The sequence below is a fragment of the Polypterus senegalus genome, chromosome 12 (assembly GCF_016835505.1).
Source record: "Polypterus senegalus isolate Bchr_013 chromosome 12, ASM1683550v1, whole genome shotgun sequence".
NCBI classification, from domain to species: Eukaryota; Metazoa; Chordata; class Cladistia; order Polypteriformes; family Polypteridae; genus Polypterus; species Polypterus senegalus.
The window spans coordinates 28716465-28860643 of NC_053165.1; the positions used below are offsets into that span (position 1 = coordinate 28716465).

General features: G+C 38.6%; 2 protein-coding genes across 12 annotated transcripts in view; both read right to left on the reverse strand.

The window, feature by feature from the left end:
* Positions 1 to 16498: 16498 nt before the first annotated feature.
* Positions 16499 to 64813, reverse strand: gpr19 (G protein-coupled receptor 19). Of its 3 annotated transcripts, none has more exons than XM_039772483.1 (2): positions 64631 to 64768; positions 16499 to 18396 (listed from the first exon to the last, which is right to left on the reverse strand). In XM_039772483.1, the coding sequence occupies exons 1-2, from the start codon at positions 64669 to 64671 to the stop codon at positions 17151 to 17153; spliced, it is 1287 nt and encodes a 428-aa protein (XP_039628417.1). In that variant the 5' UTR covers positions 64672 to 64768; the 3' UTR covers positions 16499 to 17150. The 3 variants fall into 3 exon arrangements, 2 of the variants coding, with proteins under 2 accessions (XP_039628417.1, XP_039628418.1); XM_039772484.1 differs by having other exon boundaries at positions 64340 to 64738; XR_005635948.1 differs by lacking the exon at positions 16499 to 18396 and adding an exon at positions 45972 to 46019 and having other exon boundaries at positions 64340 to 64813.
* Positions 64814 to 91403: 26590 nt separating this feature from the next.
* The window catches only part of LOC120540046 (voltage-dependent L-type calcium channel subunit alpha-1C-like), a 1017626-nt gene continuing 964850 nt past the window's right edge, over positions 91404 to 144179 (reverse strand). For 8 of the 9 annotated variants that reach the window (XM_039770507.1, XM_039770503.1, XM_039770506.1 and 5 more), the window contains 16 exons: positions 142688 to 142825; positions 142141 to 142206; positions 139223 to 139314; positions 130739 to 130898; positions 127204 to 127331; positions 126244 to 126340; positions 123831 to 123933; positions 119111 to 119212; positions 115971 to 116098; positions 115578 to 115712; positions 114249 to 114562; positions 111165 to 111290; positions 105349 to 105461; positions 98340 to 98443; positions 97565 to 97885; positions 91404 to 93536 (listed from right to left, as the gene is read on the reverse strand). In XM_039770507.1, the coding sequence (XP_039626441.1) occupies positions 93234 to 93536; positions 97565 to 97885; positions 98340 to 98443; positions 105349 to 105461; positions 111165 to 111290; positions 114249 to 114562; positions 115578 to 115712; positions 115971 to 116098; positions 119111 to 119212; positions 123831 to 123933; positions 126244 to 126340; positions 127204 to 127331; positions 130739 to 130898; positions 139223 to 139314; positions 142141 to 142206; positions 142688 to 142825 (2430 nt within the window). In that variant the 3' untranslated portion in view covers positions 91404 to 93233. Of the gene's footprint in view, positions 93537 to 97564; positions 97886 to 98339; positions 98444 to 105348; positions 105462 to 107698; positions 108033 to 111164; positions 111291 to 114248; positions 114563 to 115577; positions 115713 to 115970; positions 116099 to 119110; positions 119213 to 123830; positions 123934 to 126243; positions 126341 to 127203; positions 127332 to 130738; positions 130899 to 139222; positions 139315 to 142140; positions 142207 to 142687; positions 142826 to 144179 lie in introns of those variants that run through there. The other variant, XM_039770508.1, reaches the window with a different exon arrangement.

The window sequence follows — 144179 nt, forward strand, 5'->3', positions numbered from 1 at the left end:
CAATTTTATATTTTGTTTGTAAGCTACAGTAACAATGCAAACAAACACTTGCTCGAAATGTCAATTTATATGACTTAACATTCTTAAATTTTTTAAGCAATTGCAACTGTTAATTATGTGTAGTAAAAATGACAGCACACACCACAGTACTTATCATTATTCAAGAAAGAAGTAAAGAAAAAATTTATGTGTACACTTTTTAAGAAATGGATACTGGAACTGCAGTGCCAAAAATGATTCATATTATTTATAAGGGCTTTGAGTTAAAATATTCACATTTGAAAAAAAAAAAATTACTTTTTGGTGTTTGGAAGTTCGTTTATTTATTTATTTATTTATTTTTGGTTTTTGGTTATTTCTCTGATGTAAAAGGAAAGTTTGGTGGGCGTCTAAGAGGCGCTTCTTATGTCTGCAGTCCACTACAATGCTAGTATTGCTATAGAAAGGAAAGAATAACATTTGATATTTTCTAAATATTCCGTTTTAAAATTTGATGGTGGTGTGTCGGATTTACTGGTACATTATATAATGATATAAAAGGCATTTAAGATCAGTGGTTTACCCTGTATACAGTATCAGTGCAGTTTAAGCGTGCAGAACCACCTTGATTGGACCAAACTATAGTATTTATACTTTATAAAACTTGTCATAGTCAATATTTTAGAAAATACTTTAAAATTATATTAATTTTGATATCATGCTGTTTGACTTTGATTGAAGTGTGTGGTTGGTCCTGCTACCTCAGAGTTTGATTTCCAGTATGATCACTTTCTTTGAGGTGTCTACATGTACTTTCCAGTTGTTTTGTGTATTTTCCCCCCATTTTCATCCTATATTCCGAAGCAGCTTTTTTTTAGGGAAGTATGCAACTGAATGCATGTTTGTGAATGCATGCTTCCTGCTTTGTACCTATAGTACTGTAATGCTGTAATACAGTAGGTTATGGCTCTCCGTGATCCTGCAGTAAAGATGACAGATTCAGAAAAGTTGTCAACAGGGTGAACTTGCTAACTTCCTAAATACCCAACACTAATTTATAAATTAGGAATAATCATAGTTGTTTGGAAATATTTGCTTTGCCCTTAGTTTAAGTTTAGCTGGCTTGTAAGAGAAATTCAGATTCTTCTATATTCCCAGCTGCTGGCTATTGTTAATCAATTATAAAACAATAAGACCGAATTGCACTCTTTACTTTTGGTTTGGACTGCTTATGAAAGTAAAACATATTTCAGTTTAATATATTTTTAGATGAGGTAACTCCTGTTTACATGTTCAGAGCACTGTACTGTATACATTGACATATATAGTATTTTTAAACATTTTGATAGAAATGCACATGCTGATTTGAAATTTACATAGTGATTTATTAATAAGCACCACTTTGGGCGCAGTTCTTACTACTACTGCTTTATAGCTGCACTTGGAGTATTTTTTTTTTTTCGTATCCAAGAAATTTTAAGAAGACCTACACCTACACCAGGCTGCTGTCACTATCCTGCTCCACTGACAGACTCAGGAGATCGCTCCTCACCCACACTATGCGACTCTTCAATTCCACCCGGGGGAGTAAACGTTAACATTATTCAAAGTTATTGTCTGTTTTTACATGCATTTTTATTACTCTTTAATTTAATATTGTTTTTTTGTATCAGTATACTGCTGCTGAATAAAGTATCTATCTATCTATCTATCTATCTTTTATAGTTTTAGCATACAAATTTAATTGATGTAACTAGGGCTGGGCATTATATGCAAAATTATATATTGTGATATTTATAAAATATTTGGACAGTAATGGTATATATCAGGATATAGACTTAAAAATGTAAAAATTTGTAAAATGAAGTCCTTCTGACTTCATTTATATCAAAATGATTACTGTAGTCTTTTTAAAATTTGAGATCAGACATCATTTGATTTTATTATATTTGAAAAGTTATGTAAACTTCAACTAAATAAATAAAACCGATAACAAATTTACTAAATCATATTCTTTTGAAATGAAACCTCTCACTCAGCACTGCAAAAATCTCCTAAATAAAAAGTCCACAATGTGCCACCTTGTATTCAAGTTATGTGAAACCATTTTACATAAATTACACAGCTAGCATCAAAGTGCATTTTGTGTTTACTTGTGTTATATTTGACTAATGGTTAAAATGTGTTTGATGATCAGAAACATTTTGCTGGTGTGTTTTGGGTCATTGTCCTGTTGCAGCACCCAAGATCGCTTCAGCTTGAGTTGACGAACAGATGGCCGGACATTCTCCTTCAGGATTTTTTGGTAGACAGTAGAATTCATGGTTCCATCTATCACAGCAAGCCTTCCAGGTCCTTAAGCAGCAAAACAACCCCAGACCATCACACTACCACCACCATATTTTACTGTTGGTATGATGTTCTTTTTCTGAAATGCTGTGTTCCTTTTATGCCAGATGTAACAGGACATTTGCCTTCCAAAAAGTTCAACTTTTGTCTCATCAGTCCACAAGGTATTTTCCCAAAAGTCTTGGCAATCATTGAGATGTTTCTTAGCAAAATTGAGACGAGCCCTAATGTTCTTTTTGCTTAACAGTGGTTTGCGTCTTGGAAATCTGCCATGCAGGCCGTTTTTGCCCAGTCTCTTTCTTATGGTGGAGTCGTGAACACTGACCTTAATTCAGGCAAGTGAGGCCTGCAGTTCTTTAGACGTTGTCCTGGGGTCTTTTGTGACTTCTCGGATGAGTCGTCTCTGCGCTCTTGAGGTAATTTTGGTCGGCCGGCCGGCCACTCCTGGGAAGGTTCACCACTGTTCCGTGTTTTTGCCATTTGTGGATAATGGCTCTCACTGTGGTTCGCTGGAGTCCCAAAGCTTTAGAAATGGCTTTATAACCTTTAGCAGTCTGATAGATCTCAATTACTTCTGTTCTCATTTATTCCTGAATTTCTTTGGATCTTGGCATGATATCTAGCTTTTGAGGTGCTTTTGGTCTACTTCTCTGTGTCAGGCAGCTCCTATTTAAGTGATTTCTTGATTGAAACAGGTGTGGCAGTAATTAGGCCTGTGGGTGGCTACGGAAATTGAACTCAGGTGTGATACACCACAGTTAGGTTATTTTTTAACAAGGGGCAATTACTTTTCACACAGCGCCATGTAGGTTTGGATTTTTGTTCTCCCTAAATAATAAAAACCATAATTTAAAAACTGCATTTTGTGTTTACTTGTGTTATATTTGACTAATGGTTAAATGTGTTTGATGATCAGAAACATTTTGTGTGACAAACATGCAAAAGAATAAGAAATCAGGAAGGGGGCAAATAGTTTTTCACACCACTGTATATATTCAAGTTTTGACTTTATATATTCAGAAACAAGTTTTGACTTTATATATACAGATGCTGACTTTATATAATCAAGTTTTGACTTTATATATTCGGGAATGACTTTATATATACAAGTTTTGACTTTATATAGTTACATTTAGTCATCATTGCATAACTTTTTCTTTACCATAGAAATTTAAAGACTAAATACAACTTCCATTCCTACCAAAGATATTTCTGGCGACTAAATAGAATCTACTTATATCCAAAGTCGAGCTATTGAGCTGTCGCCTGCCTGCCTGAATAAGTCACCCTCGCTTCGCTCTTATTTTTTTACCGCTCATTTAATCATGGCTAGTGGCGGAAAAATTATAAAATGGAATGAGGATTACACTGAGTATGGCTTTACCAAAACAATTATTGATGGCGAATCGATTATTCATAAAGCTTGAATTGGTGATCTGTTTTTCTGTGTTAACCTCATATTTTTTCAAACTTCTTCTCAAACCAAGGGGCTGCGAGGGTAAAATGAATCGGGAAGCGCTGATCAATGTAATTGGTGTACCAGGAAATCATGCATTGACAGAAGTTCCCCTTTGTTTGTAGTGCAAAGTGTGATTAAATGCGTGATTTTTGAACGCATTATGGAGCACATGCATCGAAGCTTCTCAGCTGTACTTGTGCTAAGAAAAGGAAACATTTTAAAAATAACTTAACACGATTGTCAATGTGACCTTTTGTAAGTAGTGCCTGGAGGATTCAGTGTGGAAAAACTCTAGAGACAGCGTGTGTATTAACTTGTGGAGTTTTCTGTGAGTATTTGGTGGCAGCGTCACAAAGTCGCTTCCGTAACACTGCGTTAGCTGCAGAGCTCAGCTCAGAGCGAAATGAGGTGAATGGGAGGGGAGATGATGACGTGACTCCCCCACCCGCCTTAACTGTCAATCCCCCACAAACACAGTCTCTCGGAATTTGCATAAGCACAGCCCTTCACCTGCAATTTTAACTTAGTTACAAAGTGATCAAAACTCTCGTTTATATCCTGTGTCCTCTCATTAAACTTGTATCCCGCATTACCCGTGGGCATGAGAAACGCCAGCGGCAGCCTGTCTATGAACTTAATTTAAACTTTAGGTTTACACCGTGCTTTGTTTCCGAAGTAGCGGCACTTATGAATATGGTTGTATATGTCATTCACTCGCTTCTTATTGTTTCGCTGCCTTCTCAATTATATAATGCATGTTTTCTTCAGCGCTTTTTGGAGGTCTTCCTGGTTTTCTACGTACTGCGTGATTACGTGGGAGGCGTGATGATGTCACACGAAACTCCGCCCCCACGGCATTCAAGCTCATCTCCATTACAGTAAATGGAGAAAAACAGCTTCCAGTTATGACCATTACGCGCAGAATTTCGAAATGAAACCTGCCCAGCTTTTGTAAGGAAGCTGTAAGGAATGAGCCTGCCAAATTTCTGCCTTCTACCTACATGGGAACTTGGAGAATTAGTGATGAGTCAGTGACTGAGTGAGTCAGTCAGTCAGTAAGTCAGTGAGGGCTTTGCCTTTTATTAGTATAGATCTGTCTGTGCGAGTGTGTGTATGTGATTCAGTATGTGTGCCAGCATGTCAGTATAGCTGAACTTAAATCATATTTATTTTATTTAAAAGGCACCTTGTCCAGTTCCCAACCTCTCTCCTCTCATTAATGGCCAAGTAACCACATTCCACCAGTCCTTCCGTTTTTCACAAAGAAAGCCCACTGTTCATTCTTCACTTTCTTTTTCCATTTTCATGGTTGTACTGCCACAGGCCACATTGTGTCAGAAGATAACAGAATGACCACTTCACACAATGCCACTACAACACGTGCATCACTTTTGTGACAAGTAATGAAAACGGCTTCTTGAGGTACAAAACTGCAAAAATGCTACGTGAAAATTTATCACAAGTGACACATTTCTAAAAGTGTCATTTTTTTTCCACCAACAATACACCTAACATTTATTGCAAGTGACAAGTGTCTGTTGTAATCCATTATGGCGTTGACCTCTTTCTTTGGCAAGGCATGTGAGACTTTTTCATAGCCAAAATGAGCTGAAATCACACTTCACAGCAAAACCTTATCTCAGCCAAAGTGAAATGCCTTGGGCAACTAAAGGATGAGTTTCTCTGTGGAGCTGCTAGAATGAAACATTTTCTCAGTAGGCAACATCTTGGGGTCTCCATGTAATAAAGCTATATTAATCAACGTCAATTGACACAAATGCTAACACATCCCAGACACTGAAGCACTTGGTTTTAGCCTGTTTCATCCTCTGGTCAGCAAGAAGATTGACCATAACTCCCCTTTGCCAGCCTCATTGGGCAAACGAATACACTATTCATTAATAATGTTGATTGGTGAAATTTGTATTTTTCATAGTGAAAATGCCGTATTTACCAGTGACCAGGTTAGCCAATATTTTTCTGTAAATTTTCCTTGTGGCAGGCTAAGACTAACCTTTCTTTTCCCACCTCCCAATGATTCTTTGTGAAATCAGCGGGACATCATAGCTAGATCCTTGCTGAGCTGCTTGGGGCGCGTATGATGTCAGGACCCAATCAGTACTTCTGCCCTGCATATGTTTTTACAAAAAAAACTTGCATTAGCTGACCATAATGAGAATATGATATGTAATAACCGATCCCTGTGTGCTGGCAATTCAGCACCACATATCCAAATTTCATACATAATTAGCCATATGCTGCAGCTAAGATGCAAAGCAAGCCTTAATGGAGCCCAGCCCCTCCCCAAGAATGAAAACGCAAGTGACTGTGAAATAATAATAACTAGCAGAATACCCGCGCTTCGCAGCGGAGAAGTAGTGTGTTAAAGAAGTTATGAAAAAGAAAAGGAAAAATTTAAAAAATAACGTAACTTGAGGGCGGCACGGTGGCGCAGTGGTAGCGCTGCTGCCTCGCAGTTAGGAGACCTGGGTTCGCTTCCCGGGTCCTCCCTGCGTGGAGTTTGCATGTTCTCCCCGTGTCTGCGTGGGTTTCCTCCGGGCACTCCGGTTTCCCCACAATCCAAATACATGCAGGTTAGGTGGATTGGCGATTCTAAATTGGCCCTAGTGTGTGCTTGGTGTGTTTGTGTGTGTCCTGCGGTGGGTTGGCACCCGGCCCAGGATTGGTTCCTGCCTTGTGCCCTGTGTTGGCTGGGATTGGCTCCAGCAGACCCCCGTGACCCTGTATTTGGATTCAGCGGGTTAGAAAATGGATGGATGGATGGACGTAACTTGATTGTTAATGTAATTGTTTTGTCATTGATATGAGTGTTGTTGTCATATCTATCTATCTATCTATCTATATATATATATATATATATATATATATATATATATATATATATATAGCAAAATACCTGCTTTCAGCAGAAGTAAAAGAAAAGGAAACATTTTAATAATAGCGTAACATGATTGACAATGTAATTGTTTTGGCATTGTCATGAGTGTTGCTGGCATATATATATATATATATATATATATATATATATACACACAGACACACACATATATAAACATATATATACACATCATATATATATATATATACATATACATACATATATGCATATACACATATACAAATATAGAAATATATATATATACATATATACACATATACACATACTAGCAAAATACCGGCGCTTCGCAGCGGCGAAGTACTGCATTAAAATTTTTATTAAGGAGAAAATTTTACTTTTTTAAACTGAGGAAAAATATGCCAATAATTATTTGTTAAGGATCTCTTTGTATACCATGTTGTCAGTTCGGCCCTCCGGTTGTAATATGACCAAGCTGTGTGCTGAGCTTACTCTTGAGCATGCAACTTACAGTTGGCCATGTGAACAGTAATCTTGTTTCAAATCTCACAGCTTGGATTGCTGCTGTCATAATCGGTTTGAGTTTCATGGCTTGTTTCAATTATGACAGTATTAGCAGGATTTGTTGTATTGAAGTGACATTCGGCATCTGTCAAGCGTTGTAAATAAGGCCATAAATAAGAAAGTTCAACATGGTGGATGTTGTTGACCGTTATGACCATTACGCGTAGAATTTCGAAATGAAACCTGCTTAACTTTTCTAAGTAAGCTGTAAGGAATGAGCCTGCCAAATTTCAGCCTTCTACCTACACGGGAAGTTGGATAACTAGTGATGTTGGAAAATTCAATATGGCGGCTGACAGTGGCATCATACCACCGAAATAAGTACGTACATTGGTTTCGGTTAGCTCAGGGAAGCCACCTACCAAATTTCGTGTAGATGGGACCGTAAATAAGAAAGTTCAATATGGCGGACGTTGTTGACCGTTATGACCGTTACGCATAGAATTTCAAAATGAAACCTGCTTAATTGTTGTAAGTAAGCTGTAAGGAATGGGCCTGCCAAATTTCAGCCTTCTACCTACACTGGAAGTTGGAGAATTAGTGACGTTGGAAAGTTCAATATGACGGCCAACAGTGGTGTCATACTAACGAAATAAGTACGGACATCGGTTTCCATTAAAAGTTCAATATGGCGGCCGACAGTGGCATCATACCACCGAAATAAGTACCAAATTTCAGCCTTCTACCTACACGGAAAGTTGGAGAATTAGTGACGTTGGAAAGTTCAATATGGCGGCTGACAGTGGCGTCATACCACCGAAATAAGTATGTACATTGGTTTCGGTTAGCGCAGGGAAGCCGCCTACCAAATTTCGTGAAGATGGGGCCATGAATAAGAAAGTTCAATATGGCGGACGTTGTTGATCGTTATGACCGTTACGCGTAGAATTTCGAAATGAAACCTGCTTAACTTTTGTAAGTAAGCTGTAAGGAATGGGCCTGCCAAATTTCAGCCTTCTACCTACACGGGAAGTTGGAGAATTAGTGACGTTTGGAAAATTCAATATGGCGGCCGACAGTGGCGTCATACCACCGAAATAAGTACGTACATCGGTTTTGGGTAGCGCAGGGAAGCCACCTACCAAATTTCGTGAAGATGGGGTCAGCCTTCTACCTAAACGGGAAGTTAGAAAATTGGTGACGTTGGAAAGTTCAATATGGCGGCTGACAGTGGCGTCATACCATCGAAATAAGTAAGTACATCGGTTTCGGTTAGCGCAGGGAAGCCGCCTACCAAATTTCGTGAAGATGGGGCCATAAATAAGAAAGTTCAACATGGTGGACGTTGTCAACCGTTATGACCGTTACATGTAGAATTTCGAAATGAAACCTGCTTAACTTTTGTAAGTAAGCTGTAAGGAATAAACCTGCCAAAGTTCAGCCTTCTACCTACATGGGAAGGTGGAGAATTAGTGATGAGTCAGTCAGTCAGTGAGGCCTTTGCCTTTTATTATTATAGATACTGTATATACACAGTTATATATATATATATATACACACACATACATATATATATATATATACACACATACATATATATATATATATATATATATATATATATATATATATATATATATACCCGCTTCACAGCGGAAAAGTAGTGTGTTAAAGAAGCAATGAAAAAGAAAAGGAAACATTTTGAAAATAACGTAACATGATTGTCATCTCAAATAAACTCAAACTTTTAAATAACTTATAATATTTTGCTTTCCATAAAAATATATCCTGTCTAAATTATACAAATTAGAAATAAAGTAAACGTTAAAAGAACAAACATTCAAATTTCTTTACTCTTATGTAATTTTACATAAAAAATAAACTTAAAAAATAAATTTTAAATATCCCAAAAGATTTTGCTCTCCATAAAAATATATCCTGTCAAAATTATACAAATTCAAGTATGAACATGGTGCATAACAAAACCTGGAAATATAAATAAAATGTGTTCTTTTCAGCAATAACAAATCAAATCATTCAGTTGTCTTTGCTCATATGTCATTTTAGAGCTGGACGCCTGGCATCTTTTTTTGGCCACAAGTTCGTTTCTGTTTGGTGTGAGGTTCTGTGTTGTGGAGATTCTCAGGATGGACTGCAGGTGCTCATCAGTGAGGCGACTCCTGTGTGCTGTTTTGTTAGTCTTTATCACTGAGAAGAGCTTCTCACACAGATATGTGCTACCAAACATGCACAAGGTTCGAGCCGCATGTAGACGGAGCTGGAGCATTTCTGCGGGAATGGAGTGAATAAACTGTGCGGGCACTGCAGTATCGTACTTTGCCTTCAGTGTGCCATTACACTGCAGCTCAATCACCTCCATCTGATCTGCACAGATGCAGTTTCCACATCGATTGCAAATGGGTTGCAAAACAACTCAAAATTCTTTTTTTGTTCTTCAAAGCCACCAAAGCGCCGTGCGAACTCAGTGCGCAGTGCGCTCAGTTTATCAGCAAAGTGCATATTTGGGAACACCGTTGTGCCGACTTGGTTCAACATTACTTGGCAACAGGGAAAGTGGGGCAAGTTGCACTGGTGCATTTGTGTCTCCCATAAAAGTAGCTTCACTTGAAATCACTTTGTGATTTTGCATGGGTAAAAACTCTTCTGCTGTCTGTATCTTGTGCATTGCATTCAGGTCTTTCAGGTTATCTTGATGTTTTGTCTCATAGTGCCGTCTTAGATTAAATGCTGTAATTACAGCCACATTAGCTCCACAAATGAGACACACGGGTTTACCGGCAATGTCAGTAAACATATACTCAGCCTCCCATCGGTTTTTAAAGGCTCTATGTTCAGAATCACCTTTTCTCTTCAGCATCGTGTGAGCTAGCTTCGCAATAACTTGCAGCATCATAAGCTAGACTTGATTAACGCGGTAAGTGTTCGGCAAGGCAGCTGAAGCGCTGCATTATGGGATCTGTAGTTTATTGTGTTACCAGCGCTTCATATCCCCGGGCCATTAATAACAATAATATATAAAATGATCTCGGGGCCAGATATAATTACACGCCGGGCCGGATGTGGCCTGGGCCTTGAGTTTGACACATATGGAGTAAATAGAACTTGAAAAGATATATTTTTTCAAATGTGATCGTGCAATTCAGATCGAGTTGACGTGCACTACAGTACATCGAGCCCGTGCGCTATTGTGGTTTTGCCTGCGTGCCTCAATAAGTCATCCTCCCCTCGCTCTTACTTTTTTACCGTTCATCTAATGAATACACTGAGTATGGCTTTACCAAAACAATCATTGATCGCGAATAAAGTATCCATTATTCATAAAGCTTCAATTGGTGATCTGTCTTTCTGCGTTAACTGCATATTTTTTCATACGTCTCAAACCAAGGGGATGCGAGGCTAAAATATATCGAGAAGAGCGCGTACATATTCAGTGCATCCCCTCTCGGGAATCGAACCTCGGAAGCCGGCGCTAGAGGCGAAGCCTCTACTATTGCACCACGGCGTGTGGTTTGTCTATTTGAGCGTAGCAGTGTAATTCATTTTTTTTCAGCACTCTTTGGAACTGTTGCTTTTTGTCTGCGCACTGCGTCAGTTCACGTGAGCCACTGAATATGGTTTTATATGTCACTCGCTCGCTTCTAATTGTTTTGCTGCCTTCTTAATTATATAATGTATGTTTTCTTCAGCGGTTTTTGGAGCTCTTCCTGGTTTTCTACGTACTGCGTGATTACGTGGGAGGCGTGATAATGTCACATGAAACTCTGCCCCCCACGACTTTCGAGCTCAACTCCATTACAGTAAATGGAGAAAAATAGCTTCTAGTTATGACCATTACACATAGAATTTCGAAATGAAACCTGCCCAACTTTTGTAAGTAAGCTGTTAGGAATGAGCCGGCCAAATTTCAGCCTTCTACCTACACGGGAAGTTGGAGAATTAGTGATGAGTCAGTGAGTGAGTGAGTGAGTGAGTGAGTCAGTGAGGGCTTTGCCTTTTATTAGTATAGATAATAATAATGGATGAGTTATTATTCAGAAAGCGCTTCTATCTTCTTCTTGAAATGAAAAGTGCAAAGCATCTGCATAGAGATTAGAAACAAAAAAATGTTCCTGGAGCCACAACTTTAACCAGTGGAATTAGTCGGTGATGGGCCACTGCCTCATGGCTAATGTGTACCCCAAAACTGGAACTCTGTGATCACATTGAGATATTTATGTACGTATATATACTGCTTATATATATGTGTGTGTGTGTGTGTGTGTGTATGTGTACATATTGTGGTCCTCCAGACCGCGCCTCCTCCAGACCGCAAGGGGGCGTCCGTCCTGGTTCTGTTGGGGACCACGGGTAGAGGGCTTGGAAGCCCAGCCCTGTAGGGACCCGTGGCCACCGCCAGGCGGCGCCGATGCCGGTTTATCCCGTGTGGTCGCCGGCCGGGACTGGAGCCTGGCCGGGACGCCTTGGAGGACCAGAGGAGGGCATGTGCCTCCTCCAGACCGAGAGAGGGCGTCCGTCCTGGTTATGCAGGAGGCCTCGGGTAAAGGGCTTGGAAGCCCAGCCCTGTAGGGACCCGTGGCCACCGGCAGGCGACGCCCCAGTGCCTCATTATTCCAGGGTGTGGCGGAAGTGCCGGGGGGAAGACGACAGGGGACACCCGGACGGCTTCCGGGCGCGCAGCCGGCACTTCCGCCACACGGGTGTGTCCGCGGAGATTGCCGGAAGCAGCTGGAGCCCATCCGGTTCCTATAAAAGGGGCCGCCTCCCTCCAGTCATTGACAAGAGTCGGGTGGAAGAGTGGCAACGTCTGGAGGAGGAAGGAGGCGGTGGGAAGAAAAGAGAAAGAGAAAGAGAGAGAAAGAGAGAGAAAAGGAGAAAAGAGAAGGCATTGGATTGGCCTGGACTAAGGAGTTGGGGCTGGTGAGCGGAATTGTAAAAGAATAATGGAAAATAAACCAGTGATTGTGGGTGACATGAACGTGTCTGCCTGTCTGTGTCCGGGGCGAGGTTCACAAAATATAAATATATATATATATATATATATATATATATATATATATATATATATAGATTGTGAAACAGAGCGGCCCGGACACAGGCGGACACCATTTCAGCCATCACCACACGTTTATTTATACATCTAATATATACAAAGTCTATGTGCACCGCCACCCAAACCCCTCCCTGTTCCCCAAAGTCCAGGCTCTCAATAGTTCTTTCTCCACACACAAATCACATGGGCCTCTCCTCGCCTCCTCTGCACCGACCTCGTCTTCTTCCTCATCCGACTCCAGCCTTAATTTGCAGGGCGGTCGCTCCTTAAATAGGCGGCTGATTGTCGACCACACCCAGCCACCTGTGACAATACTCCCCCGCTAGCTGAGACCTCCAGAGACCAGCAGACCATTCCGTGAGGACGTGAACGTCTCGGCAGCAAGCCGACACACTGTAGCCTACGGCCCGAACCTATAAATAAAACAGAAAAACCAGGGACGGGGATGTTGCCCCGACGCAGCTTCTCGGCTCATCTTCTCAGCTGGGCCAACGCTCTCCGCTCCGATCGGCACCCTGATGCTCCCTCCTTTGGCTTCCCCACTCGAGCAGTCCGCGGTCCTCGCCACGGAACCACCTCCCAAGCTGCGGGTTTCTCCTCTGCATCTGCAGAGGACGGCCCTTCGCGGGACGTGCGCACCCAGCGGCACGTCCTCCCCAAGCCGCTTCCTCCGCTTACTTTGGGACGCCACGGCGGTTTGGATCTGCCCATTGTAAGAGGGCAGACCCAGCCCCACTGGCGTCCGGAGCTTCACGGGGTCGGTCTCCCTTACCTTCCCCGCTGTGCCTCTCCGTCCAGGAGCTCCTGCAGAGCGCTGATCTTCTCTTGCCTGCGGCTCTCAATCCAACACCACTGCCATCCCTCCTGATTCCAGCGTCTCTGCCCGAAGGGCACATTGCTTGGCCGGCAGCAACAACACACGGCACAGTTCTTCTTGTAAGTCCTGCAAAATTGCCGCCAAGGAGAGAGAAGCAGCCGGCGGTAGGCTTACCTTAGGAGTAGTTCCACTTATCAACTGCTTTCTATGGGCCTTTCCCTGCGGCCCACTCGGGTTTCTTTGGTGCACGGGACGGACATTCCCTGCTCTCGCCTTCGACCAATCATAGGCGAGAGAACAGGACATGCTGTCCAATCCCGCGTTTGTCACGAAGAGAGACTTCCGGTCGGCCATCTTGCTCTCCTCTCTCACAGGAGAGCGTCTCTCAGGGCAGCCACCTTCCTGGGCTCCGCGTTGGTGAGCCGCCCCTGAACCACAAAGTCCACCAAAGGACCTCCAACGGTCCATGATACACTCCGTTGCTGCGGGGTTGGGTGCACGCCGCCCCTGCGGCACGTGGGTGAGTTCCCCTGTTGTGCCGGGCCTTTCACAGACTTTACCATGACTGCAGGTCCCCATCTTGACCCAGGTGGAGCATCCTGCCGACTACGCCACTGTGAAATAGAGCGGCCCGGACATACACAGGCGGACACCGTTTCAGCCATCACCACACGTTTATTTATACATCTAATATATACAAAGTCTATGTGCACCGCCACCAAACCCCCCCCAGTTCCCCAAAGTCCAGGCTCTCAATAGTCCTTTCTCCACACACAAATTACTTGGGCCTCTCCTCGCCTCCTCTGCACCGACCTCGTCTTCTTCCTCATCCGACTCCAGCCTTGATTGCAGGGCGGTGGCTCCTTAAATAGGCGGCTGATTGTCGACCACACCCAGCCACCTGTGACAATATATATATGTATATATATATATATATATATATATATATATATATATGTTAATTGTCATAGTAAAATCTTTTCTAACAGAAAACTGTATAAACATTTTAATATGAATGGCATATCAAGATCTCCTTTGGTGTCTAATGTTTTCCACGGAAGATGTTCTACATTAACTTTCTTGTTGCCCGTTAAAATTTTACATGTCAGAATTATTCGACCAATTTTGAATTCAACTAATCTTGTCCTATTGCATAACCCATCACTCATACATAAATTATGCAATAACATTACGATACATCCTTCTTTCAACAGTATTTCAGCCGGTGGAAGACCGGATGGTGTTAACGGTTGTAGATATTCTTCGGGATATTGTATGTTGATGTTTTCATCTTCCGCACCATCACCACCAACTGTTTCAGCATAGTCTGTTGATACGCATTTAACCAATTTGCCTTGTAGCCTATCGGCAATTTTCACGTAAATTTGTTTGACTTCGTTTCTTGGTGCTAGAATTACCCGTGTACTCATTTCTTCTGTTGATAATAACCCTTCAGGATGACATTCTTCAATAAGAAAAAAAAGTCTTTTTTTATTGGGAACTTAAAGTGAGGAAAACGTAAAAAATTATAAGAGTTAAGAGCGCAGGAACTGTGTCTGGCGAACGAGAGGTGAGAGGACCGTGGGCCGTTAACCGTAAATGGTTGAGAGGGGGGCGGGACTTGAGAAAATCTCTTGTCAACAGTCTCATCTCAAGATTTATTTTTTTATAATAGAGAGATATCCTTCAGGGATGTCATTCATTGTGCCACCTATGTTTTTCAGAGAATGCACTATTTTCAAAATAAAATGAAGTTTGTTTTGTATTTTAGTAGATAAAAAGTAAGAAATTCTCCAGATATTTACAGCGATATTAGAAACATAAGTTTTGCTTATTTTATCTTTATTTTTACCCATTAACTTTAAGGGTGTCAGTAATTCTGGTGTTGGCTATGTGAGTGTGTGTATATACAGTAATATATACAGTATATCAAAACATATCTTGGCGTTATGAATAAACTGCTGTTCAGTAAAGTGAGTGTGTTTGGGTTACATGCTCAAAACATTAAGTTATCTGCTTGGGAAAACAGGGAAAATAAAGTTGGTTTATATCATCCATTAAACTAAGATTACAGTCGAAATTCATCTTTTTGCTAACCTATTTATTAATGATAATACATGTATATAATCATGCAGTGAAAAACATTGCAGTTTTAATAAATATTCTGGCTAGTTTCAATTTTAACTTTGGCTCACGTGGAACATGGCCTGTCATCCTTTAAACCAGTAAAAATTTTGATTAATGATAGCTGTTATGCACATGTCACCCAGCAATGAATATGCACCATTGATAAATAAATAATACAGTAACAGTTTGAAAAATAGTTTAATTAGTGAGAATTTTTACAATACTGTCATGAAGATACAAAGGCAAAGGCAAATGTTGGAATGGTGAACAGCAGTTAAGGTGGTACATTTGGGAACGTGCTGCTTTTCAAATGTACATAACAAATATGCAACTATTTGCTGCTATTAAAATGCCATTGTGTTCTCAATATAACGTAAAAGATAGTTGCCTTATCATTATACAAGACTTTCATGATTTGTCACTCACAAAGGCAGTTGAGGCACTGTGGGGATGATGCAGAAAAACTTTACATAAGCAAAACAAATTTCAGCTTAATTATGAGCCCTACCCAAAACAAGTAGGCATCTCTTTGACTTCTGGAATGCTCATCATTTCAGATGCAGATTCAAAACAATCTCTGTAGGCCTTTGTTGATGAGATACCACATTGTCTATTGATATAAAGCTCTCAGCAGTAAGGACTTGTAGTGAGACACTGGTGATTAGCATTTCTTTCTCATGGCTTCAGAATTTTGCATTTGAACCCAGGCCCAATAACTTTCTCACCATGTTTAAAAGATGTTTGTGACTCTAAAGCAGGGGTCCCCAACTCTAGTGGCTGCAGGTTTCCATTCTGACTCTTTTCTTAATTAGTGCACTGTTTGTGCTGCAAATTAATTTTAATTCACTTGTTTTTTTTAAGATTTGTTCCCTCTGAATTACTTCATTTCTTTCCTTAAATGGCAACCCAAACAGAAATCAAATGTGAAGTGAGTGAGCCAACAGACGACCAGCTAAGTCCGGGCCTAATTAGGCTCTGATTCTTGTTGTTAATTAAACACGTTTTTTAAATCCATGGGTTGTTGCTGCTCTCATTGTGCAGTAGCATACATTTCAGAAGTTGTTGGTTTTCTCTTTTCTAAGATGACTGTTAAAATGTTTTGGGGACCTGAGCAGATCAGCTTTCCTGAGACCATCATCTTTCTTTATTTTCAGATATTGTATGATGGACACCAGTTGTCTTGGCTCATTTTGTATTTCATTATTGTTTGGCTGCTAATTAAAGAAAAAGAAACATGGGGTCCGAGTCTTCAAGAGCAAGTCAAATAAAATTAATTCCGAAGAAGTTAATTAGCAGCAAAAACAGGTCACTAGTTAAGAAGAGGGTTAGAATGAAAACTTGCAGCCACTGAGGCTCTCCAGGACCGGAGTTGGGGACCCCTGCTCTAAAGTAACTGGACACGTGTGTGTCCTGTGGAGGACTGGTGGTCATCACACTGTCGGTTTCTCCCTTGCGTCCAGTTCTTCTGGGGTAGGTTTCACCCCTTGAGTTCTGATGTTGGAATAAATGGGTGTGAAAAATGAATCATAATTTGGAGCAGTGAAATGTTACACATGAAATAAGGACATAACTCTGTTTACGCTGTGTTGTATTAAAATAAATGTTAATTGCTGCACTGTGTGCTACCCTGTTGAAACAATGGTTTAGACACCCAGTAAACGTCATTAAATAAAGTATTTATCTTGATATTTAATAATAAACAATATTTTATAGTTAAAATGTTTTCAGGGTTTAATGAAATTCATAGAAAATGCAGCATTCTTCCGCTTGGTGTACACAAAATTAACAACCATAACTGTACACTTCACTGCATCTTGTACTCTAAAATTCCACTGTTAAACAAATAAAATCCAATCAAGATCATACTTTGCAAAATGAATTTGTATCTGAACAACTCTAGCAGAATGAAATGCCCCAAAACCGTTTAGGATTTTAAAGTCCTTATTCAGTCTTTTTCACTTTTGCTTCATACAAATGTATTGGGTGGATTTGAATTGATAGGCCAAGCAAGTTTTTTTTCTTTTGCTTCTCTGTCGAATGTGTCATAAATGGCATCTTTAGTTATAGTTTTTGTAGGAGCTGAAATTTCCGAGATCCCAACATAATTTTTTTTGGCCATCCTTGAACTGGTTGTGATGGCATAGGCATTACTTCGGTAGCATTTCATAGATGACATGCAGAAGGTCTCTTTCATGCCACGTCGAAAGTTAGCATTATAAATGGAGTAGAGAATGGGTTTCGATGCTGCAGAACTAAAGGATATCCATGTGACAACTGTGAATAATAGAGAGCTCTGTCTCAAGTCAGTCTCTTTGGGATGCCACAGCTGAGCCACATAAAAAGGAAGCCAGAAAACCATAAACAATGAATTTAGCATCAGAAACATTTTGATGGTTTTCACTTTAGTCCTTGGGACGATATTCATCGTTCTCCTCACTGTCCTTCCATCCGTGCCTATCCTCCAAATGTATTTCACAACTTTCTGATAGAAAAAGATAATAACAACAGATGGGACAAGGAAACCCACAAAAAGGTGGATAACTCCATATAAAATCCCCTTCCAGTTTTCGGGCAGAAAGAAGTTGCAGTGGTTGTCCCCCTGTAAGCCAAAAAAGAAAAGGCTCGGGGAAACAAAGGCCATGTCAAACAACCATGATGCAAGGATCATTTTCTTGGCTTTTTCCCGTGAGACCTTGAAGCTCAGGGGATAGACAATTGTGTAGAAACGATCCATACAGATAGAAAGCAAAACATAAATCTGCACACCAGGTGCCAGATACTGGACATATCTCGCCAGTTTACACATCACACCACTGAGAACCCAGTGTCCTGATGCCACCTGGAGCAGTGTAAAAGGTGAGCTGGTCAAGCTGAGAAGCAAGTCTGCACAAGCCATTGACACAACAAAATAGTTGGTGGTGGATTGAGCCCTCCTGCTGCGGTGAATAATGAGGCACACAAGAGCATTCCCAAAGACTGAAATTAACCACAATATTGTAAATATCAAAGTGGCAATTGCCAACTGCCCAGTCATTAATTCATATGTAAGAACAGACACGTTCATTGTAGGATGATAGCTGTCACCAAAACAGTCTCCCAGGTTTATACTGGCCAGCGTTGTGGCATTTTCTACCAAATGGAGTAGTGAATCTGGTTTAAAATTATCCATCGCTTCAGGAAACACCATGATGAACTTTGTACTTAAACAACACCTGCAACAGAAAAAAATCACATTTCATTACTTTCAATGATATTCACATCTATTTCAGTTATCAAGTTCCACTATAAGGTAATATTTAGAGGGGAATAAATTGCAGTGTCAGCCACATAACTTAAGATTTTGGTAGAAGCCATCTTCATAATGTTTATAGGCTACAACACCAACTCAGACCTGAACAATCGGGAAGACTTATGGTTCCGCACTACAGGATGTGACTTTACTTTGTAAGTTAAACTGCTTTAAATAATATGTTGGATCAGTACCCTGTACTCCTATCCTACAGCACAAAGACTCCTTTTATTACCTTATTTTTTTGCTTAATTTTAAGAATTAATTTATTGTTAACATCGTTTCCTTAACTGCTTAAAAATTAAAAACAAGTAGGCATGTGTGCAAAAACCAACTTGTTTAGAAGTGGAGTCATCGCCCCCTTCATAGTACAGAAACGGCACTTGTTCAAATTACCAATGACCTCCTTATGGCTGCTGATTCTGGTCTAATCACTATTCTCATCCTTCTTGATCTGAGTGCGACCTTTGATACTATTTGTCATAACACTCTCCTTAATAGATTATCTTTGATTGGAATTACCCACACTCCACTTGATTGGTTCAGATCCTACCTCTCAGGCCGCACTCAGTTCATTCAGCTTAAAACCTTCACATCCCAACCCACCGCTGTTACTTCTGGTGTGCCCCAAGGCTCTGTCCTGGGGCCTCTTCTTTTTATTATTTACCTTCTTCCCCTTGGCAATATTTTTCACAAATATAACATTAATTTTCACTGTTATGCTGATGACACCCAGCTCTACCTTGCTGGTAAACCCACCTCCTCTTTTCCACCACCCTCGCTTATTGACTACATTTCTGAAATGAAATCCTGGTTCTCTTCAAATTTTCTTAAATTAAACAGTGATAAAACTGAGGTTCTCCTCATTGGTTCAAAATCATCATTATCCAAAACCCATAATTTTTCTTTTATTATTGATAACTCTGTTGTTTCCCCAATCATCTCAGGTCAAGAGTCTGGGTGTCATCCTCGACAGTACTCTATCTTTCCAATGTCACATTAATAACATCACCCGGTCTGCTTACTTCCACTTACGTAATATTAATCGCATTCGCCCCTCCCTCACTCCTCATACCACTGCCATTCTTGTTCATAGTCTTGTCACTTCTCAGCTGGACTACTGCAATTCTCTCCTCTTTGGTCTCCCTAATAAATCTCTTCACAAGCTTCAGTTAGTCCAGAATTCTGCAGCACGTATCATCATTGGAATCCCATCTTTTCACCATATTACTCCGGTCTTGCAGCAGCTTCATTGGCTCCCGATCAAGTTTCGTACTGATTTTAAGATTCTGCTACTAACATTTAAGGCCATCCATAACCTCGCCCCTCCATATCTGTCTGACCTTCTACATGTTGCCATTCCATCCCGTAACCTTAGATCCTCTTCCTCCACCCATCTGACCGTTCCTCCCTCCCGTCTAACCACCATGGGGAGCAGAGCTTTCAGCCGTTCTGCTCCCAAGCACTGTAACTCATTACCTGCAGATCTCCGAAATATCAAATCATATTCATCTTTCAAATGTAAACTTAAAACACATTTGTTTAAAATGGCTTTTTCTTCTTCCTCCTAATTATAGTGGTTTTGTTTGGTTTTAATTTTTAGATTTTCTGATGTTTTAAGTTGTTTATAATTGTGTCTTTTATTTATTTATTGTTTGTTCGGTGTCCTTGAGTTCTCTGAAAGGAGCCTTGTATAAATAAAATGTATTATTATTTATTATTATTATTATTAATTCATATTTAATTACAATTGTGTGTTCATCATCAAGTGGCTTCTTTAAAAAAACAGTGAATGAGAAAATAAAGAGTATAAACTTAAATATGATTAGGGAAATGAATACTTTAGTGAGTATAAAGCACATTTTTGTACATTTTGTAGAAAACCAAATAAACACAGCTAAGAAATTAAGGTCACAATAAATGTAAAAATAATGAAATAACATGTTTAATTACACTAGATACAGTATATTTCAGACTTGGCTCTTCTAGTCTCACTGCCATTATTTCCGAGGTTGATTTCCTGCAGCAGTGTATATGAGCCCCTCCTTGAGCCGTCACCTTATCGTGGTGGAGGGGTTTGCGTGTCCCAATGATCCTAGGAGCTATGTTGTCCGGGGCTTTATGCCCCTGGTAGGGCCACCCAAGGCAAACTGGTCCTAGGTGAGGGATGAGACAAAGAACGGTTCAACACCTCCAATGAAGAATAAAAACTGTGGACGACGTTTTCCCTTGCCCAGACGCGGGTCACTGGGGCCCCCCTCTGGAGCCAGGCCTGGGGGTGGGGCTCGATGGCGAGCGCCTGGTGGCCGGGCCTGCACCCATGGGGCTCGGCCGGGCACAGCCCAAGAGGTAACGTGGGTCCTCCTTCCCATGGGCTCACCACCTATGGGAGGGGCCAAGGAGGTTGGGTGCAGTGTGAGTTGGGTGGTGGCGGAGGCGGGACCTTGGCGGTCTGATCCTCGGCTACAGAAACTGGCTCTTGGGACGTGGAATGTCACCTCTCTGAAGGGAAGGAGCCTGAGCTAGTGCGCGAGGTCGAGAGGTTCCGGCTAGATATAGTCGGACTCACCTCGACGCACAGCTTGGACTCTGGAACCAATCTCCTTGAGAGTGGCTGGACTCTCTACCACTCTGGAGTTTCCCCCGGTGAGAGGCGCCGAGCAGGTGTGGGCATACTTATTGCCCCCCGACTCGGAGCCTGTGCATTGGGGTTTACCCCGGTGGACGAGAGGGTGGCCTCCCTCCGCCTTCGGGTGGGGGGAAGGGTCCTGACTGTTTTTTGTGCGTATGCACCAAACAGCAGTTTGGAGTATCCACCCTTTTTGGAGTCTCTGGAGGGGGTGCTAGAGGGCATACCTTCTGGGGATTCCCTCGTTTTGCTGGGAGACTTCAATGCTCACGTGGGCAATGACAGTGAGACCTGGAAGGGCGTGATTGGGAGGAATGGCCCCGATCTGAACCCGAGGTGTTTTGTTATTGGACTTCTGTGCTCGCCACGGATTGTCCATAACGAACACCATGTTCAAGCATAAGGGTGTTCATATGTGCACTTGGCACCAGGACACCCTAGGCCTCAGTTCGATGATCGACTTTGTGGTGTGTCGTCGGACTTGCGGCCATATGTCTTGGACACTCGGGTGAAGAGAGGGGCGGAGCTGTCAACTGATCACCACCTGGTGGTGAGTTGGCTTCGATGGTGGGGGAAGATGCCGGTCAGACCTGGTAGGCCCAAACGTGTTGTGAGGGTCTGCTGGGAACGGCTGGCAGAGTCCCCTGTCAGAAGTAGCTTCAACTCCCACCTCGGCAGAACTTCAACCACGTCCCGAGAGAGGTGGGGGACATTGAGTCCAAATGGGCCATGTTCCGTGCCTCTATTGTTGAGGCGGCTGACCGGAGCTGTGGCCGTAAGGTGGTCGGTGTCTGCCGTGGTGGCAATCCCCAAACCCGTTGGTGGACACCGGCGATGAGGGATGCCATCAAGCTGAAGAAGGAGTCCTATAGGACCTTTTTGTCCTGTGGGTCTCTGGAGGCAGCTGATAGGTACCGCAGGCCAAGCGGAATGTGGCTTCGGTTGTTGCTGAGGCAAAAACTCGGGCATGGGAGGAGTTTGGACAGGCCATGGAGAACGACTTTCAGACGGCTTCGAGGAGATTCTGGTCCACCGTCCGGCGTCTCAGGAAGGTTAAGCAGTGCAGTGTCAACACCGTGTATGGTGGGGATGGTGCGCTGCTGACCTCACTTCGGGCGTTGTGGGTCGGTAAGGGAGTACTTCGAAGACCTCCTCAATCCCACTAACATGCCTTCCAATGAGGAAGCAGAGCCTGGGGACTCGGAGGTGGATCACACTCCTCAGCCTCCCTGGAAAAGTCTATTCGGGGGTTCTGGAGAGGAGGGTCCGTCGGATAGTCGAACCTCAGATTCAGGAGGAACAGTGTGGTTTTCGTCCTGGTCGCGGAACAGTGGACCAGCTCTACACCCATAGCAGGATCCTGGAGGGTGCATGGGAGTTTGCCCAACCAGTCTACATGTTCTTTGTGGACTTGGAAAAGGCGTTCGACGGTGTCCCTCAGGGAATCCTGTGGGGGGTGCTCCGGGAGTATGGTGTACCGGACCCCCTGATAAGAGCTGTTCGGTCCCTGTACAACCGGTGTCAGAGCTTGGTCCGCATTGCCGGCAGTAAGTCGAGCCCGTTTTCAGTGAGAGTTGGACTCCGCCAGGGCTAACCTTTGTCACGGATTCTGTTCATAACTTTTATGGACAGAATTTCTAGGCGCAGCCAGGGTGTTGAAGGGGTCCAGTTTGGTGGACTCAGGATTGGGTCACTGCTTTTTGCAGATGATGTTGTCCTGTTTGCTTCATCAGGCCGTGATCTTCAGCTCTCTCTGGATCGGTTCGCAGCTGAGTCTGAAGCGGCTGGGATGAGAATCAACACCTCCAAATCCGAGACCATGGTCCTCAGCCGGAAAAGGGTGGAGTGCCCTCTCAGGGTTGGGGGCGAGATCCTGCCCCATGTGGAGGAGTTTAAGTATCTCGGGGTCTTGTTCATGAGTGAGGGAAGAATGGATTGTGAGATTGACAGGCGGATCGGTGCGGCATCCTCAGTGATGCGGGCTCTGCATCGGTTTGTCGTGGTGAAAAAAGAGCTGAGCCGTAAGGCAAAGCTCTCAATTTACCAGTCGATCTACGTTCCTACCCTCACCTATGGTCATGAGCTATGGGTAGTGACCGAAAGAACGAGATCGCGAATACAAGCGGTTGAAATGAGTTTCCTCCGCAGGGATGTCTGGGCTTTCCCTTAAAGATAGGGTGAGGAGCTCAGTCATCCGGGAGGGGCTCAGAGTAGAGCCGCTGCTCTTCCGCATCGAGAGGAGTCAGATGAGGTGGCTCGGGCATCTGATCAGGATGCCTCCTGGATACCTCCCTGGTGAGGTGTTCCGGGCACGTCCAACCGGGAGGAGGCCCCGGGGAAGACCCAGGACACGCTGGAGGGACTATGTCTCCCGGCTGGCCTGGGAACGCCTTGGGATTCTCCCAAAAGAGCTGGAGGAAGTGGCCAGGGAGAGGGAAGTCTGGGCTTCTCTGCTTAAGCTGCTACCCCCGTGACCCGACCTCGAATAAGCGGAAGAGGATGGATGGATGGATGGATGGATGAATGTATATGAGATTGAGTTTAGAAAATGGATGGAAGGATACTGGATGTTACTTAGGATATAAAAAATGTTAACTAGAGTTTTTTTTTGGTAACTGTATTTATAAACAGGCACAGGTATTTAAAGCAATTGGTGCAAACTGTGCTCCATCAAAAAATAAACTGAATGGAATAAACAGATGATTTAAGAAAATCATAGTTTTAACTAGTATTATTAATTCAAGCATTAAACTTTCCAATTCCTGCAAAAATTAAAAACCCTAATCAAACCTAGATCATTAATAAAAAAAAGTAACAGCAGTTTTTCAACTGCTTGTGTAGGAATGGTATGATGGATTTTCCATTTAATATATGTTTTCATAAGATTACTATTCCTGCATTGCTTTAGTTAAACTGCTTTCCACAACAACCAGTTTAAATCCTTGCTATGCTGGTTTGTGAGTGCACCATTTGTCAGGTGGTACAGTCTGAGCTGGTAACCTTTGGGGCAATGCATTTTAATTCAACAAATTAAAAGAAAAAATTGCATCATTTTTGATTTTGGAGAAATTTTGCATTAGGGTTGTGTGATATGTCTATGACAATATCTTAATTGTTGTTTTTAATGATATGTGAGCTGTCATTATTGAGTATGCCACTCATTTTTCAAAAAACAATCAAAAACATGTCTTGAGAGCCCGCACATTCACTGCGCCATGTACTGTACCTTTGTTTCACTGGGCCAGAAATGGATTACAAATGAGAATATATGCCTGGGGACAACTCGTTAAAAAGTTTCTAGTGAACTGCAGTGAAATCCTGTTCTGCAAAACCTAACATGCACAAGATTTCTTCCTAAATACCCGTCCCCAATTCTTTATTTGTGCATTGTGCATTAAGAGTGCATGGAGTACGCTAGAATAGGAATACATGGCCACTGCTCCACAAGTTAAGCTAGCATAACTAGTTAAAAAAGAGTGCACAGACAGTGCCAGGTGTCAAAATATAGTCACCACCTACCTCATAATCTACATTGTTAGATTTAATTGCATCCTCTCTTGCATGGGGGTGGTTTGGCTTTGAAAAGACATCTTGCACAAAAGATGTCAATCTGCAAACTTTGGAAATTGGTTGCTATTAAAGACAGTTCTCACATAACCCGCGCACATGTCTAGTATCCAATTGTATGGTCAAAATGTGTGCATTTTTTTGCAAAAATAGATTTCAAAGTTATGTCCTGAAAACTTATTGAATGTAAATATGGAAGACATCATTCCCACAATGCTCTGCGTTTGAATGAAAAGACAGGTTTCTTCAAAAGAGAAAGTGTGGGAGAGGCAGATCTTTATTCTTTTCCTAGTGATTGTCAAAGTCAGTCACTACGAAAAGCAGGAATGTTTCACTAATGGGTAATTGTATTTAGCATTTTCAAGAGTAAGCAGCTCTAGTGAACTACAGTATTAATATTAGCCACCAGGGACGTGCGGTCAGGGGAGGCAAGTGAGGCAGAACCTCACCTGTCATCATGGTAACATAAAATGAATTTGTCCACTTGTCTGTACTATAAATTTATTTTCTGTATGATTCCAATATTTTTGATCATTTTATAGTCAAAATTGCTGAATTGGCGCATTTCCTGTTCAAATACTGGGGAGAAATGCGAGGTGCAGAAGCGACGAGCCTCACCTCACCTCGGACTGCACTGTCCCTCACACATAGGGTTGATGCATGCAATTGGTGTGTGCCTGTTGCTGTCAATCTGTATGCTGCCAATATAATGTTTGCAGACATGTTTATTATACATCCTGACATTCCACAGCTTGGCTAATATCTTTAATGAATGTGTGGGACATGTTTAGTCTTGCTGAACAAACATAAAACCGCAGTGAAATGGCACAAGGTGAGGCAGACAGTACCGTGCAGCACTGAAGGGTGGCGCATGTGAGCCCAACAGGAGCTCATTACTGCTGTTCTTCTACACAGAGGCGGCAATAAGTTAGCGATATCAGAAAGTCAGGTGCACTGCAGCGGTCCATTTATTTTTATTTTTTATTGCGACTGACTGCCAAAATGAAAGATTAAGACTTTTAAAACTAAAGGAAAATAAGGAGGACTTTTACAAGAAAGTGGCAGAGATTTTTGTGGAGAAGGATAGGCACATGGACTTCATTTACAAATAAAGGTAAGACCATAAACGGTTTTCAATTTTATAAAAAAGGAATCCAATGTTTAAAAACTAAATTTTGACCTTAAATAAAATATTCTTTTGTTTTTTTCTTGTTATCCTTTTGTTGAACAGTCTGTATTACAATTGATTAAAGCATCAGAATTAAAAGCTTTTGAAAACAACTAAATATTTCAATCAAGGTCAAAATTAAATTCCATTTTTCTTGTATACCGCTCTATACTTGTGTTTGTATTGTATGAGTATGAACTGTGAAATTGCAACAGCAAATTTAGAACACATGGAGGGTGAGGAGCAAATGCACTCTCTCTGCTCTCTCTTGCTGCAATAAATGTAATGTTCTTCCTTAGCCAAATATGCACCTCACCTATTTGTGTGTAATAAATGCTGATGAGGTATGAAACATAACCAGTAGCCATTGTGCAAGCTACCAATTGAATTGTGAATAAGCTACTGTTTTGGGTTCATATATTTGTAAATGTCACTCTGAAGGAGTCAGTACCCCACCAGCCATGAAACTCACTGCACATCACTGTTAGCGACTGGGAACAAAAAAAAAAATATACACAGGGTGAGTCAAAATTATGTTAACATTTGAGCAGCAAAACATACTTCATATTTGCAATATGATTAACAGGAATGTTTCAACCTGTTCGCCATCATGTTTACCACATGTATCACTGTAGCATATAAATTGTCCACAGACATTGTATGTAAGTATATACATAGCAGTACCATTAGTGTTAACATAATTTGGACTCTGTATATACTTGTATGTATATACTGTATCTGTGTGTGTAAATATATATACATGTATGTGTATATGTGTATGTAAATATGTATATGTGTATATGTATGTGTGTGTATATATGTATGTTTATATATATATATACTGTATATATATATATATATATATATTAGTGCTGGGCAACGATTACAAATTTTAATCGTGATTAATCGCAGACAGTCACAACAATCACATTGTTATGTGCAGAATTCAATAATGAACTCAAAAGTAGTATATTGCATGTATTTGGTTTGCAAATAATTTAAACAAATAAGGTGCTTTTTAACAGTAGTATTCCCTTTACATAGTAGCAGTTAAAGTATTTCTTGTAAATCTCAACTTAAACATTAATGCAGCGTTTCTCAAACCTTTAAGTATTTGTGACCCGAGTTTTCATAACAGTTTTAATCGCGCCCCCCTAACATTTTTTTGAAATGTAGATGTATATTTTATTATACCTACTTAACTTTTATCGACATTTATCTAACTCTATATTTATTGTTCTAGTATGAGAATGTAGTTTAAGTTAATTTGTTTTAGTTTCAACAGATATTATTTTCATATTTTTGATTCGTTTTCTTTTTTTCACATCTTCGCGCCCCCCTTTTTGTTATTTCGCGGCTCCCTGGGGGGCCGCCCCACAGGTTGAGAACCACTGCATTAATGTAATCAAATCAAATATAAAACCAAAGCTATTTGCCACTGCCAGGGCATTAACGTTTTATTTAGTTTATTACAGAAAAACAAGTTACCCTCAGAGTCCAGAGCCATAATCACAACATTATAACAGGCACCTTCCGAGCAACAGCAAGTTAAAATTTCTAAATCTGTTTTCTTTTTGTATCAGGACAGATACCAGCAGAAACATTTTCTTTTATCAGGGAGCAGCATAAACAGTCTATGTTCAGTAGCAACTCTTTGAGGGTTAATATTTTTTCCAAAAAACTCAGTTTTCTGAAAAGCGCACAAAGCAATGGTTTGACACATTAATCAACATAAAACCTCTGTTGCTGCCTGTTTTGCCTGCTGTCGGTGTTTGTTTGCAGCAGCAGCAGCGGCTTGACAGCCAGCAGGAATGCACGGTGGGCTGGCTGCCTGGCTGTTTTTGTGAGACGGGTGTGCGTGGGTGGCAGTTGCAGTGAGATACAATATGGTTTGTATCTCTGTCATCGTAAGTGTCTGTCCTCTCACGTGAACATTGCCATAGGTGCATCAGCTACACGAATGTGTTCAGCACCACAATCAGCTGGGGACCGATCAGCTGATGCCAGTACCTCACTTTAGTTTTAGACCTACATCTCCAGATCACTTGCATCAAAATCGGAGTCTGACAAATCAGAGTCCAATTCAGCGATAATATGAAAAAAAGTTTTGCTTTTGAGCATTCACTTTATTATCTCCCCACATGCCATTTTGCTCTTCGGTACTCATGTACACGCAAGGAATCAAGGTCCAATCAATAAAGCTAACTTTCCTTCTAGCAAAGGCGCTGTAACAAGAAGATCACGGATCTCTATTGATCGCTAGCAAGACTGAGGCTTTTAAAATAATAACGCAGTTTTTGTTATTATTGTTAACGCTCGATAAAATAATGGTTGACATTAATTAATGTGTTAACGCAATAATAATGTGTTAACTTGCCTGGACCAGCCTTCCGGTTGCTATATATATATATATATATATATATATATATATATATATATGTATATATGTATGTATGTGTATATATATGTATATATGTATGTGTATATATATATATATATATATATATATATATATATATACTGTATATATATATATATACAGTATATATGTGTGTGTGTGTGTGTATATATACAGTGATACCTTGAGATACGAGTTTAATTCGTTCCGTGACCGAGCTCGTAAGTCAAAATGTTCACATCTCAAATCAATTTTCCCCATTGAAATTAATTGAAAAGAGATTAATTTGTGCCAGCCCCGAAAAACCACCCCAATTTTTTTTTAATGATTTCAATATAAGAAAAATGTATTTATAATGAAGAAATATTGTATACAAACAAAATAAAACCTAATACATAAAAAAGAATCTAAAGAAATAAACAGATGTTGGCGAAGCTGATTAGCGTATTGTTTTTTTCTTTCACTTCACTTTTGCCTAATTTAATTTTCTTCTTCACTAGTTTTTTTTTTTTTTTTTTGCCATGTTTTCGTCACTTTCATTCGCAGGGCGTTTCAATAGAAACTTATCCAAGGAGCTTTGTTTAGTCCTCCCCTTTAGAATGTTTCTGAAATGAAATCATTAAATAGCATGGCTGCGCGATCAGTTGCAACCTTTTCAGGGTGTTTCTTTTCTTTAAAGTTCGAAACGTTTTCCCACATTGCAAACATTTCCTTTATCTCACTTTAAGAGATAACCTCCTCCGCGATCCCGATCTCCTGCAGAACCTCCGTATGTTGCTGCGTCTGTAGTTCCATTAACTTCTCTGTCGTCATTCCTCGGAATGTGTGGCGAAAAGCTCTTTGATGGCTCGTATTTCGAATTCTGGCTCATAACTCAAGGCAAAAAATCGACTTAGTGATGGTTCGTATCTCAAAAAACTCTGTACGTATGTATGGGCACTCGTATCTCAAGGTACCCCTGTAAATATATATGTGTGTATGTGTATATATATATGTGTATATGTGTGTGTATATATATATATATATATATACCTTCACTGTGGCCCTAATATGATTCCGTAGGGCTATACTACAAATAGCATTATAAATGCAAGTTGCAGTTTTATTATTTATGTATATAACTTAGCTTGAAGCAAGGTCCATATTAATGCAATTTTCCTAAATGATGGTTCAGTTGGTAAAGATGTCATCACCAAGTTGCACTTGTTTTATTTTATTTTATTTTTATTTGGTGAATACTGTGTAATGCACCTGGGCTTGAAGTCTTGAAGTAATAGTATTATTACTGGAAGTTGCACTATTATTTGTTTTATTTATTTATTATTTATTGTTATTACTTATTAGTTTAAATATTATGCAGTTTATTGATGGTAAAGTTGTTTGAAAAGTCACTTTAACGTGTCGGTGGACAGAGATTGTTAACATTAACAAAGTGTAGTTGGTTTACAAAAAATATTTACTATTTATTCCTTTTCTAAGACATGTTCAGTGCAATACAACTTTTGACAAGCACCTCTAAATATTTTACTAAGTCTAAATGCCTCTTTGGATGGTTGAAAATATGTCAAAATTATAGTTTAAGTTGTTTGCAAAATTTGTTCAATAAAAAGGTTCTATATTTTGTCTGCAAGTTTCATGAAATGTGATTCCTTCTCTTCATTAGTGCCACCCCCTTGAAAACTATCAGTTTACGGGGCTATGCAAACCTGTATTAATACTTGTGTGCACATTAAAATGTTTTTTTGTACAATGTACAATACTCATGACAGTGGAGTAGGTTATTCTTAGCCAGTCTACTGCAGTAATTGCAGTGGAAAATGTGGTTAACATCCACCGTTGAATACTGTGAAACCGAGATAATTTAGAAAAATATAGAATTTTGGTCATACCGCCCAGCACTAATATATATGTATATGTATGTACGACCTGGCCGGGACACCTTGGAGGACCGGAAGAGGGTGTACGCTCACCTCAGACTACGTGGGGGCGACCACCCTGGTTGCTATGGGGACTGCGGGTACAGAGCTTTGAAGCTCAACCATGTAGGGGCCCATGGTCACCACCAGGGGACGTCCAAATTACCTTGGAGACCCTGGACCTCAGCACTAGGGGAAGAAGAGCAGGGACACCTGGAGTGCTTCCGGGGATGCAGCCAGCACTTCCGCCAAACTGGGGCGTGTTGGTGGAAGATTGCCAGGAAACACCTGGAGCACGTCTAGGTGATTATAAAAGGGGCCGCCTCCCTCCATTCGATGGCTGGAGTCGGGTGGAAGTGGACAAGAGTCTTAGAGGAGAGGAGTGGAGGTGGACCAGAGACCAGAAGAGGCATTGTGAGAAGGTCTGGATTGAGGGGTGATTGGTGCTGCGGCACTGGATTTGTGCTCACTTGTGTAAATAAATGTGTGTGTGGTGAAACATCATGTCTTCCTGTCTGTGTCCGGGCTGTAACCCACAATATGTATGTGTATATATATATATATGTATATGTGTGTATATGTATATGTGTGTATGTATATATGTATATATATGTATATGTGTATATATTTGTGTATATATATATATATATATATATATACATGTATGTATATACCTGTATGTGTATATACAGGGTGGTCGAAATCTAATTATGCAATTATGAAAAGGTGAACACATCGCACCTGCAAAAATAACTTTTTGTGAATTCTCTATGAAATAAACGATAGATCTGGACCATCCTATATATGTGTGTATATACTGTATGTATATGTGTATATATGTATGTGTGTATGTGTATGAACTCTAGAACATGCTACGTAGATTGTCCGTGTGAAAAGCATGGATTGTCGAAATTGATGCCTGCAACTTGTAGTGATTGCCCTTGAGCCTTATTAATTGACATAGCAAAAGCCAAACGAACAGGAATTTGGAGCAGTTTGAAATCAAAGGGTAAATTATTCGGAATCAGCGGTATTCTTGGTATGAAAACATCTGAACGTCTTGCACAACGTGTCATGATAGTTGCTTCAGTATTATTTGGATAGAGACTCTTGACACAAAGGCGAGTGGTATTACACAGTAAGGAACGTCTGTGTTGAACCATGCTGCTATCTAACGGACATTGGCGATGGTAACTACGGAGAGAAGTGACATACAACCGTTGCTGCTTGTGTGGAAAATGGCAGGGGAAAGTTGCCGTCTTTTTAAGTGGAGTCTCTGTTCAAACGTGTACCCGCCGTTGCCTAAGAATCTATAACCAGTGAATTTACCAAATGAAAGAAACAGAACATAGAAATAGAAGAAACAGTTTTCTGATTGACATTTTATCGTAAGTTCCTTCACTATGGATTCTCTGTGCTGTGGTGTTACAGATGCCCTTGAAACAGACTTTCTTGTGGCATCTGAAGCGGACCTTCCAATTCTACGTCTTTTTTTCAGTGCCATGGGTATAGTAGCGAAAAGCAGGACAATTATAATGTGTTACATGGCATTATGTACGGAATAAGCACCACAAGTGAGATGAATTTACGTTATTTACAATAGCGTCGGAAAGCAAACAAATAGCAGCAGTCAGTCAGGAAGAGCAACACTGAAATTGTACTGTACTGTCAGTCGGAAAGCGAGCAAATAGTACCACAAATACGGGAAGCCAGTGAGAAAGAGTAGCACTGAAACCGTACTGGGAAAAATGTCGGGGAAGGGTGCTCTGTTTGTAAGGAGCGTCTGTGTTGAACCGTGATGCCATGTAACGGACGTTAGCAATGGCAAGTACAGAGAGAAGTGACATACAATCGGAGCTGTATTTGGGGAAAATGGTGGGGGAAGGATGCTCTCTTTTTAAGAAGAGTCTCTGTTCAAACGTGGTTTTATATAAACCAATTGATACATACATACACACACACATATATAAACATATATATACATATACATACATATCTACATATATACACACACAGCTATTTCGTATCAGTGCAATACGCTGCTTGTTAAAACGGATGACTCCCGCTCTTACGTGCAAGTCTGCGTGGATATTATGAACTATCGTATTTGTTTAAGTTCTATTTAAATTTTAAATAGAAGTAATTTTTATTTAGTCGACAGAAATATCTTTGGTAGGAATGGTAAAAACAGACAGGAATATTATTCCTGAATAAATCAACTCAAACCTTAAACAACTTATATTTTGCTCTCCATAAAAATATATCCTGTCTAAATTATACAAGTTAGAAATAAAGTAAACGTTAAAAGAACAAACATTCAAATTTCTTTACTCTTATGTAATTTTATAAAAAAAATAAACTTAGATTTTAAATTTCCCAAAAGATTTTGCTCTCCATAAAAATATATCCTGTCAAAATTATACAAATTCAAATATGAACATGATGCATAACAAAACCTGGAAATATACATAAAACGTGTTCCTTTCAGCAATAACAAATCAAATCATTCAGTTGTCTTTGCTCATATGTCATTTTAGAGCTGGACGCCTGGCATCTTTTTTTGGCAACAAATTCGTTTCTGTTTGCTGTGAGGTTCTGTGTTGTGGAGATTCTCAGGATGGATTGCAGGTGCTCATCAGTGAGGCGACTCCTGTGTGCTGTTTTGTTAGTCTTTACATGAAAAAAGTAAAAAACTTGAGATTTTTGCAAATTTATTAAAAATAAAAAAATTGAGAATTTTTTTTATTTTTAATAAATTTGGAAAACCTCAAGTAAACTTTTTTCACGTTGTCATTATGGGGTGTTGTGTGTAGAATTCTGAGGAAAAAAATGAATTTAATCCATTTTGGAATAAGGCTGTAACATAAGAAAATGTGGAAAAAGTGATGCGCTGGGAATACTTTCCGGATGCACTGTATGTATGTGTTGTAATAAATGAATAAGCAAACAGCATAAAGGTTTGGGGTTTCTGGCCCCGTATACTGAATGATTCTCCACAATAAACAAAATTCAGGTCAATACAGAAATTCAAAAAATAATACATATTCACGACACCCAAAGATGGCGTCGGCGGCCATTTTATGAAGGAGGAGCCGGAAGTGGAGGAATGCTGGGAAAGGACCGTGGGGGAAGATGGGATCGATGACGTCAGGAACAATGGAGGAGGAAGGGCGGAAGTAACGTGTTGCGGGAAGAATGAGGCTTATGATGGCGGAGCGTCTTTTTTTCTGTAGGAAAGAAAAGGAGAAAGGTTAGTACCCCGCTACTCCCTGCCGGCGAATGTCTTCCCAAGCGTGTTAAGGTCCGTCTCTGGTCTCCTACTCAAGTGCATGACAATGTATATGTTAGTAAAATAAGAGGGGGCTAAACCATTTAGAGACTTAAAATAATCAATAAAACTTTAAACTCAATTCCATAGTGAGTAGGAAACCAGAGACAAGAAGCAAAAATTGGTGTGATGTGATTGTTTTTGTGTGAATGTTGGTAACCTAGCCACAGTGTTCTACACCAGAAGACGAGCAAGCGATGACTGATTAACTCCAATGTATAATGAGTTGCAATAGTTAAGCTGAGAAGAAATAAAAGTATTAATTAGTTTTTGAAAATCATCTACAAAAAGAAAAGGCCTAACTTGAGCTAGTGCACAGAGCTGATAGAAAAAGGCTTTTACAATGGAGTAACCGTTTACACTCGCTTATAAGTCAGGTCTTGAAACCCAAAAAATCGATCATAAAATCAGACCCCGACTTATATGCCCGTTCAAAAATACGACACTTAATTTTTGTTTTTACATCTTCTTGCCTCCTCCAATCTCGCACCAGTTTCTCAGACACATCAAATTTTGTTGCAGCAATGCACTTACCAATTTCGTTCGCCACTTAAACAACTTTTAATTTAAAACCACTTTCATATTTTCTTCTGATTGAACACTCCATCGTAGATAAGGAATGCTCGTACGATAAAGGTGTATGAGGGCGTGAGATGCAAAAAACACAAAACAGTGCATACATCGCTTCAGAATAATTCGGGTATTACTGTGTGGTCATGTAGGCACAATACATAAAAGCAAAGGCAGCATGTTCCGTGGTTACTCTCTCGGGTGGGCGTCAACATAGCATAATCTCTTCTACCAATAGTGTGAGTTTTCCGTGATTCGACTTATAATAACCGCCATTATAAAATACCAGAAAGTATACGGTAAAATCAAGCCCTGACTTATCTGCGGAGAACTTAAACGCGAGTATATACGGTAATTTGAATATCAAATTTGAGGGTATTATCAAAAATCATGCCAAGATTTTTTGCGAAGGGTTCAGACTAGGTTGTCAAAGGGCCAAGATTATTTGCAAGAGCACAAGTAAGGTCAGAAGGTCCAATACACACAATCTCTTTCTTTTTTGTCATTTAAACTAAGAAGATTTTGTGACATCCATATTTTAACATCTTTTAGACATTCCAATAAGGGTGGTGAATAACTTTAAAAACACAGTAAATCCCTGGCTGTACCCAGAAAGAAGAAGATATGTACAGATTTCTTTTTAATAGATATACCAGCCATCCAATTTCTGAACCTACCTTGTCAATTACACGATTGTGAGGGCATGAAGTTTATTTATCTTGGCAGCATGGCACAAGGCAGGTTCTACTTAAGGATGGGATAGCAGTACACTATAAGGCAGGCATGTGCAACCTACGGCCCGTGGGCCGAATCCGGCCCGCGTACTGATTTTATACGGCCCGCGACGACTTTTCCAAATATCATTGAATCTGGCCCGTTAACCCTCTTGGTGATGCCTGTTTGTTCTTGTGGTATTGTTGGATTATTTTTGATAGTATGATGCGCCAGTGCTTTCTGAAGTACTTTATATTGTGCTTCCCCCACTTTTACGGCACGTCCGGAACTGTCGCATGCTTAAAGTGTGCAAGAGCTCGTAGTCACGCAGTCGTTGACTCTGCTGCATCTCTCTGCTCTGTTGTCGTGCGTAGCATAGCGCAGTCTTTTCATGGTTTTTGCTAGTGCTGTACCTATCTGCATGTTGTTTCGAAGTTTCACGCTATATCGGCCTACATTTCAATACTTTCAATTACTGTACTTGTGAATTTTTGATCAAACCCTAATTAAGATGGCTTCAACAAAGAAGAGAAAAGTGGACGCGGAGAGTCGTACATTTCAAGAGAAATGGACTGATGATTATTTTTTTATAATGCAGAAAGAAAAACCTCTTTGTTTGATATGCTTGGAAACTATTTAAGTTTTAAAGGAATACAATTTACAAAGACACTACAATACAAAACACGCTAATTACAACAGTTACAAAGGTAAACTAAGAACAGACAAGATACAAAATTTGAAAAAATGTGTATCGGCACAGCAAATGTTATTACGCAAAAATACTGATGTAGCTGACAATATTGTTCGTGCAAGTTTTATTGTTAGCGAAAAATTTGTAAGCACTCAAAACCATATTTTGAAGGCGAGTTTGTCAAGGAATGCCTTACTGCAGTCACGAAAGTTCTGTGTCCAGAGAAAAGCCATGAAATGGAAAAGATAAGTCTTTCTCGTTGGACAATAACCCGACGAATCGACGAAATGGCCAGTGACATAAAATTAAGCATTAAAAATATTGCATCAAAATTTGAAGCATTTTCCATTGCTCTTGATGAGAGTACAGATAAGATAAGTCTTGTGAATGCCAGGCTTCACGCTTGGAGGAAACCAGGCACTGCTCATCAGCAGGCCAATACCATCCCTACAGTGAAGCATGGTGGTGGCAGCATCATGCTGTGGGGATGTTAAAGGGAAAGATGAATGCAGCAATGTACAGAGACATCCTGGCTGAAAATCTGCTCCAGAGCGCTCTTGACCTCAGACTGGGGCGACGTTTTATCTTTCAGCAGGACAACGACCCTAAGCACACAGCCAAGATATCAAAGGAGTGGCTTCAGAACAACTCTGTGAATGTCCTTGAGTGGCCCAGTCAGAGCAGAGCCAGACTTGAATCCGATTGAACATCTCTGGAGAGATCTTAAAATGGCTGTGCACCGACGCTTCCCATCCAACCTGATGGAGCTTGAGAGGTTCTACAAAGAGGAATGGGCGAAACTGGCCAAGGACAGGTGTGCCAACCTTGTGGCATCATATTCAAAAAGACTTGAGGCTGTAATTTCTGCCAAAGGCGCATCGACAAAGTATTGAGCGAAGGCTGTGAATACTTATGTACATGTGATTTCTCAGTTTATCTATTTTAATAAATTTGGAAAACCTCAAGTAAACTTTTTACGTTGTCATTATGGGGTGTTGTGTGTAGAATTCTGAGGAAAAAAATGAATTAATCCATTTTGGAATAAGGCTGTAACATAAGAAAATGTGGAAAAAGTGATGCGCTGGGAATACTTTCCGGATGCACTGTATGTATGTGTTGTAATAAATGAATAAGCAAACAGCATAAAGGTTTGGGGTTTCCGGCCCCGTATACTGAATGATTCTCCACAATAAACAAAATTCAGGTCAATACATAAATTCAAAAAATAATACATATTCACGACACCCAAAGATGGCGTCGGCGGCCATTTTATGAAGGAGAAGCCGGAAGTGGAGGAATGCTGGGAAAGGACCGTGGGGGAAGATGACGTCAGGAACAATGGAGGAGGAAGGGCGGAAGTAACGTGTTGCGGGAAGAATGAGGCTTATGATGGCGGAGCGTCTTTTTTTCTGTAGGAAAGAAAAGGAGAAAGGTTAGTACCCCGCTACTCCCTGCCGGCGAATGTCTTCCCAAGCGTGTTAAGGTCCGTCCGCGGTCTCCTACTCGCGCGTGCATGACAATGTATATGTTAGTAAAATAAGAGGGAGCTAAACCATTTAGAGACTTAAAATAATCAATAAAACTTTAAACTCAATTCCATAGTGAGTAGGAAACCAGAGACAAGAAGCTAAAATTGGTGTGATGTGATTGTTTTTGTGTGAATGTTGGTAACCTAGCCACAGTGTTCTACACCAGAAGACGAGCAAGCGATGACTGATTAACTCCAGTGTATAATGAGTTGCAATAGTTCAGCTGAGAAGAGATAAAAGCATTAATTAGTTTTTGAAAATCATCTGCAAAAAGAAAAGGCTCAACTTGAGCTAGTGCACAGAGCTGATAGAAAAATTCTTTTACAATGGAGTTACCGTTTACACTCGCTTATAAGTCAGGTCTTGAAACCCAAAAAATCGATCATAAAATCAGACCCCGACTTATATGCCCGTTCAAAAATACGATACTTAATATTTTTTTTTACATCTTCTTGCCTCCTCCAATCTCGCATCAGTTTCTCAGACACATCAAATTTTGTTGCAGCAATGCACTTACCAATTTCGTTCGCCACTTAAACAACTTTTAATTTAAAACCACTTTCATATTTTCTTCTGATTGAACACTCCATCGTAGATAAGGAATGCTCGTACGATAAAGGTGTATGAGGGTGTGAGATGCAAAAAACACAAAACAGTGCATACATCGCTTCAGAATAATTCGGGTATTACTGTGTGGTCATGTAGGCACAATACATAAAAGCAAAGGCAGTATGTTCCGTGGCTACTCTCTCGGGTGGGCGTCAACATAGCATAATCTCTTCTACCAATAGTGTGAGCTTTCCGCATTCGACTTATACGACCGCCATTATAAAATACCGGAAAGTATACGGTAAAATCAAGCCCTGACTTATCTGCGGGAGAACTTAAACGCGAGTATATACGGTAATTTGAATATCAAATTTGAGGGTATTATCAAAAATCATGCCAAGATTTTTTGCGAAGGGTTCATACTAGGTTGTCAAAGGGCCAAGATTATTTGCAAGAGCACAAGTAAGGTCAGAAGGTCCAATACACGCAATCTCTTTCTTTTTTGTCATTTAAACTTAGAAGATTTTGTGACATCCATATTTTAACATCTTTTAGACATTCCAATAAGGGTGGTGAATAACTTTAAAAACACAGTAAATCCCTGGCTGTACCCAGAAAGAAGAAGATATGTACAGATTTCTTTTTAATAGATATACCAGCCATCCAATTTCTGAACCTACCTTGTCAATTCCACGATTGTGAGGGCATGAAGTTTATTTATCTTGGCAGCATGGCACAAGGCAGGTTCTACTTAAGGATGGGATAGCAGTACACTATAAGGCAGGCATGTGCAACCTACGGCCCGTGGGCCGAATCCGGCCCGCGTACTGATTTTATACGGCCCGCAACGACTTTTCCAAATATCATTGAATCTGGCCCGTTAACCCTCTTGGTGATGCCTGTTTGTTCTTGTGGTATTGTTGGATTATTTTTGATAGTATGATGCGGCCAGTGCTTTCTGAAGTACTTTATATTGTGCTTCCCCCACTTTTACGGCACGTCCGGAACTGTCGCATGTTTAAAGTGTGCAAGAGCTCGTAGTCACGTAGTCGTTGACTCTGCTGCATCTCTCTGCTCTGCTGTCGTGCGTAGCATAGCGCAGTCTTTTCATGGTTTTTGCTAGTGCTGTACCTATCTGCATGTTGTTTCGAGTTTCACGCTATATCGGCCTACATTTCAATACTTTCAATTACTGTACTTGTGAATTTTTGATCAAACCCTAATTAAGATGGCTTCAACAAAGAAGAGAAAAGTGGACGCGGAGAGTCGTACATTTCAAGAGAAATGGACTGATGATTATTTTTTTATAATGCAGAAAGAAAAACCTCTTTGTTTGATATGCTTGGAAACTATTTCAGTTTTAAAGGAATACAAATTTACAAAGACACTACAATACAAAACACGCTAATTACAACAGTTACAAAGGTAAACTAAGAACAGACAAGATACAAAATTTGAAAAAATGTGTATCGGCACAGCAAATGTTATTACGCAAAAATACTGATGTAGCTGACAATATTGTTCGTGCAAGTTTTATTGTTAGCGAAAAAATTGCGAAGCACTCAAAACCATATTTTGAAGGCGAGTTTGTCAAGGAATGCCTTACTGCAGTCACGAAAGTTCTGTGCCCAGAGAAAGCCATGAAATGGAAAAGATAAGTCTTTCTCGTTGGACAATAACCCGACAAATCGACGAAATGGCCAGTGACATAAAATTAAGCATTAAAAATATTGCATCAAAATTTGAAGCATTTTCCATTGCTCTTGATGAGAGTACAGACTCCAACGATACCGCTCAATTGGCTATATTTATTCGCGGAGTTGACGCTAGCTTCAATTGTACGGAAGAATTGCTTGCTCTCCAACCAATGAAGAATACAACAAGGGGTGAAGACATTTTCCAGGAAGTAAAAACTGTTTTTACTGTATTTGATTTAAAGTGGGAAAAGTTATGCGGAATATCCACCGATGCAGCTCGATCGATGATTGAACCAAACATCGGAGCTGTTGCCCAAATAATAACCGAATTGTCAAGTAACAAAATCAATACCGAAGATTTGTTGGTATTGCATTGCATTATACACCAGCAAAACTTATGTGCAAAATCAGTTAAATTTGCACATGTGATGGGCACAATAACTGCATGTATAAACTTCATTAAATCCAGGGCGCTAAATCACCGCCAATTTCAAGAATTTCTGGCTGACGTTCTTTCTGACCATGAAGATCTTACATTTTATTGTGAAGTGCGTTGACTTAGCAAGGGAAAAATGTTGAAACGTTTTTATGATTTGAGAAATGAGGTATCTCTTTTCATGGACATGAAAGGAAAACCTATTCCTGAGCTAGAAAACAAACCCTGGCTGTGTGATCTTGCATTTCTTGTCGACCTAACAACACATCTAAATGAACTTAATGCTAAATTACAAACTCAGCGACAAATGATTCATGAGCTTTATGGACACATAAAATCATTTCAAAATAAGCTTCGACTCTGGGAAAGCCAATTAAAGGAAGGCAATACTTATCGTTTTCCCACACTTGCGAACCACAAAGATTTTGATTGTGAATCGTTTGTGAATGAATTAAATTCATTGAGTGGAGAATTCAACACTAGGTTCCGTGATTTTAAAAATCAAGAAGCAAACTTGCAAATTTTCTCTTGTCCATTTGATGTTGATGTCGAACTAGCTCCACTTTCATTGCAAATGGAATTAATTGAACTACAAGAGAACCTTGTCCTGAAATCAAAATTCAATGATATTGAATTACTTGACTTTTATAAAAACTATTTCCCACGTGACAAGTTTCCAAAGCTGACAGCTTTTGCTCAGAAAAGAATGACTCTATTTGGCAGCACCTATAAATGCGAGCAACTTTTTTCAAGGATGAACTTCATAAAATCCAAAACCAGGACGCGAATTACTGATGAACACCTAGAAAACACGTTGCGAGTTTCCACGTCCACAATATCTCCTAATATTGATAAGCTTGTGTCCACCATGCAATCTCAATCGTCGCATTAATAAACAGTTTTTATTAAATAATATATTAATAAATATTTGTTGTTTTTTTTTTGGCCTTCTTGCATTTTCGATTTTCAGAAATACATATACATCCTGAAGTACTCCGGCCCGCGTAATCTTTCTACTTTGTAATCCGGCCCATAGTCCTGTCAAGGTTGCACATGCCTGCTATAAGGCAATGTATAATTTGTTCTTAAAATATTAGATGTGTTTTTTAAAGAATCAAATATAAAAAATACTTGTAAACAAATGGCGGAGTCTCTCCAGGTTTTCTTTTTTCATTTTGCCAGTCTTTGCCTGTTGTCAGTAGGGAGTTGGAGAGGAAGATGCAAGGCTGCCTGTGTGTTAATTGGTTTAATTGTTTTATTAGATTTGTGTTTGGCATGTACAGTGGGCTCCTGGGTAATAAGAGGACAATTAGCCCAAACAGGGAATTAGCTGTGTGTTCCATCAATTAGAGCTATAGATTCCTCAAAGGAGATGAAGAGTACATGGCTACAGTCTGCTTAGGTTTAATAAGTGAAGGCAAAGGCACTGTGTCTTCAGACACCCAAGAACTTTGCAAAGCTTTCACAAGTTGTTTCTTCTTCATTTAAGGGAGGGTCATTTCCACATTTTTAATTCCTGTAGTTGTTTTCCTGAAAAGTGTTTTGGTAACATTAACTTGACTTGAATGTCACTGTGTTGGTCATATGACAATTTCCATTATATTTTAACATTTTATTACATTATTTGTGGCTAATTCATATTTTTAAATCAACCACTTAATGGTTAAGGCGATTATTGCTATTTTGCACAGTGCTAATTTGGGTAATTTTAAAAACATGGAAAATTAGACTTTAAGTTATTGTCTTAATAACAATAAAAAGAGTAAAATAAGTTAATAAGTAAGAAATAATATATAAGTAAATAAAACACAAGAATTCTCAATTTAAAAAAATTGTAAATTTGAGGTTATGTGTTATACAATTGTAGTTTCTGAACAGCCTGTATGAGACCACATACCATAAATACGTTTTGGTTGTGTCACTATCTGAACACTAAACTATGATGAAATAAAGTATATATAAAAAAAATGTTGTTGTGGGATAAGGTTGGTTTGGAAAATACAAGGTTTATTGGGTGCGAAGGTTGTGTGCAGAGACCCTCATTGTTCAAAACACATTCATGACATTTAGCAGAACAAATCACTGAATAATCGAGGTCTGCACAATAATGAATAAGTAGCGTGGCCAGTTTATCAATTCAAGAAAACTGACAGAAAATCTGTTGAACTTGTTGGCAGCTACTTAATCATACAGTGCACAAGACAATATATACAGTAGATGATATTATATACAATACTAGCTGCATGTGGTCGTAGGGACAAAAAGACAACCCGAAGACTCCCTAGCAGTTCTACTATATTGGTGAACTTGCAGAAGCATCAGCTACGTGGGCCAGAAAAAGTCCGATCTTGTCTGAGATGGATGTGTAGTCGAGTGCAGCTGTAGCACAAATCGAGCGTCACGCGCTGGAATCTGTCTGAGGCAAACGTATGGAAGCTTGTTGTGTGAACATCCAATGTGTACGTACCACAAAGCTGAGTTTGTTGGCTTGGGTTGAATGAGAAGTGAGGTGAAGGCAAACAAGCACCAAAAAAAATGTAAACGTACGTGCATGTGCCATCTCACCAAGTGCAAGTCACACTTGTATAAGCGTCTAGATATTCTGTAGAATTTACAGCACATGAAGTCCCATGGCTATGGTTGAGCGTGAGCAGAGTGGACTGCTCCTTATACACACACATAGGACTTTCATTTATGTATGTCTAATATATTTAAATAGTGTATGTTATTAAATTGATTTATAAAGACAGCTAAAACACCCAAAGTAGGCAGTGAGCAATACTCTAACAAATGAATTAAATAAAAATTAGCCTTCTTCATGTTTAGTTTTCATGGCATAAATATTGAAAAATATTAAGCTTTAAAAGCATTGAAATGGTTTGCGATTTTCATTATGTATTTAATTTTCAAGCAGCAGTGGTGCTCCACCTCTACATTTTCTATGTGTATGAAATGCTGTTTCTGTTCTCTTATTTTCCACCACTGCCAATTCGAATGTAGGATCACAGAGTGCCAGGCTGTATCTGGCAGCATTGTGTTTAAAGGCACAAACTGACTGAAGAAAAGACTACAGTTTGTTACTGGGCACTTCTGAACATTCACTGACTCCTCCAAACTGAGAACTTCAAATGGTCAATCACTTTAACCAGCATGTCTTTGGATGGACAAGAAAAACCGCATGTGAATATAGGAAGGCTTATCTAACTTTATTATTCACTTCAGTTTTTCGATGGCACACACTTTGCACTGACAAACCTAATGACCTGTGCACATCCACAAACACAGTTACAATAAAACACAAAACAGCATTCCTTAAATACACAAAATGGAGGTTGCAGAGCACACTTGTGAATACCTGCACGCCGAGTCAAACTGACATAACTGTCCACACACTCTTCTAAAGGGCCACAGTGAGGGGTGCTTAATTAATATGGAAGCAACAAGTACAGGACAGAAAGCAAACCTACAGTAGATGAGGTGCCAGTCTATCATATGCAATGCGTGCACATGCACCCATACTCTCATTGGGCCAACTATGGGCTGTAGGAGGAAACCCAGACAAGCCAGGGATTTAATGACCAGGGTTTACTTCATAGGTCAAAGCAGTGTGCGGAGTCGGTGATAGAGCTGCCTTTCAATGCTTTTAACTCTGTTTGTCTCAGTTCATTTTGTATATCAACTTCCATCCATCCATTATCCAACCGGGTTACGGGGGTCTGCTGGAGCCAATCCCTGCCAACACAGGGTGCAAGGCAGGAAACAGACCCCGGGCAGGGCGCCAGCCCACTGCAGTATATCAACTTTCACGGTAGATTTGTTTGGAATGATGGACAGATAATGAAAATCACAACAGGGATGTCCAGTTAACTTACAGTGTTTTTTTTTTTTCCTTATTATGTAGGAAACTTTGATTTATCACAATATTTTCAATAGTAATACTGATGAGCTGTAGGTGGTTATCCAGAAACATCTGCAAAGCAGTGGTTAGTGTTTCAAGCTGATCTGCGGAAATAGATAATTACAATTACTTTGACTTGTTTAAAAAATGGTCAAAGTATAATACAACATTAATTTGAACATATGGCACATTTTAGAACCCTGGGACAAAGACACTTCTCTGCCCTCTGCCCCCACATACTGCACCCCACAAACAATTCTGTAGTACGCTAGCACAATTAATGGTATGCCTTGCTGAACACAGGCTTATGAACATTTGACATGCAAGAGAGCCAAAGCTGAAGTGCTGCCATAAGGAATTTCAAAGCACATATTGAGTCAGGTTGTTGTTATATTGCTATAGAGGAAAAGACAAGGATACAGCAATGGAATACTACTTGAACTTTTTTTAAGAAGTTAGTGATTACTTAATAATAATAATAATAATAGTAATAATAATACATTGTATTTTATATAGTGCCTTTTCTGGTCCTTGCATTTGGATGGGGATTTTTAAATTATTCTTCAGTTTACACTGTACTAGATACTTGAAGTAAGTGATCTGGTAAATTTAACACAAATGGATATAAAAAGCAAAGGTGTACTCTAGATCAGTTTTTGTGACTATACTATAAATAATATTATACTCTAAAAGAAAACAAGTGAACAAGTAAATTTGTTGTTTACAAGATAAAGTGGTGGAGAAGTAGTCTGCACCTGATTGAAAATAGGATCCAAATGTGTATATAAATCACAAAATGAAAAGTAGAAGAATGTATCACAGCGTGCAGAACTCGGATTCTCTTTATGGCTGCGTATCTCTCTTTGTCACTACACTGGGTATCTGTGTCATTCAGGATTGACTTTAAAATTCTGCTTATGGTTTATAAAGCCTTAAATAATCTCGCTCCATCTTATATATCGGAATGTCTGACACCTTATATTCCAAATCGTAACCTTAGATCCTCAAATGAGTGTCTCCTTATAATTCTAAAAGCTAAACTTAAAAGAAGTGGTGAGGCGGCCTTCTGCTGTTATGCACCCAAAATCTGGAATAGCCTGCCGATAGGAATTTGCCAGGCTGATACGGTGGAGCACTTTAAAAAACTGCTGAAAACACATTACTTTAACATGGCCTTTTTATAACTTCATTTTAATCGTAATTTAACTTAATCCTGATACTCTGTATGTTCAATTGCCTCATAATAACTACTCATGGTGGCTCTAAAATCCGTACTGACCCCTACTCTCTCTTCTGTTTCTTTTTCCGGTTTCTTTGTGGTGGCGGCCTGCGCCACCACCACCTACTCAAAGCATCATGATGCACCAACATTGATGGACTGAAAGCCAGAAGTCTACGTGACCATCATCATCAGGTCCTTCCATGAAAACCCTAAATACAAAGAGGACTGTTTGATTTATGTTAGGTAGATTGCCCAGAGGGGACTGGGCGGTCTCTTTGTCTGGAACCCCTACAGATTTTATTTTTTTCTCCAGCCTTTGGAGTTTTTTTTTGTTTTTCTGTCCACCCTGGCCATCGGACCTTACTCTTATTCTATGTTAATTAATGTTGACTTATGTTTATTTTTTATTGTGTCTTCTATTTTTCTATTTATTTTGTAAAGCACTTTGAGCTACATTTGTTTTGTATGAATATGTGCTATATAAATAAATGTTGATTGATTGATTGATTTATGGAGCCTGCACATTTTATCTGTGATGGTGTTGAATTTCTAGGGATCTGTACCACACTTTCCTGCTAGTTGCCAAAGACACCCATGTCATGTTAGTTGGCAATTCTTTAAACAAAAATATGATTCATAAACTTTGATACAGTATTTGATGAGTTTATTCAGATAGCATATCTGGAGGCAAAATCTGCAAGCACTCAATGGCACATGACCTTGGATTTTACAATTCGAATGAAACTCTTGTTGCGTGCAGCAGGGATTCAGTTCACATTAGGAGCTATGATACGATCTCACATAAGAGTGGAGTCAGTGTTGTGCAGAACTGCCACATCTGTGCTTGTTGGCTGGAAGTGAGAGGCAACAAAATAATCAGCCTTCCAAACTGTATATTGACGTGTCACAGAGAGTGCTCACAATACACTACAATACTTGTAAGGAGAAAATATGATTGGATGTGCGTACAAGCAAAATGAAATTGCAATGACTTGAGCTAAACTGGGAAAGTTAATTGAAATCCCTAAGCATGGAAAGACGTCAGTAAAGTATATGGACAGATGCTATGATATCTGGATGGAGCTCAGCCTAGAAGTGGAAGCCATCTGTCAGAATCACATAAATTAAGCATACTGACCTTTGAAAAAGAATTCTGTTGAACTACCCACAAGAAGTGTGGCTGCAGAAGGTTTTTAGAATTTGCTTCGTTGAAACATCAATCAGTCACAAAACCCTAGAAAAGAGCATCCAGATGACCAAGTAAATGCTGAACAGAGACAGGATTTTCAGGGTAGATTACAGTTCAGCAGCAGTTACAAGATTTGTGTACCTGTGATAGTTTTGGGGAAATACACTAAACTTAAAAAAAAACTGTTTAAGGTAACAATCCATAAAATTTGGTCCACAAATGTCTACTCGGGCCCAAAAAAGAAAGCTGACTGCTAGGGAGCTCCCTGCAGCAAAGCCCCACTGGATAAGTGTAACACAAAAAAAGAATTTCAGAAAATGGGTTAATTCTATGTGATCGGGACAAGAGACACATACTGTCCTGTGTTCATTAGAGAGCGTACTGAGAGTCTGTTTAACTGATACATCTTTAATAAATTAGTGCTGAATATGCGATGATCTGCTGTTCATCCGGCCAGTAGATGTTGTGATTTTTAAAACTGTAGTTACTGATCAGATATCTTTCTGTTTAACGTGAGTTAGTCCTGTAAACTGAAATGTAGTTAGGTTAGTACTATTGAATAAAAACACAACTAAATAGGCACAGAAAATGTATATACTAATTAAAAAAAAAGTCTGTTGTTCTAATAGCTACTTATGCGGAGAAGCTACTTTGACTCTTTTGCGTTAGGTGAATGCTACGATACTATTAAGACCTTTTAGTTTTTTTGAATAATGATACATGGTTAATTACTTAAAAGTTTCCATAGGCCCCATGATTTATATAGCATGTACAATTTATGTAATACTATCTGAGTTACCCAGCTTTACTCAGAAAAGTCCGTAAAAGAATGGGCCTTAGTTATAGTGGTGCCGGTTAATCGGGGCTAATATGTCACTGGAGCTCCTTCCTCTTGAATGTGCTACATACAGTGACTTATGAGTAAAGCATTTGTGTTGCAGATCAGTTCCTGGTTTTCCCACAAACTGTCTTTGACTTTTATTGATGGTCATTGGATGCAAATGCAATTTTACAGGGTTGGATAAAGGATGGATGGACGGACGGACAGTTATTTTGAATTGTAACAGGTGGTTGGCAAAAGTAATGGAAGTTTTGGGGGTCGCTATAATTTCACCCTATAGCACATCCTGTAAAAATGGTAATGTCAATCAGATTTGAATATTAAATTTGATGTTAAATCTTGTAACATCATAAAGGTTTGGAGGGTTTAGAGCAAAAGCAGTATACACTGAATCACGGTTTACTTTAAGTTATTACACAGAGCATTGATGCTTACATGCTGTTCATTTCCGACCCATGGAAAGTATTGAATGTTTTAAGAATTGTACGGAAAAAAGAAATAATATGGTGCACTATGAACAGTATCCCTGGTGGATCCCTTTACTGAGCTGTATACCTGCTTAAACTTGCCATGGCATGCTGTCGCTCCCTGCTTTTGTTGTTCCCAGGGCTTGAAGTGGGACGATACTCTGTACCGGCACTTCGGTTCTGCTTTGTGAATTGGAGCGTATCAATCAATCAATCAACATTTATTTATATAGCACATATTCATACAAGAAAATGTAGCTCAAAGTGCTTTACAAAATGAAGAATAGAAAAATAGAAGACACAATAAAAAATAAACATAAGTCAACATTAATTAACAAAGAATAAGAGTAAGGTTCGATGGCCAGGGTGGACAGAAAAAAACAAAAAAAAACTCCAAAGGCTGGAGAAAAAAATAAAATCTGTAGGGGTTCCAGACCACGAGACCGCCCAGTCCCCTCTGGGCAATCTACCTAACATAAGTCAAACAGTCCTCTTTGTATTTAGGGTTTTCATGGAAGGACCTGATGATGATGGTCACGTAGACTTCTGGCTTTCAGTCCATCAATGTTGGTGCATCCTGATGCTTTGAGTAGGTGGTGGTGGCGCAGGCCGGTAGCGGCACATCATGGTCTGACCGCCAAGGGAAAACCATTAGTTCTCTGCACTGTGGCATGTATTTCACCACTGACCCGTTGTTCCACAAACCACAATTTATGTTTGTTTGTATTTTATACCGCATTGCTACAAGAAGTAAGAAGAAAGAAACAGGGGGTACTGCATGTACCCAAGTATGCAACCATGTCTTTGAGCTTTGCTGAACTTTCTTCCTTCCACTTTGCTTCTGTTAGGTACTTTCATTCGCATAATGCAACTTATGCTTTGTTAAGCCTGGTCAGCGGTGCGCTTGTGTACGTGACTTTCATTTGCATGAACTGCAAGCCCCATTTCTCTGTGCTGGTAAAGAAAAAGGACATGGTGCCCAAGAATATTACATTTGCTACATCATTAATTACTGACGAATATCGATAATTAAAAATAAATCTGGGGTGATTAATTTTCTATAAGGTTTCCACGTTTTCAATAAAATTGATCAAAGTGTTTTTGATATTTTGAGGTATTTAGTTTTTCTCTTGTGGGGTGGGAGAGGTTTACCCCTAAATACTGATATAGCAAAATATCCTTTCTTGGTGGATACCTACAACCGTAGATGTATCCCCCTGCCAAATTTCAGCTTTTTAGTTAAACAGGATACTCGGTCGGCCCTTTTGATTCACAGGTTTATGATTCATGTATTCGCCTATTTACGGGTTTGTTATCAATAATTAAATGGAAATTTTTTTGCAAGTTTTGAGACCTATTGCAGAAAAACTACAGAAGATTCTGGATCAGCAACGCCTAAATGGACTGCAAATCCCAGCATCCCCAGGAGTACTGTGTCATTGCGCCACTTTGGCGGTTGCTGCAAGGGCTGCTGGGTGAAACAAGATGAGGGTGCTAGCTTTAAAAGTGAGCCATAAGACGCCAGCAGGATTGCACTTGGTGATGTCTTTTTGTTTCAATACTTTACTGCACAATTGGATTACCCAGTTAATCGAATTACAGTCTTCTCCAGGTTTATGTATTTGTCCTATGGCTGCTTATTCATGTGATTTCATCTGGCTTGGAGATTGTCTTGGTGTGGAGAGTGCTCTCGGCTTCTACAAATCTTCACTTAAATTGGCATCACAATTGGACAAACCTTTACATAACTTTCAGCAGGCTGTTCATAGGGGATTTCAGAACTCGACCACCATCAGCTGCATCAGGGAAACTAGACTGGGCTGTCAATGTTTATCGGTTTGTGGATTTCTTTTGTACCTGTAGTATTGATCATTTTAGTTGTTTACTACCACAAAAATACACATTTATTATAATGTGTTACATTTTGTAAAAAGCTACAGTCCACAAAACCACACATTATTGTCTTGGTTGGCAGCCTCACACATGTGATTTGCTTGTGCAGAGGTCATTCAGTCTCACATTTCTTGCATTTTGTTGCATCTTACAGTACAATAATCATGGGCCCAGAACATATTTGGGGATTTTCATATTTGCAGGGGTCCTGTACCCCTAACCCCTGTGAATTGCAAGAGATAACTATATATTTGTGTCTTACATCTGATTGCAGTTTTCTAAAATTAATAATGAGACAGCCTCTGCCATCAGATGGTTTTGTTAGTTAGAAAAACCAACTAAGAGATCAGAGTTCTACTTCATGTTAAAAAGATAATGTGAAGTGCCAGTATTGTAGTAGTAGAGGCATCAGGATTGTTGCTTTGTGTTTATCCTCTGATCTTTCCCAGACGCTAATGATAGGCCCCTTCATCTTCTCAGCCCCTCTGCCTTAGCAATGGTTTTCTGCAGGGCTGTATGCCGAGTCCTCTTCTATTCACCTCCTACCCCTATGACCGCACCCCTGCACACTCCAGCAATGGCATCATCAAATTTACGGATGACACCACTGTAGAGGTGGTTCATTTCTGGGGGAATGAGTCCACATAGATACAACAATCTGTTTCTTAACACGACCAAACCCAAGGAGCTGATCATTGACTTTAGGAGGAAGAAAATGAAAATTCAGCCCCTTTTCGTTGGCGGGGTCTATGCAGAGAGGGCCTAGTACTTCTGATTCCTGGGTGTGCACATAAAAGAAGACTTGACATGGAGCACTAACACCATAAAGCTGGTGAAGAAGGCACAGCCGAGACTTCACTACCTAAAGAACTTCACTCAAAAACTACTTCTGTCCTTCTGTCGTTGCTCTGTAGAGAGCATGTTGACTTGCTGCATCTGTGTACGGTTTGGCAGCTGCACAGTATTAGAGAGGAACGCACTCCAGGGGTCGTGAGTAAGAGCCAGAAGATTAGGCCCTCTCCAATCTCTGGAAGATCTTTATAGTTCCTGTTGCCTTAAAAAGTCCAGGAGCAAACTTAAAGATCCATTCCATCCTGGTCACTTTCTGTTTGAGCTGCTGCCCTTAGGCAGACGTTTGAGGACAATAAAAACACGAACAAACATATTAAAAAAGTTTTTATTCAAAGGTAACTTTGAACTAAACTACTCTAAATGCTAAACATATTGTGAAACCTTAAATTATGTAGTGAATGAATGCCAGCAGAGAATGTGAAAAATGTATGTGTGGCATGTTGGTATATTCTTATAGATTTTATAATCCGTTTTTGCTTTGCACTGACAGGTTGGTATCCAATTTTGTTGTGCATGTGCAAAGATAATAAACACTAAAGATGATGATCGTCAGCTAGACCACTAATGAAACGTTCAATTATATAATAATAATAATAATAATAGATTTTATTTATATCGCGCTTTATATTTAACAATCTCAAAGTGCTACAAAATAAGAATAAAATTAACAAACAAAAAAATCTATAGAAATAATTTAACAAAAAGCCTTTCTAAAAAGATAAGTTTTTAGGTTTCGTTTGAAGGCATCGATCGACTGTGGGGCTCTCAAGTAGTCGGGAGGGAATTCCACAGCCTCGGCGCCACCGAAGAAAAGGCTCTATCACCCATACTGCTAAGTTTAGTTCTGGGAAACTTGAAGAGTGTTGGTATGCACAGAGCGAAGGGTGCGTGAGGAAGTATGAGGGATAAGGAGTTCCTATAAAATACAGGGGAGCAGATCCATAAATGCACTGATGGGTAAGGAGGGAAACATTGTACTCTATTCTAAGTGGTACAGGGAGCCAGTGAAGGGTTTTCAACATAGGAGTGATGTGGCTATGCTTTCGCACCCTCATCAGGATCCTGGCAGCGCTGTTCTGAATGTACTGAAGTCTCTGGATACTCTTGCCAGGAATCCCAATGAGGAGCGCATTACAGTAATCCAGCCTGGACGAGACAAAGGCATGGACAAGCCTCTCTGCATCTGCCAGGGTAATTGTTGGATGGAGTTTAGCAATGTTGGTGAAAAGATGACTTACAGAGATGTTTAATGTGGGTGTCAAAAGTTAGTTGAGAATCCATTTTAACACCCAAGTTTGTAACAAATGTAGAAAGAGGTATCTTTTTTCCAGAAAAAGTGATACTGGTGATGGTAGTGGAACGAAGCTGGTGTGGTGTGCCAACTAAAATGGCTTCTGTTTTAGATCTGCTTAGCTGAAGGAAGTTGAGCCTCATCCATGCCTCTATTTCCTCCAAACAAATAGTCAGTGTAGATGTTGGCAGAGGAGCAGTAGAGGAGGTGGGAGTAGTCCTAAGATAAAGCTGAGTGTCATCAGCATAACAATGAAAAGAAAAATCATGTCTGCTAATGACACTTCCAAGGGGGAGCATATAAATGATGAAAAGGATGGGGCCCAACACAGAGCCCTGTGGAACACCACAGGTAACATTATGGGTGTGAGATTTTGCGCTGCCAAGTGCGACATACTCAGTTCTACCGGTCAAATAAGATGTAAACCAATTTTGAACAGTTCCTGAAAGTCCAAGGGTGTATTGCAGACGGTGAAGAAGAATATCATGATCAATTGTATCAAAGCAGCTGTCAGGTCAAGGAGAATGAGTAAAGAAGGAGAACCAGTATCTGCTGACATCAGAAGGTCATTTGTGACCCTGACCAGGGCTGTTTCGGTGCTATGGCCAAGGCGAAAACCAGACTGAAACTTTTCAAGCAGATTATTCAGTTTGAGATGATCACGAAGTTGTACTGCAACTATTTTTTCCAGAACTTTAGAAAGAAATGGAAGATTAGAGATGGGTCTATAGTTAGACAGAACTTCCGGATCCAGGGTGGGTTTTTTTAGTAGAGGTCTGATGACAGCAGTTTTTAGTGCTGAAGGAATATGGCCAACCAAAAGGGATTGGTTTATAATCCTGGTGATAAGTAGAGAAATAGCAGAAATGTTGGCCTTCAGCAAGGCTGAGGGAAAAGGGTCCAGGGAACTGGTAGACGGTTTCATTTTCCTGATGACGTCCTCCACCTCTTCCCGTGTGGCAACAGAGAAGGAGCAAAGGGGCTGGACAATCTCAGGCAGCGGGTCGACAGTTGAGGATAACAGAAAATCCATGGTAGAGAGGTTTAAGCGCATGTTATAAACCTTTTGTCTGAAAAAATTGATATGCAGATTACACCTCTCATCAGTGGCCTCGGAATGAGCACATGAAGGAGGTTTAAGAAGATGATTTATAGTAGAAAAAAGTTTTTTTTATCCTGATTACCAAAGGTGTCTGCGATGATGCTATGTGAGGTGGTGAAGGTTTTTATACAGCTGCATAAACTACTGCATAGTGGAGCTGCAAACCACAGTATGGTCAAATAACGTAGAACCATCTTGGAAGAATAAAAGGCAAACCAGCTAAGACAGAGAAAAACTGTATAAATTAAAGGTCCATTAAAGATGAACACTCTCAATTTTCAGACAGGTTCTGGCAACCCAAGTTATTCTTTTCGGGCAGAGTTAAGTTTTATACATGACCAAAGTAAAAAAGAAAAATTGAATGAACTGCTTCAAAAGCAAAGTTGACTGGTTACCTGCAAATTTCAATTGTATCTGAGCAGAGGTGTTCAGAGCTAGATGACCTTCTTCTACCCCAGGTATAAAACATTGTCTATCCAAAACAATATACAGTGGCATGCAAAAGTTTGGTTTTTAATAAATGTGCAAAAACCTCAAGTAAACTTTTTTCACGTTGTCATTATGGGGTGTTGTGTGAAGAATTCTGAGGAAAAAAATTAATTTAATCCATTTTGGAATAAGGCTGTAACATAACAAAATGTGGAAAAAGTGATGCGCTGGGAATACTTTCAGGATGCACTGTAATTTAACAAAACTTGTAGGAATAAACTGATTTTGGCAACTAAGAGTGCTTATTGACCACCTCTAATATCCGGCTATTAAAACAATAGTTACACACCATCTGCCCACATGCACGTGGGAGGACATGCATACTGTCCAGGCTAGCAATCAAACCTGAGCTTGTGGCACTGTGTTCTTATTATAATAGTAATTATTTTATTGATGTAGAACCTTTTTAAAGGTCAAAGTGCTTCATAAATAGTCAAAGGAAGACCAAATGACTGTGCTGCAAAGTAAACAGACCAGACAGAGTCACCTCATTTTAATCAGGACTGACAGCCATGTATATACATGTAATGTAATGCTGGCTCCGCTGACTTCACGCTGGCTTCATACTACACAGCTTCTTAAGCTGGCACTGCGGAGGTATTGTCAGCAGACAAGTAATATACGTGTAAAGTTAAACTGCTGAAGTTCCTACCTTCTTTGGCGTATAAAGATAACACTCATGTCCATTCTAAATACTGACTGAATCTGAAGCACAGGGTGACTATTTGATCTTGACAACTCCTCCATGACTCTAATTTTCAAACTCTTTAGCTGTATTTTCCAAAGTAACGTGTTATGTTTTTATTTAAGCCCCTTTTCATTAACGTTGCCTGCCATTTTCTGACCACAGGCCGTCTGTGAATGACAATTATGGCCAATGAAATCCACAGAATAAGTCATTGACAAGTGGTGAGGCTTTGGTATTCATTCTCAGTTGTAGAAGGGAAAGCTGAGTGACGTAAGAAACGACCGATGAAATCTAGAGGCCCGCAGCGAGAGTATGTGCATGAATCAGTGCTGTGTGGTTTGAAATAAGATTTCAGAAATACACTGGCACTGATTACATGTACATTATGCACAAAAAAAATGTATATTACAAAAAACTTTTGTTTTTATCTTCTCATTTTTGTTTAGTTCTAGTTTTCAGACATTTTGTTGTTTTTAGTTTTAATTAGGATTTTGAGGTGTGTTTTGGATCAGTATGCTTTTGCTGAAGCCATCCTCTTTCTGGATGTGTGTTTCCAGAATTTTGAATTAATATTTAATTAAATCCATGCTTCCCTCTACCAGTGAAATGTTCCCCATGCCATTGACTGCAGCACAAGCCCTAACCCTGATCAATTCCCCCAAATACCCCACGCCGCGTAACAGCCGGAGACGTGTTCTTCCATGGAATTCTGTGCCCTTTTTTCTCCAAGCATACTTTTGCAAATCGTGGCCAAAAGGTTCTGTTTCAACTTCATCAGTCCACATGACTTGTTTCCAAAATGCATTGCACTTGTTTATGTGTTCATTGGCAAACGTCTGACTTTGAATTTTGTGTTGCGGAAGCAGGAAATGTTTCCTGGTGATGACGCCTCCATGAAGGTCATATTTGTGTAGGAGAAAAGTGTACCACATCTCCAGAGTCTGCTAAATCTTCTTGAAGGTCTTTCTGTAGTCAAACAGAGGGTTTCCTTTGCCTTTCTAGCAATGCTAAGAGCAGTTCTCTCTGAAATTTTTCTTGGTCTCTTTGGAAATGGCTACCTGAAAACACTTTGTTATCTTTTTAGCCTTCTTCTGCTTTGTGGACATCAATTATTTTATTTTTCAGAGTGCTTGGCAACTGCTTGGAGGAGCTCATGGCAGATGATTGTTGGGACAAGGTTTGATGAGTCAGAGAATTTATACAGCTTTGCAGTTTTCATCACCTGAGGTTTCCTAATGATGACTGTGAACAAGCCATAGCCCTAACAAGCTCTAATTGGGGTCTGAGACCTTGGGAGAAGTTATCCGAGACCTCAGATCTATTGGGGTGCCCAATATTTTGCATGGTGCTCCTTTCCTTTTTTCAATCTACAATTGTATAAAACAAAACTAATATACTAATCTCTGTGGTGGGTTGGCACCCTGCCCCGGGATTGGCTCCAGCAGACCCCCGTGACCCTGCGGGTTGGAAAATGGATGGATGGATATACTAATCTTGCTTAAAATGCTTAAAAATACGCTTCATCTTTAACTTTATGCCTTTTGGAGGTCAGTTAATCTTCTACTCACTTAACTATTAACAATAACAGACATTTTATCCGGGGTGCCAAAACATTTGCATGCCACTGTATTAAAAAGTAGTGCATAAATTCTTAACAACTTAAGACAAAGGAAACCAAAAGACAAAATAAAATAATGGTGCCTTCCTAAACATACAGTATAGCCTCTCTATATTAGCTCGTCTGTATCTGCCCACTTCTCTGTTTCTGTGCGTCTGATCTCTCTTATGAGTTTGTCCTTTTCCTCGACCGGTGGACTGGTGGACTGGTGAAGTTAGTGTCCTCCCTTGGCATCACTCTGATTCTGGCTTGAGGTGGCTTTAAACCCACTCCTATGGTCGATGTCAGCTCGACCCTGAATGTACTCCTGGGGTGTTGCCCTTTTCTGACTACATATTCACCAGGTCATTGCCTACCCTGAGCCTCCAAGGGCACTTTACGCACTAAGTCTCCAAGATAAACACTTTTCTTTTAAAAATAGAGCATTGCCCTGTTTTTCCCCGTGAGACCCTGTACCCTCTCTGAAAATTGTCAACGGCCTCTCATTTAAGATGGCGCCTTGCCCCTACCTTTGCTTGCTAGCTTTTGTATTTCAGTGCTTGGTCTTATCACGTCTCTCTATCTCTAAGTAAAGGGTCAGTTATTATTAGTGCTTGAGCAGCTCTCTAGCGCCATGAAGAAAATACTGGATTTTTATTTCCCTCGGGGTTCAACTGTCTCTCTCTGTCTTGCACTTAAGCCATTGCCCATTGACCTTTCGGGTGAACTGTCTGCCAACATGAGGAGCTCCCATCTGTGTAAGACCTCTGTTTTATTCAAGTTTCCTACGGAACAAACCCTCTGCTACTTTGGTGGTGGTCTTGTCTCCAGCATTCTCTTATATGGCAAAACTGGGACACAATGGAAACTGGCAGATTACAGATCAGAGTAACAACATCAGGGCTCCTGTGATGATGATGATAACCTAAGGGTGCAGAAATGACTGCACGGTAAAACTGTCACAATAGAAGCTCCAAGTATAATTTGAAAATCTTATTAAATAACCTCTGGTTTTTAATACACTTTTGAAGAACACTGCAGTACAACAATTGTATTTGGCTACATGTTGCATGGTGGACCACCCTGTATAATTAAACATTTCACTGTATTCTGCATCTGTGGCAGTTCTACAACTTACAGAATATTATTCTGGTTTCATTTCAGATATTTGTCAAATGTGCTGATGTTGCCTCCTATTGATAGACAATAAGAAATGAGGTGTTAATATAACAAGGAGGGCTGCAGAACGAATACATACAAGGAGTGCCCACTGTACACCACTGACCGGTGACAATATCCTGCTATGTAACTTTTTTTCCCCTCTTGAAACACGTTGCTTAAAAAAATGATTAAAATGTCTCAAAAAGACATGTGCTGTATGTGAAATTGTACACTACAGTATTTGTGAAGATAAAATCCATCCATCCATTTTCTAACCCGCTGAATCCGAATACAGGGTCACGGGGGTCTGCTGGAGCCAATCCCAGCCAACACAGGGCACAAGGCAGGAAACAAACGCCGGGCAGGGTGCCAACCCACCGCAGGACACACACAAACACACCCACATACCCAGCACACACTAGGGCCAATTTAGAATCGCCAATCCACCTAACCTGCAAGTCTTTGGACTGTGGGAGGAAACCCACGCAGACACGGGGAGGACATGCAAAGTCCACGCAGGGAGGACCCGGGAAGCGAACCCGCGTCTCCTAACTACGAGGCGAAGATAAAATGTTAATGATAAAAAGGAAAGATGTTGAAGGGGGCTGTGTATTAACTACTTTACATGAAAATAACCAATTGAACCCGTCATACACCACCGATACTGAATACGGAGTGAGGGTAAGAACTTACATTTGGTTTCCCTACGTTGGTCCGACATTGTTTCAAATGGCTCCGGATGAAGTTCACTAAGGAGTGTTTTATTTTAAAGGAAAAGAGAATGGAAATTCCTACAATGCTGGTCGTTAGTCCTTATCCTGCTGTTCGTTCTTATTGAAGTACAACACCTGAGCTGGTTTGTGGTGCGGTGGGTCCAGCAGTGCACTGCGTCCTCGTGTGCTCCTAACCTCAGCCTCATCAAATCTCAAACCCTCCAGAGAAAGCAAGCAGCACTTTGCATCATTTCATTGATTATTTACTTACTGGTTCATTGTACTTCATTATCTTTTGATTTTTAGGTTATAAAGTCCTAATAAGTGGAAAATTGGTGACACTCAGTTCACGTTAACAATACTTTGATGTATTTCTCTTTCTCTCTCTCTTGATATTGCCCAGCTATTTGCTATTCTGGCTCACATTACAGTTGCATATACTGTAGGACTGGGCAATATGGTCTTAAATTGATATTGCAGCTATTTTAACTCCAAGTGTGATATGCAGTATCACAATAGGCACAAACTTGCTATGTGTTCTCACAATAAAAATATGACATATTAGCAAAGGAAATCGTTTTCCCCAAAATTAATTAATTTCACTCATAGCAATGCCTCACAGAAACAGTTCAAATAACATGTTCTTTCCAACCATTTTTGTTTTAGATCTCCTTTACCTATAAATTGGATGACAAATTGGACTGGACTGCCAATGCTGATGCTCCATGTAAGAAAGGTCAGAGCAGACTATACTTTCTGAGAAGGTTGGCATCCTTCAAATATCTGCAGTAAGATGCTGCAGATGTTCTACCAGACGGTTGTGGCAAGTGCCCTCTTCTACGCGGTGGTGTGCTGGGGTGGCAGCATAAAGATGAAAGATGCATCACGCCAGGACAAACTTGTTAAGAAGGCAGGCTCTATTGTAGGAGTAAAGTTGGACAGTTTAACATCTGTGGCAGAGCGACGGGCACTAAGCAAACTCCTGTCAATTATGAAGAATCCACTACATCTACTGAACAGTGTCATCTCCAGGCAGAGGAGTAGCTTCAGTGACAGACTTTTGTCACTGTCCTGTTCCACTGACAGACTGAGGAGATCGTTCCTCCCCCACACTATTCGACTCTTCAATTCCACCCGGGGGAGTAAATGCTAACATTAATTTTATTTTTATTTTTTTCATTTTTAAATTCTATTTAATGTAATATTGTTTTTTTGTATCAGTATACTGCTGCTGGATTATGTGAATTTCCCCTTGGGATTAATAAAGTATCTATCTATCTATCTATCTATCTATCTATCTATCTATCTATCTATCTATCTATCTATCTACTATATAGTGCCTTTATTATCTATCTATCTATCTATCTATCTATCTATCTATCTATCTATCTATCTATCTATCTATCTAAATTGAGTCTCCATTGTACATACTGCATCACTAGACTATAAAGAAATGACTATGGTGTACAATTTTCATAAGTTTATGCACACATTTATTTTGTGTAGCCCATCAGCTACAATACATTTTTTTTTCCCCTTGAGACGCTAAACACTGGCACTCTGGAGCTCACCTACACCCATGGCTGTAGCATGAAAAACATTTCAGTCTATACAGATTTTATTGCATTGCTTCATTTTAAGTTACTCAATAAATTTGCCTTCCAAAACTATAAATCCATTTCATAAGAAAATACATACTGGTAACCTGACTTGAAAAACTCACTACAAACCTAAAAACACACTGAAATTGTGTTCAACAATCATCCTTCCATTTTATGAAACATCTTTCAAGCATCATGTGGTGAACACTTTTTGGCTTCTTGTCAAGCTAATATTAATGCATGGGGTGGAAGAAGTCATGCAAACCTCACACAAAATGCACTTCAGTTCGATGAGGGTTCAAGGCACCAGTAATGGCTAAATCAGAGTGCCTCCCAAACATGGACAAGTTTGAACAAACAAAACGCCATACCTTCAGACTTCATGAACAAACTGAATTATCTGACGGGGCCAAGACTTCAGATTTCAGACTGATGAACTACTTTGATGCCTGTTCCTAAAGTACTAGCTCTTAATTCCATTAGCATATACGAGAATGTCTAGCTGTGTACAAAAAGAATTTAGTAGCCTACATTCTTACAAGTATATGTACCAATTTGTATGTGATATGGCAAGAAACAAATAAACCCAATTTTGATTATGTTTGTGTACATTAAAACTTGTTACTCAAAAAGTCTGCATTAAGAAACTAGGTGTTCATCACTCTTTTTTTTTAGCTTTTTATGTGACACGTAAACTTGAAATACAATTCTCATAAAACATTTGAGGGTCACAGTAAGCACAATATGGGGGGCTCCCTGCTTGAAGTGAATAATTAAAACTAGGTAATGAGGATTCCCAGCCACAGTGGCTTTTTGCAGAACATTTCAAGTCAAAAGGATTTCCACTAACGTTGGCATATTTTCATACGTGCACATTCTGTGTATGCGAGCACACAAACAACATTTGCTCAAAACAGAAGCCTGGAGTGACATTGGCCATTTATATTTATAGCACTTACTGATTTCAAGTATTATAAACCCTGCAATAAACACCTTTTTATTATTATTTTTAATCAGAAGCGGTTTAACTTGGGTGGATACGTGTTTTAGGTAGTGATTAGTGATGAGCGAGCACCAAAGGTCCGAACACATCTCGATGTTCGCACCCGAGTATAATGTAAGTCAATGGGAGACAACCAGGCACCCCCTGCTCTGAAGAGGGAAGGCTGCCTGGTCCATTGGAAAAGGTGAGAAAGTGACAGAAACACCACCCAAATGGACCGGGAACCGCATGGGGCCGATGTCTGGATGCATCTTGGACTCCCAAGTCGCTGCTGGGAACCAGTTTGTCCGAGTTGTACGCCACTTTTACAGACTGACAAAAACACGCCCAAAACACCCCCAAAAAATCAATTCTACAGGAAAAATGACCCTCTAAAACATTATATGCCAGTGCCTGCAGGTGAGCTGACGCTCTAAAACATTGTCGGGCAACCGGTGTGCCGTGGAATTTTCTAGGGGCGCCGCGAAAAGTTTTGTAAAATATTTAAAATTGCTAGTGTTTTTGAACTTTTGGTTGATTAAAACGATAATGTTTTAAAAAAAATTATGTCGGAAAAACAAATAACGGAACACTTAGGCTACGGAAATGAAGTCTAAGAAACGCGAGAGACTTCAAATGATCGACAAGGAAATGCGCGTCTGTCTTTTGAAAATTGATCCTCGCATCAATCTCATACAGTATGTCCTGAAAAACAACCTCAACGTTCACATTAATTAAATTTAAGATTTATCCTTTGATTCCTTTATTAATAAAATGTCTTTCAAACTTGTAAAATTAACTTTTTATTACCGATTGTCCATAGATTGTGTCGTCACGACATTATTTATGGGCAGTCTCTCAGGTGCGCCGCGAAAGAAAATTTTTGGACTTAATGCGCCGCAACTCTAAAAAGGTTGTCTTTCACTGCTCTAAAACATGATATGGGAGTTCCTGCAGGTCAGCGACGCTCTAAAACATTATATGCGAATGCATGCTGTTTAGCACCCGATGACGTGTTTCGGCCAGCCAATCACTGTAATGCCAGCACCTGACGTGGCTACTGGCATTACAGTAAGGACAGTACTTACCTGCCCTTTGATTGGCTGTCTCCAACCCGCGAAATGTGCGGGGCGGAGGCTCGAGCATGGCGCACGAGCACATGTGGTGCTCGCTCTAGTAGCGCCATGCTCAGAGCAAGCATAGCGCTGCTCCGGCCGAACATGCTCGCTCATCACTATTAGTGATCCTTTATCAATGAAATGTTTTGTTAAATGTGATCTATCCATTAATTTCTTAATGTCTAGATTTGTAGACTAACATTTTAGAGCAGGTACTGGCATCACCCGGGCTTTTCCACAAGCATGCATGATTCATCCAAATAAAAGAGTGAAGTGGGACGTTAGCTGAAAATGGCCAACGAATGTGAAGACTAAGTAAGTTGTGATGTGCATTTTATGGTTATAACGACTAAAGATCAAAGATATGTATGGGTTTTAAGAAGAAGTGAGAACAGAGAAAGAAATTAAAACTGAAGCAGAAGCAACAGGGTGGCCTTGTTATAAGTGAAAATATGTAATTGATAATCAACAAAACAGAGTCTGACCTACAAAGACACTTAAAACACTGACAGCACTAAAAACACACACTAACTAACTGTAGTGTCTACACCAGCATTACTTAATCCAAGTCAAGAAATTAGCCCTGTATTATTGAATACCAGCTTGTTTGTATTGTCACCGTATGTATTCATGCTTATTTATTTATATAATCTCAGTGTAGAGATTACAAGTCACCTAACATACCAGTCTTTTGGATGTAGGATAAAAAAATCACAAATATATGGTGAAAAGTGTAACGTTCACACAGGCAGCATCTGGGTGTGAATTTAAACCCAGGTGTCTGATGACCACTGTGCCCACATGCCAGACTGGCATATCATTCCAGACTCACAGTGAGCTGCACCCCTAGATGTGATGCCAGTCCATCACAGAACATCTCTACATATACAGTATATCCATTCCCACAGTCAAACTTCAGAATTGGCCCCTTTTGGACATTTTTGTCATAATTATGTTTTCTTATTTTCCAGCTTGACTGTTGAAACAAGTGCCTGAGGGAGTGCGGCATCCCAATTATCATTTATTGCTCCGATGTTGTCACTAAAAGAGAAAGCAATGTGGTGCTTGAGCATTGTCTTGTGACCCATACAGAGCTCCGGCTGTGTACTTTGAATTGTTCTGCCATTTAGAAATTGGGTTTTGGTTTTCAGTCCTTTGAGTGTGACAAATTGCTTTTGATTTTATGGTTTCTGTATTTTGGGTTTAAGAGTTTAGGTTTCTGAAAAAGCGTTTGGAATAAATTTAGTTTTAACACTTTAGTGTTATAAATTTGAGAATTCTTTTCTAGATTCAGTTTTGCATTTGGCCTTTAAGTATTTACTTTTATATTTATTATTGCTTTCTTTCTCTTAAACTTTTTATCAGGTACTGTGATATTTTGGGTACTGCGGTGGACCAGCTTGCATCTCTTGTTTCAGATGCTATTTTAATGGTGGACGGTTTTCATCAGACTGAGTTGAAAAAGCAGAAGGGGGACTGAAGAATTGTGTGACTGTTTAATGGTGAAAAAGGGAGCAAAGTACAATATAAAACTAAATTGTGTACTGACATGAGGATTGAATTTGTCCATGTCAATGCCCAGGAAAAGCGTTGCATCATCCTAGCTGACTCAGCCAAAGAAATGCTTTACTATGTGCCAATATCTTAATGATGAATAGTTCTGAATGCTGGTCCAATGTCTATTAGACAGGCTGCATTCATGGACAGTACAAACTGGACCTGCTGTACTCAGATATTAATGACTTTAAAAATACAACCGTGGCACAATGCAAGCAGGTCTCACCTCATTGTACAGCCACCTACAAGCCTGTTATTGACAGCAGCGGCTCTCTGTCATTCAAGCTAGACATTTTATGTATGTTATGTCTATTGTTAATCATCTTTTTTTTTTTGATTTTTAAAGTCCTGATTGTGTTGAAGCCAAGCAATTATGGATGATTTCCCATTTGAAGTCTCAATCATGTCCAATCCTGTGGTATTGTTTCGTAAACTCTACAAAAACGTTGATTTTCCACAATATTCCACTAGAGAATTTTGAGGGTAGGAGGAGGTGGGGATTAGGAGGAAACCTGATAATACTGGTACCAAAAATTCCAAAATGCTGGTACTGTCCCATTTTAAAATGGGAGTTTTTCTGTATTTTTCCAGTACTGGTATACTGCTAATTCCGAATGTACAACGTTGGCATCACCTCTGTGATACGTAAGGAGGGTTGTTTTGTTTCAGTGCTTTGCTCAAAGCGCCAGCGGTATGCCACATTTTCACTGATTGAACTCCATAACTGAAGTATGTTTTTGTAATGAACACTGCATGTCTTCCCTCCAGCACATACACAGGTATAAAGAATGATCAAAACTAATTGAAATGCGCACAAGGATTTCCTGGTAGCTTCACCCAAGCATACTTTATGTTGCCTAAACCAAGGTAAGACTGCCTGCCGTTCATGGGGCTACTTTTCTGTGTTCCATTATACCTGTGAATATGGACTGAGATGGACTGAGCCTGTACTCGAGTATACAGTAGTCTTGTAATTTCATATTGAACTTGTGTAAGGCCTTAATTAAAGTCCTTTTCCAGATTTTTTTTTATTAAATCACTGTATTTTGTCTTAATTAATGGAACAGTTTGACCCCAACGTGTTTGGAGCTTTGCCGAATTTGTATATTTCTTGTTCATTCTAAATTCATAGAAAGCAAGAGTTAAGACAAACAGAATACAAATTCAGGAACTTGGTTACAATGAAAAGCTGTTCCTATTGAACTCCATCATGGTTGGTGCTGATCAGTCAGGCTGTTACAATGCAGTGCTCGTACAATTAAAAGAAAAAGGACACTTTGCAGTGACAGGAGCGAAAACTCACATCTACTTCTCCAAAGTGCGAGGACAAGTGTGAGAACGAGAGCGAGAGTGCTCTGTCCAGGGTCCTGATGCAGGCAATGTGACTTGAACAAGCACATTCTCTTTAAAATCTTACACTATATACTTAAAAGAGCGACTACTTTAATTACAAACGTCTTGAGTGAAGTTATCACTGTGACTTACTTATTCATTATTGTTAAAAGTAACGCCATGGAATTGACTTGGGCCCCCTTTATTTACCTCAGGCCTCTGAACCATCTGTGTAAATAATTAGAGTAATCTCAATTTAGGGCAAATGATCTTTTTGGAAATATTTATTCGCGTACAGTTTTCGGAATTTAGCCCCACCAGCAAAGATTAGTCAAGAATGTATGCCTGCAGAACAACGGCCTGGAGCAAATAACAGTGTATGACTGGCAGATTATAATGGGGGCTACGGGGGTGGGTACGGGACAGAAACCCAGATCATTGGGACCGTTCCTGGTGTTGTGTAGTCACGTTGCCTTGTAGTCTTCGTTTCAAGTGTGTGTCTTTTTTCCCCTTTTAATACGCAAATGGGATACGGCGGTGGGCTTCAGTCTAAAAACGACGCAAAACAACGAACGCGAATATACTACTTGTCTGTCCGCTGCTTTGCCCAGAGGCTGAAAAACCAGTAAAGAAAGGCGATATAAATCCGAAGCCAGAAAAACGCGAGGACAAAACGCTCACCTGTCACTGATGTAGGGGTATCGAGCTCGCCTAGACGCGGTGTTCCAAAAAGGCAGTGGAGGCCGTGGATGCGAAACACAGTTTCAGCCTTTATTCCTCCGTGCCGACAGAGACCGTAGGGCTTACAGCGAAACCTTCGGTGCCAGCTGACATCAAGAACATCTGCATTCTGTTTTTCCATTTCAAACACTTTTGTTAGAAGTGTCACCAATGTCGCCGATACACACAGCAATAAAAATGATATATAACAGGTCGAAAAGCGTATCTCGTCGTTCAAAACATTCCTTTTACCGTGTCGGCGGGACCAAACTTGTTCCCCTCCGTTTAGCCATCCATCGCCTTTTCCGATCTAGTTGTTTCTATCCCAGCTGCCGCTGCGGCTGCTGAGATTGCGGTGTGCTGCTCTTGACGATGAGGAATACTTCCTGTCCTCGAGTCCGGAGTGCGTGTCGAAATAAGAGTCACCGGACCGCAAACGAGAAACTCGTCTGGGCATTTTACCAACATTTGCAACATCATTGCTGTCATTGGTATTTGAGTTATTACTGTTAAAAGAAAAAAGATGGCAAACACGCACACACAAGTTGTAAACGAATACATATACTATGTCTATAGTTGCCCATTTATTTCTGTGATTGATAAACTAAGTTTCGATTCTGTGTAATGCTTCAAATTAAATAAACACGTACAAAATTAAAATAGAAGTTTAGAAATAATCTGGGATGATGAGTGCACATGTTTGTAATTCAATTTATGTTACGTTTTAGGAAATGGCCAGTGGTGCTAGCTTACAAGGCCAGGAGGAGACGGCATTGGAACAGAAAGAACGTACGCAGCGAGAATTGAACTCGTGGCCCGCCCTGAGCTGCAAGACCGCGTGCTAGTTCGCCTCTCACCACGGGTCTAAATGAGAGGCGCTGCTGCATTAATCTCATCATGAATTATTATTTTTTTTTATCTTCTGTTAATTTTTTATGCATAATTTAGGAAATGTTTGTTCAGTTTATGATTATATGATCGTATTCAGACTTTTTACAGCTACATTTTCTGTCTGTAATTCCCTTTACAAATTTCATTCGGATGTCTTGCATCATCTATATTGAGCTGCACCATTTCTTTTACGTTTTAATTTTGTTTACGTTGAAATATATTTGTTTTGCACATAGGTCTCTGTGTTCTTAAATTGAGAGCCTTTTATTTTATAGCAATGTTTTTTAATTTTAATTTATTTCCAAAGCGTTTTTCAATGTTTAACTGCATGGCCCTGCACTGGAAAAGCAACTTGTGGTGGGCACCACATCATACAGATACATTTTTGAGTTAATCTGAGGTGAGTCACTTGTGTATGTATGCTGAGATGCATGTTGAAGCCATTAAACGTGCAGAGGTTTCTAAAAGACTGCTGACTGAGCAGATTAATAAAAAGGCAAGTAAACAAGTGACCTCCGTTCATGCCACTGCACTATCAACATACAAATGATCTTACATGCAGTGTATCGCTCAGGGTTTGATGGCAAATATCATTTTCCTCCAGTTAGGCAATGAACATCAGTCAGTAAATCAGACTTTATTTTCTATGGCATCATTAATAACAACATGCTTTACAGCCTAAATAAGATCACAATACAGTGTCAGTACACACTTTGAGCAGCACTACTGTAGAATTAAAAGATGAAACATGGCAAGTGCACCACTGGCAACCACCTGGAATTGTATCTAAAAGATGGCAGGCATCACTTATCAAAATGAGTGTGATAACAAGTCTTGGGCAGCAATGGCAGAAAATTACAAAACGAGATGTTGTACATCATAGTTAAAACATTAGTGCTTTTTCAAGCCTGACCTTAAGCCTGGCGGACACTATATTAGTTTGTCCTCTTGTTAGGTCCGTGATGATTCCTTTCCCTTCTTGAAGGTGATGATAATTTGCTAAAATTTGTTTCCCATTTACTTTTATCTCCTTTTGAGTGTTTTTTTTTGTTTGTTTTTATAAAGCTTGAGAATTGTGTTTTCTCAGGTTAAAATGTTTTAGTGTCAGCTTGACTAAGTGGAGATCTGATTTAAGATTCAATTGTCTCTCGTTCAGTCCATGGTAGTTCGGCAGTCTTTGGCAGCAGCACAGTTGTGTTGTGCTTCCTTGAAGGACTGCTTGGTGGCGCGGTGCTTAAAGTTGCTGCCTCACAACTCCAGAGTGGCAGGTTTTTGTCCAAGCACAGTCATTCTCTGTGTCACGTTTGCTGGTACCCTCTGTATGTGTGGGGTTTTGGTTTTACAGATGGGCAGGTTAAGTTGAAAGGCCACTCTAAACTGGCCCAGTATGAGTGTGAACTGCAATGGCCTGTTATCTAATCCACAAATTGGTTCTTTTGTGTACACAATGCTGATGAGACCCTGTGTTAGAATGTGTCTTTATTTTGTAAATGGAGACCCCTCTGCATGGATTGTTGACCCCCAGAATTTATACTGTTTAACAGTATTTATTTATCGTTTTCATATTAAGCAGCTTAACAGCATTTGTTTGTTCTGCTTTTATAACTGCCATATCTCTACCCCAGTCCCGATCCCTTTTCTTAACCTGCTCATTCAGTTTCACTGTCAGCATGTACCTTGGTTTGTCTGCCTGTTTAAATTCCATCATGTTACTGTTGAGTTTTTGAGGAGCATCGTGACTTGTGCGGTTCCACATAAACCTTTAAAACCGCTTTTTCTTTGTGTGGCTGTGATTTCATGGCTTCAGGTGCAAGGAAAAAATGTCCTTTAAAAGTGTATCTGATATGAAGCCAAAAGTTGCAAGCAACTAAAGAAATATCATTCCGGTTATGCACGAGATGTACAATGAAAAGAGATTAAAAATGTGTGTTACCTTACAGTCATTCAGCAGTGTCTTGTTAAGTTTCATTTATATCTAACTGTTCTGAATTGGTTATTATGGGGACAGCTGCTCTTGGCATAGCCATATTTAATGGCCAGAAGCACTACAGTGCAGCTCCAGGTACCTGCGTTGTGTTCCCCGTCCAGCCACAGTCAGTTTTCTTGTTCTCCCAGTTCACCTTGGCTCTGTCTTTAGGATGCGTTGGGTCAGTCTCACCTGCAACCCCCAAATCCCGGAGCAATACTTGCAAAAAGTCATGATGGTGAGCAGTTGAGTTGAGAAGTGCACGCCAGTTGTGACTGAGCCTACATTGCTACAAGCTGCTTCTGAAACCTGCCAGTAAGTCAGAATCTGACTGTCATGGGATTACAAGAAGTTCAATGGTAGCACATAACACTACTTCGTTACAAGGAAATGTAATGTGATTACAGCAGCGTGTTTCTTTGATGGTTAAAGGTAATGGAAAACAAAATGGCATCAAAAAAGTACAAATGTTATTTATAATTCAGACCAATAAAAACATACAGAAATCCAGCAGAAAGTTGTGACCCATTTTCCGTAGGGCAGGGTTTGCTTTTCAAATGCCAAAGGTGTAGATAATTTTTGTGAAAACACTGAATATTGTAGTAAAGGCAAGTCCTATAAACGATTGAGTTTTTTTTATATCTTTTCCTTGGCAGCAGACCTGTTTATACTTGCATAATAAAAATAAAGAAAATGCATAAAAATGACCATTATGACAAAGAGAAGTCTCTTGTAGTCAATGTTTAAGTAACTCTGTTGTTAGATTTTTTCATACAGTTTAGTCTCGGCCCTGGTGTTAAAGCGCCAGACGTATTTCTGCATCACCTCGATTACTTTAATGCTCAAATCATTTGAGTGTTTCTCTGACTCTTATCTATCTTTCCACGTACCACACATAGAGAAAGTGTTTGGTGCTACAGGTTTGATTTCCTCACACCCATATAGCCGGTGCTTCATCCTTGGAAGCCTCTCTGTAGTCAAACTGTCAGATCTGACCACGAATCACCAGCACATTCCATTTTAGTTCTCCCCTCTACTCCAGACTCCCTCAATTTTCCTTTGCTTTTTTCCCCATTGGACCAAAACATTTTCCTTAATTCTTTTTCTTGCCAATATTTTTACTGACCTTTTTCTTCCAAACTTGGAAGCTTCTTTTTGCTATCCATCCATTGATTTTGTGAACCTGCTTATCCAGAGCAGAGTCAGTTAAAGTCAGAGCCTATTCTAACAAGCATTAGATGCAAGGCCAGAGCAATACTCACAGAGCTTTTCTCACTACACAAAATGTCCCAATTTCTAAGGAGTCGTAGATTAGTTTTGTTGATGTCAACGATAATTGTATCCTTTTATTCTCTCAACCAGCATGGACACCTCCATAAACCAATTCCTGAATTTTGCACAAACCACATTTTTCTTTCTGTTTTAGCAGACAAATTGATGTACATGCAACATCTTGGTCTATTTGAATGAAGCAAAGTGAGAAAAGAATGAAGGGCCCCTGCTTAATGCCTGATTTACATGCTTACCGTATTGCTAGGTGTACTCACATTAATGACAGCCTGGTATAAACATGTGGGCTCAGTTGTATGCATTTTAAGGTTATCAAGACATCAAGACTACAGACACCTAACTGGAGGCAAAATAAAGTATGGAGTCAAGCAAACATGAGAAGAAACAGAAAAAAGACACAGATAGTGTGAAAGTGAGCTTCAACACCCCATAGCCTGATAAAAACTGCAAAGCCATGGTAGAAGTACAAATTAGAAAGAATTGATTAGATTTTTTTTGTGATTAAATGTGAAATTAACAAATGCAAGATGTGTTGAGATTACAACTGATGTTGAACAACAAACCAAAACTACCCTGCACCTCTAAGCCAGCAAAGGCAGCCATAAGAGAGAGCAGTAACTGCAACTAAAATGACAGGGAGGGAAGATTGAGCATGTCGGTGATGATGTTTTTGGATTGAGAGTAAGGTGAGTTCTTAAAAGTCGAATTCCACGATGGTAGTATGTGAGAGGTCACACTTTTAAAACTCTGTGTTATGTTAAAGACCCATTAGGCAAATAAAATGGTGAGATGATATAGCAAAGCTCAACATTTGTTAAGGACAGAAGGAGGAAGGGGAGGAAGAACAGGAGAAGCTAAACTGCAGCAACTGGCATGTGCGGAGGCCTGAACCATTTACTGAATGTGTATGTTCAAGCATACTGATGGTCTGACAGGAATAAAACAGGAGGAGTGTGGGAGTGCCAGTCTGGACAGGAACCGAGCTGTGCTTTACCGATACCAGGTCCTGAGAGCTTACAAAATAAGAGGAATGAGTTACTGGAGTTGTGACTTCAGTTTTAGAGAAGTCAACTTTGCTGCCCATCTGATTATTTTCGGTTGACCCATCTTTTATAACGGATATTTAGCTTTTTGGTTTGATTTGTAGTAATTATTATTTTATAGCTGGGCATCACAAGACCTTTGTAAGACAGACTTATTTTGGCAACCCTGGGAGGTTATAGCTCAAGGCTAATTTCACAAATAACTGCCACCGTAAATTATAAACGCATCAGATAATACAGACTGAGTTGCATAGGTTTAGAAGATGTTCGTATATTCATTTTGTACTGTGGCAAACTGCTTTGAAGTTCGCTATAATGAGAGAATGTGAGAAAATGAACTTTGTTGAAGTGCTTGTCGCTAAACTTTCTTCTTTGGAGAATCCAGATTATTTTGACAGCATAGAGGGCTTAGGTTTCAAAGAATTAGAACAGAATCAGTAATAATAATTGCTAAAGAAACAACACCGATGTTAGCTCAGGACAAATCTAGCAATGTAGTGAAATTATTAAATTTGTTGAGATAATGCGGCCATGAATGCCGCGGTGGAAAGTTGGGAAAAAGAAATGAGAATCCCGTTTCAAACTGCTAAGGCGTAGAACTGCTAACAGTGATGGAAAAGATTAATTCTAGTAAAAAGGACAACAATATAAGAGAGTATCTCACAGAGAGAAAACACGTACTGTAGTGTCCAATGGCATGGAACATGAGACACTAATCTTGATCTTTACAACATTGAACAGATTAGTCAAAGAGTGCATCGAATAAGTGGAATGCAGAGTATATTTCAAACTTGTGGCCTGCAGTCAAAGCATTGGAAAGTAAATATTCCACACATCAGCATGGTATGCAGCCACAAGTATTCACAACTAAGATTGATGTTGGTGAACCCTTAAATCTACAGGGAACAGAACATCCATCGAGAGGTAAACCTAAAGGCCTAATGCAGAAACAGCATTGCAAAGGCACTTGCTAGAAGAGAGCACTGGTAACAGACTGCACACAGTCATGGCAGGAGCTGTTTAAACATATTAATGGCTTGCAGAGCTCTGTGGTGGTCTTGGTTGGCTCCACCCTACCCGGTTGCTTCCAGGAGTTCTCTTGGACCCGAATCCGTTGATAGTCATCAGCCGAGATGAGCTGGGCAAATAAGGACACACACATTCAGCAAGGGGTTGGTGCAGAAGTGTTTAGTGCTTTTATTAAAACCTAATGAGAGTGTTCAAAATCCAGTGATGTATAAAAATTTTCCTCAATAAATACATAATCCATACAAGCAAAAGTGAAACATGGAGGTTAAAATGTTACAGAAACAGATCCAATTAAAATGAGGTTAAAAAAAATAATAATACTCCGTTGGCCATGTTCTCTTTCTTAGGGGTGCGGGTTAATTTCTTTTCATCCTATTTTTTTTTCTGTAAAAATTGATCTATTTGTATGGAATGATTACAATAAAATTAATAAGATAAAAAAAAAAAAATAAAATGAGGTTAAAATCACACTCAGGTTGTTTCTTTAAAAACTAACAAGCTCTAATGCCTCTGTCTAAAATCTGGTGTCTCTTCAGCTTCTCCCACCAGGACTTTCCAGCGTGAGTAGACACCCACCGACAGGTGCACTCTTCCCTCGATCCAGGGTCCTAATGCCAGCCTGTCAGTGTCACCTGGGAGATGCTGCACAATGGGGCCGCTCCTGCTACTTTCCACAGTTGCTCTAAGGAGCAGCCCTGCTTCAGCTCCCTTCGGGCATACTCCCGACCACCTGCCTCCCTTCCAGACGACACTGGCTTCTCACTGTCCTGCCTCTGTCCTCTCCTGTACCGTCCATTCTCCCTTTTCATTGATGCTCTCTTTGGATTTGCTCACTTCCCTTCTTTACCTTGCAGGCTCCTGTTATACTGCCTGACTGGGTGCCGGTGTTGTCCTTTACTCATTCCGAGGTCTGAAGGAGGCACCGGACTGATTTGTCCACATTTGCATGTAAGTGCATGATCAGCCAATCACTCCAGTCAGCCCCTGAACGTCATACGCACACCCATTCACAGCCTACACACTCCGGGACACTCTTTATTTATTTAAAAGCACCACAGACGTCGTATCACAAGTTCCTCTGTCAGACACAGCCTGCCCATTTAAGTCTAACTAGAGGAGGAGCACCCACCCCAGTCACTAGTTGTCTATCTTGCTGGATAGTGAGGCACTGGGCCAGGGGTGGAAATCTGCCATTTGTAATACCAACTCCACTCTTTCAGAGAGAAAATTAAACAACTTTCAAAAGTTTTTAGGTCTATGAAAAGCAAAAGAGAAAATGCAAAGCGCATTTACATCAGCATGGAGATCGAAAATGTCATCCACTATGAGGTATCCTTGGACATGGTATTCATTTTATTTATTTATTTTTTTTACTGTTTTTCCCATAAGTGTGCAATTTTCTGCACCTTTAAAGCAGTTAAGCAGTCAACTTAAGGCTATAAGTGTGAATATAGTTCATTTGATATATTCAGTTAAAATATAGTTAATTCATCCTTCACTTAGTTTGATGCAGTAATGCAGACTGATCAGCACACTGTGATTTTACAGATCCAGCATACTGCATTCAAATGTTCTCTCTGTGTTAGTTTTTCCCCAACATTCTCAAAGCCGTGTAGCTTTGATTAAATGGTCCCAGAGTGAGTGGTGTTGTGGTAGACCCTGTGATAGACTAGTATCTTGTCCAGAGGCTTTTCCTGCATTTTGCCTGGTGCTGCCAGAGTGACTCTCGCTCCCTGCTCCTCTGGACTAGAGACAGAAGGTTAGAAAATGGCTGACTTTATTAGTTTGCCAGTGAATATATTTGCTTCAAGTTTACCATGAACTGTGGATAAAACCAAAGGACATTTACAGTATTGCTCATAAGTTTACATACCCTGGCAAAATTTGTGAAATATTGGCCATTGTTTGGAAAATATGAGTAATCATGCAGAAAGCTTTCCTTTAAATTAGGGAGTGTGCTCAGATGAATCAACCTAATATCACATAATTGAGTGTGCCCTTTTTAAATCAATAATGATAACTGAAATCACCCAGATGGGCCCGATCAAAAGTTTACATACCCTTGCATATTGGGGCTGATAATATAGACACAGGTTGACGCACACAGGTTCAAATCAAGGGTAACTAAGGGAGAGCGTCCACACCTGTAACTTTTTGGATTGAAATCCGCATCTGTGCATAACAAGTCAATTGAAATTCACGCAGAGCTGCACTGACTGCTGGATACTGAGCCGTGGGGAAAGCATAAGAACTGCCAAAGGACCTGCAAGAGAAGGTTGTTGATTTGTACAAATCAGGAAAAGGATATAAAAAGATCTCCAGAGATCTGAAAATGCCTGTCAGTTGTGTTCAGACTCAGATAAAAACGTGTAAAGTTTGAGGTTCTGTTGTTACCAAGCCATGGTCAGGTAGACCAATTGAGATTTCAGCCATAACTGCCAGGATCATTTGTCAAGATGCAAGAAGACACTTCAGCTGAGATAAAGGCTTCTCTGCAAATAAGTGGTGTTGCTTTTTCAAGATGCACAATAAGGAGGTATTTGAACTAAAACGGATTGCACGGTTGAGTTGCAAAAAAAAAAGCCTTTACTGTGCCAATGCCACAAAACAGCCCACCTACAATATGCCAAACAGCATCTAGACGAGCCTCAAAACCTCTGGAACAAAGTCCTTTGGAGTAATGAGACCAAAAATGAACTTTATGGCCACAACCATAAATGCAAGGCCCAGGACAAAAAGTACACCATCCCTACTGTGAAACAAAGAGGTGGATCACTGATGTTCTGGGGTTGTGTGAGCTACAGTGGCACAGGTAAGATGGCAAGATGGATACAGCACGTTACCGGAAAATATTAGAGGAAAACTTGCATTCGTCAGTTCTAAAACACGAGGCCAAGTTGACCCTTTGGTGGCTACAGCAGAAAAAAGTGAAGGTGCTGGAATGGCCATCACAGTCTCTTGACCTCATTATCACTGAGCCACTTTGGGGAGATCTCAAATGTACAGTTCATGCAAGACAACCCAAGCATTTACAGGACCTGGAGGCTTTTTGCCAAGAAGAATGGGAAGCTCTACCTCCTGAGAAAACCAAGGGCCTCATCCATAACTCTCACAAAAGACTGCTTTCCATCATTGATGCTAAAGGGGCAATAAACAGTATTGAGAACTTAGGGTGTGCAAACTTTTCAACAGGGACCATCTCACTATTTTCCTTATTACTATGTTTTGGTTGTGCTGTTCTGTGATGCCTTATAGCAGGGATGGCCAACTCCGATCCTGGAGCGCAATAATGGCTACAGGTTTTAATTCCGTTTTCTTAATTAGTGACAAGTTTCTGCTACCAGTTAACTTAATTTAATTTACTTGCTATTTAAGTCTCAGACCCTTCAAGTCAGGGCTGAGCAACGTTGGTCCTGGAGAGCTGCAGTGGCTTCAGGTTTTTGTTCCAACCCAATTGCTTCATGACAAGCCATTCATTGCTGATGAAGTTCTTATTGCTCAAGTGACATTTTTCTGCTTAACTTGTTAAGATTTTGAACCTTTAATTTCTTATTTCAGTCCTAAACAGCTGCATTCACTGTTTTAACTGCTCCTTATTAGCAATAAGATGCAAATGACAAAGGGACCAGCAGTTCTACATGTAGCTTGTCTCCATTTCCACCCGTGTGTATTCATCATTCACTGTTTGTTTAATTAAGTGCTCAGAAGAAAACTAAAGAGAAAGTGAAGAACTGAAAGTTACTAAAAAAAAGTTTTAGGCTTCAAATCACTTGGAAAAGGGAATAAAATTTAGGATTTAAGAATAAACTGACATGGTAGAGTTAAAACACTGAGTAGCCATGCAATTAAATAAGATCTGTTATTGGTGAGGATTGGCTTCTAATTAAGCCATTGGGTTGGAACAAAAACCTGCTGCCACTGCGGCTCTCCAGCATTGGAGTTGGCCACCCCGCCTTCTAGTTTTAATTTGGGTTCCATTAAGAGTAAATGAAACCTGTTTTGCCTGATCAGTCATCTTTTCTTTAAAGTACGATACACATCTTAAAAATTCTGACAGGGTAAGTAAACTTATGAGCACAACTGTATAAAAGACCATAAAAGAATATAAAGGTCAATTATGGCATGATAAGGTAAAGCCTACTACAAAGTTCTCTTCTTAACTCTGAAATGTCCTCCTCCTTTGGCCGTGCCACAGTCAATTTCCTAGAAAGTTATCCTTGAGCATTGCTTATCTTTTTGTGTGTCTTTGATTTTACTTTTCTGATTCAGCTGTAAAAGTAGTCAGTCCCCCACAGTCATTTTAAAGAAATTATGAGTGTCTGTAAGTTTAGTTGCAACTGGCAATGGTCAGTTCACCCCATGAAGAGCAGCAAAACTGAGTATGAATTTACTAAACAATCCAAATAAATTTCTTGAATTTTGTGCATTGATTTGAACACAAGAATGTACCTGTTTTTGCTTTTAATTGAACGAAGTTTAGTCGAACAGTAAAGTGCAGTTTAAATACTGGTAATGTGCGCCAGCCACATCGTCGACTCCAGTGGTGCACTTGTGCAGCTCCACCAAACAGCCGATTGCAGAATTCATGCGCTGGTCAGGAGCAACTGCAACATTTGGTGACATCCTGTGAGCTTAACCAAACGTAAATGATGGAAAAAGAAATAATTCCTACCAATTTATATAGGGCAGAATTATAAAATAGTGTTTTTATAGAAGACATTAAATATTCTTGCAACAAGTAAGACATTTCTGTACATATTTATTTGGTAAAGCAATCTGTGTGTATTTAAAATATGAAATTGTGGGAATTACTATATATCTGTAGGCTGAATTTCAAGTCTCTGTTTTGTTAAATTGGACCTCATGAGCACTTACACCTGATCCAGTACAGGAAGGTAATGGCATTTAAAATGGCAAATGAATATTTGGTGATGCTGTATGGAATGGTTAATGCACCTGTGATACTGTACATTAGTGACATATTCTGCTATTGTTTAGGGGTTTATATCCATCCATCCATTTTCTAACCCACTGAATCCGAAGACAGGGTCACGGGGGTCTGCTGGAGCCAATCCCAGCCAACACAGGGCACAAGGCAGGAACCAATCCTGGGCAGGGTGCCAACCCACCGCAGGGCACACACAAACACACCCACACACCAAGCACACACTAGGGCCAATTTAGAATCACCAATCCACCTAACCCGCATGTCTTTGGATTGTGGGAGGAAACCGGAGCGCCCGGAGGAAACCCACGCAGACATGGGGAGAACATGCAAACTCCACGCAGGGAGGACCCGGGAAGCGGTAGGGGTTTATATTTTCTCTTAAAATATTAAAGAGCAAACTCAATTTGTACTAGAGTTTGTGTTGAAGTTAAAATAAATAAACTACTTGCAAAAGTTGAGAAATATGAGTTTATAAGTCAGCAGAATTATTTTTGGGTAGGACTACAACTAACAATTATTTTGCAAATTAATTATTTGGTCAAACACTATTTCAATTAATTTGGGTTTTCTTTGAAAGTACAACATGTGCAAAGTGCAAGTATTTTATTCAGAAATGTTTTATTCTTTGCATACTGCTTTTCTTCATAACAATAATACAAGTGTGTTCTATAATAATATACATGTATATCAAAATGTGTATAGCAACACGTTCCAGGGTCTTGTCAACATCAAGGGGAAGAAGGCCAAAACCATTGTTAAGCATTAGCACAAGTTTCCCAGAGGTTATTGTTTGATTTTATACACTAGATGGCAGCAAAGATCATACTATGAGCTAAGTCGCTTACTCAAAGCCTCCATTTTCTTTACAGTGTGACATCAAATATTTGCTGTCGCAATGATCAAAACAAATACCTCTGCAAAAAAAATGTGTATATTGTTGAAGACTCGGACTGTGTCCTGTCAGACTGCATTTTGATTAGCACGAATACAGCTGTGCTTTGTGCATGTGACAGTAATGACCCTGTAAACCTTAAAACAGTTTTGAACTGCCAGAAGGAATGGACACGGAGAGTGCTGCTGGGTTATCCTCAGCTGGGAGTGAGTGAGTGAGAGTGAGAGTACCATTACACCCATGTGTTTTCATTTCAGGAGCTCACAGTTGTACTCGTGTTCTTGTCAAGTTGCATGTTTACAGATCTCTTTTACCAGATGTAAAATTGAAAGAACTTTTTAGTTCTTTCTCCTTTAACCCTACACCATATTTGCAAGTCTCAAAATGTGATTAATGTTACTTTTGGTAAATGTAATGTGGGAGGTAACTGAAAACAATATTTTACTTATTTTTATTATTGATTATGCTGCAGCCCTTTTTTGGGTAATTAAATGTCACATGTTGACCTCTAGGCAGCAACAATTTTGGTGTGAAGAGAGTCTGAGAGTGTTTAACTAGTTCTGTGGATTTGTAAATGTCTACAGGTATATCATAAAGTATATAACTTCCTGTGTTTCACCTATAACTTTGCTGACATGGAAATCACATCACTTAAAATTAGCTGTCAGACTTTCCTTGTTTCATTGGCTTCACAGAGATGCAGTGTATAGCTCTGCTATGTTAAGAAAATTCCGTACAAATCACCTTCCATGTGGAATTAGTACCTTTTTCTTTGCATATGCATGGAGTATTTCTGCGGGTGCTTTAGCTTTCCTCTCGTGTTTGAAAGATATTAGTGTACGGTTAACTGCTTACTTTGAATTGGCCTAGCATGAGTGACTCTTTCCTGGATTTGCTACCCAGTGCTGTCAGGATAGACTTTGGCTCTCTATGCCCTGAATTCTAAGAGCGAGTAACAAAGTTTTGTCAAAAATTGCATTTTCTCTGGGTGCTCCTTTCTGATTGGTGATCCTAAAGTGGCAGGTTCTGATTTTGTGGGGGTATTATGTATGTGCACATTGCTCTGCAGTAGACTAGGATCTTATTAAGGTTTGATTTTATCTTGCACCCGAGGCTGCTGGTATCATCTCTTGATCACTGTGATTTGGAATTAGATTATGCAGCTTCAGAAATTGGATTGGTCAATGTTTTTTTTTTTTTTTAGAACAATCTAGACGAGAACAGGCCATTTAGCCACATCGAGTTTTGAAAATCCCGAAAGTCTTACTGCCTACCAGACTACTTTGTATCTTATTCCAAGTGTCTATCGTTCTTTGTGTAAAGAAAAACTTTGTAATGTTTGTGTGAAATTTACCCTTAACAAATTTCTAACTGTGTCCCCGTGTTCTTGATGAACTCATTTTAAAGTCACAGTCTCGATCCACTGTACTAATTCCCTTCATAATTTTAAACACTTCAGTCATGTCATCTCCTATTCTCCTTTTCCTTAAACTGTATAGGCTTGAATCTTTTAATCTTTCTTCATAATTCATCCCCTGTAGCCCTGGAATCAGCCTAGTCGCTCTTCTCTGGACCTTTCTAGCACTGCTATGATCTTGTTGTAGCCTGGAGACCAAAACTGCACACAGTACTCCAGATGAGGCCTCACTAGTGTGTTATAAAGCATGAGCAGAACCTCCTTGGACTTGTACTCCACACATCAGGGTGCTATATAACCTTTTTATACTTCTTAACAGTAGACGTACAAGAAAATAATCTTTTTCTTGTGGATTTTCTCAATGATGTTCCCTACATTCTTCTGGTTTTCCTTCCTACTCTAAAGTCTACATCATTAAGCAAGGCTTGGACTGGTTCCTGCTATGCTAGATTTTACGTTTATTGGCAAACTAGAAAATGCGTGTTCAAACACAAAAAAAGAAAGAACAGACATCCATTTAATCATCATTTGACACATGTCAAGTTAGTTTTTATAGCCAAAGGTTAAAAACTGCTGAACACTGCCTGCTGATAAGAGGCCCACAGCGCTGCTTGTTCAGATGATTAATTACAAGCCAGCTGGCAGTTTGTTGGAAATAAGTCGATAACATTTACAAATTAAACATATGCTCTTGCCAATAGTTTACACATTTAGAATACCCGTTTTGAGCATCTGTGTATGGAAGTTAATAATTACTGAATATTTTAGTATATAGTATTTTTTTATAAGTTGTTTTCTTATACCAGTTAAACCTCAGGACTTTTGGTTTACTTCAGTGATATTAATGCTTGTTTGCCTTCCTTTTCTCTGCACTCTTTGTTGGGAACATTGACGGCTTCTTATTTTTTTCTCCTCCTCTCTCATCACCATGTCCACTGTTGCCTTGACTATGTCTTTTGAACAAAAGTGGTTGCTTATTTCTTGATCTGACAGATGTTTAGCAGGAACTACATAAAGAATCGCACAACCTGCATCTTCCATTCCTGTCTGTGCAGTCTGTGAAGTAGTGTTTCTGTTTTTGAAACCATATTGTATGTTTGGGTATTTTTAAAACATACTGTACTGTGATCCCTCCTCGATCGCGAGGGTTGCATTCCAGGACCCCCTGCGAAAGGTGAAAATCCACAAAGTAAAAACCATATGTTCATATGGTTATTCTTATATATTTTAAGCCCTTATAAACTCTCCCACACTCTTATAAACATTTCCCGCACAGTTATACAGCATAAACTATTTGTATTCTCTTAAATATTAGGTAAGATTCATTGAAATTATGTATGTAAATGCACTGTTTATATACAGTAAAACCTAAATATTATTTTAAAGATATCAACCATCTCCGATATCACATATGTTACAGCCATTACGATAGACAGGCCACCAGCAATAAATACGTACAATGCAAGGAAAATTGTATACAGTAAAATGTGTGTACAGTGACACTAAACGTACGTACATGTACTAAGTACTGTATGTAGAAAATTAATTATGGTTACTCACCAACAATGACACGACGACTTGTCTGATAACGATGAGCTTAATTTTACTGTACAACAAAGGAGAGCGTTACAGCTCTTCCAAAGGAGCCACTTCAGGCGATTGTGTAGCACCGCCATTGTTCTTCTTCTGGCAGTCTTCAATCCAAATCCCTAAAGCAGATTCCATCCGGACTACCGCTTTATTCCGTCCACTTACAACTCATTTTGCGCCCTGGTTAAAGGACACTGCGGCTATAAATCTTACATTTTTTTCTCTTTTTTAAATAAAAAGAACTGTGAACTCATTGAGTTAACTCTTCACACAGCAAAACACGTTGATGCTGAATGAGCGAGACGAGACTTCCTGGTTAACGCAGCAGAATTGAATTAGGCACTCCGCCGCTGAGCCAATCAATACACAGGAACTTAACTGCGTGCTCTGATTGGGTAGCTCCTCAGCCATCATCCAATAGCGTCCCTTGTATGAAATCAACTGGGCAAACCAACTGAGGAAGCTTCTACCAGAAATAAAAAGACCCACTGTCCGCAGAAACCCGCGAAGCAGCGAAAAATCTGCGTTATATATTTAGATATGCTTACATATAAAATCCGCGATAGAGTGAAGCCGCAAAAGTCGAAGCATGATATAGTGAGGGATTACTGTAGTAGCAAATCAGAGTTAATGAAGGAAAGGGCCATTTTGGCCACATGAGCACACTGAACTCCCTCACCACCAGTACAGGAGCAGGGAAATAATTTTCAAATTCAATTTTTTTTGGCTTTTTATGCCAGGACAATGGATCTGAAACAAAGCAATACTTATGTGATTGAACTGTAGACTTTCATGTTTAATTGAAGGGGTTTAACAAAAACATTGTGTGAGCCATTTAGGAATGACAGCCATTTTTATATATGGTCCTCCTATTTCAGAAGTATTTGGATAAACTAACATAATCATAAATATAATGATCATTTTCAGTATTTGGTTGAAAGTCCTTTACAGTCAATGACTGCCTGAAGTCTGGAACCCATGGCCGTCACCCAGTGCTGGGTTTCCACCCTAGTGATACTTGGCCAGGCCTTTACTGCAGCTGTCTTTGGTTGCTGCTTGTTCGTTGGACTTTTTGCCATCAGTTTTGTCTTCAGCAAGTGAAATGCACATCCAGTTGGGTTAACGTCAGTTGACTGACTTGGCCTTTGAAGAATATTCCAGCAGTATGGTTTGGCTCATTGTCCGTCTGCACTGTGAAGCGTTGACCTTTCAGTTCTGCAGCATTTGGCTGAATCTGAGCAGATTGTATGGCCCTGTGCAGTTCATAGTTCATCCTGCTACTTCTATCAGCAGTCATATCATCAATAAGCTCTAGTGACTGACGTCCTCTGGCACCCATACATGCCCATGCCATAACACTGCCTCCACCATGTTTCACAGATGATGTGGTATTCATTGGATCATGAGCCGCTTCTTCTCTTCTCAATACTCGTCAGTTTCCAACATTCTGTTTCATATTAGCCTTTGTTTCACTTGTCCAAAGAAAGTTGTTTCAGAACTGAACAGGATTTAAAAAAATGTTTTCTGGCAAAGTCTAATCTGCCATTCATATGCTTGAGGTTGACCAGTGACTTGCACCTTGTGATAAACCCTCTGTGTTTACTTTCTTGAAGTCTTCTATTGATTGTAGACTTTGCCAATGATAGGTCTGTCTCCTGGAGAGTGGTCTTGGTTTGGCTAAATGGTGTGAAGGGGTTCTTCATCACCAGTTCTTCAGTCATCCAGCACAGTTGTCTTCTGATATTTTCCAGACATTATGGTGTTGCCGAATTCACCAGTGAGTTCCTTCTTTTGAAGAATGTACCAAATGGTTGATTTAACAACTCTTGGTGTTTCTGCTATCTCTCTAAGGGCTTTGTTTTGTTTTCTCAGCCTACTGATGGACTGCTTTTACTTGCATGGACAGCTCTTTGGACCTACTATTGAGATTTCACAGTGACCCCTTCCAAATGCAAATTCCACTCTTCGACTTAATTCCAGACCTTTTATCTCCTAATTAGGTAATGAAATAATGAGGGAACTGATCATACCTGGCTGTGGCACAGCTCGTCATTCAAATATCCAAATACTTTTGAGCCTCTGAAAATGGGGGCTATGCAGAAAAATTGTTCATATGATAATTTTGGTAAAACCTCTTGAATTAAAGCTGAACATTTACATTTACACCATCTTGATTGCTTCATTTCAAATCTATTGTGGTGGCACACAGAGCCAAAAATGATGAAAAATGTGTCATTGTCCAAATACTTGTGGACCTGACTGTACATCATCTGTGAAAACCTTCACTACTTTTTATCTGACCAGTCTGTTCTTGCAATTTATAATTAATCATTGCTATGACTTTCTTGTGTTGTGCTTATAGATATTGATTTTCACCAACATTTTCTTTTATATTAAATCCTTCCATCCAGCATTTGTGAAATCTTGCTTAGTCCAGTATGAGGATGCTGGAGCCTGTGGAGTATCAGGTACAGAGCAGGAGCCAAACCTGGATGGAGAGACAGGCCATAAGCTAGAAACTCCCATTGAGCTAATTCAGATTCACCTCTTGACCAAATGTGTACATCTTTGGACCGTGTGAGGAGAACCTGCAAAATCACAGGCAGAACATGCAAACTCCACACGGTGACTGGGCCAAGATTTAAATCTAGTCTTCGGGAACAGCAACAGCCATTTTCTCTTTCTTTTCTAGCCACGCACTTTGCCCGCAGGTTGTTTTTCAGCTTTTTCTACTTATGATACAGAATTTTGTCCCCAACCTAACAACAACAAACCAAGTTAGATAGAACATTCAATCCTCCAGCCCCCATTGCAAGTCTCTGTGAAGTCTGTGAATTTAATTAGTATTAAAATATAACACCGACAAGTGTGAGTCTATCAACCTCAAACTCACTACCCTACAATTTTAACAAAAAACACAAACCTTTAATCTCCCGCTATCTGACAGTGAGTGTAGCAAGATGGCTCGCAGATTGGTGTATCTCACACCCCACAAGCTCCACACTTGCTGTAACAGTAATTAAAAATGTTAAAATTGGCAAAAGTTCACAAGTGTTAAAAAGAAGAATTTAAACAACAGCCCTAAAAGAATGTCGAGTAGCAGGGGCAGGAAGGGGCAGCATATGGCAACTAGTGGTCTTCTCGCCAGTACAGGAGCCATAAGACCATCCACCACACACTGAAGATAAAGTACTAACAATCTGCAACTTCCCAACAAATTAAACAACTTGAAAGAGAATTCCACTGAAACAGAAGATACAAAAACCAGGCAACATTTGAGTTACTGCAGTATGACAGAAAACAACAAAAGACAGTACAGGAGCAGTTTTAGAACCTACTGTACCATCATAACAGGCAAGTGCAGAAACAAGCAAAAGGACTATGATGGGGAAACAAGGTGAGAAAAGGGCACAGCAGCAAGCGGCGCAATGTCAAGTGAAAATTAAGTTAATGATGAGCAGAACATCAGGAATAGAACTCCATCAGTAAACTCTCATGACTCCACATAGTTTGACTTAGATAAAATACAGATGATCACTTCTGCACTCATGGAGCAGACGGGCACACAGTGGAGAGGACGGCTATTATGGAGACTAAATTAACGTGTGCGGTTAACATATTTAAGTAATTGTGACCAATTTTACATAGGCTTCGAATATGCATTACAGGCATGTGAAGTATCCAGACTACACTCTGCTCTTAGATTATGTCACTTTACACACACAGAAAACCATTTTTGTGAAGGGCCATGTTTTCAAGTGATGGCTATGGCATGCCTTTGAGATGTACCATGAGCAGAAAATCAAAACTATTAATAATAAAGCTTACATAGGTACATTAAGTACAAATGGATGTATAGATGCACTTCGAACTTTTAACATCCATTCTAATATATTGCAATATTTATGTATTTTTTATTAAGAGTATAATCCTTATGAATGAGTAATCACACATACTTATATATACAGGGGTGGGCAAAAGTAGGTTTGCAATTGTTCGTATCGAAAAAGACATGCAGGTTATGATTGCTACACTCAAGTGCACTTTAATAATAATAAGAAGAAGAAGAAGAGAAATAGAAATAAATAATAAAATAATTAATAAATAAGTAATAGTACAAGAATTAACTGTTTCGCATACTCACAACTGTAAACCTACATTTGCCCACCCCTGTATGTGTATATACAGGTCTAGGAATAAAATAATTAATGTAATTAATTAAAATAGTTAATAATTAATTAATCACATCTAACATTAAAACATATAATTATGAAATTAATACATAAATCATGAAGTAAATAGACATAAAATCACAAATTTAATGTAGAATCCACTCAGTGGAATGTAAAAAAAATGAATGGCATAGTTTAAGCTTAACCAACGACCTTAAACCTGAACTTTTAACAAATATTACTTGAGCAAGTACAACCTGAATTTGAATGCCTTCCTAAAATGTCAGTGTAAAAGTTAAACAATCGAATGACTGTTGACTTTGAATGCACTGTTGAAAACTGATTTCATTAAAAGAATAAGCATCTCTTAAATGGGCATAGGTTAAAATTTGTGCTAAAACTCCATAGATACTATCCTCAATTGTTCACCACCATTATCCGCCTGAAGATTATAACTCTACACAAGTGTTTTTCAACTGGTGCACCATGGAAATAATAGCATAGTGCCCCTGGGAGAGAGAGAGAGAGACACCCTCTGGTGGTCGAGACCTGTCTGAGGAGGATGGGACCACCTGAAGAAGCCAACATAAAAGCAGCTCTGTGATCGCTGTTTTGCAGACAGTTTAGCATGTGTACAGATTTAATGTTTTTGTGTTTGGTGGAATTGTGCCTTGGGATTTCTTGGGTTACAAAAAGAGTGCCATCACAGAAAAACAGTTGGAAAACACTGCTGTAGTTACACTTTTGCTCCTGGCACATTAAAAGGGATCTCTGTAGCTGCAATCTCACTTAAAAATTGACACTCTGCATTACTTGGAAGGTTTATGTTGGGTTCTTTGCATAATTTTGCGAAGATATTGCAAACTTGAATCATGGGTAGGGGTAATCATTGTACTTCTATTTTGTAGTATTTTGTCATTATATTATGGTAGTCAGCACTGAAGGGGGCTGGCAGACTGGCAAGTTAAATATAGAGGTACTAGAGACTTATTTTGGTTTTAGTGCCACTCAAAGATAACTTATTTAGCAATGTGATAGGACATTGATTTGATCTTCTTACAGAAACATGACATGAAAAAGGAGTGTCATTTTTACCTTAGCAACTTTTATTTAGCATTGCACCAGCACTGCCGTAAACCCCTTTTCCTCCCACTCCTCTACACCTATGTCAGTATGTATAAATCAAGAAAATGAACACCTCTGCTACGTATTGACACGTGGCTTATCATTGTGAACCACGTAATATGAAATGTTAAACCTTTAAATGAAAATTTTATTTCAGAAAAGTTTGTATATAAATATGGCACTGGATCTCTATGTGATTCCTTAGGTACACACTTATTTGTTTCGTAATGTGTAAAAAAAAAAAAGTACATGAACATGCTTCCCTAACCAAACCACTGCCTCAGGCATTTGCCTTGTTGCCGGCCCTGGATGTGACAGCATTTTTTAATGTGTTAAACAGGCCACGTTAAGCACAAAACTTAATGTGTTAACTTTCCCAGGCATAATTATATTTGTATCTCTCTATATGCAAAATCCAACATCTGCCTGTTTGTATGTCTGTGTGCTTTTCACGAGAGAACTACTTAACGGATTTAGATTGGGTTTTTTTCTATAAATTGCTTGAACATTCTGGTTGATTTTGCGACTTCTCTCATTGTGCTAAGTATCATAATTTGCTTAAAGGGCCCTCCTCAGTCACGTGCCACCATCAGGGCGTTACTTACCTCTGCTTAGCTAGCGAACGAGAGAACTACTTAAGATCAGGTTTTTTTTCTATAATTTGCTTGAATATTCTGTTTGATTTTTATTTTTCGCTTGCAGGAGTGATATATTCGCGCTAATCCAAGACAGAGGCCGAGGGGATGGAGAATTGTGACGTCAGTAGGGAGCCAGGAAGGGCCCTCTTCACTGTCCTGTTTCACTACTAGTTTTACACACTACATGGGTGGAGTCGCAGGAGACGGCTAGTATGTGTCTATATATATATATATATATATATATATATATATATATATATATATATATATATATATATATAAATATATATATATAAATATATATATATATAATATAATATACTAGCTGTTCCCTGTGGCTGCGCCCACATAGTAATGAAACAGGAAAAACTTTTAAAATTAGTAGACGCGGGCACTGTATCTGATCGTATTCAACTCTGACGGAAGAGCGTTCCGCATGTGGGGAGAAAAGCACATGGCTGTGGTATCTTTGGCAATCAGCAGCTACCCTCTAAAACACATGGATCTCTGATCTTTCTCTCAAAAACATCAAACGTTACTCCTTAACACTAGAATTACCAGAGCCTACGAAAAAACTCGTAATTCAGTCCCACCTTAAACTGCTTCTTAAATCCCTTCACACCTCTCCGCCAGTGTCCTTTGTCTTCTAAATGTGCTGATAAAGAGAAGCTTGGAGCAGCCGGCTATTCCATCCCCCCACCAATTTAGAACGTACTATAGCTCTGCGTTGTACCACGATGCATACTAACGCCAAACCCCCAACCCCCCCCCCCATCCCGGGTTCTGACACACAAACGCTGGCGAAGCTGCCTTCTTCGTATCTCACTGTCACTTGCTTTTCTTTTTATTCAGTTTTATTGAGTGTTCCTGCCTGTCCCCGCATGTTGCTGTATGCTGTTTCTTTTGTACTCCAGGACATGCAGAGGAAAGAATGGTAAAGAGCAGTAACTTCGGCGCTATATGCAATCATCAGACACTCCCCATCTGCCCGTGTCGTTCAAACACAGGAACATATATTGGTGTAAAAGTATAACAAAAGTGCAAAAGTGCACTTTTTCCATCGCCTTTTTCTGTAAGAAGCAATGTACACACTTCTCTCTATGCTGTGGTTTCTATTACACACCTGAAAGAAAGAGACAATATATGTGAAAATATCCAGCATACAGCAACATGCGGGGACTGGCAGGAACACTCAATAAAACTGAATAAAAAGAAAATCAAGTGACGGTGAGATACGAAGAAGGCAGCTTCGCCAGCGTCTGTGTGTCAGAACCGGGTTGGGGGCTATTTGGCGTTAGTATGCATCGTGGTACACTGCAGAGCTATAGCGCGTCTTTAGTGAAAACAGCCGTGTCAGATGGGGTTGTATGGATTGATTCTGAATGCGACTGCAAGAATGAAAAGTGAATTAAAAAAAAAAAAAGCTAACCTTTACAAGGATCATAAATTACACTGGCCGTTACAGACTGAAATCAAATGTATGCTTTTATTCTAAAACAGTAAGACTAAGAGCAGTTTACTTCTCAAAACGGAGGGGCGCAGGATCGAACTCGTGACCTCTTGATTCCCAAGCAGGGGCTGAATCTATTGAACCATGGAGGCAGTTACAATAAACTGCTGTCAATGTCGCATGTTAAGGCGGCTTTTTGTTTCTGCAGTTATATTTTTGAATAAAAAGGCAATTGTGTTATTCTTGTGAAAATGTTTCTTTGCTATTTGGACTTCAGGCTTCATACATTATATAGTTTATGCCTACATTTTGTCATCTACTCCTAGAATATAAAAACGTTTCTGTTTTAACAATGTGTTGACACAGATTACTGTAGAAACGGAACAGACATGAAATGCGTGTGTTCCAAACAACGATCTATTATTTCCACTCTAAAACTCCACTTCACTCCCAGATACTCAATCAAGGCATGAGCTGGGAGAAGTTCGTGCACGTTCTAAATTGGTGGGGGGATGGAATAGCCGGCTGCTCCTAGCTTCTCTTTATCAGCACATTTAGAAGACAAAGGGCGCTGGCGGAGAGGTGTGAAGGGATTGAAGAAGCGATTTAAGGTGGGACGGAATTACGATTTTTTTCGTAGGCTCTGGTAATTCTAGTGTTAACAATCTCTAGATGATAACGTCTGTTGAACAAACAGGTATCGCTAGCCAAGCGGAGGCAAGGTGCACTCCAACATGTGGTGAGACGTAGACAACTCGAACAGAGGCTGTTGAGTGAATGAGGAAGGCCCCTCCCCCCTGTTCTCGGCCCACAGCCACTCTGTTGGATTTGCATAAATACATCGGTAGTGCAAGCTAACTGTGGTACTTAGTGCGATGAGAGAAGTTGCAAAATCAACCGGAAAGTTCAAGCAAATTATAGAAAACAACCAGATCTAAATCCGTTAAGTAATTCTCTCGTGAAAAGCGCACAGACATATAGACAGAATGCGATTGGACCAAAACATTTTTAAAACTATTTCTTAGCGAGCACCTACGGGCCAAGGGTAACCTACATTCCAAATTTCAAGTCCTCATGGTTCGGGAGATTTCATGATGAGTGAGTCAGTGGTATTTGGCTTTTATATATATATATATATATATATATATATATATATATATATATAACTATATATATATCCTAACTGTGGCAGGATATATGGATTGAGGCATTGCCATGGCAGAAGGGCTTTCATGGTCTAGTGATCCTTGGAGCTATGTTGTTGAGAGCTACATGCTCCTGATAGGGCTTCCCAAGGCAAACAGGTCTGAGATGAAGATCCAGACTAAGTCAATCCTGAGATCCCATATGGCGTTAAACCAAGGATTGGCCTTTCCCTTGCCTGGGAAAGGGTACCTGGGGCCCCACCCTGGATCCAGGCCCAGGGGAGGGGCTGGCCGTCGAGCGCCTGGTGGCTGGACCTTCGACCACAGGGCCCAGCCGGACTCAGCCTGGAGGAGCAACGTGGTTCCGCTCTGTTGTGGGCCCACCACCTGCAAGAGAGGCCATAGGGGTCAGGGGTGGTAGCTGAAGGCGGGAACTCTGGCATTCTGACACTCGGTTGCTGAAACTGGCTCTTGGGACATGGAATGGGAAGGAACCTGAACTGGTGCGATAGGTTGAGAGACACCAGCTAGATATAGTCGGGCTCATCTCTACGCATGGTCTGGACTCTGGAAACCATTCTTCTTGAGAGAGGCTGGACTTTGTTCCACTCTGGAGTTGCTGTGGGTGAGAGCCTTCTTGGAGTCCCTGGAAGAGATGCTGCAAGGCACAGCTCCTGGGGACTGTATTGTTCTGCTGGGAGACTTAAACGCTCACGTTGGCAACGACAGTGAAACCGGAAAAGGTGTGATTGGGAGGAACGGCCTCCCTGATCTAAACTCGAGTGGTGTTCAGTTGTTGGACTTTTGTGCTGGCTATGGATTGTCCATAACGAACACCATGTTCGAGCATAAGGTTGTCCATAAGTGCACTTGGCGCCAGGATGCCCGAGGTTGCAGTTCGATGATCGACTTTGTAATTGTGTCATGGGATCTGCAACCTTGTCTTGGACACTCGGGTGAAAAGAGGGGCTCAGCTGTCAACTGATCAACACATGGTGGTAAGTTGGATCAGATGGCGAGAGAGGCTCCCGGACAGACCAGGCAGAAATCAAATGTATAATGAGGGTCTGCTGGGAACGTCTGGTGGAGGAACCGGTCAGAAAGATCTTTAACTGCCACCTCCGGCAGAACTTCAATCTCATTCCAAGGGAGGCGAAGGACATTGAGTCTGAATGAGCCATGTTCCGAGCTTCCATTGTTGAAGCAGCAGAACTAAGCTGTGGCTGTAAGGTTGTTGGTGCCTCTCGTGGCGGCAATCCATGAACCCGGTGGTGGACACGTAAGGTTCGAGAGGCCGGAAAGCTGAAGAAAGAGTCCTATTGGGTCTGGTTGACCAGTGGGACTCCAGAGGCAGCTGAGGGGTACCGGTGGGCCAAGTGTGTGGCGGCATTGGCTGTTGCAGAGGCAAAAACTCAGGCATGGGAGGAGTTTAGGAAAGCCATGGAAAACAACTTTTGGTCAGCACCGAGAAGGTTCTGGCAAACCGTCAAGTGCCTCAGGAGGAGAAAGCGGGGCTCCACCAACACTGTATACAGTGGAGATGGGGCCCTGCTGACTTCAACTATAGATGTTATTGACCAGTACAAGGAGTACTTTAAGGATCTTCTCAATCCCACCAGCATGTCTTCCTTAGAAGATTAAAGAGTGATTTCTAGTTTTTTGGCAAATTTCTAAATATTAAATATTTAGGGTAGTTTAAACATTTTACACAAATTTACAATGGCAAAAGCCATTTTAACAAAGTCAGCAGTTTCTGAACACTTTACAGTCACAACAAACGGAAAACATTCTTTGTGTCAGTGTGTTGTTGGAGATGATGGTGATAATGCATATAATCAGTAGTTTTACTTTTCAGACAAGTAGGCACCTATAAGAGCATCACATTTAAAAAGACACTTGTAGGGTTTTCACCCAAAAGTGTTAGAAGTTGTACTTGGTAGTGATAAAATAGCTTATATTTTGTGTGCTTTCAGCCAGCATACTACCATTAAATACATTTGTTTGTTTACAAATAGAGGAGTCAGTGATACCATTAAGTGAGAAGATGGAATCAATGGTTTTGTGAACCAGTGACTTGGCAAAAAGAAATGTCTGAAGGTGTCTCTACCAGCATATATTCAATGATTTTGCTGTATGTTGTTGCTGCTTTTAGCATCCATAATAAGTTAGCTCTGAAACAAGAAACAATATAACAACAATAGCTGGAAACTTGCAATTAATACACTGTAGTACATAGGAGCTAATCTTTAAACACTTAAAAAGTCAGGTATTGCTTCAAACCTTATTGCCTGATACAGTCAATTCTCGTTATTCACAGGGCTACTTTCCAGGAAAACCCCATGGATATGGAAATCATGGATACTGACGCATTGATACTATGGGGAAAAATGGGGTTTGTTTTGTTTTTTTTTGCAGGATGTCATCTCAGGGGCAGAAGGGACTGGGTGGACATGCAGGTCTTCTGCTTTTACACTTTGTGGCTCAGTAATGATTTGTCCACTGTTTCATCTACAGGATCCTTGTTACGACTTTTATTTTCCCTATAGTCAAGTTCAGTTATCTTCTAGTCACTCCATCAGTGGTCACGAGTAACTGCAGCAAGGCTGATCTGAGGACCTCACTAAGCAATCCAATTGGTAATAGTGATGAGTGGTGTTTACAAAGGGAAGGTACTTAATCAGTGCAAACTTATGACCAACACTTGCTGGGAATTCTTTATTTATAAGGCCCTGTGCATATCATGAATGGCGTCCAACAGCTTACTCATGCCTCTAAGTGCCAGGTAGACACACACTGATCCATTCAGTGTAATGTGTGTGCAGCCCTAGAGATCTAAGGGCATGACAGACCCGTTTTGTTTGTCCTCATTCTCTGAATCTACTGAATGTTGTTGGTTTTTTTTCCTGTGGCAGCGAGACTAACTCCCTGATGTCTGTCCCCAAATCATCCTGCAGCTCACAATGAGGACCTTATCCTTGAATAGGTGTGATTAGACTTCGGGTGTTTCAAAACCAGGTATATTTTATAATGGTGGACAAGTGAATCTGCTGGTATCAAAGATTTACTGTATATATCACAGATACATGTTTTGACTCACATGTCACCCGTTCCAAAGTCTAGCTTTTATGTAAAATAAACCACTTCTTCAGAATGTAACTTTTTATAGAGGTCTTTCCTTATGGCATTTTTGGTTAAATATTTTGTGCTTTCTTGCACATTTATGTTTTAGCTATACTTTGCAGTGATCTGAGCTTATACAAAAATGAAAGAGAACTATGAAGTGTCCACACTTGCTGTGACAGAGCTGATTGAGGTAAAAATGCATTATTTAACAAAAAATAAGTATAAAAGATCATGAAAGAACAACTTGACAATGAGGAAAAGCAAAAAGAAACACTCTAGAATGTTCAAGTCAAGAAGTCAGACAGATTTTAAAAACCCATAGAATCAGATTTATATATATATATATTTTTTTTACAATAGAATTGATTTAAGTCCTCATTTGCCAGCAAACTCTTGAGAGATGCACCAAGGCTGACAAATTAAATGTTCCTGCAAAATCAACTAGCAGGGACATCATGAAGGGGAGAAGAAGAAAAATACATTCAATTCCAAGGAAAAAAATAAAAAAATCAAAACCAATCAACACAAGATATGCAAAATCAGTCTATATAAAATACAGTATGCCCTTGTGTATTCTTAAATAACAACAATATGTACAGTTTTTCTTTTAAGAAACTACATAAGTTATATACCCCTTAACCAATAAAATCATTTATTAGCTCAAATGCATAACTTGGCACAGTAGAATACTAAAAAGAAATCCATGCAGTAAATACACAATTAATGAAATCAGTAAACGTAACTATAGAATATTAATAACGTACAAGAAAATGACAAAGGATTTACTTGTCACAAGATCATTTTCTTAAAATATTGAAATTGACCTGATTTCAAGTATAACAGTTTTTTTTTCAAAGGAAAGATCATCAACTCAATAAACTCAAATGTATAAATCATCTGGATTTTTTCCTTTTTTTATACAGTTGCTTTTGAGACCTCTACACAGTCATGTATGTTATTGCATTGTTTTTGCATATCTTGTGAAAGAACACACAATCAGTCACCCATGGGCACCCACTTCATGGGCATCAGTGTACAAAAATAGGCACACACAAACATAAGCATATAAAATGAGTTAAGTGCCTTTCAATCATATGCCACAATTGTCACTTGTTTTACCCAAAACACAACTTGAACTACATGGTGCAGCTTTTCAAATAGGAGTGAGGGGTGGGGTAGTTAGGGGGGAGAGAGAGAAAAAGACGGCGGTAAAGTAATAAAAATCATCTTACAAGCATTACTATTTCAAATCATGAAACAAACAAAAACAGGCTTCGTTGTTTTAAATTTTCAAAAAAGGGAGAAATAAAGTAAAACTGAATTTGTCAAACATAACATGGGATACAGTTTCATTAAAATGCCCAGTTCACACCTTGCTAGCACAAACTCTGTGCTGTTATCTGTTTCTCAAAGCAATATTAGGCAGGGTACCAAAGGAAATGAAACATCTTCATGTTGTACTTGTGCCCTGACTAGCTTAGCAAATCTGTACATTCTCCACTCATAAGGGTTGCAGCATAGATTCAGGCCAGACTTGCACTTTCATATTCCCCACTGCCCCACCCCTACCTTAGCCCTGTCTGCTTCACATCAATCCATCAAACTGAGGCAGACCGCTAATTTGAGTGTACAAAAAAGAAAATGGTAAAAAAAAGTAAGTCAAAGTAGAGGTATTTGGCAGCAGATGGTGCTATCCCTTGGATTTTTGCCTTATAAAATATTTTTGTAAGAACTGAACACAAGGAATATTCACACAACAGCAGTCTACTGCTCTGTCCAAGGAATTTTCTTCATTTGATTGTAAAAAGGAGGAGACAAAAAGAGGCAATGTTTCCATTTGTCTCTTCTGCTCTGGTCCTGAACACAGACAGATTGCATCCATTTTGTGACTCGCCCGTCAGATATAAATGATTAACTTCAGGACAAACTAGCTTTAACTGCTGGTTCACCCTTTTCCATGTGAAAAGTAAAACAAGTACTTTTTTTTTTTTTTTCCTCCCCTTTAGCTCCTTGAGGGGAACGAAGACTGTGAGGCACTTCAGAAACAAACCTAGATCATAGTTTCTCTTACAAATAAAACAAGCAGAAGGAAAAAATATCCAATAAAACACCTCGATTACTGCATGTTCTGTTGTTCTATGCAGTGCTAATATGAAAAGTTTTTTCTTCTTTAGCAATCCCACAATCCCTTTCACCTTGCTCAAGGTCCTCCGCAAGGTATTCCTGTGGCTTGTTTTGTTGAGCTTCACTGCCCTTACAACTAAGAAAGGGTATAATGTTGCCATTTGGACTGGGTAGGCTGTTGCCATTAATAATATTAGCAGCTGCATTGTCCATTTCCTCTATAGTCATTTCACAAGCATCTGCAAGTTCTTGCTTAGCCACTTCGATAAAGGAAGGGTCTTGAGCAAAGTGGTTCAGTCCTTCTGAGATGAGAACCTACAAAGGAGACAGCACAGTTTATTTTTGCATCTTTGGCTCTGTACTTCATAAATGGTGTTTACTGTACTGGCCAAACCAAAACACTAAATTCAGTACACGGAGCTTATATCCACCTTATTTGGAAGTGACTCAATGGACAGTGCTATTTATAATCCAATTTTTGTTTGTTTGTTTGCTTTAGTACCTCTGTTTTGAAACTGAATGTTCTGTCAGTCAAAATTACACTTTGGAAATGAGCAATCATCTATCGAAACCCCAGCATTACTTGTCCCGCTGGCAAATATCACAAGACCTGAAAACCAAAAACTCTGAGATCATAGTATACTTAGTAGAAGCCTTTAGAGTCTGATGGTGGAGCATTTCTTTATTTGCTTCCTGGCTGATGGCACCAAATTTAAACAACTCACTAAGGTAGCAGTGTTTCAGTTTAACACTATAGGAAAAAACAGCTAACCAGACAATACACCCACATTTCAATTAACGTCCATAGAATGTGCATGTTGGCAGTGACAGTAACCTGTTTTGCAGCGGTTCCCCATATCCCTCATCCCATACACACTCATTTGGGCTCTTGTTAGTTCTGTTCAGTTTAGTGATGTACTGTATTAAGATGGTGATTAAATTACAATGACAAAGAGTTTGTGGTAAAGCTGTCAAATCACCAACCATAGTTTCTTGGGTAAACTGTACCATTACAGATGTTATTACTCCCATGGGTTAGAAAATGGATGGATGGTTATATTCTGTGTACTGTTAAAAACATAAAACTGACTAAAATAGCTGATGTCCTCCCAAATGATTTTGGAAAACAAGAATGATCCTAATAAATTTGTGAAATTTATTCCCATACCTTCTCCATTTTTATTTCACTATTTTCTTTCTTTGCCTTTTTTAATGTATCCGTTGCCTGAAAACAAACTCATGGAGCTGCTTCTGGTAAAGGTTAGAGATTGCACATAAGGTGGATATAAATATAATAATTGAAAACGGTATAATATAAAAAACACTGCATTAAACATTTGTATGTAAAATGGCTAAACACCCTGTAGAAATGGTTTTGGAAAGTATTTTAAGAACAATAATTTAGATAATCTTCCAATATTTTCATCTATGTAAATGTTACAGAGGTAACAAATTTCAGTGATGGAAAGATGGAGTGGAGTAAGTAATGGCAGCTAGTTAAGGAGTAATAACAGACAGATGCACATGCAGACAACCAGGATAACTGCGGTGACTTGGACGGGGGGCGGGGGAATGGGGATTTGGGGGTACATTTTACAGACACGGTACTAAAAAAAGGATACACACACACACACGGGGAATCAATCAGCATCTCTGCTTACCAATTTTACATCAAAATAAATGGTGCGTTGCCTAAATATTGTATACCTCTTACCTTTCCAAACATACATCACAGCAGCATATAAAAGATGCATTTTTATTTTTAACAAGAATGCTGCTATAACCAAAGGACAGTGCTGTCTCAACAATGCTTATGTAATGAAACAATTTGTTTTCTAAATGATAACAAACAATTCTAATCATTGACAAGTTTGAATTTCTCTTGTAAAGAATAAATACTGTAAGTTCTGATAGCATCAAATGCATTGTAATAATTTGGGAGAAAATATAAGCAGTAGTTACTAAATACAGGTAATTTACAAAATAATGACTTGAGTAGATTGCGGGTTTTAAATTGTACAGGAAGTAGATGCTTCTACACAAATGTGGTAATTATGATACTAAAGTAATTCATATCCCATCAAACTTAAGGACATGTATGAAGTGGCTGGGCAGAACGCAATTTTCATTACTCTTTGCATCAAGAAGAGCAATGGGTTTCCTTAAAGTGTATGGCTAGAGGAATACACATGCATTTCTACCACTTCTCATAAGTCCTGAAAGAACAGTTTTGACCCATCAAGGGTGTGTGAGTGACATAGGAGCTCACTGTATGTGACAAAATCAAATAAACAGAGTGTGCAGATGCTGAGAAATGCCATATACTTCATGTTGAAGATTACACTAAAGTTGCCCATTCGTCAAACCAAACAAAAATGCTGTCTGGTAACTTTGTTCTCTGAACCTCCTCATTGTTATTCTGGGTCCCACCTCTAGCAGCATCATAAATGTAAATAATTTTTAAATAAGATATTTAAAATGCAACAAGCTAAAAAAATATTCTTCAACATAAATAAAAAGTATACCCAGCAGAAACAGGCAAATTCGTAAGGAGCAAAAATAAGTGGGACTGCTGTAAAATGTAACTTTATTCCACTTTTTTTTATCCATTATGAGGTTAAACAAAGCCAAAGTAGAATCCCAGCAGTAACTGGCTATTTAGCTATTAATGTTTTGCAGGGTATACTGAAACACATCTCTTAAATGTAGTATTATTATTAGTAGTAGTCGTAGTAATAGTATTACACTTTTGAAAGGCCCCATATCTCCATTTCATCTTGATTTTAAACTGTGTTTTATGTCAGCCATTTGCTTTTAAAGCTGCTTTGGGGGCTGTAGCTAAGAGTTTCGAAATGTTTCTTAATGTGAACACAGCTCTGGGAATGTGATACAGCATAAAATTCCATTATATTGATTTTATGGAAAACCAGTAAGGCCTGTACAGGCTCTTCTCACTGGTGTAGTGTGTGGTCTATGAGAGAGACTTGATTCTTGTGGCACAAGCTTCAGTGACACTGGTAATGTATATTAATGATGTTAGTGTGAAAGTTGGAGGAGAAAATTTCATTAGCCAGGGGAAACTGTTGACAAAAGTTCCCACTTCATGAGCATAGTGTACTGTATTTGCACCAATCTGGGATGGAAGTAAAAATTGATAAAAATGCCACAAAATACTAAGCAGATGTGGTGAATAAATAGTTTTAAAAGTATCAGTGTTATAGCCTATATACCATAGATTTCCCAGACAACAGATGTCAGCTGTTTTGGCCTTTTTGGGAGATTACGAAGCAGTGCCTGAGTTTTCATATACCAAATGATGGTATTTTTTTAGTGAAAAAATTACATTGTGTCCCTAAGTTCTAGACACTCATAGAATAAATGCCAAAGTGCCCTAAAACTTTGGGTTGTAGTGGCCTAATGCCCTAGTGTATGTACATGTTTTACTTTATTTTGTCAATTACCTGCATTTGAAAATAAACCTATAATGAGAATGCAAAATTAATATACTACTAAGAAATACGGAAGACATTCCCGTAAAATCTAATTGAAGTACCATAATATTCTGATAGGTGTTATTATATATAAATAATTTACCATATATTCATAATTCCAAAAGCAGTAGAATATTACAAAAAATAACATCTTAGAAATTTAAACATTAGGAAAATTACCATGAGTAAACAAATTAGATGGACAAAATCCAGCATTTATATTACATGGGGATAGAAAAATATGTTGTGTTGGCAGTGTGTAGAAATGCCAACTAGAGCATTTTTGCAGAGTTTTCACAATTCTCTAAGGATCGTCTTGCACGTGTAATAAGCAAAGGGACATTTACACATTCAATAACTGCAGACATTCAGGATTCCCAGTGCTCTGGGAGATATGTTCCCAAATTTGACATGACAGACTGATGTACTTTTCAAACGAACAAAATCAATTCACTTGTTTGTTAAAGAATGCAAAACTAGGCATTGAAGCAAATGTACAGATCAGTACAGATCTAAACAAAGATACTTTACAGTTGTCTTTTGAAAATCGTTATAGCAACATTACATGTCATCCAAAAGTTGGGAATGATAATGAGACACAAAAAAACTTTTTGCAATATATCTAAAGATAGTGAAAATGTCTCTACTTTCCTCTTTTTAAAATATTTTCAGATATCTTCTGTTCACAAAGTGCATTTTGATATATTTTATAAAATGTTTACTTGTCACAAACCTTTTAAGTTGTTCTATCAAAAAGTATTATTTATATCATACTGCATTATATATAATAACATGTTTACAAAACAGCAAAAAGAAAGAAAAAAAGAGAAAATATAAAAATTATTTTCATACTGCTTCCACCAGATTGCCCGCGCTGCCATGACACTGTTCTTCCAAGTCCGTGATTTGGTTGGGCAGCATGAGTGTAACTGACTGCAGATTCTGAGAACTGCTGTTTGCGTTGTCTGTGTGTAATGTACCACAGTTTACTGATGGAAGGCTAGTGTTCAACTTAACGTAGGAGCTGGCACTCTCCAGTTGCAAGGTAGGAACAAACTGGTATGGGCAGCCTCTGTTGCAAGGAGAATCTGAAGATGTGGTACAGAGAAGTGGGAGTAATGGTGGTGAATGACTTTGTCTGAAGAGTGGTTTCAATCCTGCTACAGCCAAGGCCTGGACAAAAGAGGAAAGAAATCAACTCCATTATCAACAATGTCTTTTACACACATACAGAATATATTCAGCCATTTTCTGACAGTATTTCATCCAATAAGGGGTAGCAGAAAGCCATTCTCTAGTAACAGTCAAGTGCAGGTTCTGAACAGGTAACTAGCCCCTTAGTATGAGCCACTCATGCACAAATCAAGACTTACTAACACCAAACCTCATGCAGTATGTGTATTTGAGAAAACCACATGGGCATTGAGAGACTTAGCAAATTCAGAAACTATGCTGGGTATTGAATCTTGGTTCCTGGGGTTTAGAGGTAGAAGGGCTAACTCCTGTGCCACCTTACCATCCTAAATTAACAAATTTATATAATATTAAAAACCCTATATGCGGGCAATAATGCCTTTAAAGTAAAATTCTTCCATGTCCCTGTATGCAATTTCAGTGTCAGTCTTACCTGCTGATGTACTAAATTGAGCGGTAATACTGTTCTTTGAGGAACATCTGACACTTGATATTTGTGTCTCCTCAGACATTCCAGATGAAAGGACGATCTTCTGCCTGAACAACAGAAAACAAAGAGCAGGAAGATGAAGACAGGTACAATATTCTACATTATGATGCACGGTAATAATACAGTGTGGAACTGACAACCTGACAAAAATCAGAACCCATCTTTGGAAAGAATGCCAGTCCATTGTAGGACACAATAACAGCCATATATCTGTCCATACTGTACAGTATATTTAAAAAATGTACCCATATTGGGAAATGGTATTTTAATATAGCAAAGCAAACTTGTTTCTTGTGTTATACAGTTGTGCTTGAAAGTTTGTGAACCGTTTAGAATTTTCTAGATTTCTGAATAAATATGACCTAAAACATCCTCAGATTTTCACTCAAGTCCTAAAAGTAGATAAAGAGAAACCAGTTAAACAAATGAGACAAAAATATTATACTTGGTCATTTATTTACTGAGGAAAATGATTGAATATGACAAATTTGTGAGTGTCAAAAGTATGTGAACCTCTAGGATTAGCAGTTAGTTTGAAGGTGAAATTCGAGTGAAGTGTTTTCAATCAATGGGATGGCAATCAGGTGTGAGTGGGCACCCTGTGTTATTTCAAGAACAGCGTTCTATCAAAGTCTGCTCTTCACAACACGTTTGTGGAAGTGTATCATGGCATGAACAAAGGAGATTTCTGAGGACCTCACAAAAAGAGTTATTGATGCTCTACAGGCTGGAAAAGGTTACAAAACCATCTCTAAAGAGTTTGGACTCCACCACTCCACAGTCAGACAGATTGTGTACAAATGGAGGAAATTCAAGACCATTGTTACCCTCCCAGGAGTGGTCAACCAACAAAGATCACTCCAAGAGCAAGGCGTGTAATAGTCAGCGAGGTCACAAAGGACCCCAGGGTAACTTCTAAGCAACTGAAGGCCTCTCTCACATTGGCTAATGTTCATGTTCATGAGTCCACCATCAGGAGAACACTGAACAACAATGGTGTGCATGGCAGGGTTGCAAGGAGAAAGCCACTGCTCCAAAAAACATTGCTGCTCGTCTGCAGTTTGCTAAAGATCACGTGGATAAACCAGAAGGCTATTGGAAGAATGTTTTGTGGACGGATGAGACCAAAATAGAACTTTTTGGTTTAAATGAAAAGCGTTATGTTTGGAGAAAGGAAAACACTGCATTCCAGCATAAGAACCTTATCCCATCTGTGAAACATGGTGGTGGTAGTATCATGGTTTGGGCCTGTTTTGCTGCATCTGGGCCAGGATGGCTTGCCTTCATTGATGGAACAATGAATTCTGAATTATATCAGAGAATTCTAAAGGAAAATGTCAGGACATCTGTCCATGAACTGAATCTCAAGAGAAGGTGGGTCATGCAGCAAGACAACGACACTAGGCACACAAGTTGTTCTACCAAAGAATGTGTAAAGAAGAATAAAGTTCATGTTTTGGAATGGCCAAGTCAAAGTCCTGACCTTAATCCAATTGAAATGTTGTGGAAGGACCTGAAGCGAGCAGTTAATGTTAGGAAACCCACCAACATCCCAGAGTTGAAGCTGTTCTGTACGGAGGAATGGGCTAAAATTCCTCCAAGCCGGTGTGCAGGAATGATCAAAAGTTACGGAAGCGTTTAGTTGCAGTTATTGCTGCAAAGGGGGTCACACCAGATACTGAAAGCAAAGGTTCACATACTTTTGCCACTCACAAATATGTAATATTTGATCATTTTCCTTAATAAATAAATGACCAAGTATAATATTTTTGTCTCATTTGTTTAACTGGTTTCTCTTTATGTACTTTTAGGACTTGAGTGAAAATTTAATGATATTTTAGGTCATATTTATGCAGAAATATAGAAAAATCTAAAGGGTTCACAAACTTTCAAGCACAACTGTACATGAAAAATAATGTAATAATGGAAATACTGTTCCATACTTGGAATTGTTACCCTCTTTTCAATTATAAGTTCACTATGTTGAATAAAATGTACTGAGCAGCTGTATATGTAGGGTTACTGAGTAGGGTTTCACTTTGTAAAGTACTAGTAAGGTTCTTTGCACAAGTTAACAGTGTTAAACACTAGAGATGTCACAAGAACTACAGTAATTATTCTTTATTAAGTTGATACCACAATTTCAAGAAGGCAATGTTGCTAGCTTATTTTTACAGTATCAAAAAGTCAGTACTATACTCATGAATGATTGCAAGTAAACTGATTACTCCAGAAGGCACAATAGTATGTGAGGAAAAAATGTTGAGTGAAAACTACAAAAAAAAAATGGCTTACAGTGGTGATGATACCCCACCTCAACATAAAAAGAGCAGGAAGACATGTTTGGAAAACTGTTGTGTCTGAGGGAAGGTAAAATACACATACACACAGAAGCACACATCATGAATTTTTAAGAGGAGACTAAATGATGGCATACATAGTCACTAAAAAGGAACAGAGCCTTGGCACTCATTTTCTCACTTCAATGAAAGAGTCGGCAGATGTCCATCTAAGCATCCTTCCATTTTCTAACTGGCGTATACAGCTCAGGATCGCAAGGGAAATCTTATGTGCATGCATAGCTATTCATGTAGTAAAATGGGGAAAATCCACACTGGCAATGATGACAACAGTTGTGGCAAGTGAAAAGAGAGACAAGTTTCAGACAAAGTAGCTTTTTGACTTGTTATGCACAATCGATGAAATGAGCTGCTCCATTTATTAATAACAAAATAAAACTTATTTAGTGCTTTGAAGCAATACACATCTCCCTATTAATATAAAATGTACAACATTAAGAGAAATGTTCAATTGCAGAAAAATGCTGTTAGCAAGACAAGCAAAAGAGCATGTTTCATACTTGAATAGCAATCAGCAAATGCTGTTTGGATTGTTAGTTTGTTTCTTTAAGTCAAATTAATATTCATGAGTATTATCACTAAAATGGGATAAACACAGTGAAAGCATATATGTAAATGAAAGGTACATTGAGAATTGTAATGCATTCGAACAATTACAAATTAACTGACAAGAGGTAATGCCAGTCCAGTTAACTTTAGAATTCCAGATCTGTACACAGGCTAAGCACAGTTTAAACAGCACAACAAAAGGTGTTTTACAAGACCTCTGAAATAATGGATTCATGTAAAACTGACAAGACTGATTTTGGAAAGCCTTAAAGTTTGATCTCTCAGTCAGTCATGCTGGAGAGAAAATGTCAGAGAATAAATTTAAAATATGCACATGATAAGATAATGCCAGGCAGTCCGTGATGATATGATCATTTATAAACCCTGTGTTGAAATCTCTTAAAGATAACATTCCATTTGCTTTGTTGTTACACTGGGGGAATCCCCATGTCCATCACACATTAAAATTCCAGCCCTGCATTGTATTTTGGTATTTGCTAATACTAATACTTGCTTACTTAAATGATAGTTGGCTAAGCACTTGATGAAAACACCACTATTCAAAACTGACATTACTTTTAAAATTAAAATATTTTATTTTTTTGTTACAGAAGGAAGCACAATATTGTTTGTTTGAATAATGGGGCTACTTTTTATTAAAGGCCATTACATGGGATTTCTTTCAAACATACTCAAGCAGCAAAAGTAAAAGTACATCTGTAATGTAATGAGAAGGTGTAAGGCTTTGTCTAGAGAACACAGTACATTTAAAAAAATTTTTAAACAGCATTCACAGAACATTTTTGCGGCAGAACAGCATTACAGAATAATGTTTCAGCATGCAAATGCCATCCTGCCTTTGATCATTACATATTTGCTGTCTGTATCATGGTGATGTCCTGAACTGTTGTAGTGGCGAGCATTGATATGACATACACTGTGCCTCCCTTACTGATTTTATATATTGTGGGCAGATGTGGGAATGAAAGTTTAGGACAGCCAAAAAAATTTTGCGGCACCAACCCTGTCGTCCCTTTTTTTGCCTAAAGACAAGAAAATAATAAAGAAAAGAGCATAGTTAATGCTTGTAGGCACATGTCTCTTCAGCGGCTGGGGCAAATTGCCTTGACCTGGCATCTTCTTGACACTGTGGGGAAAGGAGAATACAGCATCAACGGCAATACCCCTCTTGCTCTGAACGGGTTATTACATACCATAGCCCCACTTCAGCTTCAGCCCATTGGGGCAAGCAGGCCTGGCTGTGAGGTCGAAGGCCCAGGAGAGGGCATCGATATCAGCATTGACATGGAGGTGTCCTGCGCCTGTGCAGCACCCTGAATTTGCAAGGCTGGAGGCTCAGGAACCAGCGGATGATAGGTTTGAATTCTGGTATGAACAGAGCCATTGTAAGGGGACGTAGTCTGTCACAAGGTTAAATTCCCAGCCCAGCAAGTAGTGTTGGAGCTGCAAAATGACCCTTTTCATGGCAAGGCCTCTTGCTCAATTGCCATATACCTTGCCTCCTAGTCCAACAGTTTCTCACTGAGGTACATGTTGTGTCCCGCTCCATTGACAACTTGGCCCAACATGGCAACAAGGCCAGGCGTCCATCTGGTGGAGAAAGGGTAGAGAAAATTTATGAGATAACAATTCTGGAGCAGACGTTAGGGCCATTTTCAGGTCACAGATCACGGCATCTGTCGAAGGGGTCCACGTCACTTGTTCCTTGTCATTTCAGTGAGAGGCACGGTTTGCTCAAAGAAGCGGGGCACAAGCCGGCAGTGGTAACCCTCTAAACCCAGGAAAGCCTGTACTTGCTTCTTGGTTTGGAGCCGGGACCCAGGGCCAGTTCCGAATGGCTGCAACCTTGGACCACTGAGGCTTGATCTCGGTCAACCCAAAACACTTCTGGGCATTGATCCACAGGCCAGCATTGCAGATGGTGCAGAGGAGGTTCTTAACGTGCAGTTGCTCCAATGTGCTGGAAAAAATGACATCAAGGTAGAAAGCACTGTAGGTATTGTGGGGCTGCATCAGTCTGTCCACCAGACACTGAATGTGGGGACTCCATGCACCCAAAAAGGTAGGATACGGAACTGTCAGTGGCCACTAGGGATGCTAAATGCGGTCTTTTTTTTTTTTTGCAACGTCTGTCAGGGGAATTTGCCAGTAGTCTTTCATCATGTCAAGTGTGGACACATACAGAACGTTCTCTAGTAGCTTTAGGAGGTCATACACCCTTGGCATCAAACTGGGAGACCTGGATGAGCCAGTGGAAGTCATTGCAAAAATGCCAGCTCTCATCTGGCTTAGGGTTCAATACGATTGGGCTGAACCAAGGGCTGTGACTGGCCTCTATTACCCCCAGCTATAGCATCTAGCATAATCTGAACTCCATCCCTGCCTTGTTGGCCTCTGGAAGAGATGGAATGACTGCTCGCAGATGACCACACCCGGCCGAGGATTGACAACCCTCTTGAGTGATCAGATGACATTTCCCAGTTCCTTCTTTTGTTGAGGTTTGAGGCTATCCCTGTAATTTAGCTGTCCAGTGTCTTTAAAGGGCAACAGTGTAGGAGTGGCCGGGAATCACTAGAGTTGCTGTCAACCCAGGGCTTCAGAAGGTTGCCATGATGCGTGCTCTCTCGGTCACCGGTTGGGTTGGTAGACCAGGTAATCCACCAAACCCTTTCGCTCTCAGACCTTGTACGGTCACTGCCAATCTTCAGCTAGCGTGCTTCCATTAAAATCTGTGTGTATGCATCATGAATTATGTGTTAATACAATGTTTTGAAATAAATGAGACAGACGGTAAGGCCCAAGAGGTACAGACCTGTTCCAGACCACAAAATATATGGATAGTGTTCTCACCAGAAGAAAAATGTCAGTGTGAGGTACTTACTAAAGTTGCTAACAGAATCTCCCCTGGTTGGGTTGCCTTGGCACTAGATTTCTTTTCAAATTAAATCCTCTTAAAAAAACATAAGACATATTCCCCCACTCTTTTGAAAATGTATAGAGAATTACTTCTTTTTAGTGCAAGGACTACTAAAAATCTGTCCATGTATGATGCAGTAGTTCAAGTAGTAATCTAAAGGCTATGAAAACCACATTTTCCAAACCTGATCTTTCCAAGAAAAGAACATGCAGAGTTAAAGGCTTGTGCCGGAAACAACAGGGAAAAATTATATGGGCTTGGATTTTAATTATTTTTTCATCTCGCTACCCTACCCTACAGCTCAGACTTGTGGAGAATAAGCAAAGTGGCTGATATATGTAGGGAGTGGAATAAATTGCTGCAACATATAGTGAAACATGCTAAAGCTTTCAGGCTTTACTTAAACAAAAGCTAAAGTTTCAAAAGATGTTTGTAGACTTATGATATCCACTGTATCTGAGTATCGAGAAGCTTAAGTAAACAGACATTTAACATTAATTAAAGACATATGAAGTATATCTGTAGCACAGCTACCTGTGCAATCCAGCCTAAACTTGAATCGGTGTTAAGTGAGTATCTGATCAAAGAAACAGAGCTTCAGAGAAAAAGTATGACTGTCTAGAATTTTATGTTTTAGTGTGTCGGCAGTATAACAGGGAAGAATGGCCAAAGCAAGCATGGTAAACAACAAAATCAATATTATAGAAATAAACAAAAACCAGACGAGAAAGACAGGCTAATGGAACAGTTGATTTAACTAACAAAGGGAAAAAGGATTGTCTGTACAGGTAGATAAAACTAAAGAGCAATGCACCACCTGTGAGAACTAGTGTGGTAGCTGGTAAGTAACAGCTAAAATGTGTAACTTTTCAAAACAGTTTATTTCCTCATTTATTTTTCTTTACATTTTAAATTATCAACATCATTATTATTTTTCATTTGGCCAACACACTTTTGTACCCCTGTTATATGAAAAAGTACTATTTGTCAAGAAAACACTGTAAAAGTCTTCCACAATGAATGATTCACAGCAGATCAGAACAACAAGCAGATACCGAAAATTACTAAGGCTTTTAGTAATACCCTAAAAAAATAATATTCTTACCTGATGTACATATAAAATTATTTTTCACTGATGGCCAACTTTTCCCCTCTTGCCATCTATTGTCTCTTTCTGTAGGTGCAAGTTGTTTACATTCTTCATCCTTGTGAAGCAGCCTGAAACAAATACCCAATAAGATATTTGCTTTTCACTTCACTTGAGTTACACATATTTAAACCTGCTATGTAAAAATCAGTTCAAACAAGCATTATATAACATCATAAAAACAAGAGTGTCAATACTGAGGACTACTGATATGTTAAGATGTCTTACAATTTCCCTCTTTTGTTGGCCTCCAAACTATCAAACAATCTCTCATAACTGAATCACACCCTTTGGTTCAGTGGAACTAAAAAACACTTAAAACTATTATACTAAAACCTTGATTATCTGTCAGTAGTCAGGACCGAGGCTGTGATGAGTAAGAGAAACGACGGATAACAGAACAGCTACTTTAAATATCATATACAGTAGATTAGTTTTGGGAATAGTCGTATTTAAACTGCTCAAAAAAGTTAAAGGAACACTTTGAAAACACATCAGATCTCAATGGGAAAAAGAAATCCTCCTGGATATCTATACTGATATAGACTGGGTAATGTGTTAGGAACGAAAGGATGCCACATCGTTTGATGGAAATGAAAATGATCAACCTACAGAGCCCTGAATTCAAAGACGCCCCAAAAATCAGAGTGAAAAAATTATGTGGCAGGCTAGTCCATTTTGCCAAAATTTAATTGCAGCAACTCAAAATTGTACGCAGCACTTTGTATGGCCCTGTGTTCTTGTATACATGCCTGACAACATCGGTGCATGCTTCTAATGAGATAACAGATGGTGTTGTGGGGGATCTCCTTCCAGATCTGGACCAGGGCATCACTGAGCTCCTGGACAGTCTGAGGTGCAACCTGGTGGCATTGGATGGACCAAAACATAATGTCCCAGAGGTGTTCTATTGGATTTAGGTCAGGAAAGTGTGGTGGCCAGTCAATGGTATCAATTCCTTCATCCTCCAGGAACTGCCTGCATACTCTCACCACATGAGGCCAGGAATTGTCGTGCACCAGGAGCCACTGTACCAGCATAGGGTCTGACAATGGGTCCAAGGATTTCATCCTGATACCTAATGGCAGCCAAGGTGCCTTTGTCAAGCCTGTAGCGGTCTGTGTGACCCTCCATGGATATGCCTCCCCAGACAATCATTAACCCACCACCAAACTGCTCATGCTGAATGATGTTACAGGCAGCATAATGTTCTCCATGGCTTCTCCAGACCCTTTCACTTCTGTCACGTGCTCAGGGTGAACCTGCTCTCATCTGTAAAAGCACAGGGCACCAGTGGTGCATCTGCCAATTCTGGTATTCTATGGCGATTGCCAATAGAGCTGCATGCTGCTGGGCAGTGAGCTCAGGGCCCATTAGAGGACATGGGGCCCTTGGGTCACCCTCATGAAGTCTTTCTGGTTGTTTGGTCAGAGACATTCACACCAGTGGCCTGCTGGAGGTCATTTTGTAGGGCTCTGGCAGTGCTCATCCTGTTCCTCCTTGCCCAAAGGAGCAGATACTGGTCCTGCTGATGGGTTATGGACCTTCTATGGCCCTCTCCAGCTCTCCTAGAGTAACTGCTTGTCTCCTAGAATCTCCTCCATGCCCTTGAGACTGTGCAGGGAGACACAGCAAACCTTCTGGCAATGACACGTATTGATGTGCCATCCTGGAGAAGTTGGACTACCTGTGCAACCTCTGTAGGGTCCAGGTATCGCCTCATGCTACCAGTAGTGACACTGACTGTAGCCAAATGCAAAACTAGTGAAGAAACAGTCAGAAAAGATGAGGAGGGAAAAATGTCAGTGGCCTCCACCTGTTAAACCATTCCTGTTTTGGGGGTCATCTCATTGTTGCCCCTCTAGTGCATCTGTTGTTAATTTCATTAACACCACAGCAGCTGAAACTGATTAACAACCCCCTCTGCTACTTAACTGACCAGATTAATATCCCATAAGTTTCATTGACTTTATGCTATACTCTGATTAAAAAGTGTTCCTTTAATTCTTTTGAGCAGTATATTTACAAATCAAAACTATATTAACAAAATATAATGTATTTTTAACAAAATGAATTCATATAATATTGTAACAACCAGCGTTATAAGCAAATACAACTCAGAGGTACTGGAGTTTTCTGCGTTTTACATGGAGTCGTTGTTTTGTAACAAATGGTGCCCTGTCTTACACTCCGTTATCTGGGTTATCAAGCACACCTCCAAAACAATAAAAGAAAGCTTCCCTACCAATCAGTTTATCTCCTGTCACTCATGTTCTGCCTTTTTATGAACCGCAAACACTCCTGTTTATTGTCTCCTGGCTCCCTACTCAAAACACCCTTCCGCTGCACCTTCCTTTTTCTCCTAACTTCTCCTGTCATTCATCTCCTAAGAGGTGTGTCCGCTGCTTACAGAACAGAACAGCATTCATTCTACCCTTTTCCTGCACAGCACATCATAAGCTCCTGGCATGTCACAATATATTAACAAAGCATAATATAACAGAATTTAAAATAAAATTGCAATACAGAAGAACATTAATATTAATACAGAATAAGATTACCGTCGGTGGTTCCCATTATCGACATGTTTTTCAATTTTGTCGGCATCATGCTTTACATTATTCACTCTTGTTCTTCCTACTCTGTAAATTGAAGCAATACTTGAAGCAGTTTTGATGTTTCATAAATGTTTAATAATTTTAATTTTTCTGTGATAATCCCAACACCACACACATATGTTGATCAGCCACAACAATGTATAGTAGATTAATAAAAACAAAAGAGAAAAGCTATGAAACACTATTAAAACTGAAGGTATGTGACCAACACTATAATTTCAAAATGTGGCGTGACATGCTGGGGAAGAACACTACACACTGGACAAGGGAGAGTTGTTCCAATGTGCATAGCTCGCTCATACCGCATGGCAGTAGTAGTACCGTAATGGGTAGGCGCCGGCATGCGCAATGTTTTTTGGCCCTAACAGTTAAAGTTACCAAAGACTGACAGTTAATCGAGTGGTGGATAATCAAGGTTTTCCTGAATGTTTTAATATATATTGCATTTTCATTTGTTTGTGAAAAAAGGTACAGTAAACATGAGAACAAGTTTCATTACTTGAGCTGCAAAAGGCATATGTTCATTGGACAGCATAACAAACACAAAATTTAATTCTTGCATACAAAATTAGACATCCATTCATTCTACCAGCATCAGAATTTGCCATATTCATGCAAGTTTTGTTAAATATATAGATATATTTATATGAGCAATTAACTCATCACCTACAGAACGATCAGGTAATGGACCTTTTTCAGTCAGGCTTTAGGCCCAAACACAGCACAGAAACCGCGCATTTACGTGTCCTAAATGACGTCCTTTTAGCATTGGACTCAGGACTCCAGGTGATTATGGTTCTTCTCGACTTATCTGCTGCCCTTGACACAATTGACCACGACATCATGATCTCCCGACTCGAATCCTGGGCTGGTGTATCTAGCTTAGCCCTCGACTGGTTCAGGTCATATTTCTGCAACAGGACTCTCAGAGTCATGCTAGACGATTTTTCATCTGAATCAGTCCCACTCCCATGTGGGGTCCCTCAGGGTTCCATTTTAGGGCCACTACTTTTTTCAATTTATATCCTGCCTTTAGGTACAATTTTTAGAAAACATGCAATTTCATATCACCTATATGCTGACGACTGCCAAATTTATTTTTCCCTCAAGCCAACTGACTCCACCAAACCTCTCCTCGACTGTCTATCTGACATTAAGGACTGGTTGGCTGTAAACTTCCTTCACCTGAACGATTCAAAAACCGAGGTCATTGTTTTTAGTCCCGACTGCAAACAGACTCCACCCCTTGGCCTCGACTCTCTTCCCATTCCAGTAACTTCTTCTATCTCCAATCTTGGAATCAAAATGGATATGGTCCTAAAAAAAACGGATGCTCAAGTCAATAGCACAGTAAAATCCTGCTTTTTCCATCTTAGGCGAATCGCCAAACTCAAGCCTCTTCTGTCTAACCACCTCCTGGAATCAGTAATTCATGCATTCATTACATCCCGGCTCGACTACTCAAATTCCTGCCTATATGGTATCAGTAAGGCCACTCTTTCTAGACTCCAACTGGCTCAAAATGCAGCTGCAAGGCTTCTAACTGGAAGCAGCAGAAGCCAACACATTACGCCAATTTTAAAAACCCTACACTGGCTGCCGGTTAGTTTCAGAATTGATTTTAAGATACTCCTCTTAACCTATAAGGCACTAAACGGTCTAGCCCCCGCATATTTGAGTGTCTTGCTCCATTGTCACAATCCCCCTCGTGTTCTTAGATCCGCAGATCAGTTGCTCCTAACTGTTCCCAAGGCACGTTTTAAAGCTCGTGGTGAAAGGGCTTTTTCTGTCTGTGCACCCAGGCCCTAAAACTCCCTACCTTTAGTGGTTAGAAAAGCCACCTCAGTCGCCTCATTTAAATCACGCCTAAAAACACACTTCTTCACATTGGCTTTTACTTCTTAACCTGTCTCATTTCCACTTGTTTCTTCCTATTTCCCTATTTTATTGGGTCCTCTGGCCTGTTTTTAGTATCTGTTTTAATTTCTCTCTTAATGTTTGTGTTTAATATTTTGTTTTTAGTCTTGCTTCTTTTTAACTGTACAGCGCTTCGGTCAGTTGTAATGCTGTGTTTTTAAGTGCTCAACAAATAAAAATGGTATGGTATGGTATTAGGAAAAGCAAGAACTGATCAAGGGTAGGAATATTTTTTTACAATTGTATATAGAATATTAATGGGCAAGGAGCTCCAGTGAACTAATAATATTAACTCAATAAAAAAAACTACAAATACTGTATACAACAAAAAGAATTGAGTTAGTTGTATAATATTCTGATACATCCAATTAACTAGGGGCACAATAACTGAGGACCACTTGTTTTTGGAAATTTTCTGGGTCAAGCTGAGTAACACAATTAGTTCATTTCTAAATATAACAAATTAATTTATGTTGACTACATATAGCAGTAAACAGCAAAGCTATCTGTTTAGAGAGATTTCACTGGACGCACCTTAGATATCTGGTCAAACATAAATTTGTGAATAGCTACTCTGGATTAAAATGGGTGGCTTTTCTGAGATCCCTTTTTGTTACACACAAGTACTAAAAAATGTAAGCAGACATTGCCATCTGGGTTTCACACTCATGACGTGGTGACCACAGAGCAAAATGAAACCCCTTTATTGTTTGTAACATTACACTTGACCCTATTAAGTCTTTATTTCCTAAATTTATTTACACCATAATTCAAGGTATTTTGACTTATAGACTTCAAAGTAAATGCATGTTTCTGTAGTGTTTGTTCAAGATAAAGAATCCTGCACTGATTGATGGCTTTTTGTTTAATGACCTTTTAGCTATAATTTTTGAAAATAACAGTGACCATTTATTAATTTTCTGAAGTGGAATATGGAGACTGAAACCTACCTCAGCTGCAATTAGTGTAAAGCTAAAAATCAACCCTGGACATTGATGCAGGGCTTACAGAATCTTTCAGAAACAAGTTAAATTTGCCAGTCAATCTAACCTTCATGCCTTTAGGATAAGAAAGTAAAATGGATTACATAGAGAAGATCTAGACAAAAATGTGAAGGGGACAACAGCACCCAGACTGACACGGCTAAACGTTCACACTGCAGCACTGACTACTGAACCATCTTGCCATTGAACTGAATCATTATTAATTTTAAAGATTAAAAAGTGAAAAAAATCATACATTTCTGATGACACCATGCTCATCTCATTGCAGTAATCTGGATCACTTTTGAAATTCTCATACATTCCATCTGGGGACTGCTCATCTTGACAGGGGAAAGGCTGATGATTAACACCAGACTCAGAACTAAGAAAAGAAAAGCACTGTTAAAATAAAATATATCCCTAACTTGGAAAAAACATTTTTTCCAAATGGTTTATAATGTGAAGTTAAAACAATAAATGTACTTGATGTTGTAATTGTGATTGAGAATGCAGTACTTTGAGTGAGTATAACAGTTCTCTTTTGTTTGGTGCCTCTTTCTTTTGAATGAACTAGCATTGTATTTAACTTGGCAAGAAGTCTTCAGATGTAAAGGCTGTGGTTGAACCCATGAGTCATATAGCTGTTTGGAGATGAGAATATAAAATTATCCAATTTATTTTTGTATTTGAGTATGTAATATTTTATTGCACTTTTAGTAGTAGTTTGTAAAATATATTGAATGAGTTTTATGTATAACTTTGCAATTTAAATGTTACTACTGACATACTGCATTTTTGCAGTATTATTTTCTTATCAAAAGTAATCTTACTAATGAAACATTTAAAATTAAGTATTTTACTAATGATAAATGATATTAACTGTAATAATATACATTCTGATTACTAGGTGCATATAATTATGTATATTTCTATATGAAAAATAGGAGGAGAATGTAGCATTTTATGCAGTTTAAAATAGAAAAAATCCATGATTTACTAATCTGCATATAAATTCAATTAAAATAATTATGTAAATCAATACTAACCTTATGTTATGGTGAAGAACGACCAAATCATGCTAAGTGTCTAATTGTAAAATATTAATTAATGTAGCTGTCATGTTAATATTCAATTAGGAATGGCTTGTTACTTTAAATTTGTAATTGATTTTTCAAAAACATAAACATCACCGTAAATGATATGTAAATTCATATCAAAAAAAATTCCAAAATATGCATACTGCAACCAATAGCTAACAAATAAAGGCTTTATAAACTCCACATTTATATAACATATTCTCAAGCCCACGCAGGAAATAGTCTGGGTAAGTTTGTCAGATTGTCGCTGGGCTCATTCACAGCCACACTCACTTTGGGCTAAGCTGACATCTTAATTAACCTGATGTGCACCTATTTGGAGATGTCGGAGAAAACTTGTGCAGATATATGAACTCAGCCAACGTTCAGGTGCAGGATTTAAACTGCAGACACTGAATCCAGGAGACATCAGCTTGGGCAAACGTTTTTTTTTTTTGGAACTCATTTACATTTCCTGCGACCAAAAGACATTAAGACTTTAGGAAGGTGCAGGTCATAAAACTGAAAGCACAAAAGCTACGCCATGTGACATATTCGGCATAAGGGCACCTGTTAAATTATCAATTGAAAGATTAACAGGTAGACAGTAAAATAAGGATCTAAACACATACAGTAAATATTTTCTTAAACTGTGTTCTCCTTAGGTATCACTGATCAGAGAAAGATTGAAAATTAATTATTTACCACTATAAAACCTTTCTTTATCTGGTTGTACATACTGATATTTCCCAGCCTGTTCATCTTCGAATATGACCTAGAGTGAGTTCAACTCTGCAGTTAAGGGGTCTAATAATAATATATTAAAATTAAAGTACAAGTCATAAAAAGTGCAAGAGGCAGAACAAAAACAGATACTTGTTACATTCAACCTTTCAGAAATACCTTTAACCTGTGTGATTTATATCAGACATTCTATTATGAATGGAAACTAAATTATATGCAATCATTTGGTTCTGAATTAAAATGGCAGCGTCTAAAGATTTGCATCATCACGGCTGCTAGTTTTGTATATTAGATTTAGTTTTTCAGAGGCAATGGATATGTTAACCATGTTACAATACCACATTTTAATTATGGTTTGATCTATGTAGAATTCTCCTGATCAGAACCTGCCTAGCATGTCATTTCTGTTGGACCTCTGTGAATAATTCCCAACAGAGATGGCTGGCTGCTTTTGGACACTCAGCCCCACTAACTGCTCCTTCATATGTAAATCTGTGTTATACAGAGACATAACTGAACAAATAGTGAATATGAGTATGCACTACATTAATTAATGCCTTGATCCATTTACGCTGTACTAACCATATTGACTATCCAAGAGAGGTAACATTTTAAAATGTTTCATATCTCTTGCCCTATGTGTACCTTCAGCACATCCTCCTGTGTCGCATATTCACACTTCGTCTTTCAATTGCATCCCAAAAACCAAATTGACCAATCAGATTGCTTGGTGGGACTGAAAACACACAGACCTCTTACCGTTTTATTATATAGTAGATTTTTGTGGCGTGGTGAAATAAATGTGGTTTTTTTTTTGATTTAGTAGGGTGAAGATTACATAGGTCTTTTGCACTATTTGTAAAATATACCAATAAAGCAAAATAGGCTAAAAAAATGAAAGAATATGTTTAAAATAACCATGCATACAAAATTTTGTACTGTGCAGAAAACAATCAATTGAAAGCTTAATCAGATTTGCCCAAGTCTAGAGATTTTGTGAGCAATGCTAAGAAGCCTTGCTAAGAAATTGTGAAAAACGACGTGTAGGGCTTTTCCTCGGTAGCAAGCATTAATTGGCTTGCCTATGCATGTCCGTCTGCAGTGTACATTGAGAAATGCATTTCCATGGCCAGTACACACTGGAATTGATAAAGCAGCATGAAGCACAAATTCAGTGATATTTAACATTGAGTAACTGATATGGCTGAGTATTACAAAGTATTCCTATTACATTAGTATGGCATGAATAGATTGCTACACAGAGAGCACAGCATTTCACCAACTAAAATTATTTAAACAATTTTAACAGATTACCCGTAACATTAACTGCCCACCTATCATTAACTTGCCATAAATAAATTATAAATTAAACTGTTCATAGTTTAAAACCCTTGGATATAATTAAGAAATTAAGATGAAAAGAAAATTACATTGTCTTCCCAAATGACTTAAAAAAATAACTGCAGTTTTACAATGCCTCAAAAAAAAAAAAAAAAGACATAATTCTTAGTTTCTGATACCTGTTTGAAGTAAGCTGCCATGACGTGGTTGGGTGAGGTGTCTTTTTGTCCTCAGTGTTTGCTGCATTGGTAAATCGAAAGATAGCTGTGTTGTTTGCATTGTTGATGTTTGCATTGGAGCTTGTGGAAGAATAGCTGCTGGGAGTAAAAGTGGAGTCTACCAGCTTCTCATGTGATGGAGATTCCAGCTCTCCTGGGCTGCTCCCTGCTTTATTAATGTGAAGAGGACGCTGAGTCGTGAAGGACTGGGGAAAGGTGTTTCGTCCATCACTTGGAAAATAGTTGACATGGTTACCGAACAAGCCACTTGCTCTCTGTCAAAAACATTGTAAATGATAGAAAGAGGTTTGTGGAAACATTAAATAAAAACCAAACATTTGTGGGTTCTTGAAGATAATTGTAAACATTATACATATTATTCTAAAGGAACATCATTCCACTTGTTTTTACTCATTTTAAGAGACTTTGCACATTCAGAAAGACAGACATTAGTGAGATAATCACAACTATGCAACACAGAAAAGAACTGGTTATTGAAATTCACCACACCAAAGAGCCTCTATGCCTGGTCGCTATTCAGGGAGTGGATGTAGAGGTGGTCCACATGAATAACAAGCTGGACTAGTCTCTGAACACAGAGGAGATGTATAAGAAAGGGCAGAGCAGGCTCTTTTTCCTTAGGAGACTGTGTTCTTTAATGTGGGTAGTGACATGGTTCACATTTTGTACAACTCTGATGGCCAGTGCAATTTTTTATGCTGTGGTGTGTTTGGCTGGTAACATCACTTCAAGAGAGACCCACCAAATCAACAGGATAATTAAAAGAGCAGGCTTAGCTATGGAACACATAATGTATTAAAACAAAACTTGGTGTCATTATGAACAATGCTTCATAACCTCTTTCTAACACACCAACACAGAGGATTTATAGACAACAAATTATTCATCAAAAGTGTGTCAATAAACTCTGCGGGGACCTCCTTTACACCAACAACAATATGCTGTGACTGCCAAGTGATTAGTTTTCTTTCTTTTTAATTTTCCTCCTTTTTATTCATTCTGCTGTGTATTCAGATCACAGTGTGGGTGTACATATATTTATCTACTATAGTATTTTTTTATAGTACTTCTGTAAAACCGAAATTTCCCCCTGGGGACAAATAAAGATCTATCTGTCTATCTGGTATTCTGAATCTAAAGGAACTTCCAACTGCATAATGCTGAGCTAAGATTGTTGGTGGCCCTGGTATGGTGAAGACACTGCCTCTTAATTGAAATAAACTTCAGTTATTGAAGAAGGGGCTTATTTTTCAAATAATTATACTTTACCCTAAAGATATCATCCTCTGATGCTGCTGAGGTGGTTTCTTTCATTGCCTTGTCAATTTCTTCCTCAACTGTAAGGTCCCCTGATATCGCTCGACGGATCTCTGGTCCAATTTCATGTAAAGTGCGCAAACCAGCCTGAAATGCATAGCCAATAAGCACTGGCTGTTTAGATTAGATCTTAAATATTTACAGCTAATTGATAACATTTTTAAAAATTACCAGGAACCAAGAACTGGATAAACATTTGGCCTAGGTAAGTTAATGATTTATTTATACTAGGAAGTAAGGACTTTTAATGTATTTAAAAAAAAAATAAAGTAAAGGAGAGGGACACAAATATCAAAAAATGTCTTAAAATCCATTTAACATTCTTTTTGTACACCATAAACATACCTGTAAAGAAAGTGCATTCTTTTGTGAAGATTTACCAACCAGCCCCTGTTCCTTACGCTTTTTGAATTTCCTGAAGTATTCCTGAATTAAAAACGTCGCATAAAACTTCCCTACTGTAACTTCATCATCTACAGGGCAAAAAGAAGTATACAGAAATCAATTTACAGGACATACAAATGCACTTGTATTTTCAATTTTTTTCAAATGCTGCAAAAGTTTGTCAAGCCTACTGAAAATGTTCTTAAAAAATTGAAATCTCTGTACATTAAATAAAAAGGTAATTCATTAAAGTGGTCAAAACATACACAGATTAAAGTGGTTAACAAACATTTCAGAAACACCAACATTACAAAACTGTGTTGCCTAGGTTTTGCTCATCTGTTTTATAATACTGTATGCTGAAACCATACTGATCACATAACAGCATTGAGCTATTAGCTACCATACCTACTTACATAATTAAAATTGAAGTAATACTATTAATTTTGTTAAAAATCATGGCATTGTTTCTTATTTTACTTCTCTTCTTGCTAGTTGTGGCATGTGGTTGAATTGCTTTGAGAACTGCTTCTCAATGTCCGTGGACAGCAGATTAGCCAGTGCCTGACCCAGTGTTAGACAATAAAAGACATTGCAAGATATTCCTGCAATATAATATTCTACATAGTGAAGGCTCTAGGGGCTACATGACAGGAGAACCAATAATCATGGCTCCAGATGTTTCTTTGGGAAATTAGTCGAAGACTAGAATTTTATTATAATCTGTTTTAACTTCTAGCTGTGTCTTAGTTCAAGCAAATAATGTAGTATAAATGTATTAAGTGTAAATGTTAAGATTTGTAAGAACATATTTTGTCCTGTCCAAGGTAGATTCTTTCCCTGAGTGTTTTGCTGTAAAGACTGGGATTAGTACCCTGAGAATCTAAGGGCAGTGTCACATTACATGACTTGAGTCAGAGATGATGTCATGCTTAATGGCAGCAGTTTCTGAATTTTGTTGCACTGAGGATGTTATATGACTAGAGGTTACAGTGTTTGACAAACTACACTGTTCCCTTACTACTCCTCAGTGCAAATTTCCAAAGTATCTCAAGTTGACACATTTTGATAGCCAATTGATGTCTGTCTCTCTACTTTTACCATTTAGTCACCACACCATAATCCGGCAGTAAGCCTTTCTTCTGTTTAAGTGGACTAAAAGAATTGCTTTCCTTATTTCTTTTTGCTTCACTGTGTGCACTATAGCTCCTCTTACTGAGTGCTTATTGGTTGTCAATGCTCACGCACATGTAGGAGGTCACTACTACAACTTAATACAAAATGCAAACCTCTTTAATTTTGCTATGGTGAGATGCAGAGCACTGTGAATGAATCTTGGGGATGTCTCAAAGCACAGCTGGTAGTACCAGGTGCAGACTGCGACTGTCCACAACTCGCTAAGGTTATATAAATGACGGGCATGACTAATAGTCGCTGGGAAAGTCTTATAGCGTACGATTCAGGCCTAATCTGAAATTAACGAATTAAGAAGATGTCTGACTGCTAAAAATAATTTTTGGATAAAATAGCCTATAAATATATTTACATATACTGCTAGCTTATCTACTTGGCCTCAACATTAAGAATGTTAAAATGTAGCATGATGCATGCGTAAAATAAGTAAAAAGCAGATCTGACACTAATGACTTTCTTATCATGGCAAAAAGACATACACTGCCTTAGCATTATTTTGCATCTATTGCTTCTAAGTTTAAGCAGTTGTGAAATTTTGCTGTAAAATTAAATGTAACATTTTGAGAAACAGGTAATTTTTCATGAAAACAATTTGTAGAAAAGTAATAATAATGATCTCAATAGCTGAGTAATAATAGTGAAATGTTAAAGGATGTGTAAAACGTAACACAATTGCAACACACAACTTGATCGCTGAGAGACAAATGAGGGTTCACGGGCAGCGCGCGCACACACACACACATACACACACACACACACCAGAGCAGTGCTCCATGCGGATCCCCACAGAGTGTTCTCCTTCTCAAAAGACTTTTGTTAGTGCAGCTCAAACACGAATCTCATTACATATGGGTCGTTTGCCCTAGATCAAAATTGAATATGACCCTTTTTGTTTCTCATAAAATGAACATTCAGAAAAGAGGTAACAGATTTTAGATTTTATGGTCAATGGTTAATGAGTTAATGAGCAGCAATCGTAAAAATATTTTACTTTTTAATTTCCATAATTGTTGTGGTTATCATAAAGTCCTGAAATTGCAGGGTTTTTTTAAGCAATCATTTTTAATTCTGTTGATGTAAAAGTCACATTACTATCATGTTGTGTTCTGGGAATAGTGAGGTTACAATGTGCAAAGGTCCGATGAAAATGTCTTTTACTGAGATTGTCTCAGTTTTTATTTTTTTCTATGAATTTCAAGCAAATATAAAAATGTATTAGCATAGGTTCAAATTTAGACTATACTGGAAACGACTGCCACGTTTTGTGGTTTACATGTGACAGACAGATAGAAACTCAATTTTGTATATACAGTATGTAGTTGCATATATTTCTATGCAAATTTTATAAGGTGTTGTCATGTTTTATGTCAACTATTATAGTGATAAATTTGTAAGGCTGTCAAGGATTACATATTGCACTGTCTTAAAAATATAAATTGAATTTGGTTTAATTAATATACTGTGCATAATGACCTTAAAACATATAAAACAAAAATGTCCTAGTTGGGAACTAGAGTGTTCAAAGTGCTAAAGGTACAAGAAGATACTTAAGGAAGATTTCTATAATATATTTTTAAAGAAATATAACTTACTACTACAAACACTTCTGGACAGATGTAATGGAATAGCATTGTTAACTAGATAAACATTTAAATTATGCAATGTAAACAAGTAGATTTATTTATAATATTAATGTTTAATACAAAGCAACACCAAGTTCTCATGCTATAGTTAAATGTAGTAAATATTAGGTTGCCCAAAATTATACATATAGGAACAGTAGAGATTAAAGATGCTAGATTTATCTTGTATACAATTTTCCAGTACTGTTTTTCATTTACATGATAACTTGTCTATCCATATATGTTGGTAAAATCTAATAGAAAGCTCTGTTTTTCTGCTCTTACCTCCTGCTGGTGGAACCACTTGATCCAATAGCTTCATGCTGGTCCTTTTCCAGATTTTTTTGATAATGGCTCTTAACTCCTCATTAGCTTGCTCCAAATTACCTAAGAATAATGGTGTTATTAGGTTAATGACAAATCTAAAAAAAGTACATCAAATTATTGATAAAAAGGTCTGCATTTGTTTTTGTGTTTGCTTTATTAATTTCTTTATTTTTGTGTGTGTTTTTTATTTGTTTATTCAGCATTGATCTTATGCTGGCATTTGAGGTTTTCAAGATAGCCATCATCATCATGTTTGTTGTATGTGCAGCAATGTGGCAACCATATGAAAGGGGCTCAGACATAGAGTGCCGCCTTCTTCCATTTGATATTTAAAAATGAATCCAGTTTGAATAGAATACATTCATTTCTGCACCGAGTGGAAAATGACAAGCAGCACTACCAAAGACTAGTAGAAATATCATGTAATGCTGTATGCAATATACACAAAATGTACAGAGATGAAAAAAGCTTACCATTATGCCTACTCATTTAGTAAATTACTGCCTCACCATCACCTTGATTGGGATTAAACAGGTTCAAGAATGTTATACTGCTATTTATTTTTGGTATGTTACATTGTCAGGCAGACTAGTCAGGTCACACAACAAATATAACTTAGTAACAGCTGTAGTCAAGAGAGGACCACAACCTATCAGCATAACACAATAACACAGCACTGTTGAGAACTAACAGTATATTCAGTATTCTTAACTAGCAGTCTGGGCATCTGTACAGATCACCTATGCTAGCACCTTGCCTTTCTTACTTTCATTATTTCTTTGTCTGTACCTTTCAGTTATCTGTGATTAATTTTTTAAATTTTCAGATGATCTATTCTTTTCAGAGAGAAGCCATTTATCCATATTATAAATTCTGTTCTATTTTCTGTCCAGTATCTCACAAGAACTTTGTATCTGACAACTTTGCAGCATAATGTCTAGAATTAAACAGTTGCACTGATGTACAGCATGTGTTGCTATCCATGGGGTAAACATCAAGGTCCCCTTAATTCCCACAAGCAAGACAAGATTTTCGTTATGCTTCTATAATTCTTAGGTATCCTCAAATAAGGTACAGTCACTAATCACCATCCTGCTCATCTTTCTATATCTTTATAAACCTATTCTAAAAAAAAACAGCTTTGCCCCTTCATAAAGGTTTTCTTTTTGAACATCCAGAGATGGGACTGGCGTTAAAGTCCTATTTCACTCAAATTAAGATGAGACAGTAAAGAGAATAAGTGTCTGCGCATCCCAATCTATGTAAGGAGCTAATAAGCTAAAAAAAGCAAATATGATGATTAGGGTCTCAAAATAAATGTAGTTCATCAAGTCAAATGAAATTAGACCAAAGAATTGCCATCAATAATCACAATAGAATATAAGGCAGTATTCAAGTTTTAAATATAAATATTTAAATATTACATTACTATATTTTATCATGAAGTCAAGCATATATCTTAGTATTCTATACTTCCAATGAAGATCATAATGTGAATTTGTCTCTCTGACTAGTGACAGAGGTGGCCAATTTAAGAAGGACAGAGTAATTAGTGAAAGGGTCTGTTTTAGTTACGATGGGTTTTGGGAGACACTCGTAAATTAATGATCTATCTTAGGATAGACTTAATGTTCTTAATGCTATTTTGCTTCTGTTAAACTCCTCTCAGATGTGATTTAACAGTTTGACCCTACACAACGTTATCTGCTAAAACTACCCCTTCTGCATTCTAAAAATGGCAATGATTCCATTCCATTAACTTTTGGTCTCCAGTCCACAATGATGGATCTGCAGGTTTCAATCTGTGACAAAATGATTCAACTCTTACCCTCAAAATGGGAAAACAAAAAGTGAACATATCATTTTCTACATAATTTTATGATCGATAGTCTTTGTGGAACCCAACATGTTCTCGCTTTTCAACATCCTAAGGCATCAATAATATTGTTCACACCTATTTTAGATATTGAAACTGCAGTTGCAGTTTTTCTGGTCATTATCTATTGGACCTGTCAGATCAGTTCAATAACAATATGCAGCAATGATGTATTTATCGCTTCTAGTTTGTTGTGATTTTTGTACTTGTGGCAGTTTGTTTTGTTCAGTAGGTGGCATTCTACATAATGGGATTTTATGTATAATAGACATAAATTTATTTAATGTATATTTAGGTGCTTGCTTGTTTATCCCGAACAATTCAGCTTAGTTCAACATTTACTATAGTGATCTTATGTTGGTCTAAGTTGTTGTTCGCAATAACATGTCTTGAATTGTATGGGCTCAATCTTGCTAGTCATCACAGATATGATCGCAGCAGGAGAACAAGACAGAAAATGCCATGCATTGTACTTACTATACCTGTTTAGGTTGATATTGACACCACATTTGAAGAGTCACTCCCAGAATATACTCTTAGGAGTTAACACCCAGGTGTGTGCAGATTTGTTAGCTTGAAATCACAACTCATCAATTAAAAAAAACACTTTAGTGGCTTACGGTTGCTCCAAAGTTTAAGTCATATGCTAAGCCCTGTGACATAACTAAAATGCTTACTGTTGTCCAAAGGATATTCTTTACCCATTGTATAAGGGTTAAAATACGTTTTGTAACATAATGTAATGTTGTGTAGTGTGTTGATAAATAGGAATATAGGATTATTTATATAACATGTAGCTTTCAAGTGAATGAACTGTGTAAACAATAGTGTAGACCTCATACGAAAAAACTAAAGAGTTTTAAAATGGCCAGGATGACTAAGTGTTTTCCAGGGGAAAGAACTCTGAGGTGTGATGAGATGTATGAAATTACCAAAAAGCATCCTCAGGCGTCCACTTATATTGTGCCAGGTTTACAAGATTCTTTTGAGCTTTAAGCTTAAGATAAAAGAGTGTTCATAGATTTGTAAGAGTGTGCTTGCCATTTTTAGTTGACGTTACTATATTTAAATAAAGTGACAAATTACAATCCCATTGACAAGTTATCATTTGTCTTACTTCAGCTGATGCAGTGTTTAGGCTTTTTACCAGTACTTTTTCAAAGGATTACCTCATGGAGTACTGGATAGAAGAGAGGATTTGGCAGCATTTTCTTCAGCATCATTGTCAGGCTAGCCACTGGAAGAAGAAAATATAGCAAACATGGCGGGAGCACAGCAGAGCCCCAAAGATGACAAGTATATCAGGTGGACCTCCTGAGATGAAGCTTGCTGTGTGGCCATTGATTCAAACTGTACAGGTTGTATTGTTTTTATATATTAACTGCTAGTGTTTGGTTTTCTGCAAGTAAACATAAGATTAGATTAAATTAAATTTGTTATTATGGCACTGAAACAATGTTGTGTTTACTGACACTAGTAATTACCAAAGGGTTGGGGCTTTTTTCCAGTTTAACTCGGGTTCTACAGGGAGATGTCTTTGTTTATTCCTCTCAGTGGGTGAAGTGTGCAGCCTATTGGGGTGTATATGATGGCAAACAATAGGTCAATAAGCTAAAGTATAGTTAGGTGCATTTCTTCTTGTTCGCTGATAAAAAAAATACTGCTAGTGTAATGTCTTTTGTGACAAGATGAAAGTTTTTATGATGAAATATCCACTGCATATACTTAAACATTAGACATTCATGCATTTTCTTAACTAATCTGTCAAACTCTACAGGTAATACAGCTGGTTTCCTTCTGGTATATAGCCTTTATAAGGAGGCCCATTTTGTTTCTCTTGAAGAGTATTCAGATAAGCAGACAACCTAGATGTAGACTGGGATAACATGTGAGGCTGTTTACTAAAGATTTCTGCAAATGGATACCCTTGCTGCACTAGTTTCTTTAGGGCTATTAAATGTCTGGGCTAATACATTATCATTTGATTTTTTGACTAGTGTTAAAAATATAGCTTTCTTTCCATGACTCCTTGTTTTAAGACACTGGAAACCTATATCTGCTGTAGGACTCACATACACCTTTGAGACTTGATTCTTATAGACTTTACTGGCCATAGACAAGAAGTCAGATTGTGGGTTATTTCTAGAAATACATGTCCCATTACTGTTCTAGGTGTTTCACCTCAATACATCAGGATGCTATGTTGTCGGGAGGTTGCTCTGTCTTTGCTCTCTTTTTAAATGTTATTTTTTGTCTGTGTTGTTACTGATAGTTTTCCAAAAGTTTATGACCATCATGTTTGTGCATTTTATAAAGGCACAAGTGAGTGTGCATGTGATATCATGGCGGCCATTTTCTGCTACAAGACTACAAGAGTTTGTGAGGTATTAGAGCATTAGAGCAGGACAGTGTCTCTGTGACATTCTGCCATCCTCTACTATTCTAAGCATTTGTTTAGTTTGTTTGCATGATATTTTCCACATTAGTTTAAGAATGTATTAGAGATTTGTTTTCCTGCTCCTCTATCCAGTGCATTCCGATTTCTGGTTAGGCGAGTAGGTAGGCACACCTATCAGATCATGCAGAGTCAGCAAAAGATTCTGTGCCAGCCAATCATGACAATGTCAGCAGGAAACTTGGACTACAGAGTACAACAAGGACAGTGTTAAAATGTACAGAAACACTAGAAGGGAAAAGCATCCTAGGAAATCTCCACAAGAAAATGAAAGATGAGAACACTAACGGGGATCCCATAATGTGCGTCAACACCTTTGCTCCATTATTGTTTTATTTTATTGTTACCTTCAGTTTTTATGCGTAGTGCTGTTCGTACCAATGCAAAGAGCGTGGCATTAAACATTACGGTGCCATCACTGTTGAGAGGCATGTTCATGGAAACCAGTCTCTGCAAAAATAAATAATAAATTTAAAAAAATAAACAGAATTATAGTCTCACACACACACACACATGCAAAATATATGGATATATGTTTTTATTTAATTTCAAGCCATTTAAGGGCACAGTACCAGATAAAACCATAAAGTGTTATAAACACTGTAGATGTATTATATGCTAATGTACACAACTGAATTCCATCCTTTTCATATATATTTTATTCATTAAAATGTTACTATATAATATGTTATCCTTTTCTAATAATGCTGTACAGTAGTAAGAAAAGAACTTGCTGTTAATGATAAAAAAGGCACTAATTAATTTTACTTGACAATAATATTCATTCTCTAAGAAACTAAAATATATCACAAGTTGTTTTGGAAACATTTTGACATTTTTTCTTCTTTAAGAACTTTCGCAGACATTAGTACTATAAAGTCAATAGACTAATCTACAACATTGCACCGAGGTGCCTCCAAGGTTGAACAATGCATTACCTTATGTTCTATTTTGTGCATACAGTACTTGCAAATCACCAACACAGCAGACAAAAAATTTAAAAGGACACCAAAACGCACAGCTGCCCAAGCGCAGTTGTTGTCTTTGTGAGGTCAGCATGTTGTCCACATACAAAGTGGGTATTACATTCAAGAACACTGAACTAAATGGCTCCTCACCAACCCAAAACCACCTTTACTGGCATTCAAAGTCACTCTATTAAATCAGACCAGTATATAGTTGTAAGTGTTCTGATCCCTGCTCATTTGGGTTTTACACGCTCTCATTGTGTGCACTTTAATTGTGCTCGATTTTGCCTTTTCAGAGAGAGTGTAAAACATTTCAACTTTGTATTAAATATGTATCATCTCAATATTTGGTATAGTCAGAACACAACCCTGTTTTCCAGAACAGCAAGTGAACTATAATAGGAGTTGTAAAATATCCAATAAAATGGATTTAAATGTGTACAGTGAAAGAATAAATTAAACAATTTATCACAAACAGATGACGGTCATTTTAGCTAGCCAAGCTCCAATCAAATGAAGAAAAGTTTTTCCAGTTTTATCAAAAAACTCATAACTTCAAACATGCTACATAGCAAAAGGATACACATTCTTATTGAAAATACGGCATGGCTCCTGAAATAGCAATACTAGGAACAAGTTATCTTTCACCATGGCTGTTAGTGTTGCTGTCATATTGCTCACCCTAAATAAGTTACCATAACAAAGCCAGGAGTACTGTATGTGTGTACTAAAGCACCAAAGATACTATGGCATCCACATGTATGTATAGACATAAGGTGATATTTATATGAATGTGTGTTTGTATATAATACTGTATATACTGCCCACCGTTGATGACTGCAATAATTTGCTGTGTTTCAACCGAAACAAATGCATTTTGATATGATTAACAAAATATACTTTCCATCTTCAGAGGCCTCAGCCACTTTATTATAAAAGGAAAAAAAAGACTGAAAAATCTATCTTGTAAATGTATTCACTCACATCTACTGCATTTGACTTGGTGAGTGACTGTTTAGAGCAGCCTTAGCTTCCTGCCGTAGAGTTTGTATGGGAATCAAGTCAGGTCTTCTTCATAAGCTATTCAAGAGAAGCTTTGGCTTTGTGTTTGAGGTCACTTTCCTGTTGAAATATCTCAACTGAGACATGCTACACACGCTTAAGATTAGTTTTTGATCTATTGACTGCTTTCTCTGACCATTTTTATTCTTGCTTGGCTTGCTGAGGTTGGGGCAGTGTTCTTTTATATTTTTGTTGTTTCTTATCTGATTCATGTCTACCAGCAACACTAATCCTCAGTTCTTCATTTTGCTTTGTGTACAGTGACCAATATAATGATCTCAAACAGCTGTGTTTAAACTTACAAATCCAGGTGAATTCAGTGTATATGGTGGAAGTGGTGTATATGTGTGGATTCTTAGTCTACTTTATTAATCCTAACTGTAACAAGGAGAGACTGTGCTTTTTAATGATACTGAAAGGATAATCACATTTCAATGTTAGACTTTTCAGTGTTGCATTTAGTTTTTTTTTTATTAGTAGAAGTGTCCATCAAAATGTTAAGTTAATCAAATGTTTTGTTAATCAAACAGTAAAATTATTTTGAATTTTTTTTTTAACATTCAGTTATATCATAAAAAATTGTGGTAGCACTTAAAGCATGGGATTGCTTTTTGCACTCTGTGAGGCATATGGTCAGACTTCTGGATGGTTGTGTTTTTATTTTATATCTGTACTTTAATGTAAATTTGAAGGTGTTTAGAAATTGTACCTAATTATGAATATACCATACCTTACAGGCAACTCGGTGAGGACATAGCTTTCCAAATCCTAGTGGAGGCTGGATTCTCCTTAGCAGTGTCACAACATCCAAATGCTTAATTCTCCCCCTGTTAAAAATAAAGTATCACTTTACAGTTAGTCATACAATCTTTTAAGCTACTCATCAAATCCATGTTTTTTTTACAGACAGGCTGGAACGTGGATAAATATCTGCAAAGTCTTATTTGTTGGTGCCACAGTGCATTATTTTTTAGTTTCAAACTGCCATTAAATAACTAATCAGAATACTGTTTTATGTTATTTTTGTTATTACATTTGTAAAATTATTAACCATCAGAATGAAGAGCTGATTCGGTAAAACTGCTGAATTATTTGTTGCCCAGTTATCTGTATTAGGCAAAATAGGTGCACCGTCTATTTAATACTGTAGCTATGTGTGATTTTTTTTTTTATAAAAACATTGAATTATGGGGACTTTTTTTTACACTAAATATCATCCGGAGTTAAAGGAAAAATGTCTAAAATGTAAAATTATTTGAAACTAAGTAATCTGATAGAAAATCTAAATCAAAGGCTGTGTCTCAGTTATTTAGTAGTTCACATGGGGGGACAAGTCTCATAAGCTGAGAAATATGTCAGCATTATGGCCTTTCGTGCTTACTTGGGATGGTAACACTCAAGTGATCAATAAAATAAATGTTTAGTAACTGAATTAGCTCAGAGTTCTTTGATTATTCAAGAATTAAGATAAATAAAAACTAATTTTAACAAATTGTTTACCTAAACAAAACTCCTTAGAAAAATGTAACTATAATCTGTAACGTTACTTTTCCAAGTGAGTAACTCTGTACAATACACACAATGATCATATTTTCATCATTACCTTACTTTAATAATAACTAAATGAAAGTACATATTAGATAAAGTTTGTAATTTGTTGGTTCACTAACCAAATATTAAAAATACATACTTAGCTTCTGGGTCATATTCAGCCCAAATCCTCTTAAATTCATCCAGATGATGTGGCCCAAGAATCGACCAGTCCCTGGTCAAGTAGTCAAAATTGTCCATGATTACAGCTACAAACAGATTGATGATCTGCAAAAATGTGGGAAATGATGCTGAATAGTTGTGATATAAATCTCTTTCTATTGAAATCTATAATAATACAGCATATGTGTATGTATTAGTTAATGCACATTAAACAAGGGTAAATATGTGCTGCGGTAAATAATGCTTTACTTTTTAGGTTTGTTCACATATAATGCAAAAAACACTAATTTTCTTTGTCATGTGTGTCTGTTGAGGTGAATCCATCTTTGTGACCATAGTTAACAAGCTACTTATTATGCATACAGTGAAAAAAGTACTCCTGTCAATCATGAAATATCCACTGCATCCACTGAACAGTGTCATCTCCAGGCAGAGGAGTAGCTTCAGTGACAGACTTTTGTCACCGTCCTGCTCCACTGACAGACTGAGGAGATCGTTCTTCCCCCACACTATGCGACTCTTCAGTTCCACCCGGGGGAGTAAATGCTAACATTATTCATAGTTATTGTCTGTTTTTACATGCATTTTTATTACTCCTTAATTTAATATTGTTTTTTAGTATCAGTATACTGCTTTCTGGATTATGTAAATGTCCCCTTGGGATTAATAAAGTATCTATCTATCTATCTATCTATCTATCTATCTATCTATCTATCTATCTATCTATCTATCTATCTATCTATCTATCTATCTATCTATCTATCTAATATTTGTGTTGAACTGAGAAAACAACTTGACTGCTGCATTATCTGCCAATTACAGTGATGAAGTGGTTCTCTGACTGCATAGTTTATTGGTCATTACAGCCAGTGATTTTACCTTGAGACTTCAGCAGAGATTTTATTACTCCATCAGGTATTTATTTAAAAATACCACATTTAAAAAGTATAAACTACAATTAGCCATAGACTCCCCACAACTATCGGTGAACATAACAATTGGGCATCAGCTGATACAGTTTTAACACAACTTTAGTTGAAATCTATTTTCTATCAAAGTCGTTTCAGTCACGGCAAATCTATTTAGATGTTCGCTATTAAAAATGTATTTATGCACCCTCCTAACACATGGAGTTGCATTCTATTTTCACTTTTACATTATAATCAGTTAAAATATTTAGTAGAAAACAAGTGATATCTGACTCTTTGAAATACCTAAACAGTCTGGTTTTCTCACAAAAAAATGGCACTAGCTTCTGTTGGATTTTAGTATCACCTGTGAAGGTAAATACTACGGTTATTTTTTTGAGGTACGTGGAACCCTTGACACCATTGACTACTATATCCTGTAAAGTAGGCTTAAAATTGATTTTAGGTTCTCAGCAGGCCCCATTATTGCGTGATTTATCAAATTGTTTTCAGTATGAACAGAAGTGTTCTCATTCTAGGACTCTGTTATGTCCTGAAGTTGTATAGAGTCTCCCGCAGGGCTCAGTACTCAGACCTTTGCTGTTTTCACTTTGCATGCTGTTACTGGCAGATATTGTTACAAAACATAATGTTCTCATTCACTCAGGTGCAGATGATACTTACTTATACCTTTAGTTAAGACCAAATGAAGTTTCTTAGGTGTCCTTAGTTAATTGTGTCAGTGATTTAAAATATTGGATAGTTGTCAACTACTGTCTTTAAACATGGATAAGGCAAATACCTTAATTGGCAGAATTATACAAAATGCAATAATATCCTTTCACTTTTTAACTTGGTAGGTCTAAACCATAGCTTTAGTGAATCAGAATAAAACATACTGTAGGTGTTATCTTTGACACTAATCTGTCTTCTAAAACACATACTACAATGTATCTAAGCCCTGTTTTTTCCAGCTTAAAAATATAGAGAAATTAAGTATCTACTGCAATAAGTTATTCATGTCAGTCAAATCTTTCTGTTTGTGGTTTTTAGCAAATTCAAAATGCTGCTGCAAGAATCATTACTAGATCTAGAATTTATAAACACGTACTGTAAGTGCTTACACTGTATTCCTATTTTAGAGCTGATTTCAGAGTTGTTGTTCTTGCATATCAAAACTTTAAACGGAACAGGCCCTACTTAGTTATCTGAATTTTCTATTCTATACAAAGCAGAGCATACATTATGATCAGTTTCCTATTGTTGACTCCAACGATTCATAAAACAACACTAGGAGGTTGGGCTTTTAGCCACAAGGCCACAAAGCTTTGGAATGATCTGCCTTTCTTACATAAGAGATGCCCAATCAGATTCAGTTTTTAAATCCTGGCTGAAGACTCAATACTTCAGTGTAGCCTACCTAAAGAAGAGCTTCTGATTAAATGTTATCAATTTGCACAAAAAAAAATTATATAAGCATTATTTTAAACTGTCATTGACAATTCTCTGTTCTGTTTGTATTATTGATACAGTACCTTGCTATGGCTTTTTGTGCCATTGCTTTACTGCTAAGCTGTTATTGCTGCTCATGGGAAAGACACCAGAGATAATGGAAGCCTTGGAATTAAGTAATGAAATCATTCAGTTTTTTCTTACTTAGACAAATCAGCACAAATGTCAATGATACTACAGAATGCACAGTAGTTTTAGGGTTCAGAATTTTATTTTCTCCAGGAATGCTACTACCTGGGGTTTTTGTTTTCCTTTCCCGTGTTTGTCAACTGGCCATATCTCAACTATAACAGTAACAAACGTAAATTGTCAGGATATGTTTATGTTACTCAGTTTGAGCTTTTCACAATGTGTTTAACTTAACCTGTAATTTTATGTGTGTGCATCATGTAATTTGTGAAATTTGTATTTTAGCTTTAAACTTGTAGCAGCACTCCAAGCCTTCACTTACTAGAAGGCAGCAACATGGGTAATCCACTTTGGACAGGTGGGACCTTGCTGCCTTAAACAGAAAAAGGGCTGTCAAATACATGTTTGGGAAGCCTGTCGATTTTAAAGGACCTTGCTGCCTAAAAGAGGTCATGCATTGACCTGCTGTCTTATACCGTAGCTACAAAGGGTTGCCCTTCATCCAGGACATCAATTCAGCACTTGGCTTCAAGTAGTATCCTTATGGGTTTTACATGTATGGGGAAGAGAGGCCAGAAAATAGAAGGTGGTAAAAGGTGGAAGAGAAAGACTGCCTTCTGAGAAAGGGGCTAAGTGATGGACAGACAGGACCAAAACTGGTGAAGACAAGGTTTACAGTAAAGTTCATTTTCTCTTTGGCTCATGTTGTGTTGTCTCATACATTTTAGTCTGTTGTATGTTTCTTGTTTAAATTATAAAAAAAAAACTTTGCACACTGCATGTTCTTTATTATGTTATTTGAGGGTCCACTACCTTTCAAATATCAACATACACTGTTAAATTTAATAATAACTCCTCCATGGTCATGGAGAGTACCCTTCTTTCTCAGCATACTGTGTGTATTTATAACACAAATCAAAGAAAGTATAAAAAATTATTTTCGTATCATAGAATTATACTCACCAGAAAGGCACATAACATATAGAAACTAACAAAGTAGAAGATTGCAAATTGGCTGCCACAGTTATTCTCAGCTGGATTTTCTGTGTCTGAACCCTTCTCACAGGGCTGTGGGGGAATGCAGGCCAACATAATATCCTGCCAGGCTTCACCTGTAGCACACCTGTGAAACAAAATAATTGAACATTCAGCAACTACCTATAACTTTACAGTCTTCAAAGCTGTATAGAATAATATACAGGATAACAGGTGACATCCCAACTTTTAAATGTTCTGCCATGATCGAAATAATTAGCTGACTTTTTAATGTGTATTACTAAGTCTGTAATTCAGACAACTACATTGAGTAAATATGATACAAAAAGTAGGTAGAAAAAAACTTAATCAAAAGACAAATAATATTAGGTTATATGATTAAGTAAAGATGCTAATATTAACTTACAGAACATTGCATTTTTGCATAGGCTGTTCATCATGATCATAACTCTGATTGGACTTTTTTTTTTAATTTTGCTTACAACAATTTATGCTTGATTGTTACATTACATTGTTACATATTTCTGGAAGCTAATAGCATTTACAAAAAAAACAAAAAACACCATACACAAACACACACACGTACCTCTTTTCCAGATCCTGGCTACTCTATCAGACATATCTTTTCAGGGCCCACGCAGTGTAAACTTTGACAATAGAGAACACTAAACAACACTCAACAGGTTAGGAATGGAATTAAAAATTAGCCTGCGGTGGGCTGGTGCCCTGCCCGGGGCTTGTTTCCTGCCTTGAGCCCTGTGTTGGCTGGGATTGGCTCCAGCAAACTCCTGTGACCCTGTAGTTAGGATATAGCAGGTTGGATACTGGATGGATGGATGGATGGATTAAAAACCAGCTTAAATGTTCACCATATAACTGAACATTACATTATTTTTTAGTTTTTTGGTAACCTCATTTTGTTTAACCTCTTAGAGTTTAATGCTTAATTTTGTACCAGTTCAGGTTATTCATTGGATATAAACTGCTTCAATTTCAGTAAAAAATGGAAACATTAGGGTTTCACCGGTACTGTATATATTTAGCTACAAATAATTATGATAATGGATTGTGACTGTCCGGTTCAGCTCCATGCTACCTGGTCGCTTCCAGGACCCTCTTGAATCAGAAACCATTGATGTTATGCCTGATTGGGTGCAGGTACTGTTCTCTGCCTACTGCAAAGCATGAATGAGGCACCTGACTGGTCCACTTGCATTTGCACATGAATGCGCAATTGGCCAAGCACCCTAATCAACTCCAGAGCAGCATCGGCAGGTGCACACCCGCACCTGCTTGAAGCTTGCATGCCCCGGGAACTAATTATTTATTTAAAGTCACATTGCGTGACTGAGCTCAAATCACAGAAAACAATAATGGCAACAGAAATAGCAGAAATGATTACAATATACATGAATACACACATTAAAGGAAAGGCAGGCTAAATCAAAAACGTGAGGGTGTTGCTGTTTAAGCAAAGGAGAATTTGACTGTGTGTTTATGAGCAACATCTTACTGAGGACATTTCAATTCCATAAAAAAGCTTTAGAGATAGAGGCCTGATATTAGCAGTGTGTTATGGCCAGAGAAAACAATGTAATATGATTGTCTCTCTATTATAAAAGAAAATGTTGAGACAAGACGCGACTATTGCCAAGAGAAGTCCCGCCCTCCTCTCAACCATTCACGGTTAACGGCCCACACCCACGGTCCTCTCACCTCTCATTTTTGTGAATGCTTTTGTCAGGCACAGTTCCTGCACTCTCAGCTCTTATAAATTTTTACATTTTCCTCACTTTACATTTCCAGTAAAAGAAGACTTATTATATCCAAATCTTATTGAAGAATTTCATCCTGAATGGTTATCAACAGAAGAAATCAGTACATGGGCAATCCTAATACCATGAAAATTGTCGATCGGTTACACAGCAAATTGGTTAAATGCGTATCAATAGATTATACTGAAACAGTTGGTGGTGATGGTGCAGAAGATGAAAATACCAGCTTACAATATCCCGTAGAATATCTACAACCATTAACACCGTCCAGTCTTCCACTGGCTGAATTACTGTTGAAAGAAGGATCTATCATAATGTTATTGCGGAATCTATGTAAGTGTGATGGGTTATGCAATAGGACAAGATTAGTTGTAATCAAAATTGGTTGAACAATTCTGACATGTAAAATTATAACTGGTGACAAGAAAGGTAATGTAGTACATCTTCCGCAGACAACATTAGACACCAAAGGAGATCTTGATATGCCATTCGTATTAAAACGTTTACAGTTTCCGTTAGAATAGCTTTTGCTATAACAATTAACAAATCACAGGGACAAACATTCAAAAAACTTGATTTATTTATTAGAGAGAAAGAAACGATATTCACTCACAGGCAGTTATACGTTGCATTGTCACGAAGTCCAATTACGGAATCAAATTCAATGCGATACTGACAAAAAGTTAATTCCAAATATTGTTTTTACTGAAGTTTTATAGTAAAAGTGTAAGTTTAAAAAGTAGTTGCATGTTAATTTCAAAGCCAAACAGAACAAAAACGTATAACGCAACGAGTAGCTCTAACGCAACATGAAACATAGTTTTCTTTCAATTTATTATGTTTTACTATTTTTTTTAACCTTAGTTAATTACTTGCTGTAATGTAAAATAGTTCTATTATGCATATGTAACAATTCCCATGAAAATAACAATCTATTTAAATTGTAAACTACTTCCACTTCCTCATACACAAGTGGGAGTGCCGTTAAGTGGCTAGCGAGTAGCACCTGCCCGGGGGTTGGTGAGCGAAGCGAGCAAGGGGCAGAGCCCCTTAGTTTTAATAATATTAAAAAATGGGGTTTAATTGGGAATACCATACCAATTATGGAAATGTATTTGCTTAGATATTAAGTGGAAAAACCCTACAAAGAGAAAACAACAACAAAATTTCATAGATTAAATCAGTAGCTAACACAGCTGGGTAAAACACTATCTAGGTTTATTATTCTGTAATAAGCAGAATAAAATTCAAGCGTAGAGGAAGAGCTGGGCAATATGGCCTATACATAGTTTCATGATACATGATACACTGTGTTTCTCAGCATGTTGAATTTTTTTCTAAAGTACTTCATAAATGCTTGATTTAATTTTATCATACAAACACACCAATATGATGCTTCTAGTAGTCCCTACAGGCTACAGCATATATCTGCATTAATCATTCTTGTTTATATTCATTAGTGGTTTCTGTTGGAACAATTTTCAACTTTTTTTCAACTCGGGGAGCCTCAACCAAGTTAAATGTAACTAAACAGTATTTATTCAAACCTGGTAATTGCAAGCAAGAAACATTTCAAAAGAACATAAATTAAATTGTACTTTTGTGCATAATGTTTGTGGCAGGTCATTTCTCTGTGACAAATCCCACTGCAGAACAACAGTCACATCACATTAATGGTAATATAATGATAAACCACAATATTTTAACAACAGATTGATACTAAATAGAACAAGCTCTATCACCTTCATTCTCTCAGTTTTCAGCATTTGTCTACCTTCTTTTGTAAGGATCTAATGCCAAAAACTGCTCTTTTGAATGATATGCTTCAAAAGAATGTGTAGTACCATAAGCAATGCACAAGAACACTTCACATGATTTTCACCATCTTCCAATCAATCATCTTCCAATCATTCGGCCAGCATCTCCCTTCCCTGCAGGGTTCTTTTGCCGTCAAGCACCTGACCTTTCTCAGGCCTAGTGCAACCCATGCCGGGGACAGTGACAGGTGGGAAGTTTGACTGGGGTGGTATACGTCTCACACTGTAATGCAGATATCCTAAGGTGAGCTCAGGGAGAAAAGTAACCTCCTGTGGAGCAGAAGGGTAAAAGCTCTCTTTGCCTGCTTGTATTCCTTTGTGCACACTAAGCATCTATTGTTTTGAATTGACCCCATGCTAACGTACAGCTGAAATTCTTTCAAATCTACGAGAAATATAAAACTAACCTGCAGCTAAAAAAATATATATATATGAAATTATGCCTCTTTGGTGGCAAACTGCAAGATTTAGAGCAGAGTAGCGTAAGTTATGATGATAGACGGGTGAGCTGTTATCCCAGCCTTTCAGGTATATGCTGCTATGCAGCTGGCCAAAAAATTGGCCTGTTGTGTTTAAAGGGTTTAAAAAAATTATGAGACAGTTTACTACATCTCACACAGAACAAGCCATGATGCATCGAGTAAGTATGCATGTATCTCCTAGCTCTACATAGAGGAGATCAAACCTTTAGGTTATGCCAACTTCTAAATAACACATTTCACAATGTTCTGGTAAAGAGTCTATTCAAAAACTAAAACAATTTAATTTTTCTAAGACTGATGTTTGTCAAATGTGGCAAAGTTTAAAAAGATCAACAAGGAGACGTTATGTGTCATGACTAGTGTTGATCGACAAAATTCGTCAAATTGATTTTACCAATGAACATGCCGTGTTCACCTAAACTGGGCTGGAATGAAGCAGAGGAGTTGTCCTATCCCATTGGTCCAGGAGTTGCATCATGTAAGCTTGCAAAACATAAAGAAAGGGTAACAAAGAAGCTCTCTCTCTCTCAGATGCCACTATTTAGACTTGCAATTCTGTCTGTTTACACCACTCCTTCCAAGGGCCATGTTGCACTTTAAGAGGTAAGTGAGTAAGTACAATAAGCCCTTGAAGCACATTTTTCAAAATGCACTGCACACCGTGGAAGCTGCTACAGACTGGAACCTAGCAACTGTTGTTCCATTAAATAAAAAAGGTGGCCAGGCCGATTCAGTTAACTACAGGCCAGTAAGCTTGACCTGCACCACGGGTAAACAAGTGCAAGCCATTATTAAGGAAAAGGTCCAGCAGTACATTTCAAGAACAGGGGTGAATTTCCAGACATAGGTTACTCATAGCATGTAACGTACAAGCTACTTTTACATGGGTTTCCCAAAACCACTCTTAATCTGCTTCTTTACAAAGTGAATATAAAGTATAGTACTACTTTTAACCTCACACAAAATTACAAAAAAAAAAGTGGAAGTTCACAGTGCAGTTATGTACAGTAGATATACTGTACTACACAGCACGAGATGGTGATCTACAGATATAGACGTGAGTAAAATACTAAGGAAATATTGGACCCACAAACTCTGAAATGATCTTTTATTATTATATGAAAAATATGATGCATTATTTGTTTTTTAGTGTCACTGTTTTTTACTTTCTCATATACAACGTATAGGGAAAGTATTGGAATCCTCCAAAAACTCCATTTCGAGAATTTGATGAATCTCGACGTTTTAGACAAAGTCTGAAAATACCATTTTTGGAATTATGTCTGTGTGTGTGTACACGATAACTTGAGTACGCTTTCACTTGGGTCAACCAAATTTTGCATACAAGTATTAGGTACAAAACGTAGATTTCTATCAACTTTTGGGCTATTTCTGTTATTCATACAGCTGCAGAGTCTTATTTATTCAACTTTACTTTGATAATAATTGTTCAATATATTATTAATTTGATCAGATTTTTTGTTGATGGTTCTTAATGTACTTCATTTAGAAATACAATCATTGTCTTGCGGTTTACTCCTTAAATATCCATTTGTCTGCTGCATTTTTCTTCCTCTCCCTCAACTACTTTAGGGTAACAATTTCATTGTTTCACTAGAGTACAGGTTTTATCTTAAGAGTATGTCTTTTCTTTTCATCTCGGATTAAATTTAGCCATGTTTCATTTATAAAAGACACTTTTCCCATCTTTATTTTAATCTGGACCCTTTTCTGAGAAATGTATGGGTCCAAAAGGAGTCTGTGCAGTGTTGCCAAACCCTTGAGGAACAATCTGCCTTTCTTTCTACAATCCTTACCCCCAAAAAGAAACTCAACAGTCAAACACCTGTTTTTAGGTAGGTTTCACTATTGTAAAATCACACATGAAATGTAACTTATTTGAAAGAGAACTCAGCTGTCTTAGTTATCATTATCTATTGAGATGTTATATTTGACTAATCTAAAAAGTGAGATTTGGGCATCTGGACAATGGCAGTGTGTTGCACTTGCCTAAGTGTGCGCTATGGTTTACTGTGTATGCCTCACATGGCAATAAATCAGAGATAAAACTGATTACACAACTTTTAACTTTTTTTTTTTTAATTCATTTTACAGCCTTGATTTTGGAAGACACCAACACTGCTGTCCACCTGTATACTGTGATTAAGTTTGCAGTAAGAAAAACAAAGAGGTACAAAAAAAAAAACAAAAAACACACACACACACCCCATAAATGAACTGATGGAGCCAAACTACAATTGAACAGAAAGAAGGGAGATTTTTTTAAATAGCTAATAGAAATGCTGTTTTTCAGAATGTGCTGAGAACAGGATGGTGCTTTTGAGTAAGTAAAAGTAATTAGTAACTTTTTTTTTTTGAGACATTTATTCAAACCCACTTTACACTGAGGCAGTACTAATGAAGACTTTGCAGTTTGTAGCTCTGAATGAATCAACTTTAAATCACCTTTGTAACATTACCGAACACCACTTTAATATGGTGTTCAGCTGCACAAAATGGTAACCAGCTGTACCATACCCTCCCACTGTAGATGCTTTCTACAGTCCATGCTGTATGTACATAGTTCACAGTACTGTGTTATTCCTTTTCACCTGTTTTTTTTCTGTACAATGCTTAAAATATTCCATTTATGAGTCATGTAAATGTGTTGCCTGTAAACGTCATTTCTGTTTGTAATAAGTTAAAGTGAAACAACACGATTCAGTGTTAGAACTTTGTCTGGCTTAGGGTATGGCAAAAAGAAAATTGAACATACTGATGCAAAACAAAAAGAAATGCATGAGTAAACAAATGAAAAAGGTATGCATCTATTAATAATAATATATAATCAAAATTCCTTCTGATTCCTACTGATTACCTGTTTCAATTCAAGAAAGTACAGTTTCGTGCAAAATTTTGTTCTGCAACCATCAACAAAAGCCAATGTCAGTCCAGAGGAAAAAACACAAATTCATCTACAACAGGAATGTTTTACTCATGTACAACTGTATGTAGTATGTTGAGGAGTAAGCAACTCCAGTGAACCAATAATATCAGCTACTGGTTAACTTAGGAACGCTGTATACTGTACTTGGTTACTTACATAGTCAGCATTATAACCAAGGCTTATTGTGTTATCAAATTTAACACAACTAGCAAGCCTATAAATCAAAGACACTCAACCATCACAACTGACTGAGTTATTTTCCTTTTTTTTTGACCTGCAGTTATATTTTCTGCTTCTTTTGATCCGGATTCATATATACTGTAACTGCAGAATTCTTGTAAATTATAAACATGGAAATTTTGACCTTTCCAATTTTTATTCCTTATCAAACCATGCTACTGTTCTTATAAGTTAATTCATTAAAAAATGAATGTGCATAAGAAAAGCAAAATTTCCCAAGAGCAATATTAGGTGAAGGGATGTGATTTAAGAAATATTACTTTATGGTGTGCCCAGTCAATGTTCTGTACTTAACAATTTAAGACTGAAAGTAAATGGTGGCACTTCAAAATATTTCAGTTCCTGGAGGTGGCATGTGTACAAAAATGGGTGAAAACTCCTGGCTTAGAGATGCCATGTGACATTTAATAACATATGTGTCAAGAATCCGCTACGGTTGAGCATCTGTTTTGATTAATAGTCCTACTTTTACACAAAACGATGCAGTGTGACTAATGTGAGCAGTAACCAAGATCCAAAAGCACGCCACACTTCGCTTGCATTGGGTTTATAATTTAGTGAGGAGCTTTGACTTAAAGTTTGGAAACCCCTGATCAAAGTTGTTCAGTGAACGATGACTGAAAAATGAAGGCTTTTGATTTAAAACTCTGCAAGATTTCAATACTTGTAAACTTAAATATCACAGAAGTACAAAATTCTTGGTTTATCAATTAAGAGCAAAACGGTTGCGCACGGTTATATTCCGAATTTGTTTCCTATACAGAAATCTATACGTATTTCTTTTATTATTTGCTTTTTATTTGTTGACAAATTATTTAACACATCTAAGCCTGAAAATCGATCAATGCCTACCAACTTAATAGTCACTTTTGGTGTTCTCGGTCATTTTCATTTATCAAGCACTTAATATGCTGCGGTGGGCTGGCGCCCTGCCCGGGGTTTGTTTCCTGCCTTGCGCCCTATGTTGGCTGGGATTGGCTCCAGCAGACCCCCGTGACCCTGTAGTTAGGATAATGGATGGATGGAAGTACTTAATATGGGTTTGAGGCTCTTCTGACCCCTAAAAAGTGGAGGTGTTTGATTCAACTGATAATATGTATCAACTGCTAAATAATTATTAAACTTAAAGAATGACAAAAAAAACATGAATTTCAATGCATGATCCTTTCAAAATGACTTGATATAGCTACCGGAACAGGAGAAGCACAGCCTGGGGAAAGGTTTGGAAGTTGTTGTTCCTATTAATCTGGCTTCCATCTTTCAGCGCTATCTTTCCAAACATCTGAAAAGAGAAAAAGAGTAATACATCTAAACAAAGTCATCCCAGGCCACTTTCTGACTTCTCAAAAGATGCCATCATGTCTTTACTGCTTTTGCATTTATGCACCTTCACCCCTTTTGATGTCCTTTCCACATCTGTGGGAATGTGAGCCCACAGTTTAGTGTAAAACTAAACAAAAAAAAAATCTTTTTTTTGGCTATGTTATGTTTAAATGTAGATGAAGCCAATGTGAACAAACACATGCTCAATCTTTATGAGAAGTTAAAACCGTAACTAAAAGCAGAAAGTCTATTCATCTATTTTTGGAAATGTCTCCCTTGATTACATAGTCACAGGGAGCCAAAGTTATAGAATCTCAAAGTACTACAGAATTTAGCACCATTTTCCAACTTTAAAAATGTGATACCTAGTGTTGCTTGGTGGGCACAGCTTTTATGTGCAGCATGGGGAGGTTGACCAAATCTGGGGGGTACACTAACTCTTCACATGGCATACATTTTTTACATAATGATATCCAAAGTACAAGCAAACTCCACACATACAGGGAGTCAAACCAGAACTCTAGGAGTCGTGACAGGATTAATAGCCACAAGTCACCAACAGAAGACAAAGGCATTTTGGCTGTCAGTAATCCAGAAATACATTTGCAAACAAGTGTTTTTTTTCTTGTGGTTTGGGCTGTCATGAATTACCCTGTATGTGTTTCCTGATTATGTTTTTCTTTTAGATTTCATCTATGTTCATTGTATGTATGTATTTTTGTTTTCATTGTTCTGTTTACTTGTTATGTACAGTAGTTTCTATGTGGGTGACATTTTTTTCTTGTTTTCCTTGAATCGCCCTTGTGTCACTGCTAAGGGACTGTCCCCAGCCTTGAAAGGCAGACTGGCTCATTGAGTTACTTTGTAGTTCATTGAATTTGCTTGTAAGCATTGTGTCCTTCCACTCAGATTGTTGGATATTTTCTGTGCTGATTTTGGATTTTTATTTGTGGATAGATTATTGGTACATGTTCCACTTTACGATTGCTGTTCAGGCAACTCCTTTTTTTGCTCTTTTGAGCATTTTCCTATATTTGTTTACATTCGTAAAATAAATCCTGATTTTGTTTTTTATAAATGTTCTTGTGGGACTTGTCTCTATAAAAACCAGATTTTTATCTGAGCCCCTCTTGTTATTTTTGAACTTTAAAAACCTGTTCTCTATTATTGGGCCTGGTCAGGACCAAAGCCCTCCATTCACCTAGGGTCAGGCTTGGCTGGGTTAGACCTACAGCATATTGGGGCAGCCCAGTGAGGAATCTGACTTGTTTTCATGGGTCTTTTTTAAGGCTTCACCAGTTTCGCAATTTTGTGGTGCCAGAATCACAACATCAATAAGCTTATGTAGATTTTTGTCCACATGTCTATTTTACTTATTTCCTTTTTTATTTTGATTATTACTTTTTCTTAATTGCTGAAATTAGATTTTGATGACAACTCATTGTACAGTATTTATCACATTTAACTAAAGCACTATAAATGTTTATCTTGGGGGTGTAGGCTAATGTTAGTTTTTATGTTTACCAGTTTGAATCTGATTATTTAATGAGGCATCTTGTTTCAGTCTGGAGTCTGCCCAGACTGCAACCTCTAACCTTTTACTTTTAATATCTTCAGGTTAAATCTGACCTGTTGTTTGTGTTTGAAATTGGTAGAAACACTCTCTAAATTGTCTCTCTTCAGCATGAAACCTTGTACACTTTTCTGTGTACAGCTTCTAAATTATTAACTTGTCTTTTGCGACTGTTTTCACCCACCATTGATTTTCTACTGCATTTAGGGTAGTTTGGATGTTCACCAACCAAAATAACAAAGAAAAAATCCTTTTTGTTAACTGTTCTAAATGTTAGGATAACTAGTACAACATGGTAAGATGGTTAAACAATATACCTGTAAAATAGGTTTGTGGAGAAAAAGTTGATGTCCTGGACACCTAAAAGCGAGTGTCAGAAACATTGTGAGGATTAAAGTACATGTAGAAACAAAAAAGGCAAAATATACTGTGTGCTTATTGTTAGTTTATTTTGACTGTATTTGGTCTTATTCCTTTTTAAAATGTCTGTGTTTCTAGTGAGTATATTCAGTTGAAATGCATACTGTATGTCTCTTATCATGGCCACCTTGTTATTTAAATGCACTGCTCACTGCGGACTGCACGTTAAGTCTGTCGATTTTTAGCTGGAGTTTGCTTGTTCTGCCTGTGTTGTGGGCTGCTCGTCTAAAACACTCCTGCTTCCTCACATGTGCTACTGCAGGATGATTATCAGATTCAGACTGGCCCAGTGTGTTTTTGGGAATGGATTGGCATATGTGCCCAGAGCTTGTTGCAGTCTTGTGCCCAACTCTGACAGAATTAAATACAACTGCGACTGCATGAATGAAATGTTTTTACCAATATGTCCAGTTACTGTATAATTATGAGGTGAGAGAGGTGCTTTACTAAACAGATTCAAGGAAATTTGAGTTAAAAAATTAAACAACTTATGGTCTACAATCAGTCATACAATTATACAACTTGGCTAAATTTCTCTGAAAAGTAAATCATGCACACCAATATGTCTCTGACTTTTCAGGCTAAACGTTAATGAGACAATTCAACAAGTACTGTAATGAAAGGCAAGACGGATTCAAAAACAGTTAATTATAATTAGTGATCTTTATGTAACACCATTAAGTATTGTAACATGCACAATTTAACTGTTCATCTTAAATCTCATTGCACACATTTTTCAGAAACACAGATATGAGCTTTTCAAAACTGAAAGCACTTTAGTTTATTGCTCACCTGCATTCCAATTACAGCATAGATGAAGAACAGCATCACAATAAGGAGAGCTACATAAGGCAAAGCCTGAAATTCAAGAATCAAACAGAGGCTTCTGTAAATTTGGAAAGCATAAGATCAGTAATGCAAAACATTATTTATGGTTTTAAACACCAGTATCGTGTAACATAATTCACTAAAATTGCGTTTAGTCTTCTTGAATGTGGCTTGGAAACGGCTCACAACACATTTTTCATTTTTTTCTGCAGACCTACAAACAGACTATAAATTTTTCCTTTTGCTATAAAAAATGATGTATCTAGTAATTGGATATAGTAACTGACAACAGTATAGTAGCTGATTTTCCATTTTAGAGACTGTAATACAATTTTTTGCAGGTACTGCTAAACTTTTAGCAAACACAGCTGAAGTCTATTTCAGTTGTAGGTAATATTAATGAGGTGCATTTAGAAATGTTGACCTAAAGCACAAATTTGATTAGCTATATATTTCACTGATATTCTTCTCACCATGTAATCACTCAAAATAATCACTAGGTCATCCTTACCTGGAATGATTTAATAAAGGTCCAGAGCAAGGTTCGAATGCCTTCCCCACGAGACAGCAACTTCACAAGTCTCATCACCCGGAACAGACGGAAGAAGGTAATGGAGATTCGAGAGTTCTCGTCCACACTCTGTATCCCCTTGTTTGTATATAGAGTGCTTAGTTACCATCTCATAAATAAAATTTATATTAATACTAACAACACTCTGAAAACAACTCCTGGAGGAAATAGGGCCAAAGATAGCATTAAAAAGCACAAATGAAGAAAACATGAAAGCTAAGAGTTAAACAATTCAGAAATAATTTGCCACAGTATAATTTTTATGGATTTTTCTTTAAAAGTACCCAGTGACCTAAGAGTTAAGAAACAGAATGAAAACTGGATTTGACACGAGGCTAATCTGACAAGTGAAGTCATAACTATAGTGCAGTCAAATGTATCAAAGCCTTAATCCGTAGGGTTTATAATTAGAAATGCAACACTCATATTTTTACTTCTACCTGCAAGATAACTTTAGTATGACTGAGTGACAAACCTGAAGAATCAAAGTAATAAGACTGAAAACAGAGTATGTGGTTTTCTTTACATGGAGTGTAGTATTATGTGAATAATTGTTCAAAAAGCTTATTTGGATTACAGTACAGCACATTTATGTGAAACATTATTGGTACAAACTAATCAAATCAGGGCCACTCTGAATTAAATTCCCAGCTGAAAGTTGGTTAAACTTTTCATAATATAAATGCATATTAGCAGCTTTGAAACATGTAAACTCTACTTTCAGACCATTTACTGTCTCTCAAAGCACAGGTTCCTTCATGCTGTCAATGTGGCAGGACCTGTTCCTCCAACCTGATGGGCGCAAAACCTCAGTATGCCTGCTGTCAGGTAGCTGGTTACGCTCTCGGCTGGCTGCTTCTTCCTCATTTACCATTAGGATAGGTTGTAAGGTTAGCAATTTGACCGTACCTTTGCAGAAGGGATGCACACATTTCAGGACTGTGACTTAGAAGATGCCAGATTTATTGGTCAAAATACAATTAAAACATGCAGGTAGAATTAACAAAAAAAAAAAAACAAGAATGTGCATCACAAGTGGAATTAGTGGCACCTTCTCCTTGCCTTCTTGTGTTTAATTTATTTAGAAGAAGTGCAATATGGAAATTTCTTTCCTCAGTCTAGAGCAGTGAACTCCATAAGCACAAGTTCTCTCTCTTCTGCTTTCATCAAGCACTGTTTTGCCTTGGATGGAGGGCACATGGCCATTAAAAATATGTGTCTCACAAGCTACATTAAAATGGCCCTACACCGCTTACTCTCATGCTAGTGGGCCGTGTCGTTTTGACAGTATACTCATAATGCAGATAATGTGCATAGCTCAAAGTGCACACTTTTGATTTGAAATAATTGGACTGCTTTACATGCATGTCAGAATTGAATCCAATTTCGATACTTTTGAAATGTAAACAAATGAGTAGCTTTATCTAAACTA

Coding starts and splice junctions, on each gene's coding strand:
- gpr19 (XM_039772483.1), bottom strand. CDS start 64,671: ATGGCTAAACGGAGGGGAACAAGTTTGGTCCCGCCGACACG. Junction 18,397..64,630: donor AGTTTGGTCCCGCCGACACG/GTAAAAGGAATG, acceptor TTTCTGTTGCAG/GTGTTGTTTAAGTACAAAGT.